The following is a 136,803-nucleotide window of genomic DNA, read 5'->3' as shown; positions in this document are numbered from 1 at the left end:
TCTGGGATTCCATGAGAGCAGCCTGTCCTGTCCTGGAAACACCCTGCAGAAGCTGGTTAATGATCTTGTCATTGCCGAATGCAGCACACCCAGTGGCAGGGAAATCCGTTAGACAAACTGAGCTGTGGCAATGTTAAATCAAGCCATGAATTTAGGCAGGTGGAACATGTTAAAGAGCTAACTAAATCATCAGGGAAATGAAGCAGTTGGTATATGAAGGAATTTCTCAGTTTGCAGAGGCAAGTACAAACTTGTTGAGGAGAAAGCGTGATTTCTGAATGAAGCAGCTGTCGGATGTTTCATAGAATTGTCTAGGTTGCAAGGGGCCTTTCAGATTGAGTCCAACCATCAACCTAACACTGACAAACCCACCACTACCCCATGTCCCTCAGCACCGCGTCTGCCCGGCTTTTCAATCCCTCCAGGGATGGCGACTCCCCCACTGCCCTGGGCAGCCTCTTCCAATGCTTGATAACCCTTTCCATGTAAAAATTTTTCCTAAGATCCATCCAAAAACCTGCCCTGGTGCAACTTGAGGCCATTTCCTCTTGTCCCGTGGCCTGTTCCTTGGGAGAAGAGCCCAACCCCCCCTGGCTGCCCCCTCCTTTCAGGGAGCTGCAGAGAGCGAGAAGGTCTCCCCTCGGCCCCCTTTTCCCCAGGCTGAACGCCCCCAGCTCCCTCAGCCGCTCCTCATCAGACTTGTGCTCCACTGAATTCCCTCTCTACCCAATTTACCTGACTTTGTGGATAAGTCTGTTGAACTCAGGGAAGCTATTTCACATCTTCGTAGTTTAAGAGTGACTAAGAAATTACTGAGTGGTTTGCTGAGCGGCGTGCTCTGATGAGACGAACTGCTTTCAGTGGCTTTATTGATTTGTCAGTTTGTAAAGTTGGCACAGCAGAGCACAACTGGGAAATACATCGCAAGTCGGCAGCTCAGCATAGCATCCTAGCACGGCAAACCAAGCCCGGCGCGATACAGTTGGTGCGACACGGCAAAGCGCGGGCAGCGTAAGGCAGGGAGAGCCACAGGCAGGAGGACCCGGCAGAGCGCAGCGCACCGGCACAGCGCAGCACGGTACGGCTGGTTCCACACAGCACAATGTGAACAGCACGGAGCAGCACGGCAAGGCTTTTGTGACACAAATAACTCCTATTTGCACTTTTCACCCACTGAACCTGACGTGCGCAGCAGCTAAGATGATTGCCCCTTTCTCCAGGCTAATGACTGAAGTTCCAAACACTAAAGGAGAAACAGGGAAGGAAGAGGCATCAGGGGTTTTCCCCTTAAGATGGCATGAGATTTTGGAAGGCTGTAAGACAAAGTGGGGAATGACAAGGGTTCTGTTGAGCACCAGTGAGGTTTTGGCTGATCCACATGTTTGGATCCAGCTGGTGGGTTTGGATTTCTGGAATTTCCTCTCATGCCATATCAAGTCCCGCTCACGAAGTCCTCTCTTCAGCTTACACCAAGATGTGTGATTCTAATTACAAGGCATCACAGTGTTTCATCTGTGCTGGGGAAACCTTAACGAAACAGGAGAAACTGGGTATAAAGAACGGAATGTGGCAGATCGGAAACTGTACCAGAGCTTTCCAAGCTCGCTCCTTTCCTCTCTTCTGCAGGTATTACCAACTCTGGGCAAAGAGGAAAAAAATAGCTTTGGGACCTGCAGTGAAAAAAGCTTATTATTCCCAGAGGTAAATTTATCAGTTTGGGGGATTCTTGCAGCGGCTTTGCATCTTCACAAGCACCATCGGGAAGGGGCTGCAGGGGTTGCTCCCCCGCGCCTCACAGCTCCCTTTGGGTGGCTGCTTCAGGAGCGGGGACCGGAACGTGTGCTCCTGCTTGGTCCCGGCTTCTCAAGATGCACATGTAATTTCTTGTGTCTGCTGATTACTCCTCCACTTGCTGTTGCCCTTCCACACCCCAGCTCAGGCACACGCCTCCCATGGGCTGCAAAGGCTCAGTCAGGAGCGAGTGCCCGCTCAGTCCTGATGGAGGAAGTTCGGTCAGGAGCCCCGCGGTTTCTTCTGGTCTGGTGCACTTCCCGTCCCCAGCGGCACAGGGGACCGCTCTGTCCCAGACCGCAGTGAGGTGACTCACAAGGGAGGAGACCGGTATTTGTGGAAGGCATTTTCCAGGAAGTTAGCCAGCTTCTCACAGTCATCCTAAAATAAAATAAGAAAAACACATCAACAGATCGATTTGGCTTGGCTGCCTTGGACATCTCCTTCCTTACACGATTCCATCCCAAGCCACCAATTTCACGCCTAAATTCTGATACAGGAAGAGAACAACTCGCAAGAACATCTACTAATAACTATCATATTTACTGAATAATGCCAAATGACCAATCAAGAATGGAGCCTTTTTGTGTCAGGTGCAATATAAAAGCAGAAGAGCACACGGTTCCTTGGAGCTTCCAATCTGAAGGAACTAACAGGTCCAGCTTCTTTTGCTTAGTTTAATTTCAACTTAACTTTAGGTCCAGTGGTCAGTTAATTATTTTCTATGGCCATCTGTTTTATAATATCCTCACTGCAAGCAAAAATAAAAATGAACGTCACTTCTTGTTGGTCTGGCAACTGTTTTGTACAGAAATCTCTTTTCTCACACGTTCAGGAGTAGGTGGTTTCTAACATAATTACAATATTTATTCCTTAAGAAAGAAATTACTGAAATACACAACGATATGTAAAGGATGCAAAACACCCCCACCTTGTACCATGGAGGAGTTTTGGAATTGCCAGAAACAAACTCAAAATTCTCACTCAAATGAAAAATGCAGAATCAGTTGTTTTGTTGTTTCTTCCTTAGAGGCACACCTTTGTCACTACTGCTGCTAAATTACTACTTTTAAGAAAAAACTTGTGATTTTTGAAGGTAAGATTTGTGTGGCATAGGTGGCGTCTTTTTTTAGGCCAACCACTATAGTTGGAAACGGAGACGAGCATTTGGATACACAAGTCCTTCAGGTCAGAAACAAGCAGCACACTTCCAAGCTCAACACAGGCTCAGGACATTTGCTCAGAGTTTAACACAATAAATCAGTTACGCCATCCCTGAGAAAAGGCAGGTGGCACCTGTGGAGCAGAAAAGATGTTAAAGAGGGGAAGACGCATAAAAAGGAGGTTATCTCCTAGGAGAAAGAAAGAGAAAGGTAATTTACAGCCCGTGGAACACGGACCCATGTGAGGTATACTCTACAGCACTAGGTTGCCGCAAATGCCACGTATTTTCCAGCGCACAGGAGAAAGCACCCCAGCGTGTCAGTGCCAAGCTGCACAGTCACCATGCTCAGACGAAGAAAGGAAAAAAGTCTAGGTGTACTTTTTTTGCAGGTGTACTCACATAAATTTTTCCCTCAGTGAGGCTGACCCCTTCCTTGGCTAATGTCAGCATCCAGAATGAGGAATTCTCCAAAACTCTGCCTACAGCCCCAGAATTCCTAACTTGTACAAAATAAAAATAAATATATATTTTAATTCCCCCACGTTCCCTTTCCTTGAGGCTATGCTGCTGAGTGGTCTGAACGACTGGGCTGCTTGGAATTCTTTCTTGGGACTGTGCAAACACCTACAGGAGAGCCTGGAAGCTGGACACTGGGGTCAGCCACCTCTCCAGGCAGAAATCTGCAAAGGGAGTTACGGGCAGCTGCCCAGGCAACATCAGCGCGGGGCAGTTCCTCTGGGAGATGGGAGGTGGCCTCAACCTCCTTCCCTCGGCACTCCTCTGGTCCTCCCATTCAGACACGGCGAGGTTGATATCATTAACCCTGCCATCACAACACGATGGAGGACACAACAACCGTCCCCTCAAAGCAGCAACCTTGGAGTTCAGCATGAGCGAAGTATGGAATAAAAAGACCCAAACAAACACCAAAAAAAGGATGCGTTGTCACTCACACAGGGGGAGTGAGCACAGCACAGGGCTGCAGGCTGGCCCCTGTGAGCTGCTGGATGGGGAACAGAGGAGCTCTTGCTCCTCTGAGGCACCACGGGGAGTTGGGGACTGCGCTTGGTAGCACGGTGTGTGCATGGCTGAGCTGAGGAGGCGGCAGGAGGCTTACCTCGTGGATGAATCCGTAATGCACCAGCTCTGTGGCCAAGTCCTTGGAGTTATCTGCTGCAGGGACAAGGAATGGGGAGAACACAAGAGTTCATACATCTCTCAGTTCCTCCTCCCCCGGTGTCCCTATCCCCACCCGCAGCACACCTGCATTATGCTTCGTGATGCTCTAGGGGCACGTGCTGTATACTTTTGGTGGGCTAAGTAATTGCTACGTAAACACTAAGTAATTGCTAAGTAATTCTGGGGCAGACAGAGCAGAGGTGGGCAGTGAGTGGGAGCTGAAGAAGGTTCTGAGCAGGAACGAGCTCCAGTCCCAAATCGCACAAAGCACAATAGTCTGGGCAATGTGTCGCTCTGAGAGGTTTTTTGCTTGTTTTGGCTCAGCATGAAAAGCAGGTGGGCCACTACCTGTAGGCAGCAGAGCGCAGGGAGCTGGTGAAGCAGAAACTCCCAAGCATTAATTTCCAAGCTTTATGCTTTAGTTCTGGGTGTAAGGCAGTCAAAGGACTCCAGCTGCATGGCCTCCAGAAGGCTCCTGCATGTTTTAGGAAGGAGCCTGCGGTGATGGACCTACTTTGAGGAGAAGCACCTTTCCCTGGAGCCATGGGGCTCCCTCGGAGGAGACTCCACCTTCTCCTTTGAAAGATATTACGGAGACTGTGCCAGTGTCGGGAATGAGGGAAGAATTCACTAGTGTTGCCCCAAGAACTGCAGGCCACATGTCCCAGGGTGAAATGCTGGCCACTCACTGAACTCCCAAAGTTCACTTCAGCGCACAGGTTACTGCTGCATGCCACAGGCTAAAAGCTCAGGGTCTGAATGGACAAGAACTGGTACCACACAGACATTTGGGTTTAGCCTGCTTTCCCCGTACAAGGAGGAAAGAAAATCTGTCTGTAAACACAATCTGTGTGTGTCTAAGACAATCTGAGCATAAACCTGACCAGGGCCACCAGGCAATACTTCTGCATTCACGCATGAAAATCTACTTGCAAGTAAACCTACTGGGCAGCAAGTCGTAGCTCAGCTGTCGATGCAATTTGTCCTCCAGGATCAGCAGAAGAGTAAGCTGCAGAGAGAAGAGAGTGCTCTTTACAAACACCAGTTTCTCCGTAAGAGAGAAGGTGCTGACTCTTCCATCAGCACTAGAAACTGCTGGCAGTGGTGAGCAGGGAGGATGTCGGTAGCTGCCGAGATGCTGGATGTCTCTGGCAGGGTAGTTTGCCTGTCTTAGAGGAATGTTTTCTCAACAGTTACAGCCAACCTGCAACTGTTAAACTAGAGAGAAGTACGAGTTAAAAGATGTCCAGACAAAGATGTCAAGGTCTTCCTGTCCTGCAGCCAGAAGGGGCTGGTGGTTTTGTTCTTCTTCAGTCTTCTTTTATTATAAAGGGACAAGAGTAAGTCCTTTGGGTGCTGCAGCAAACTAGCCGAGACCAAACCGAGTCCCAGCCAGACGCCAGGGTCGGGTACAGAGTCTTGCCCCAGTGCCTCATGCAGAATACGAGCTGAATACTTACGTGCCACTGGGTCTTGTCTTCATTCAGCTCCATGTTACATTGCATTTGCACCACCTAGAAGAGGCCAAAATCAACGTCAGCTTGGACACAGTCCCTCTGGCTCCCTCAGGTCTGCTTTACTTCTGCTCTCCGAGCAAGACTCTCAAATTCCTATAGTCCCTGAATTCCAACTGCTGGCCTGACCTTTTCCTTCTTCCCGCATTTCTAGGAATTGTCCGGGTGGAGCGGCTGAGGGTTAATCTAGCCCAATGCACCGTGACCATTCTCAGCTCATTGAGAGGTGGGTAAGGGAGCCCTGCGCAAGGTGAAGTTCTGGGAAACTTTACAACCAGAATGAATTCTCTGCTCCATTTGCCATGGGTAAGCTTCCCCCTAAAGCCCTGCCCAAACTCTCGGTTATGTTTCAATACTGCACTTGTTCATGTCCTTACGGGATGGCCAGTCCTTAAATCAGATGGAAGAGCAAAACTGAAATCTTGAATATTATTAAAATGGCACATGGATTTTCTTTTGGAAACCCCACATTGCATTGTGGAACATTCAAATGCATTAGATAAATATGGCATTTTATTATCAAGTTCCTATGAAGGAACTGGGTCAGCTTCAAGTTCCCATGAGAATGGTTCACACCAGAAGTGGTCTTGTCTCGGCAAAGGACAGCCAGAGAGCGTGCAAGCGGTCAGTCCAAAAGACAGGAAAGCCAGCAAGGAATCACCACCCCTGTTCCATGCAGAGTTTAACTGGGTTTCATTTATATTCCTTATGCTCAGAGGTGAGTTCCATGCTTGTTCCTCCCTCTGACCCAGCACCTCTCTACCACAGCTCCTCCCTAGGACAAACAGCCCTGGGTGTTTAGCGCTCTCTATCAGGAAACTTGCTGTCCTCTGACCTTTGTCATCTCCAGGCCATCCATGTCTCCAAGAAGAGCTGAGCAGCGTGACTGTGCGCCCAAGATGGGTGCTCTTGCCCCACGCACCGTCTGGCCGTGTGCTCCTTTATCGTGCTGAATGACATGGAACTGCACAGCATCTTGCAGACATCATCAAAGATGGGACTGATGACATTTGAGTGCATCATTGCCACCTGCTCCCCACCTCTCTCTGCCTAATGCCCATGATCAAAGAATCATTTAAGTGGGAAGGAACATCAGGAGGTCTCTAGTCCGAGCCCCTGCTCAAAACAAGACAAACAGTGAATTCAGACCAGGCTGTTAAAAGCTTTGCCCAATTGGGTTTTGAGAACCTCCAAGGAGAGCCCATAACCTTTCTTAGCCCCTGGTCCACTGTTTAACCATCCTCACCATGAAAAAATTTTCCTTGGATCCATCCAGCATCCATATTCTGGTGCCTCCCAGAACAGACAAACAGTGCATTGTAGCTACACCGATCCGGGACCTGCAGATTTGTCCAGCTGCAAGTTTTCACAAAATCTGTAGAAACTCAGTGTCTCTGAGATCACCAGTCCTTTGGCAAATTGGGTAAAAACTACTTGGTTGAACACCTTGGTCAGACAGACAATGCACTTGCAGAACGTACTTTGGGGCACTGGGTGAAAAAGGTATTTAAGAAATGTCTAGATTTGGCACTTCAGGGCAAGCTCTAGTGGCAGACATTGTAGGTTGTGGTTTTTTTGGTTGTTTTTTTTTGTGTGTGTGTAGTTGGACTCGATGACCTCAAAGGTCCTTTCCAACCATGAAGATTCTATGATTCTATGATATAACAAATGCAGAGAGGGGAAAAGACCTAACTGTGTAGGTTTACATTTACATTTCTCTAATGTATCCGATTGATCACCACAGCACTCTTACTAAAAATAAGCACTGAGCAGTATGAATAAAGCATAAGTTAAGTGCACTGAAAGCTGATTCTCTGGCAGATATGAAGAAACCACTGCAGATGTGCTTTTTGAAGGGAAGCATTTCACAGGATCTCGCAGGAATAAGAATTAGGCTTAGCCCTACATAGTATTTTTAACATTAATTCAATGCAAGTATGAAACTGCATTCATATCTTCCACAGTAACGCAAAGACGGTGCCATAGGTGATTAGTGATTAATGACTAGACGTGTCATTACAGGGAAAGAGCCGCACAGGGAAATACTTGGTACAAAATGGGTTTTTAAGAGAGAGGTGCAGACAGCTCGATGAGTTCTCTGACTGCTCCCAGCGGTGGCTGGCCGTTCAGGAGACAGGAGCTGCTGTAAGAAGGGCCGTGCCTGAGCTATGTCCTGACAATGGTGGCCAACAACTTGTCTCCCCACATGCGTATCAGCAAAGGACAAGTGCCGACCCTGGGAAGCATCCAGGGCTCTCAGCCTTTCCTCATCAGAGAGATGCTCCAGTCCTGTCATCATCTTTGTAGCCTCCGCTGGACCCTCTCCAGCCGTTCCCTGTCGTTCTTGAACCAGGGGGCCCAGAACTGGATACAGGACTCCAGCACTCCCTGCCCAGCACCCCTTCCACTGCCCTTGGGGCTCCATAAAGCCACCTGCAATGACCTTCCTGCCTGTGACTTCAGTGTCACATCATGCGGTCTCACCTGTGCAGTGCCAGCCAGAGCAGGGCCTGAGCTCAGCTGCCACCTCAGTGTGACACTGCAGTGTCAGAACCAAACGATGGTGGGATTCCAAACCTACACCCCATCAAAAAGGCACAGAACAAGCTGTGCCACAGAGCTGCCTGCAGATGTGGGAGGAGGGAAGGCAGAGGCAGAGAATCGGAGGCAACGGGGCTGCTCCAGGTCTCAGGTGAAATGGACTTCACTATCTCCGTCCAAAGGGACCACTGAAGTCCTGGGGCAGCAAATGCAACGAGGAGAAGAGCTCTCACGTGGGCTGGAGCTCAGTGCGTGGCTACAGGGAGAGGTGTCCCTGCAGCAGGGTGTCAGGAATGGGGACCATCCACGTGCTCCCAGCAGGGAATCCGTCCCCACCTGGATCTGACCTTACCTTCCTGGTCTCCACATCAAAGGGCTCCGGGGTGGGAGTCTTGGCTTTCTGAGGGTCCTCCTGGGGCTGGGAGAGTGCACGTGGGAGGGCGTGGGGTCTGGAAACAGCGAAGTTCATCAGAGGATAAATCCCATTCCTGGTACAGACACAGAGGGAGGACAAACAGCTGAGGCCTGTCCTCTTACAGCCCCAGCAAAGCTCAGCTGAGGAGGACCGTGTCCCAGAGCAGGGATCTGCTGGCAGTGAGGAGGTGGCAGGTCACAGAGCGACCCTTGCCCTGGCACCACAGCCCCGGTCTGCTCGCCCTGGGTGGTACCGCCGAGGGGATCGCACAGGAGCGAGGGCTGCTGTGCAAAGGGGACATCCTGTATGTGCTGCAGCCAACCCAGGCTCCATGCTGCACAGGGAGCTGAGGGCAGAGAGACACGGGGGACCAGAGCTGGGTGGACACATTGCAGGTCAGCCAGCACCACCTTCAACCCACCTGACGTCTTCTAAGAATTTGTCAAGTTCGAGGAAGGAGACCTCTGAGTACCTGGGAGAGAAACAGGACAGGAAGATTACAGGGAGAGGGAGGGTAGAAGAGCACGGCGAAGGACTACTATGCCGTGGCACCAGGACCACCAGCCTGGATGCAAGCCCTGAGCTCACGGCTATGAAATCTCCCCCACTAATCCTCACCTCCACTGTACTCCAGGCCGACCCTCTCTCCGGATCTCTGCCATCACCATGTTCAGGTCCAGTTCCTTTATCTTCTCCTCCACCACGTTCTCTGGCATCAGATCTAGGGCAAAGGCAGAAAGGGGCTGTCAGCTGGGACAGACCCCAGGGAAGGTCTGCGAGTCACCACCTTTCTCCCCAGGCTTCTCCATGTGCCCAGCTCTGCTGGGGCAGCAATACAAGCTCAAACAGGGCAGGGCGCTCTCACGGCTACTCACACTGGTTGTTGATAAAGCAGTGCGCTGCCAGCAACTTGAGCGAATGGACCTCAAAGAGCACGCGGTGGAAGAGCAGGTTATTGGCTGTTGGTCGCTTGTCCGGGTTGAGGGTCAAGCATGACAGAATGAATTCCTGAGGGTCAATGAAAAAGCATAAACTGGAGGCAAAGCAGGACATTGCCCTGTTTCATTCCCAGCGCTGCCAGCCCTGGCTCCCTCTCACACTTCCGAGGAAGCAGATCTGAGCGGCTGTTTCTGCCAGCAGACTGCCCCAGGGCAGGGCAGGCAGTGCACAGAGCACCCAAGCTCGCAGTGGGCAGCACGCTACTGGGGACCCACCAACCGCCTGGCCACAGCACCTCTGCTCCCTGCCTGCTCTCATCCGGGAGGAGGTGGCAATGCGAGCCCAGAACAGGCAGGGCACCATCCCAGCAGCCAGCCAGGATCAGCTCTGGGAGCAGCAGCCCACCCGGAAAGACGGTGGTAGACTGGAGAAGGGGCAGACTGAGCCAGCGGGAGGGACTCCTGACAGCGGCAGGGTGGGAGGGACGCATCTGCCCGTTTCTGCTCGTTGATGGCAGAAAAGCAAGATCCCTGCTTCTTCCGCACGCTCCAGGCCGGGGCCTGTCCTTTCCTCTTTAACTGCTCTGTGCAGTTTCTGTACGGGTGTCTGGCTGGGGCTATTCAGAACAGACGCAAAGACCTAAAAATGATGAGAGGGAAGATGCCAGGGTGGGCACCCACACAGCCTAATGCCTCTGAATCAGCTGCCCCCAAACCATCCGAGGTGAGCAGCGATGCCGCCTGCCCCTGATGCTGAAGGCTTAACAGAAGGAACTCTCTCCGGGACACCATGCAAACAAGGGGACTATTGCATCAAAGCGGGTAGGATTTACTTTGAGACGCCTGGGGGAATTCTGAGATCAAACAAGAGGATTTGGGGAGTGTAGAAACTTACTACAGGACGTTTTGGAGATTGGCCAAAGGAAGAGGGAGGGAGGGGTTGAGGTGGGTCAGGGAAGAAAATGGAGGGGGATAAAAGGGACCGGCTGCCTCTAAGCACTCCGCTGGTCAGGGCACTTGTCTGCTGAGCCCTGCGTCGGGCCACCTCGGTCTATCCTGCCTTCTTCTTAAACTCTGTTCCTAAGTATTTACAGTGTAAGTTTGCTCTCTATTCCCCGGGAGCGTGTGTGGTGCTCTGGTGAACGTCAAGATGGATTAGCTGGTAAGAAGAAAGGCTGGGGAGGGGTTGTAGACACCAGACAGAGCATGGGTCTGATTGATAACAGAGACCCACGGGACAGAGTGAGATGCCAGAGTGACCCACGAAAGGGATTGCCCTGAGCATGGATACTTGGAAGCAGGATCCGGCTGTTCATGCTGTCTGTGCCCATGAACATGGCACTCCCATGTCGGTGCTCAACTGTTTGTGTCTGGTCATGTCTGTGTGGAGCGTGTGTGTGTACGTCTGTACACGTGTGTCTGCACATGCACCTACTGGGAATTTGCACTCAGCTTTACTGCTGGTAGGACTGGGAAACAGGGCTGAGGACCAGCCTCTCATCTCAACCAGCCCCGGAAGGGCAGAATCCCCATGGAAATGGCCTCAAGTTGCACCAGGGGAGGTTTAGATCTGATATTAGGAAAAATTTGTACGCCAAAAGGGTTATCAAACATTGCAAGAAGCTGCCCGGCATCATCCCTGGAGGTACTTAAAAGACAGGTAGATGTAGTGGTTAGTGATATGGTTTAGTGATGGTTTTGTCAGTGTTAGGTCAATGGCTGGACTTGAGGATCTGAAAGGTCCCTTCCAACCTGGGCAATTCTATGATTCTGTGTCCTTCAGCCCACCGGATTTGTCTGCCCTTAAGTTTCCAGTAGGTCGTTGTCTCCGTTCCCCCTTCCTAGCACTGGTGTAACCTGGAGCACACAGGAATACCAGGCTGGCTCTGACGTTCCAGGTATCGGCCGAGGGGAGGGACGCTCATGGGCAGATTTACACCCCGGGAGGGATTCCTGACACAGCTGTGGGTCAGGCTACAGCCCGGTGGCTCTGTTGCCAAGGCTCGGCCAGCTGCACTCACCCGCATGTTGGGATCATCCAGAGAATGTCGTGCCCGCATGATTGCCTCCTCCGAGACCCGCGTGTCCCCGTTGGTCTGGATCTCCAGCACTGCCATCTGGGGAAGCAGGAGCGCAGCCATGTCTGCATGCGGCCAATCACGGGGTCTGTCCTCGGGGGCTTCCCAAAGGGACGTCCCCTGGCAGGGTGGCAGCTGTGGAGCTCCTCACTGGGACACACCGCCTGGCCAGGCTCCGGGCCTCCCGGGCTCCCCAGTGCTCCCTGGCCACGCGTCCCTGCCCTCGGGGCCCGTTTCTTGCCTACCGCAGCGCTCACGGGTTCCCGGCAGTGCAGACACTGCTTCCCGGGCACCACGCAGAGCAGGGGACAACGCAAACAGCACCAACAGCCCCCCAGTCTGCCCAGGAAAGTCGTGCTTGGAGCAGTCTGTCCCTGCCCCCCACTTCCTCCCTTCCCAGGGCTGTCACAGCCCGAGGAGGAGGAGGAGGCACCGGCCGACCACAGAAGAGGGGAGCAGAAGAGGGGAGCTAAGCCTGTTGCTGCATGCAGGGCAGCGTGGGTCATGGCAGTAGAAAATGTTCTGCTGAACCCAGCAGTGATGTCTCCATCACCGCAAGGGATCCCCAGCTCACAGCGAGGTTTGGAAAAGGGCAAGGAGACTCCTCGAGAAGCTCCCCAGGCCACCGCCATCCCCAGAGGCTGAGCAGGAACAGTCCTGCCCTGGTCACTGCAGGTTCCCAGGCGCTGCAGCCATCCTGCTCCCTACCTCCAGTGCGCACATCCCGAAGGAGAAGATGTCCACAGCAGTCCCGTCAGCCTTTTCTGCAAAACCAAGCCAGAACCACATCAGGACAGAGAACAGGCCACCACCTGCTCACCCCAGGAACAGCCCCCTGCACCCTGCCTCGTCCCTACAGACGCCTCTGCCCGCACACCCCTGCCCTCACAAACCTTCCCCATTTATTCCCCTCAAATTCATGCCGAAATATTCAAGATGGGGATCACATCATGACTTTTCACATGGCACCAAGATTCTTTACTCCTTTTTCCCTCATCGTTGTAACATTTTACGTGCTTTTGAGTGTTCCTGAGCCACAAGCTGATCTTTTCAGAGCTACTGGGGGCCGTGCTGCGATCTCGTTCCTAACCAGTAATTGCTAATGCACAGCCCATTCCCACATAGGCACAGCTGTTTTTCCCACGTGCACAGCTCTGCACTAATCAACACGAAATTTTACCTACAATGTTATCACACAGTCATTCCTCGTCACAAGATCTCCTGTGACTCATGGCCAACAGCTCTACTTTTGAATGCACTGAGTAATTCTGTATTGCTGCGAACACGCTGTGCCCACGTCTCGCACAGGACCCCCCCTCCCTGTTTCCCCCCGGCAGACTCACGGCCGTACTCCGGGGGGAAGAAATGCAAGTTGCGTAGCTCTTCCCTCTCGATCCTGATGGGGCTCCGCAGGTCGTCCGGGAGGGCTGCGTCGGGGAACGAGAAACGTTCTGCATCACGGTGCTTCTAAGCTGTCTCCCCAGGGCTGCGAGCACAGAGGGGTGCCCCGAGGCAGCTGGGGTCTCCCTGTGTGCTCCAGCCCGTGCAGACCACCTGAGGGGCACTCGCTCTCTCAGCCCCTCTGCTCCCATTACTGGAGCAGCAATTCCCGGAGGGACAGAGGTCCCCCCGCCCACGGAGCCCAGGACCTCCTCCGTGCCCGGTGCCTCACTGGTGAGAGGCGCCCAGGGCCCGCAGGGGACGAAGGGTGACCCAGGGACGGGACTGAAGCGCTGGGAGAGGTGGCAGAGGGACACTCACCATTGGCGAACACCCTGTGCCAGACTGCAGGTCAGCGCCGATCCAGAAGCAGAGGAGTAAGAAGTCATGGAGCAGAAGACACAAACAGAAGAGGAGGTGACTCCAAGCCTTGCACAGGGGATCCCCTGAGGACCCTGCAGCTTCTTCTGCCCAGCCGCAACCCCCTTGGCCCACCACCCTGCATGACTCCCCCCATCCCTCGCCCGGCAGCTTCCTACCTGAACCAATCTTTATGAGCCCGTTGTGCTGGATGAAGATGGTGTCGCTGGTGAGGTTGCCGTGGATGATGGGAGGCTCGCAGGAGTGCAGGAAGCTGGGGAAGCACAAAGCTGCCCTCAGCACATTACCAGCGAGAAGCGGGACAGCCGACAGCACAAGCAATGGGAAGCTTACCTGAGCGCAGACAGGATCTGAGTGCACCAGCGCTTCCAGGCCTAGAGCAGAGACCAGAGCTCTCCGTCAGACGAGATGCTCCTCAGAACCCAGCAGATGGATCGGGTCACTCCTACCTATTGCCCAGTGACTGGGGAAATCAGCCCTCCGCTACCCCTGCCGAGACTGTTGTCCCAGCCGCAACAGTGTCCTTCCCAACCCCTGGTCACGGAACACCATCGAAGCCGAGAACTCATCCTCACTGGCAGGCAGAGCTCTCCTGAGCCCCAACCCCCCGGTGGGAGCGTGGACAGGCACATCGCAATGGGGGCAAGGCTAGCGATGGGCATGGGGTCCATGCACATGGTTTTCTCTGTACACGCCAATTCTAGGAGTGCCTCACTGCACTGTTGTGATACTGAGCTCAAGCTTCACGTGCAGGGTCAAGCACAGGGCTCCCAGAATGGTCACACAGCTACTCAGTCACGGCCAGCTGAGACCTGCCTGCAAAACCATTAGTCACACCTGTACTGAGGGGGTTTGCAGGTGAGACTGATCCCTTCAACTCAAGTAGTTGAAGGCCACCATCCCTCATTGAGGGTGGTGGAGACATGGGCCTCCTGAAGCACGATGCAGCCCCCGGAGCAGTCAGCATCGCAGAGCTGAACCTCGCTGCAGCAGCTTCCAGCAGGTTCCCCGCTCCCGAGGTCAGATCCTGACAGCAGGATCCATGTCTGGGATGTCCTGGGGAAGTCCTGCTCCTGCTCCGTCCCTCGCCAAGATGCCATCTCCCTACAGCAGAGAGCCTCTGGGTAGCTCAGGGAGCAACCATACATCCTTGCTGTGCCTTCTGAGAGCAGAGACCCACGCTGTGCCAGCGGGCACAGAGCTACCCACTTCACCTGGGACACCCGGCACTGCCCCCAGGGAACCTACCCTGGCATTCATGGCCTTGTGGTTTTTCTTGGTTTTCTTCAGGAACTGTTTCAGGCTCCCCGAGGACACATACTCTGTGATGAAGATGACCTGGGAGGGAAGAGAGGCGTCACCTTCCCAGCCTCTCTGCACCGGCCAGCAGCTCACCACCAGCGCTGGGGTCCCCTGGCATCCCTCCCCCAGCCTCGGGACCCCCCAGACACTTTGTCTCTCCGCGCGTTCCCTACCCGCGCCTTCAAGTCTTTCACATCCAGCCAGTATTTGTGAAGCTTTACGATGTTGGGGTGATCCACGAGCACCAGCTGCTCAAACATGGTCTTGATCTTCTCCTGCGGGCAGAGAGAGGACATGTGAGGTGGCAGGTCCTGGGACGTGGCAGGACACCTCAAGGGAGGCAAGGAGACCTGGGGCTGGGGAGCAGGTTGTGCCCCCCAGTCACAGGGAAAGCTGGTTTTGGGGTACAGAGGACACATGGAGCTCTCTTTGAGAGAGAAGCCAGGGGAAAGCGCGATGCCAGGCAGACAGGAGCAGGCTGTGATTAGCACTGCTGATCGAGGTGTGCCCACAAGCAGCGGGGACCGACGCTGCTGGCACGAAGGTGGGATGGGTGGTCTCAGGGGAGGTGGGCACGGTCCCGCCGGGGAGGGACAGCTCACCTCGTGTGCTTTAAAGGCCTTCTTGTCAGTGAAGAGCAGCTCATTCCACACCACCTCCACGCCCTCCTCGGTGTCCATGGCGAGGAAGGTGCTCTGGATGCCCGGCATGTTCCCCTGATTCACCTGTGAGATGCGGGAAGGCGTGAGACAGCCCGGCCACAGCCCAGCCCACGGCTCCGGGCCCTGTGAGAATGAATGTGCTGCGTGGACGGTCTCTGCTCCCACTCCTGTGGAGGACTCCAGCCTGCAGGAGACCCTGGCCAGGACACGGCGAGTGGGGCAAACCCCCGTGCCGCTGCCTGTCCTGTCCTGCCCTGCCCTCAGGACCTGCCTGCTCGGGAGCACGGGCATCGCAGCAGCCGGCACCGGCGCCGTTTCTCCAGGAGGTGATGGCACAGGAGAGACCCAGCGATTCCGAGCGGTTCCCGTGCCAGCCCCTCTTGGCTCTTCTAGCCCAGTGAGAAGCTGGCGGTGACAAACACTGTCCGGCCCCGGTCCGGCACAGGGATGGGGACCCCCACGTCCCAGCAACCCACACCCACGGCTGATGGTCACACTCACGTTGGACAGGGCAAATCAGAAGGTCCAGCCAAACCAAAGCCATAACATCATGTCTTTCAACATCCCGAGGAGACTGGGGGCAACCTCCCCCATGCTCTGGGGTCTGTCTGACAACTCACAGAATCATAGAATTATAGAACGGTTCGGGTTTGAAGGGACCTTAAAGATCATCTAGTTCCAACCCCCAAGTTCCCATCCCAGAGGTCACAGAGCTGCGCCCCACGGAGAGCAGCTCTGCAGACATCACCTCCACAGGCCGCCTCCCGCAGGGACCCAGCCGTGACAGCCCCGTCCCCGTGCTGGCTCTCTGCCGACCCTGTCACCGGTCCCCAGGCCAGCCAGGGCCGCCAGGTCCCGTCTCCAGCCCAGGAAAAATCTGCTCAAAAGGCGCCTGGTTCTGATGGGGGCTCAGCAGCACGGAGACGCCCCCAGCCCAGGTCCTGCCTCCTGGGAGCGGCGCCTGCGGCACCCTGGGCAGCCACTGCCCTCGCAATGGCATCGCCGCGCAGGAGCGGGGCTGCAGCCTCCAGTCTTCCCCTGCCCTCCTCCGGCACCCGGCGGGCTGCCCGGGACCGGGACCAGGATGGTGACAGGGCTGTCCCCTGCCTCAGCAGCTCGGGCAGAGGCTCCTGTCTGCCGTGCGGCAGCTTGGGCCGACAGATGAAAAGGAGGATTGTTCTGCCGCCCGGGGCTGGGATGTGGCGTCCCGCGGCCGGGCCGGCAGCGGCTCGGGGCAGCTGCGGGCGCAGGCGCGGGCACGCAGCACCCCCAGCTCATTAGCGGGGGACGGACGGGCAGCTCGTGGCCCAGTTCCTGCTGCGGACACACAAAGCACCTCTGTTACTTGTTCTCCACGCTCACAGGCTCCACGTGCTTCGCACAAAGCCCAGCACGGCCAGCCAGCGACGCGGCCGGCCGGCCTCGCTGACCACGCCTTTCCCAGCGAGTCCCAGCAGCCTCCCAGCGCTCCCAGCACAAACATCCAGCCCAGGAGATCCCATGGGAGCCACTGCCAGGGAGACGGCTCAGCCCTAACCCAGGTACCCCACAGCAGGACTGTCCCACCAGCCGCCGTGAACCCCAAGCCATGGTCCTCCTGGAGGTGCTACAGGTGGAAAGGGAGGGTGGGCTGGGACAGGAGGGTCCGCCTGGCCACGGGGAGCAGAGAGCCTCGTCGGGAGCTCCGGCAGCCGGCAGGTTGTGGTGGAGGCTGTGGCGGGAGGGAGGGCGGTCAGGGGCAAGCGCCCGGGCACCAGGAGGGTCCGCTGGTCACACAGAGCTCTGTGAAGCTGCTCTTCCAGCTCTCCTCAAAAATGCTGCTGGAAAATCAGCTCGTGGTCTTGAGAAATATCCTGTCCTGAAACCAGTGAGTGGGCACAAGGGCAAGAACAAGGAGTCAAAGGGAGAAGATGGACCTGAACACCCTTTCGTTTGCCACAAGGACACATGGGAGCAACAGAGCTCTGCACAGAGGTTACCAGTGCCTGTCTCAAAGGCACAGCTGGGGCCGAAAACCTCAGGTGCCACCTCCTCGTCACGAGGCCACGACGTTCCTGCATGCAGAGATCAAGCCTGCAGCAGGCCCTAATCTGCAGGGTGTCCTGGTTTGAGGCCACCGCAGCCTGTGCCTCCCATGCCCATGCCGGGATGAACCGGGTGCCTGGCAGTCCCCTCCCGACCCTGGGCTGGCAATGCCACCTCCCGCTCGCTCAGTGCTCGGCGTGAGAACAGCCAGGCTGAATGCGACCGGCTGCCTGTCTGAGAGTGACCCACAGCAGAATCATAGCATGGCCCAGGTTGGAAGGGATCTTTCAGATCACGGAGTCCAACCATCAACCTAACACTGACAAAACCATCACTAAACTACAGCACTAAGCACTACGTCGACCCATCTTTTAAATCCCTCCAGGGATGGTGCCTCAACCACTGCCCTGGGCAGCCTCTTCTAATTTTTGATAATGCTTTCAGTGTAAAAATTTTTCCTCATATCCATCCTAAGCCTCCCCTGGCACAACTGGAGGCCGTTCCCTCTTGTCCCGTGGCCTGTTCCTTGGGAGAAGAGCCCGACCCCCCCTGGCTGCCCCCTCCTTTCAGGGAGCTGCGGAGAGCGAGAAGGTCTCCCCTCAGCCCCCTTTTCTCCAGGCTGAGCACCCCCAGCTCCCTCAGACGCTCCTCACAAGACTCCTGCTCCAGACCCCTCACCAGCTCCGTTGCCCTTCTCTGGACACGCTCCAGCACCCCAATGTCTTTCTTGTCATGAAGGGCCCAAAACTGGACACAGCACTCAAGGTGGGGCCTCACCAGTCCTGAGTACAGGGGGACCATCACTTCCCTAGTCCTGCTGGCCACACTGTTTCTGATACGGGCCAGGATGCTACTGGCCTTCTTGGCCACCTGGGCACACTGCTGGCTCATATTCAGCCGGCTGTTGACCAATACCCCCAGGTCCTTTTCCACCGGGCAGCTCTCCAGCCGCTCTGTGCCCAGCCTGTAGCGTTCATGGGGTTGTTGTGACCCAAGGAGTCTGGTGTCATCCCTTCACCACAGCCTCCCACCTTTGAACAACCCGCTCTCAGAGCCCAAAGTGGCATCCTGGTCCTTAATGCTCCGGACACTGGATCTGTTTGTATCTGGGAGGCTCTGGTATGCGGTGAGGAGCATCAGGCAGGCCTACAGGGGATGAAATGTTCCCTGTTCCGTGCAGACGCGAACGTGCTCAGTCTTGTGCTGAATGACAATAAAACTGATACTGAACAGCTGCCTCGCGCACTGAGCTCTGAGACTGCGTAAATAAATAAAAGCTGTATTATAATCCCAGAGGTGACTGGGGACAAAAGGAACTGGCCCCAGGTCACCTTGATTATCTCACGTCATGCCTTTCAGGGGTTCCTGGCACCTCCGTGTGCTGCAAATGGTGCGGCCACCACATGAAAAAGGCAAAACTCCAGAGCCGGACTGGGCGAACTCCCTGCTCAGGCTCTTCCAGAAAGCCCTTGGCAGGAGCTGAGGCCAGCCTGGAGAGATCACTGGGGATGAGTATGCCAAGGTTTACAAAAGATCGGATTGCATCTTACAATAAATCGCTCCCTTTTGAGCTTTTCACGTCAGCAGAGAGTGAAACAGCCCACAGAAAAGGGCTTAGTGATATGGTTCTGGGGCCTTAGGCAAGCTGCTGTTAAACTGGGAACGCAACGGCATTTAGACCCAATCTGGAGAAGAAGATAAGGACAAGGTATCTTGTTACCTTTCTCAGGTCACTCGAGGAGACTGGGGAAAAAGCACAGCCATGGCCCCCGGAGGAGAGGACACTCTGCCGGTCCTCTGCCTGTCCCCAAAAACCCACACTCGTGTCCTCAGGACAATATGTGCTGGTGCCGTCCCTCGGCAGGGACATCCCGCTGCTTTCCTGTGCCCTCTGGAGCACGCCTCCATACCATCTGGACCAGCACACCCCGGCCACCCCTGGGACACTGAGGACAGAGCAGTCCCAGAGGCCACCTCTGCCAGTGACCCCACTCCCAGGACCTTGGTGCAGGAGTGGGACTGGGGCAGGCAGCTTCTGGGCGAAGGAAGCCATCCAACCCCAGCAGAGCCCAGGTCCCACCGGCCCCAGGGACCCTCCCGTGCCCAAACAGCCATCTCACACCCTCAACCCCCAGCACAGATGTGTTTCTCCTGCCCCAGCTCTGCCCTCCTGCCCCTCAGAGAAGCACCCAGTAGGCTCCGACCCAACGGGCAGCCCCTCCACGAGGGAGGCCGGTTACTGCCTGCAGGTACTTCACCCAAAGCATACAATGGTTTGGGTTGCAAGGGACCTTAAAGCCTATCGAGTCCCTGCACGGGCAGGGACACCTCCCACCAGCCCAGGTTGCTCAGAGCCCCATCCAACCTTGAACCCCTCCAGGGATGGGGCAGCCACAGCTGCTCTGGGCACCCTGGGCCAGGGGCTCACCACCCTCACAGCAAACAATTTCTTCCTCAGATCTCATCCCAATCTCCCCTCTTCCAGCGTAAAACCATTCTCCCTCATCCTATCGCCCCACTCCCCGATCCAGAGTCCCTCCCTAACTTTCCTGAAGCCCCCAACTCTCTCAGCCTGTCTTCATAATTCACAAAGTTTGGCACAAGTTTACTGCTGTCTCCAAGGCAGCCGAGCAGGCAAAGCCTCAGCCCTCGGCTGTGCCATCGCCCAAGGGACATGGTGGATGGCCAGAGGTAGGGTGCCAGGCTGCGGGGAGGGTGGTGGGATGGCCACCTTCACCCCCGATAACTGCAGGGTCCCATTGCCCCTACCAGGCTGTCAGCGCCAGGGGTGAGAGGCAAAGCAGCAGCAGGGAAGGGGAGGGAAATGGCATGTTTCCTTCTTACACCCTGAGCCCAGGCATTGCCGTCGCAGAACCATCCTGAAAAAGACTGTAGTAACACAAACGCAGAGTTGAAGAGGCCACCAGGAGACACCTGACCAGGCTGGAGGGCACACCAGGAGGCTGACACACAGCCTCTGCGCATCCCAAGGCTGGAAGGAAGAGGACCAAACCTCTCTGGGGATTTCCTGGACCGGTGCTGAGCCAGAGACCAGGGGAAAGATGAAGTTTTGTGACTCAAAGGCCCATGAACGGGCACGACAGCAAAGCAGCTGCCAGCGCTCTGTACATGTGCCCTGTCCATAGCGGCGCTGAGCTGAGTTCAGCTCCGGAGCTGCTGCCCAGGGATGCTCTCAGGGGTTCAGCCCCGCAGGACGGAGCCCTTCCCCACCCACCGCAGCTGGCAGCAGCCCCCCAAATCCCCATGGCCCCACCATTTGCCCATGGGCTGCTGAGTCGTCCCTGGTGCAGCAGCCACCACGCCGGGTGCCACAGGCGGCCCTGGGGACAGAAGGCCAGGAGGTAAGAAACATCACCATCTGGAGGACACAGGGCAAACGGCCAAAAAGACCCCCAACGGGAGAGCCAAGCACGGAGGAGCGGTTACCTGGATTACAGGGAACCGGGCTCTCCAGGCTCACTGAGACCAGCTGTGCTGTGCTGGCAAAAGCACCAGGACCCACCTGGTCGTACGGTGACGGCAGACATGTGTTGATGCCAAAGGGGACAGCCCTGTGAGCCTGTGTCAGGGAGCAGAAAGCCCTGGCTGCCGGTAACGAGAGGAGAGCTATCAGGATGTGAAGATGGTGATGCTCACTGCATTTACCTGACTCCTCGTGACACCGTGACGTTGTGCCTTTTGGCGCTGGGAACTGGCAGGATTTGCCAGGGCCACCAGGCTGAGCAGGGAACACAGTGTGCCTGGGAGGGCACTTTCGCAGAGTAAATCCCAACCCGGCCCTCCGCTCCAGGATCTCATAAGCCTGGGCGACAGCGAAGGCTGTGTCTGGGCTTCTCAAGGGACTTCTGTTCAGGTCACAGTCAGGAAGGAGGCGCTGAGGCACAGGGACACACCTTGGGCAGCAGAAACCGTCCTCTCAGGGCACGTGTGCCAGCAGCAGGGACAGAGGACCGTGTCTCTGCAGGGCCCCCTCTCCAGCCCGCTGCCCCATGCCAGACCCCCCCCTTGCCTTCTCCAAACTACATGTTCCCTGGCCCCGACAGACCCTGCACTCCCCCTCCACCACCCCATGCCGTGGCCCCATGCAGGGCAGGGGTGACTGTTGCAACACGGAAATAATTTTTTAAAATATGTAAAAAAAAACCCCAACAACAAAAAACAAACAAACACACAAACAAAGGTAAGAGAGGTGAGGGGCAAGGCCTGGCTCCGATGCCTCTGCTGCTTCCTTCAGCTCACCGAGGGACGGGGACAACTGATCACCGCTGCGCCGAGGGGCAGACGCAGGAGCAGGTCCTGCAGGAGCGGCAGCACACGGGCACCGGGCACCCAGGGGACTAATCCACGGTCCCGCTGTGGTCTCTGGGTGTGGAGCCGATGCATCCCACTGCTGAGCCCTCCCAGCCCTCTGCCTCCAGGGCCCCGTTTCAAGCACCAGACCTGCCACTTTGTCCCCAGGGAGGAGGCCGGGGACAGTGGCAGCAGCCCTGAGCAATTACGGAGCGATCTGCTCCCGAGCCTGGCTGTGCTGCTGGCTCAGTTTCACACCACGGCAGGGACGCCAAAGGCTGTGACAGAAGTGCTATCTGGGTGACATCCACCCAGCCTGCTACCTGCAGCCCACGGCAAAACAACCGGCCGAGCCTACGACGTCCTGTGGCCCTGCAGGAGCAGGACGAGGCATCTGCGGTGCCAGATAAACCTGTTCTCTCTGTGCGATCCTGTTACACAATTAGCAGGTGAAGGGAACACACGAGACGGAAAATATTTTGATTCCAGTGAAGCATTTGATCCTACCTCTCAAAAAAACACATTCTCAGCACTAACTCAGAGCAGCGTGGGCACAGGGCTCACACACTACCAGCTGGAGAGACCCGGCCGAGCAGGGACAGTGGTGTGACGCTCTACAGAGCTGGGGGGCAACGGGGCGAGCTCTGCTGCGGTTGTTCAGCCTGGAGAACAGGAGGCTCTGGGGAGACCTTAGAGCCCCTTCCAGTACCTGAAGGGGGCCTACAGGAAAGCTGGGGAGGGGCGGTTTGCAAGGGCACATAGCCATAGGACAAGGGGCAATGGTTTTAAACTAGAGCAGGGCAGGTTTAGATCAGACATTAAGATGGAGTTCTTTACACTGAGGGTGGTGAGACACTGGAACAGGTTGCCTAAAGAGGTGGTGGAGGCCCCATCCCTGGAGACATTCAAGGCCAGGCTGGATGAGGCTCTGAGCAACCTGATCTAGTTGAAGATGTCCCTGCTCACTGCAGGGGGGTTGGACTAGATGGCCTTTAGCGGTCCCTTCCAACCCAACACATCCTATGATTAACACCAGTGCCACCATGGTAGAGGGGAGCAGCACTCATCTGGACCGTGCTGGAGGAGCAGTGAGCCCCAGAGAGAAGGAGAAGAGCTGTGGGCAGAAAGAAGTGGCATTCAGCCATCAACCAGGAATTTCAATTCAGCCATCAACCAGCACGGGCAGTACTGCGTCCAGCTTTGGAGTCCCCAACATCAGGAGGACACGGACCTGTTGGAGTGGGGCCAGAGGAGGCCACGGAGACGATCAGAGGGCTGGAGCCCCTCTGCTGTGAGGACAGGCTGAGAGAGCTGGGGGGGTTCAGCCTGGAGAAGAGAAGGCTCCGGGGAGACCTTATGGCAGCCCTTCAGTCCCTAAAGGGGACCTACAGGAGAGATGGGGAGGGACTCATTATGAGGGGGAACGGTTTTCCACTGAAAGAGGGGAGACTGAGATGAGATATTGGGAAGAAATTCTTTACTGTGAGGGCGGTGAGTCCCTGGCCCAGGTTGCCCCGAGAAGCTGTGGCTGCCCCATCCCTGGAGGGGTTCAAGGCCAGGTTGGACGGGGCTCGGAGCAACCTGGGCTGGTGGGAGGTGTCCCTGCCCAGGGCAGGGGGTGGCACTGGTGGGCTTTAAGGTCCCTTCCAACCCAAACCATTCTGTGGTTCTATAATTCTATGAAAAACCCCCAGGTGCCCAGCTGCGCTGCCGGCCGGGGAGACCCGGGAAGGGAAACACTCGCAGGCAACACAGTGGGATGTGCAGAGCTCGCCTGTCCTGGGGCACCCGCTTCACCCAGCCCTCTTCCATGAGCTCTCCCGATCCATCCCCAGGACATCCCCTGCCTGTCAGCAATGGCCGGGAGGTGGTTGTTGATACCTGTAGAGAGGGAGAGGGAGCAGGACCCGGCACAGGCCTCCTCAGGGATGCAGCCACTGGTCAACCTGTCCCCTCCACCCGTGGGAGGGAGGGCTGGAATCTTTCCTTTCTCTCCATACCCGTGGTTGCCCTTCCCTCTTGCCCAGCAGCTGCCAGAGCAAACACTGTGATCCCTGTTCTCCTTCCACTGCTGAGAAAAAGGGACAGAGGAGTATTTTTCCACTGCCCAGATAAGAGCCAGGAGAGATCCTGCATGCCGAAGGCAATACAAGCGTTATTATTTCATAGAATGGTTTGGGTGGGAAGGGACCTTAAAGATCCTCATTTTCCAACCCCCCTGCCCTGGGCAGGGACACCTCCCACCAGCCCAGGTTGCTCCGAGCCCCCTCCAACCTGGCCTTGAACCCCTCCAGGGATGGGGCAGCCACAGCTTCTCTGGGCAACCTGGGCCAGGGGCTCACCCCCCTCACAGCAAACAATGTCTGCCTCACATCTCATCCCAATCTCCCCTCTTCCAGTGGAAAACCCTTCCCCCTCGTCCCGTGGCTCCCCTCCCTGCTCCAGAGTCCCTCCCCAGCTTTCCCGGAGCCCCTTGAGGGCCTGGAAGGGGCTGGAAGGTCTCCGCGGAGCCTTCTCTTCTCCAGGCTGAACCCCCCCAGCTCTCTCAGCCTGTCCCCACAGCAGAGGGGCTCCAGCCCTCCTGGCATCTCCGGGGCCTCCTCCGGCCCCCGCTCCGACACCTCCGCGTCCTCGCGATGTCCCCGGGGCTGGAGGCAGCACTGCAGGGGGGTCTCCCCCGAGCGGAGCAGAGGGGCAGAATCCCCCCCTCGCCCCCCTGCCCACGCTGCTGGGGATGCAGCCCAGGCTGCGGGGGGGTTCTGTGCTGCCAGCGCATGTTGCTGGCTCGTGTTGAGCTTCTCACCCACCGCTGCTGTGGGCCGCCAGTGCCCACCAGTCTGAACTGGGGACCAGCACCCAGGGACAGGCTTTGCAGGGCTCCGCCAGAAAGCCAGGGGCCGCCTTGGCTGGTCATCCAGGGCCAGCTGGAAAACACCAAACAGCAGCTTTTCACAAGTCAGACCGGTCACCAGCAAGAATTACCCCTTTTCAGAATTTGGTGCGATTTACCCCATTGACTGGGTGGGCAGGGGGTTTGCCCTCCTACTGCCTTGGCACGGAGCGAGCCCACCCTGAACAGAGAAGCTGAACGAAAGCAACAAAACCACCTTGCTGACCAGGGTCTGATTGCTACGGGGAAATGCAAACCCCTGCCCTGCACGTGTGTACTGCCAAACGCCAACTCGTCCAATGGCAGATCCGACCAACAAGCGCTTTGATCATCTTCTGATCCCTTTTATAACACGACCGTGGGACGCCTCCCTTGTCCCAGAAGTGAAATAGAAAAGCCTCTGGGACTGCGCGCGTCCTCTGGTTACATCAGAGAAAAAGGAGAAAGGAGACGAGGGACACGAAAGGTGTACAAGCCTGCAAGACTCATATACAACGTCTGGCCGCTGTCAACAAAAATACCTGCTGGGAAAACCAATGAAAGGGCAAAAAAAGCCTGGTTAAAAACAGGAAAGGGAACAAAACATAGAGAATGCCGGTAATTGTAACACTTGTCTTTGGTGTCTGGTTTGGAGGGGGCACAGAAGGGGCCGCTGGGATGCCTCTGGGACGCGGTGGAGAAGCCGGAGCAGGCAGGTAGTGCCGCAGGAGCACCCCAAGCACCCCGTGAGCACCGGGTTCTGCAAATAGAAAGGCATTCTCGCAGAGAATCTGAATGAATAAAAGAGCGTGTTACCGCATGAAAAAAGGACAAGTTTCTGCACTAACCTTTACGGCCGGGCTGACGTCAGCTCCCTCCCCGGCACCGAGAACAAGGCAGGGGATTGTTGTGACCGGGTAAGATCGTGAAGGATTAAAGGCTCCTTGAAACGGAGAAAGCAGCACGGGGAAAGTGGACCTGAAGCAAAAGCAAAACAGCCATCGCCCACACGAACTAGGAGGGTGAGGAGGAGGATGCTAAATCCATCCTGCAAAGTCCTGCTTGTTGCCAGACCCACAGAATACACGCCGAGAAGAGGACCTCGCTATCTGCCCCCAGCAGAGCTTATCTACCCATGAGTTACGCCACCTCAGTTCAAACAATTTTGTCTTGCTTTTAGAAAAATCCGCAATTAAAACCACCCGGGGTGCCCCTGCTCCTGTTCGGAGCCCAGAGCAAAGCTTCACGACACCAACCTGCCTGATGAGCTGAGGTCAGCGGGTTCATCAGTAAACTCATCCGGGAAAGTTAAATAACAGCAAACAAAAGCCGTAAAACCAGTGTGGGGCAGGGAAAAAAAAAATAAATAGATGGCATGAAAAGAAAGAGCTAAGTCCTTCAGCTGATCCCCTCTGCTCTGGAAAAGCACTTCACAACAAAACACACTTCAAGTCCTGGTCTCCTGGGAGGGCTGGCAACAAAGCAGCTTTTAAAAATAACTCTGGTGGCAAATATTAAATAGTTGGATGCTTTCCAAATAATCTGTCACAGAACTGGTTATCCCCACTGCAAACTGCAAACATAATTAATACCCAAAAATTGGGAACACCCTTGCACCTCAGTGTATTCAAATGCTTGGATTATTTTTCCATATTTTGTTTTCATTTTCTGATCCGTGGAAACCTATAGCAACACTTCAAGATCTCCCCCTCTTGCAGATTTTTTGAATACCACTTTATTTTTCTGTAAATTCTGCTTTGGCACTTCTTCTCTTTCTTTCTATTATTGTTTCCCTTTTTCCTTTCTTTCACTCTGCTGGTTTTAGGAGTTTAAAGCTCATAGTTCAAGGCCTCTGTATCTCTACACATTCAGTCATCAACCCTTTAATTAAACACGGGGACCAAAAAGGGGAGCAATGGGCTATTCCAAGCGAAAAGCAACCAGTGCTGTTCTAGCTGCCGGCAGCCGTCTATGTGTATTATTATCTATTAATTATTATCTATTATTATCTATTATCCATTATTATCTACTATTATCCATTATTATCTATTATTATATATTAATGCAGTGGTACCAGTGCTTGCCAACAGCAGAGCCAACAAACAGCTACTGCTCATAACAGTCCCCTCTCCAAATGGATAAAGGGTCTGTAAAAGCGAAGCAACGTGGATAAAACCAGTTTGATCTTAGTAACAAGGTGCTGGGGTTCATTCAGGAAACTGTATTCGGACGAGGAAAGCTGCAAAACTTTTAACATGAGCAGTAACCCAAGTTTCTTCTCCCTTGCTACTTTTATCCACAGGGTGGATGGAAAAAGTAAATGAAGTCATCAAACTGATGCCAAAAAAAAAGCCTATCTTCCTAAATGGAAAAGTCTGCAGCCGCAGCGGCATTCTTCTGCTGCACTTTCCCTCCGATCGCAGGGGGAGAGGGGCAGGACACGGGTTGTGCTGGCGCTGAACGTGAAGCCACCCAAGGATTCACATGACTCTTTCTCCACATACCTTGCGGAGATACTGTAAGTGCTTTTATTTCCCAAACTGTTCGTGGAAATCTGTTGACTTCGTATCCAACGTGAACAAACACATCATAATCAGGCAAAGGAAGTTGTGCAGGGAAATGTTTTCTCCTGCGGTGGGCACAGCCAGACCCAGCACAGCATTAAGATCACGGCACGTTTCAGCTGTTGGGTCCGTACCTGAAACGCGCTGTAACGATGCACAGCAGGGTCGTGAGCTGTATGCTCTCTCGGTACAGCTGGAGTACGGCCACAATGGCCACGTGTAAAACCAAAGGTATGGAGTCTGGAGAAGAGAAGGCTGCGGGGAGACCTTCCAGCCCCTTCCCAGAATGGTTCGGGTTGGAAGGGACCTTAAAGATCACCTGGTTCCACACCCCCTACCCTGGGCAGGGACACCTCCCACTAGACCAAGCTGCTCAAAGCCCCATCCAGCCTGGCCTTGAACACTTCCAGTCCCTAAAGGAGCTCCAGGAAAGCTGGGGAGGGACTCTGGAGCAGGGAGGGGAGCCATGGGATGAGGGGGAAGGGTTTTACGCTGGAAGAGGGGAGATTGAGATGAGATCTGAGGCAGAAACTCTTGGCTGTGAGGGTGGTGAGCCCCTGGCCCAGGTTGCCCCGAGAAGCTGTGGCTGCCCCATCCCTGGAGGGGCTCAAGGCCAGATTGGAGGGGGCTTGGAGCAACCTGGGCTGGTGGGAGGTGTCCCTGCCCAGGGCAGGGGACTGGAACAAGATGATCTTCAAGGTCCCTTCCCACCCAAACCGTTTCATGGTTCTAAGTCACCACTAGGTCAAAACAGACGGGGATTGTTCAAATGAGAAATGACCTCCAAGCCATTTCTTCGCCAAGGACAACAAGGGGTTTCAGGCTGTTTTGGTGTGTCACAGACTAACACACATCATCCAAGAGCTGTGTGAGAAAACATAACACAGCTACAGGTCAGATGGGATTAAATTACAGGGCCTTATCCAGTACGGACACCAAATGTTTCCACCACACTGCAGAGGTCATTTTAAGTCTATAGGTCTAACTGCTGGAGCATCAGGGTATTCTCAGCTAAAAAACTAGTTTCCGCACAGCCTTCCTCCCCTCCTGAGCAGCCCCGCAGAGACACCCTGGCAGAGAGACCACAGGAGAGGCAGGGTCTGTCTGTCCATCCGCTGTGCCAGTACCATTACCCCACGCCTCGCTGGCGGCATGGAGGACACACCGCATCGCCCATGCCAGCAGCTGGAGCATGGTCAGATGGAAGGCACAGCAGACAGAGGGATAGATTACAATGGAGCCAGCAGAGCCCGTCACAAAAAAGACAAATGAAACAACAGGAGATAAAGATACAGCTGTCTGACACCTCGGATGTGCCACACAGGTGGGATCTGTGACTCTGGGAGCACCAAGGACAAGCAGGGGAAGAAGTCACAGGATTTTGAATGCAGTGTCAGGTCCTGGCTCTTACCACACAGCATGGAGACGGTAGTACAAGGCTCAGGTGCCAGCCACGCCGCACGTACACCCCGGTGCAAGGCCCTGATGCGGAGAAGATGCGTGGCAGAGGTGGTCAGGTAGTAGGAACAGGAGATCAAAGGGTGACATGCGGGTGTGGAAGTACCAGAAAGCAGAGAGGGACAGAAGAAGGGCAGGTGCTGATGGCACCGACATTAGCAGGTCATCAAGATCCCAGACTGGGAAAACAGGGGACAGCCTAAACCGGGCAGCCTGACGCCAGGCTAGAGCAGGATGGACGACAGACACGTTGTTAACAGGTGATGGTGGGAAGATAAAGAACAGGACTGGCCTTGCACGGGCCTTTTACCCTTCAGAAGCTGACCCTGCCTGTGATCACCTCTCAGCGCTGTCCCACCCATGCCTGGGGCCAGGATTCACCCACCCACGCTGGTCCCTGTTCTTGGGTGCCCTGAGAGAGGCCGGGAGACCCGGGCCCCGCTGTCAGGGGAGAGGGACATTGCACCGACACGGGGCTGCGTCTGGGCGAGAGAGAGCAGGGGGGTGACGGGAGCTGTGCAGAACCCTGGCGGACAGGCTGCAGAAGGGAAGATAAGCTGAGATGGTCCAAACCCCTTCCCTGGAGAGGGGGAAATCAGGTTCTCCAGCCCTGGAGGCAGCGGCGCAGGGCGGCGAGTCCCCATTCCTGCAGGAGCTGCCAGCCACCGGCCCGTGGTTACCAGCCTGTCACCTGCACCGTGCCACCAGACACAGCCCAACGACGAGCCCAGAAAAGGCCTCCAGCACTGGGTTCGGGCATCGGTGCCCTCTGCTGAGGGCTGCAGGCCCAGGGCTGCCCCGCTCCCCAGGGCGCAGCACGGCTCCCGCACCGGGACACCCCGCACCGGGGCACGGCGACCCTGGGTCCCCGCATCGGGACACCCCGCACCGGGGCATGGCCCGGCTTCCCGCACCAGGGGACAATAAGCCTGGCTCCCGCACTGGGCAGCCCGCACCAGGGAACGGCACGGCTTCCCGCACCGGGCCACAGAGAGCCTGGCTCCTCATGCTAGGCCACGGTGACACCCCGCACCGGGACACCCCGCACCGGGGCACAGCCAGCCCGGCAGCCCCCACCGGGACACAGCCCGCACCGGGGCACGGCGAGCCCGACTTCCCCCACCGGGACACGGCCCGCACCGGGACACGGCACAGCTTCCCGCACCGAGGCGCCCCGCACCGGGGCACAGCCCAGCTCCCGCACCGGTACTGCCCGCGCCGGGGCACCCCTCCGCATCGGCCTCCGCCCGCCGCCATCGCCCCCGCGGCGGGCACCGGCGGCTCCCCCGGGCCGGGGTCCGCGCTGGGTGCCCCGCACCGCCCGGCGCCCACCTGCTCGCGGCGCTTCTGCCAGCGCCCGCAGGGGCTCTCCTCCAGGATCTCGCTCTCCTCCTCGCTCTCCTCCTCCTTCTCCTGCGACAGGCGCGCGTCCGGCTCCGGCACCGCCATCGCCGAGCCCAGCCGAGCCCAGCCGAGCCGGATCCAGGCGAGCCCAACCGAGCCCGAGCGGGTGCAGGCGAGCCCAGCCGAGCCGCTCCGAGCCCGAGCGGGTCCAGGCGAGCCCAACCGAGCCGCTCGCCGCGCCCCGCGGTCTGACAGCGCTGCGCGGGGCCGGCCCGGTCCCAGCCCGCCCCGCTCCGGACGTGCGGCCGCGCACGGCCCGCCCCACCCCGCCCTCCGGGGCCACGCCCACCCCGGTGTCCCCCGTCGTCCCCCCCGCGACCCCGGTTCCGGGCCCCGACTCCCCCGGCCCCGCTCCCGCTGCTGTCCCGGCCGCCGGCCCCTCCCCGGCCCCTCCCGGCGGGACCCCCCCAGTCCCCGTCCCCGCATCCCCCGCCGTGCCGGGGATCCCCCCCCACCCCCGCCCCAGCTCGCTGCCGGTACCGGGGCTGCACCCCCCGGAGCACCGGGCCCCCGAGCCCACCCTGGCACCGCGCACCCGGACGCCGCGTCCCCGGCCCCGAGCGGGGGCTCGCACGGATGTCTCCGTTCCTCGGGAAACTTTCTGGCGCGTTTCACGTTTTTCTGCTCTTTCTGGCCGTCTCCGGTTTCTTTCAGCACGGTCATTATTTGTTCCACCCCACTTCCGTGTGAGCACAGGGGCCTGCCTGCGGCGTGGGAGACACTGGAATCACAGAACCATGGAATGGTTTGGGACCTTAAAGCCCACCCAGTGGCACCCCCTGCCCTGGGCAGGGACACCTCCCACCAGCCCAGGTGGCTCCGAGCCCCCTCCAACCTGGCCTTGAACCCCTCCAGGGATGGGGCAGCCACAGCTTCTCTGGGCACCCTGGGCCAGGGGCTCACCACCCTCACAGCAAACAATTTCTTCCCAATATCTCATCTCAGTCTCCCCTCTTGAAATGGAAAACTGTCCCCCCTCGTCCCGTGGCTCCCCTCCCTGCTCCAGAGCCCCTCCCCAGCTTTCCCGGAGCCCCTTGAGGGACTGGAAGGGGCTGGAAGGTCTCCCCGGAGCCTTCTCTTCTCCGGGCTGAACCCCCCCAGCTCTCTCAGCCTGTCCTCCCAGCAGAGGGGCTCCAGCCCTCCCGGCATCTCCGGAGCCTCCTCTGGCCCCACTTCAACAGGTCCATGTCTCTCCTGTGCCACATTCTCTTCCTCCGGACCATTACTCCTTGTAGCCATTGTGGTTAACCAAGGGAACCATGGTGACGGTGGCTACTGAATGAGAAGGCACTGATGGTGCACACCAGGTATCATGCACAAAATCCGATTCCCTGAAACGCAGCACAAACCCAACATAAGGCGTCAGATCCCATCACCACCTCCTGGGCTGTGAAAGCACGTCCCAGGCCATGGCCATCTCCAGGCACACGCACCAGCCACACCACCGCTGCTGGTCTGTAAGCCAGGTGCCACAAGCTCCCGCGGTGACCTTCTCCTGTGCCTACCAGACAGGACTTGTAGAAAAGTAAACCTCTGTTCCTTATCAGAGTGGAAGGCAAAAGGTCAGCTGGGAATTAGTACAAGGAATGAAAGGGTTGGAACCAGACATGACACAGACACCACACCCCCGGCGCCTTTCCTACCTGCCGGCATCTCCGCAAGCCCCGTGGCAACCTCCCGTCTCCTGCGGGCTCTGGGTCCCCGTTGCAGCTTGGGGCGGTCGGGCTGTGCCTGATGGGGGAGAGCTTCTACTGGCGGGATCTGCCAGTTTTAACCGACCCCAGCAAATAAAACCTCCGTCCAAACAAGGGAGACAGGCCCAATGTGCACCTAAAGGGATTTCGACAAACGACTGGCCAAAAGGTTAAAAGCTGTGCTCAGAAACACTGAAGGCAAGAACTTGAGCAGAAGACACGTAGAGCCCAAGGATGACGAGGGTCTAAATGCATCACTGGAGACATGGGACTATAGTAAAAGGCAAATTCGTTCTCTGCTGTAGCATTTACTCCGTAGGAAGCCTTTCTTTACAGGAGGACAGTCTGAGGAATTGCCTCAAAAGGAGGTGACAAAGAGATCATATCACGAATCAATAATACGAATGGTGACAAATTGCCAGGCTGAGGTACTTGCCCAAGAGGTTTGAGGAATGCAGCTGTAGAATGGCCAGAGAACGCCCCTCAGGCAGGCGCGGTGCCAGGCGCTGCTTCTCAACACGTTCATAAACAGTCCAGAAAAGGGATGAACAACGAGCTGGCAGAGTTTGCTGATGACACCAGACAGTGCCGGACGGGCAGCTCTAACGTGGGCTCTGAAGAGCTGCAGAGACTCCTGTGACGCTGGAAGGGGGGTCAGAAGCGTGGTGAAGGCTTCGGATGAAATGAACTGCTCGGCCTGGAGAGCAGCCGCTGAGCTGGGGACACGCAGACCACGAGCACCACGGACGGCACGGCGAGAGCAGGCAGGAGAGCACGGGTTGTCCAGAGAAGCTGCGGCTGCCCCATCCCTGGAGGGGTTCAAGGTTGGATGGGGCTTGGAGCAACCTGGGCTGGTGGGAGGTGTCCCTGCCCAGGGCAGGGGGGTGGAACAAGACGGTCTTTCAGGTCCCTTCCCACCCAAACCACTCTATGATTCTGTGAATGTCTGATCACTGTTTCGCATGAAATGGTGGTTGGGATGCCTGATGAAAAGGCCAGGCAAGAGCTGTAAAAACACATGAACGGGAGTAATTTTTTACTGAGTGCTTCTTGGGGTAAAACGGTCATGGGTGACACATGGTGGAATTCATTGCCACAGGGTGTTTACAGCGGCCAAAGCTGAAAAGGATTTTAAAAGCCATTAGGCAAATCTGTGGGAGAAAAATTGATTGAGGGCTATTAAACACAAAGACGCAGATGCAGCCTCTGGCTCAAGAGGGCTCTCAGCTGCTGATCGTCAGAGGCTGGGAGCCTGCAGCTGATGGAATACTGCTGGGTCCCTGCTCGGGTTCCTGTGCTCTCCCTCGCGGGATCCGCTATCGGCCTCTTGCGAGCAGGGTGCGGGGGTACGCAGGGCTGAGACCGGAACCCGGGGTGCTGCTCTCACGCCGGCTGCTGCTCCGAGATTTCTGGGGAGGAAACGCTTCTGGTCTTCACGTGTTCTCTGTGGACCTCTGCTGTTTTTGTTTCACCTGTGCTGGGCATGTCCTTGCTGGACGTTGCTGTGTCCCTGGACTGGCCACACTCTGTGCTGAGGCAGCTCATACACAAACCTTTACGGTCCTTTGCGGTACAGAAACGCATGAATTGGCTGCGTCCTAGAGCCCTCTGTTCAAACTCGGTCACTCCGAGTGCAGTGTTGTCAGCGTGTGATGCCCTTGACTTCTTCGGACAAGGGAATTATGGGAGTGACCGGAGGTGATGCAGGATCTGTGGATGTTCCCACAGCAGGGATCATCCTCCGCAGCATCGCTGCCCCCTCATCCCCATCCGGACAATGCCCCTATATCCCACCCCCTCATCCCCGACGCCTCATCCACCTCAGACTAAGCTGCTTTATCTTCCTCCTATGGCTTCCTCTTTCTTTACTGGATAATGTGTAGTAGAGCTTATTTGTCTTGCCTGTTCATTTTCAGGCATGAGTCGTAGGGTCTTTCATGTGCTGGTTGCGCTGACTGTCCCATAACCAACAAGCAGGAGGACCCTGGCCCGTCCTGGTGGCCTGCACGCTTTTGTCCTGAAGGTGCCCTCCTGATGGAGCCACCTGCCCTGGGCTGTGCTGCGGGGTTCGAGCCACCAGCCGTTACCTGCCAGCCCGACACTCGCCGTGGGCAGGGGATGCAGACACCCTGCCTTATCCCTGGACCCCTGCCCAGGGCAGCTCTCCTTCACGGCAGCTGCTGCTCCTCCTGCCTGCTTGTGCCCAGGGAATTCCTGCCCATAATTCTTATGGCAGTGACAACAGGCTCAGAGGAGCGGGCTGTGGCAAAGCAGGGGCTCAGAGCTGGGTTTCTGCTGCCTGGCACTGCCCGTTGGGTGCTGCTGGAGCGTGAGGTGCAGCCCCGCACCCCACCAGCCCAGGCAGGGTCCGGCATGGGGAGCCTGGCTCCTTGCCAGCCTGGTGGAGCCAGTGCCCTGCGGCACAACCCTGCCCCGGGCCGGCTGCCGCTGCTTTCACCAGCCCGGAGAGGCCGTTTCCTTTGGGATCCCTGCTGCGTGGCGTCCTGCAGGGATGGTCCTTGGCCTGCCCATCCCCTAGCCTCTCCCGGGTCGGTCCTCTGCCTTGTCTCACCTCCTCCTACCGCCAGTTTGCAGCCACAGGCCCCGGGGAAGGTCCGCATGGTGCTGGCAGGACAGTCAGGAGGTTTGTGGCTGCCTTTAACCCCTCTTTGCCTGAACGCTTTTGTTGTCAGGAGCAAAGGAATGCCCCCGGAGTGGCTCCGCTGGGGCAGGAGCTCTTGGCCAAGGAGGTCAGGGACCTCGGGCAGGGAGATAATGGGTCTGAAGGCAAAGGTTCTGGTTTCCATTCAGGATTCCTGCGTGCGGGAGGTGAGGCGGGGGGGATTTGCTGTGTGGGGCGACTTCTCCTTTTGCACAGTCTGGAGAGGCAAATGGACCAGTGTTGGATTGATGGTGGGACTTGATGATCTGAAAGGTCCCTTCCAACCGAGGCGATTCTGTGATTCTGTGATTCTGTGACGGGTTCTGCTCGGCAGCCCCTGGGCAAGAGGCAGGCGGAGGCGTGGGACTGGGGCTCCCTTCTGGTCTCACCCTGTTTCCCTGAGGACCATGGCTTGAACCCCGCTGCCATGCCTTCAGCCACGGACTGGCGGGGAGAGCGCGGAGGATCTGGAAGCTGCTTCTCGCCGTGGCACTCCTGCGGGGACGATCTCGCAGTGATGGGCCGCCAGCCTGGAGCTCCTTCTTTTATTTATTGTGGGTCCCAGGTATGTATCGTTTCGAGTGTGCTCCGACTTTAAACCGCCAGAGACTGAGAGGATTTTTTTAACCGCTTTCGGGGTTAATTTGCTTTTATTCCTTGCCGGAATGGGTCTGGGTTTGGCAGGAAAGCCCAGGCGACACTGCCACGCTGCTGGGACCGTCCCTCCCTCCCAGACGGGCGATGGGGTTTACGGCACCGAGGTCTGTGCTGAAGCTCCCTCCCTCCATCCTTCCCTCCCTGCTCGGAGGCCCCTCTTGGCTTGCCGTCTATTTTTATCCACACGGGATGGACAGGGCCGGGATGTAAATGACGTCACGTGTTTTTGCACAACTTGCACTTTGTTACGGTTTAAGGTTCAGTCTGGGTGCCAGCCCGGCGCGGCAAAGCCAACAAACATCTTCCCTGCTGCTTCGTCTTCTCTCGGCGCATTTGTGAGTGGTTCCTGCGGGGCAAACGTGTGTCCGGCTCTGAGCTTCTCAGGAATCTGTTGGTGTTTGCCCAGCTGATATGTCAGGCTGCGACCTCCCCTCTTCTGCAGCTCCCCACACCCGTCCTCCACAAAGGCGTGACTGACACAAGTGCTGGTGTCAGCACGTAGTTCAGACGTGGGAGTTCTGTGAATTCAAGGCAGGGCAGGACGGGATGCATTTAATGCTGCAGGACCAGCACTCTCCCGGGAACAGAATCACAGAATGGTGGGGGTTGGAGGGGACCTCTGGAGACCACCTAGTCCAACCCCCTGCCAGAGCAGGGGCACCCAGAGCGGGTTGGATGCGTCCAGGCGGGTTTGGGATGTCTCCGGAGACGGAGACTCCCCCACCTCTCTGGGCAGCCTGTGCCAGGGCTCTGCCACCCTCACAGCAAAGAAGTTCCTCCTCATGTTGGGATGGAACTTCCCATGTTCCAGTTTGTGCCCGTTACCTCTTGTCCTGTCGCTGGGCACCACTGAGAAGAGCCTGGCCCCATCCTCCTGACACCCCCCTTGAAGTATTTATCAGCATTGATAAGATCCCCCCTCAGTTGTCTTTTTTCCAGACTGAAAAGGCCCAAATCCCTCAGCCTTTCCTCATCAGAGAGATGTTCTAGTCCCCTCATCAAGGGGCAGAGCAGTTCCCTGAAACCTCTTCTTACCGCTCTCACTGCGGAGAGCATCTCCACAGCCACCCCTGGGATGGCACGTCGTCTGCAAACATCTCCGGGCATGGGTTCAGCCAGAGACCACGGTGAGGGGCCGTTCCCTCACCTGCTGGTTCCCACTGGCAGCTCCCAGAGGGTGCAGGGAACACGTACCCGGCCCTTCCATAAGTGTTTCCATAAGTGGAAAAAAGCCAGTCTGTGTAACCGAGCACCGCACAGACAGCGGTGAAGGACGGCAGGAACCAGGCGCAGTGTGTGGGTGTGCGCAGGGACGGGGGAATTTGCTGTGACTGGTCACAGCCCTGTGATGAAAATGGGATGGTTTGAATCCTTTTGGGAAGGCTTATCCGTCTGGGAGGGAGCAGGGGGATGCACGTCTGGGAGGGACGTGTGGGGCAAAGCTGAGGGAGAGGCCGCTTGCCCGGGCTGTGTGACCATCTGCAGGCGTGAGAGCGTGGCCACGGGCTGCCGGACGGGGGATGGAGGAGCTGGAGCCAGTGGCCAGAGGCAGAGGGGCACCGCTGGGAGGGAGGCAGCATCCCTGTCCCACCAGGGGGTCTGACCTCCAGGAGGGAGCCCAGAGGGGCAGCGAGTGGCGAGGGGAGCAGGGTCAGGGTCAGGGATGATGGGGGGAGCTGGGTGTCCAAGCCCTGGGAGAGGGGAGCAGGGTCAGGGATGAGCGGGTGGAGAGGGAGGTCCAAGCCCTGGGCGCACAAAGGTAAAAAGCTGTACTCAAAAACACTGAAGGCAAGAACCTGAGCAGAAAACACATAGAGCCCAAGGATGATGAGGGTCTAAATGGGGTCACTGGAGGGACAGGATTATAGTAAAAGGCAAATTCGTTCTCTGCTGTAGCATTTACTCCGTAGGAAGCCTTTCTTTACAGGAGGACAGTCTGAGGAATTGCCTCAAATGAGGTGACAAAAGAAGAGATCATATAACGAATCAATAATACGATTGCCCTGTGACTGCCCTGCCGGAGCCGGCTGCCGGGGCAGCTGAGGCTGCTGCTCCGGCCGGTGCTGCCACCAGAGACGGCTGAGTTTCATTGCGCTCGCTGCTCGTAGCTGGTCACGCACAAAAGGCGCCTGCTTTATGTCAGGCCTCGCCGCCTGCTCTCCCTTTCTTGGCAGGCTCCCGCGGGCAGCTGGAAGGGCTCGGTGCCGCTCGGCAGCCCTGGCAGGGGCCTTCGGCGTTTCCTGACCTGGCGAAGGGGGAAGCCTGGCTGCTGGCGGTGCTCTGGGAGCAGGACGGCATGTTCGGCGCAGCGGCACGGGGTATTTCCTGCTCTTCAGACCGTGGTTTCCTCCTGCAAATCTCAGCCAATTCCTTCGGGTCCCATCCCGCTTTGCCGCCTCACTGCTTCCCAGGACAGGCTGACGGAGCCCTTGTCCCCTGCTCCAGGCTCTTCCCCTGCCCCTGCTCTCCACGCCGGCCCCGGAGGATGCTGGTGGATGGTGTGCAGGGGGACGGTGCCAGGCAATGCCTCAGCTGCTGGGGACCCCGCTGGGGGTCTGGGTCTCCCCCCAGGGACGGTGCCATGTGGTGCCCCAGCTGCTGGGGACCCCGCTGGGGTCTGGGTCTTCCCTGGCATGCAGCCCTTGGGGCCGGGAGGAGGGTGCCTGCCACCGGGGCGGCTCCAGCATGGAGCACTTCGAGGAAAATAACCCTGTTTTTGTGTTATAGCAGCAAGGAGTTAAGTGTAGCTTGGGCTACCACAGTACAGCTGGGGAGTTCCCTGCTCCAACAGCCTTTAAACACTTTTTTGACCTTTTATTAAGAAAAAGTAGTAGAATCAGTTAAGTGGAAAGTTAAGCAAGGCTTCCATCGTAACAATATCTTCTGTTCCTTTTTGAGTTAAAAACTTTCATCAGGAGAAACTAACGGACTTTCGGCTGCACATAAAGATGATGTTAGCTGTCATCTTTGGGGTTTGGGGAAAAAAAGTTAGTGGAGACACCCCGGGGCTGCTGTTGCTTTGTGCTGTTAAGACAAAACCAAGACAACTGCAGATCACAACAGCAGCGAAGCCAAAAAAGTAACTGCTGTCTCCCACAGCAGTCTGCTGCTTTGTGGGTGTAGGCACATCCCATTGCTGTCTGCCACTGGGAGACTGGATTGTGCTGGAAAGGGAATTAGAAGGGAGAATGTGGGCTCTAAGAGCCAAATTAATGTAATACTTTTATCAATGCCTTTGCCATAAATTATCAGGTGCGGGTCAGCGAGCTTAGCCGAGAGGTGAGGTAGTGGAACGGTGGAGCAGAGGCTGGAACAGCCTTCAGGGACAACGGGTGACATTGAAGGCTGAACTAACAGTCATGGGAGGAAATGGAATGGTACAAAATGCAAAGTCATGCCCTGCAGTCACTGAACAAACATTTATGCCATAAATTAGGCCCCCGATTTGGAAGTGGTTAAAGAGGAAAGGGCCTGTATGCCTTCAGCAACCTCAGGATGGATGCAGGCTACCGTGTAATGACCACGAAGACCTGGTGAATTCTCAACTCTGCAGGGATGTATCTCCAGAAAAGGCAGATAGTGCTGTGGTACGGAGCATTATTTACAGACCACGCACCAGTCCTGACCAGCCGCGCTAAAAAGCATGAATTCATTGTAGAAACGGTGCGGAGGAGAGCAACGGAGATGACTGGGGGAATGCAGAGAGGGGGTGAGAGCAGCCCAGCTTGATAGCGCGTCAAAACAGACGTTGAGGGGAGATAAGATTGCCCAGGGCAGCTTTATCAGTAAAAACACCGGAGCAGGAGGAGATCTGCGTAAACTGATGGATGGGTTTTGCATAAGAGGAAATTGGTCTGAGCTGGCTGGAAGCGAGGAGGAGGTTTCCCGCTGCTGGAGGAGGCAGGCTGGAGGGAGCTGCCAGGCAGAGGCATGGGGAGCCTGCCCGTTTTGCCGAAGGATTTTGGTGGGAAGCTGCTGCCCAGGCAGGAGCAGACGTGCTGACCCAGGACCGCCCTACCAACCGCGTTTGCTTGATTCGGGTGGGCTGGTGTGCTCCAGACAGGGCAGTGGGCTTGGCTGGCTCGATGTCCCACGCCTGAGGCCACCCTCATGGGGGTCTATGGCCCCCACGGGTGGGGAGCGCCATCAATCCGCAGGGAAAGCTGCTGTGTTGTGGGCGCTCTACTGCTTCCCGCTCATGGCTGGGGGCACAGCGATGGGTTTGCTGGTTTTCCGTTCCTTTTCCAGCAGGTTGGGTCCTGGGGCCTTTGCTCTCAACCCCGGTCTTCTCCCGTGAAACCGAGACCTTACCCAGACCCTGGTCTTAACCGGGACCTTACCCAGAGCATCCACTGTGGTGCGATGTCCCCGCAGGGATAGGGCAGCAGGCGCTCAGGCTGCCTGACCCTTTCCTTTCCCCTGTTGCCCCCATGCCTCCAAAGAGCGTTCGGATACTATTCAGATGCATTTGGTTACGAAACCAGCTTATAACTATGCAAATGTATGCAGCTTTTCCCTTACACAATGTCCTGTTTTCTTTCAGCTTCTTTTTTGGAAATTCAGCGCTTCCTGTGGGAGTGCGATCTGACTCCGGGAGCCATCTGGAACCCTCCCAGCCTCGGGTCCCCAGGCAGGCTGGTGCTGGCACCGACTCCTTTTGGAAGCCTCGCCACCCTGGCTGCTTGAGTCCTCCTGCCCACCATCCTCTGCTTGCCTACCCGGCCCAGGACCCTCGGTCCACCCCCGCGCCGGTGGCACAAGCTGATGCCAGTCCCCTGCAAGAAGCAAGAGCATGGAGGGGGGCTGCATCTGCATGGCGTGTCCAGCTCTAACCTGGCATCAGCCAACAGCAAGTGTGTAGGAAGCAGTGTGAGAACAAGGCAAGCACATACCAGCACTTCTCTGGTGTGTCCTCGCAGGCCGCAGGGGTTTGTGGCTCTGGGAGCTACTGAAATGGCGATCACAGAATATAGAATCATAGACTATCTCAAGTTGGAAGGGTCCCAGGAGGATCACTGAGTCCAACTCCCTGCTACTTGCAGGACTACCTAAAACTAAACCATATGACCAAAAGCATAGACTATTTCGGTTGGAAGGGACCTACAACGATCCCTTTAAATAACAGTGCCTCTCGTTATTTAGTAGCCCTTGATGGATTTCCCTCCATGGCTTACTCCAAAAGCTTTTTGAATCCATAGAAACTTTTAGCACTAGGAACATCCTGCAGCAGGGAGTTCCTCAGCTCAGCTGCCCACAGAATTGCTTCCTTTGACCTGAACCGGCCTCATGCTGGATTCTGTGACAACCCTCAATCCTTGAGTTGGAAAAGACGGTGAACCTGTTGTCCCCCCTGCCAACTGCCGCACCATCCACCTTGCTCATCGCTCCATCTGGGGAGCCTACTCAGCCCTTCCTCTTTCCCTCCCTAGGTTTCATTATTCTTATTTTTCTGAGTCCCCACAAGATGGGACGATGAGATGGGACAATGAGATGGGACGAGGAATGCCTCAGGAGATGGTATTCCACTCTCTGCTCCCTTCCTAGTAATTGCCAGCAACTCCATTCCCTCTGTGGAGTGGGGTGGATGAGTCTGGGAGGTCCCTGTGCTGCTGCATGCCCACATTGTCCCTGTGTCTTCTTGTTAGTGACCTTCCACTGATGGCATGGCCCTGCTGCCCCTGCTTCTGAAGCCTCCTGTCTGATGGGAACCTCCACCAGCATCTTCCTGTGCCTCCCCAGTGGGGATGGATGCTCCTGCCGTGGGCTGTGCCCCAGGGCTGTGGGCTCTTATGGGCACAGGGCTCCTGGGCTGTCCACGTGTGTGACACAAGGGTGGCTGGCATGGGACCATTCAGCCACCCAGGGACAGCCCACGTGCCTGGCTCTCCCGGGGCTCTCGCATGGCTCTAGAGCTCTCTGCATGTGGAACCCTCCCCAGAGGCACCTGCAACTGTGGTGGGCACATCCAGGGCTCCCCCCTTACCCTCTCCCTGTGGGTGACCCTCACTGCGGCTGTGGCATGTGCCCAGCAGGATGGCTGAGCCTGCCCGCAGCTCGGGCCACCATCCCCTGGGGCAGTGTGACCTGGCGGTGGGGCTCATCCCTGGGAAGTCTGTCCCTGCCTAAAGGACTGGATGGCGTCCTCCCTGTCCCCTTGTGAGTGGAGAGCTGGCATGGCAGCAGGGATGATGTGGTGCATGAGCTCCAGAGCAGGGTGCAGTGGGGTGCTGCTCCCCATCTCTACACCAAGCTGAGTGGTTCAGTCGACACGGCTGAGGGACGGGACACCATCCAGAGGGACCTGGACAGGCTGGAGAGGTGGCCTTGTGTGAACCTCATAGGGTTCAACAAGGCCAAGTGCAGGGTGGGGGCAGCCCCCGGTGCCAGCCCAGGCTGGGGGTGGGGGGATGGAGAGCAGCCCTGAGAGAAGGGCTTGGGGGGGCTGGGGAGGGGGGGGGAAACGCTGCCCATGAGCCGGCACCGTGCGCTGGCAGCACAGAAACCCCCCGCAGCCTGGGCTGCATCCCCAGCAGCGTGGGCAGGGGGGCGAGGGGGGGATTCTGCCCCTCTGCTCCGCTCGGGGGAGACCCCCCTGCAGTGCTGCCTCCAGCCCCGGGGACATCGGGAGGACACGGAGGTGTCGGAGCGGGGCCGGAGGAGGCCCCGGAGATGCCGGGAGGGCTGGAGCCCCTCTGCTGGGAGGACAGGCTGGGAGAGCTGGGGGGGTTCAGCCTGGAGAAGAGAAGGCTCCAGGGAGACCTTCCAGCCCCTTCCAGGCCCTCAAGGGGCTCCGGGAAAGCTGGGGAGGGACTCTGGAGCAGGGAGGGGAGCCACGGGACGAGGGGGAAGGGTTTTCCACTGGAAGAGGGGAGATTGGGATGAGATGTGAGGCAGACATTGTTTGCTGTGAGGGTGGTGGGCCCCTGGCCCAGGTTGCCCAGAGAAGCTGTGGCTGCCCCATCCCTGGAGGGGTTCAAGGCCAGGTTGGACGGGGCTTGGAGCCACCTGGGCTGGTGGGAGGTGTCCCTGCCCAGGGCAGGGGGGTTGGAAAAAGAAGATCTTTAAGGTCCCTTCCAACCCAAACGATTCGGTGACTGCATGACTCTACCATCCCCAGACAGGGCTGGGGCAGAGCTCCCTGCCGAGCCCCTTGCCCCCAGTGCCATGGCCCTGTGTGGGTGGCAGGGTCAGGGAGCCCTGACAGGCCCTGGCAGAGCAGGGAGGCCATGCTGTGCCCAGCACCAAGCCCAAGGGCAGGGGTGCCTCAAGAGGGGCACTGTGGGGACCATGGGGACCTGCTGGGTGGCTTGGTGAGACCCCATGGCAGAGGCACGCTGTGCTGGCAGCAGGCATCAGCCGTGTCACACGCGGTGTCACAGCCAGAGAGGCCCTGGTCACAGGGACACACACACACGCAGACACACGCACCGTTTCCCCCCTGGCACCCCCACACAGCACAGGGCTCCCCGGGGCTCGGCACCGCTGGCCCTGCAGACGGCTCTGCACACATGCGTGTGTTTGGCCACGGCACACGGCTCCGTGACACACGGCTCCACAGCACACGCGTGCGCAGCGCCATGGTGCAAACCCCTGTGCACATGGCTCTGCGTGTGCTCTCAGGGCACGGGGCAGGGAGCCACGCTGGCCTCCGGCACTGGGCAGCGTGGGGGTGCTCCCGTGGGCGCTTCTCCCCTGTGACGGGCGGTGACCTTCCTGGGCACAGGGCTTCTCCTGGCAGGGGTTCCATGGCAGCAGTCCTGCCCTGCCTGTGGTCTCCTCTCGCCCCGCGGAACCATCGCCGACCCTGCGAGCGCAGCCAGCAGCCTCACGCCATTGCAGGCGACGCAGCCCTGGCACCAGAACCCCTCTCCCCCAGCGCTCATGGGCAGCGAGCTCCAGCAGCCCAGCAGAACCCACGGCCCTGGCAGAGCCCAAGGGCAGGTCAGGGATAAATCATAGAATCACAGAATCATAGAATTGCCTAGGTTGGAGAGGACCTTTCAGATCATGGAGTCCAACCATCAACCTAACACTGAGAAACCCACCACTACCCCATGTCCCTCAGCGCCATCCTCAGCACCCTCATGCCTGGCTTTTAAATCCCTCTAGGAATGGTGCCTCAACCACTTCCCTGGGCAGCCTCTTCCAATGTTTGACAACCCTTTCAGTGTAAAAATTTTCCCCAATATCCATCCTAAACCTCCGCTGGTGGAGGTTTCCTCCACCAGGCCTTGAGGCTGTTCCCTCTTGTCCCATGGCCTGTTCCTTGGGAGAAGAGCCCGACCCCCCCCTGGCTGCCCCCTCCTTTCAGGGAGCTGCAGAGAGCGAGAAGGTCTCCCCTCAGCCCCCTTTTCTCCCGGCTGAACACCCCCAGCTCCCTCAGACGCTCCTCAGAAGTTGTCCAGACCCTTCTCCTCCTTCTCCTCCTTCTATGCAGGGGGAAGATTAGAAGGGCCAAAGCTCAATCAGAACTCAGCTTGGCCACTGCAGTTAAAGACAACAAGAAGAGATTTTTCCAGTATATCAACAGAAAAAGGAAGACTAGGGAAAATATAGGTCCACTGATGAATGAGACGGGTGCCCTGGTGGTGGAAGACGCAGAGAAGGCAGAGTTACTGAATGCCTTCTTTTCTTTGGTCTTCACTGATAAAGCCATCCCTCACGAATCCCATACCCTGGAGGCAAGGGGGAAGGTCTGGAGAGAGGAAGATTTTCCCTTAGTTGAGGAGGACCGGGTCAGAGACCACTTGGCCAAGCTGGACATTCATAAATCCATGGGCCCTGATGGGATGCACCCGCGAGTGCTGAGAGAGCTGGCAGATGTTATCGCTAGACCGCTCTCCATTGTCTTTGCAAGGTCATGGGGAACAGGAGAGGTGCCTGAGGACTGGAGGAAGGCTGACATCACTCCAATCTTCAAAAAAGACGAGAAGGAGGAGCCAGGGAACTACAGGCCGGTTAATCTCACCTCTGTCCCTGGGAAGGTAATGGAGCGACTCATTCTGGATGTCGTCTCCAAACACGCAGAGGAACAGGAAGTTATTGGAAGTGGTCAGCATGGATTTACCAAGGGCAAATCATGCCTGACCAATCTGATAGCTTTCTATGATGTTATAACGGGTTGGCTGGATGAGGGGAGAGCCGTAGATGTCATCTACCTTGACCTTAGCAAGGCTTTTGACACTGTCTCCCATAACATCCTCATTAGGAAGCTGAGGAAGTAAGGGCTAGACGAGGTGACAGTGAGGTGGATCGAGAGCTGGCTGAGTGACAGAACTCAGAGGGTTGTGATCAGCGGCACAGAGTCCAGTTGGAGGCCTGTAACGAGTGGTGTCCCTCAGGGGTCAATACTTGGACCAATTTTGTTCAATATATTCATTAATGACCTAGATGAGGGGACAGAGTGTATCCTCAGCAAGTTTGCTGATGATACCAAGCTGGGAGGGGTGGCCGACACTCCAGAGGGCCGTGCTGCCATCCAGCGTGACCTGGACAGGCTGGAGAGCTGGGCAGAGAAGAACCAAATGAGGTTCAACAAAAGCAAGTGTAGGGTCCTGCACCTGGGAAGGAAGAATGCCAAGCACCAGTATAGGTTAGGGGCGGACATGCTGGGAAGCAGCTCTGAGGAGAAGGACCTGGGGGTCCTGGTAGACAGCAAATTATCCATGAGCCAGCAGTGTGCCCTTGTCGCCAAGAAGGCCAATGGCATCCTGGGCTGCATAGGGAAGAGTGTGGCCAGTAGGTCGAGGGAGGTCATTCTCCCCCTCTACTCTGCACTGGTGAGGCCACAACTGGAGTACTGTGTCCAGTTTTGGGCTCCCCAGTTCAAGAGGGACAGGGAACTACTGGAGCGAGTCCAGCGTAGGGCAACCAAGATGATTATGGGACTGGAGCACCTCCCTTACGAGGAAAGGCTGAGAGAGCTGGGACTCTTTAGCCTGGAGAAGAGGAGGTTGAGGGGGGACCTGATTAATGTTTACAAGTATCTAAAGGGTGGGTTTAAGGAGGACGGAGCCAGGCTCTTTTCAATGGTTCCCAGTGACAGGACAAGGGGCAATGGGCACAAGCTAGAACATAGGAAGTTCCGTTCAAATACACGGAAAAACTTCTTTACAGTGAGGGTGACAGAGCACTGGAACAGGCTGCCCAGGGAGGGTGTGGAGTCCCCTTCTCTGGAGATTTTCAAGACTCGCCTGGATGCAGCCCTGAGGGATGTGCTCTAGGCAATCCTGCTCTAGCAGGGGAGTTGGACTAGATGATCTCTAGAGGTCCCTTCCAACTCTGAAGATTCCGTGATTCCGTGATTCCGTGATTCTCCAGACCCCTCACCAGCTCCGTTGCCCTTCTCTGGACACGCTCCAGCACCTCAATGTCTTTCTTGGAGTGAGGTGCCCAAAACTGGACACAGCCTTTGAGGTGGGGCCTCACCAGTGCTGAGTGCAGGGGGACAGTCACTGCCCGAGTCCTACTGGCCACGCTGTTCCTGATACGGGCCAGGATGCTGCTGGCCTTCTTGGCCACCTGGGCATGCTGCTGGCTCATATTCAGCCAGCTGTTGACTCCAGGTCCTTTTCCACTGGGCAGCTCTCCAGCCACTCTGCCCCCAACCTGTAGCCTTCATGGGATTGGTGTGACCCAAGTGCAGGACCCAGCAGTTGGCCTTGTTGAACCTCACACCATTGGCCTCAGCCTATCAACCCAGCCTGTCCAGATGCATAAATGTCCCCTGGGCACCCACAGCCACACGTGCCGTCCCTGCTCCTTGCCCTTCAGCAGGGCTGGGCGCTCAGCTGCCCCGAGCAGAGGTTGTCTGTCCCTCTGCGGCTCTTTTGGGGCTGCCAGTTGTGCTGCCCAAAGCTCCTGCACTGGGGTCGCTCCCGGCTCCCATTCCTGGCAGTCCCCAACCCATCCGACTTGGGTGCCAGCCCCACCTTTCCCTGTTCTTTGTCGGAACACTGCCCTCACAACCCTCCCTGCACCCTCCCCAGGACCCCTCCAGGAAAGTTCTGTTGGTCAAAAGAAACCTCATCACAGCAGCAGTTGAGCCAGCAAAGAGTTTAACCAGGTACCCACCCCGTTGCATGCACAGGGTTGTCACCGCTCTTTCCTGCCCATAATTAAGTTATGTGGGGAGCAAACTCTCACGAGCACCCAGGCCGAGCCTGCCCCAGGAGACCCTCTTCTGGGGTGGGTGGTGCTAGTGGTCCTGGTGGTGTCTCTTCTTACGCTGCGGGCCTGTGACGACTGTGGTGGTGATGGTGATCTTGTTCACGGTCAGCCCTCCCGTGCCGTAAGTGTCGAGATGTGCCTCTCGTTTGTACTCGGAGACTTGCTTGGTGGAGAGGAGCTCCCACACCGACACCCTCTGCTCCTGGAACTGGCCAAAAGTAATGTAGGAGCCCTCGGACTGGAGGAGATCCACTGTCTGCTGGGGAAGGGTTGCAAGGTGCCTTTCTTTGCTGTCGGTGGCAATGCTGCTGGTGGTGCTGACCAGATCCTGAAGGGTGAGTGTCCCTGCACGGTACAGCTCCAGGAGCTCCTGCCTTTTCTCCTCAGGGATGTGGTTGGAGAAGAGCAGGTCCCACACAGAGACCTGTCTCCCCTGGAACTCACCCACTGACATCTCCACTGTGGTGGACTTCAGGGTCTCTTCCCAGGTGTTGTCCTCCTGCAGGTGGGTGTCCTCAGCTTCTGCGACTGTTGTCTCTGCTCTTGGACTACTCGCATTCGCCGATTGCTCTGCCCTTGCTGCTTCTGCCTTGGTTACAATAGTGCTGACAACCATTTTCACCTGCTCGAGGGTTAACTCTCCTGCCTGGTACAGCTCCAGGAGCTCCTTTCTGTTCTCCTCAGGGATATACTTGGAGTGGAGCAGGTCCCACACAGAGATCTTGTGGCCTCGAAACTCTCCAACCTCCATGTCGACGACTGTGGTTTTCAAGGCTTTTTCCCACGGTTCTTCTTTGGGGGAGTCGCCATCCTTCTCTCCTGCTGCTGACACAGTGTCCTTGTCGGAAGTCTTGACTGCAATTAGGAATTTCCTGCCTGTAGATTCTTTTTTCTTAATGAGAGTGTTGACAACAATTATTAACCGCTCCAAGGGCAATGCACCTGCACGGTACAGCTCCAGGAGCTCCTGCCTTTTCTCCTCAGGGATGTGGTTGGAGAAGAGCAGGTCCCACACAGAGACCTGTCTCCCCTGGAACTCACCCACTGACATCTCCACTGTAGTGGACTTCAGGGTCTCTTCCCAGGTGTTGTCCTCCTGCAGGTGGGTGTCCTCAGCTTCTGCAACTGTTGTCTCTGCTCTTGGACTACTCGCATTCGCCGATTGCTCTGCCCTTGCTGCTTCTGCCTTGGTTACAATAGTGCTGACAACCATTTTCACCTGCTCGAGGGTTAACTCTCCTGCCTGGTACAGCTCCAGGAGCTCCTTTCTGTTCTCCTCAGGGATATACTTGGAGTGGAGCAGGTCCCACACAGAGATCTTGTGGCCTCGAAACTCTCCAACCTCCATGTCGACGACTGTGGTTTTCAAGGCTTTTTCCCACGGTTCTTCTTTGGGGGAGTCGCCATCCTTCTCTCCTGCTGCTGACACAGTGTCCTTGTCGGAAGTTTTGACTGCAATTAGGAATTTCCTGCCTGTAGATTCTTTTTTCTTAATGAGAGTGGTGACAACAGTTATCATCTGCTCCAGAGTTAATACTCTTTCACGGTACAGCTCCAGGAGCTCCTGCCTTTTCTCCTCAGGGAGGTAGTCAGAGAAGAGCAGGTCCCACACAGAGACCTGTCTCCCCTGCAACTCACCAGCTGGCACTTCAATCGTGGTAGACTTCAAAATGTTATCTAGTTGCGCATCTTCTGCTGAGAAACCATCTCCATTTTCCTCTGTCCTTGTCACCGCCTTGTGTGGACTTCTGGTGTTCACCATGAGTGCAGCATTTGCAGCTTCTGTCCTGTTTATGATGTTGGTGACCACAGTAGCCACCTGTCCTGTGGTCAGTATCCCTGCTCTGTACAGCTCCAGCAGCTCTTGCCGCTTCCCTTGAGGGATGTATTTGGAAAAGAGCAGATCCAACAAGGAAATGTTTTGCCCCTGGAACTCACCAGCAGTGACATAGATGGTCGCAGATTTTAAGGACTTTCTCAACTGTTGCTCCTGGGAGTGCGTATCCTGAACTGGTTGTGATGCTTCCACCTCGTTGTTGGGTGTAACTGTGGATGAGCTCTTATCCCCGTTTTCCATTTCTGCCGTGGTGACGATGGTGGTGAGGATGGTGATCATCTCTGGGATGGTCACTGTCCCCGCCTTGTATTTCCTCAGCAGCTCCTCTCTCTGGTGATCAGGGATGTAGCGGGAGAAGAGGAGCTCCCAGACGGTGACGCTCTGGCCCTGGAAGAGCCCCACGCTGAGGGTGGTGCGGGCGGCCTGCAGGACTTTCCGGGCATCCTTGTTCAGCTGGTAGAGCACGGAGCCCTTGTCCATCACCTGGAGCATGAGCAGCCCCGTGTCCGGGTCGGGGACACAGCGGCGCAGGAGCTGTGTGTAAGTGAGGTTCTCGTGGGTGTTGGGGTCGAAGCAACTTCTTGTTTGATTCTTGGGGTTAGAAAGAAACTGGCTCATCTCCTGGTCGAAGTAGCCACACTGGTGGGCCACTTCCACGGGGAGGCGGTGGCCATGCACGGGGTCGATGATGCCGCCAGTGGCGATCTGGGCCTCGAGCAGGCGGATAGCGTGCTCCTTGACGATGAACTCTTTCTTCATGGCCTGGAAGAGGGAGATCTTGTGTCCTGTGTATGGCTCTGTGTACCCTGTCACTGCTCCCTCTGCCGACAGCAGCTTCTCATAAAAATCTCTGCCAATGAGTCCTGCGGTCAGCGCCTCTTTCACTGATAGTTTCTGGTTCCTCACGGGGTCGGTGAGGAACCCTGAAGCGGCCTGTGCCTCCAGCAGCACCAGGGCCGTACCTGGTGTCAGGAGCCCCCTCATCATGGCATCATAGATACTCATCTTCTTCTTCATGGCCTGGATGAAGACTCCAGCTATGAAGTTGCTCCCACCCCCACCCACCTCTTTGTGTCCATCTGCAAGCAGGTTACTGCCCATGTTGTTGCTTGACTTGTTGTCCTGAGGGGGTCCGCTCATCTTCTGCATTGTCTCTGGGAACAGTCCTGCTACTGTGGGGCACCACGTGTGTCTGAGGAGAGAGAGAAAGAAATGGCTTGGTAAGACATAGGTTCTTGTGCAGTTTTCATGGTGTGTGAGAGGAAAACTTCTCCCTGGATGTGGCGGCGGGAACCCAGGGAGAAGCGGGGAGTGGGGTCTGGGGTGTTGCTGTTGCCATCCGTCTCCCAGCAGCAACCAGGGCCAAGAGTGCCCCTTGTCCAGCTCCCTCCTGAGCTCTCTGGAAGGAGCAGTGACAGCCCAGACGGGGTCTTTGCCTTGGGCAGAGAGGTTTGAGGACCATGTCACAGAACAGCAGGTCTAGTGACAGACATGCACTCCGCAAAAAAGCATCCCATCTTGGTCCTGGGGGCCCCAAGGAACTGCCTGGTCTCCCAGACCCTGACGCTGCCTCAGACCTGTGGCCTCTGTCACCTTCCTCTTCTGTTCCTGGGTGACACAACCACTGCTCTCTTCTAGGCTGTGCCATGGGTCACCAGCAGGCAGCATGGCCACTGCTCACCCCCCTGTTCCCCCAGCACTGGCTCCTGTGCCACCCTGGGCTGGCAGATGTAGCTGGTGGTCATTTGACAAGCACAGGCCGTGCCAAGAAGCGGCAGTGCCCTCCTGATGTGACTGCCACCAGCAACTATCTGGCTGCAGGGAGGTGCCGGCTAGTGCTGAAAGACATCTTCTGCTCTTCTCCACTTAGGCCACCACGCTGCCTGGCTTCCTGCTGGTCATGGACAGGCTGTGAGGGTGGCGGAGATCTTTCCTCTTGCACCACCCCGTCATGACACAGGACGTGGGAATGGCCTTAGTGACAGGTGAGTGGCTGGTCAGATCCACCTGCAGCAGTGGGTCCAAGTGGGCAGAGACCTTCTCTCAGGCTGTGCCTCTGCGGCAGCTGGGCTGTGCCCGGGTCTCTGCTGGTTCTAAGGCCACTGGGTTGGCAGAGCCCCCAGTACCCAGCCCATTACATTCTCCTGTCCTCCAAAACTGGGGCCTGCTGCTGCCGGTGTGCTGGCACCGCTCCTGGCCCGTGCTGACTTTGTGGGCATTGACCATGGGAGGACAAGTTGGCCCCCACCATCCCAGGGACCATTCTAACCAGTTCCAGCAACTGGGGACAAGGGCAGAGTCAACAGGAGGGTTCATCTGCCTGAGTGCTCTCTCTGCAGCAGGGACAAGGCCCTCTCTACAGATTTTTAGGGAAACTGCCTTAGGAACAGGCTGGTAGAGAGCAATGCTCTGGCTGAGCCCTCTGGCACACGGCCCTCCGCTTGCCCTGGACCGCAATCTGTAGCCACCACAGGCTACAGACCTCCATGGACCCCTGCAGTCAGCTCTGCGAGTCCAGGTCTGGTGTCAGCCTCCGCAGCATCGCGAGGCAACGAGGCCCGTGATTTAATAACTCTGCACGTAGAGTATTTTCACTGGGAGCTTCTGGCTATGTGACGTCATGAATGGCCAATCTTTGTTATTAGCTAATGGCTGTGTAGGTAAAAAGGTAGATAAAATTTTATATATATATATAAAAATAAAAATTAGAGAGTAGTGATGGACTAAGAGCAGGTACCTGAGGGACCCTGCTGTAAGTGGCTGCTCGCAGGGGTCTCTCCCATTTTTTGGACTTTGCAATTAGTGTGGCCAGTCACAGTCAGTCCAGTGGGTGCCCTCACCCATGAAAATGCAGCACACTTCCCCAAGACGCCAGTTGCGCTCCCTGAAGTTTTCAGGGGAAGGCAGCCATGCTCTGGAGCAGACACCAGAGTCAGGCCAAGGGTCTGTGTAGCCCCGAGTCTTGTTTCCATCTCAGAATCACAGAATCACAGAATGGCCTGGGTTGGAAGGGACCTTTCAGATCATCTAGTCCAACCATTGACCCAACACTGACAAAAGCCATCACTAAACTGTATCTCTAAGCACTGCGTCTGCCCGGCTTTTCCATCCCTCCAGGGATGGCGACTCCCCCACTGCCCTGGGCAGCCTCTTCCAATGCCCGACAGCCCTTTCCATGAAGGAATTTTCCCCGATATCCATCCTAAACCTGCCCTGGCACAACTGGAGGCCATTTCCCCTTGTCCCATCTCCTGTTCCTTGGGAGAAGAGCCTGATGCCGCCTGACTACCCGCTCCTTTCAGGGAGCTGCGGAGAGCGAGAAGGTCTCCCCTCGGCCCCCTTTTCTCCAGGCTGAACCCCCCCAGCTCCCTCAGACGCTCCTCACAAGTTCTCCAGACCCTTCTCCTCCTTCTCCAGCCCCCTCACCAGCTCCGTTGCCCTTCTCTAGACACGCTCCAGCACCACCTCAATGTCTTTCTTGGAGTGAGGTGCCCAAAACTGGACACAGCACTCAAGGTGGGGCCTCATCAGTGCCCAGTACAGGGGGATGGTCACTGCCCCAGTCCTACTGGCCACGCTGTTCCTGATACGGGCCAGGATGCTGTTGGCCTTCTTGGCCACCTGGGCACGCTGCTGGCTCATATTCAGCCGGCTGTTGACCAATACCCCCAGGTCCTTTTCCACCGGGCAGCTCTCCAGCCACTCCGCCCCCAACATGTAGCCTTCATGGGATTGGTGTGACCCAAGTGCAGGACCCGTCCATCTTGAGCGGTAAGTGGACAACAGGAGAAGTATGAAGAATGGGGCAAAGTGTGTAAAATTTCCCTGTTTTTTGTGTCAGCCTCTGACTATTTCCAGCTCGGTGGATTTCATGAGCTGGATGCGTTTTGGGTCTGTGTAGTAATCTTCGAGGGATGTCTCGTATGCTGTCACCTGGTCTCTTCTGGAAGCCCTGTAAACTTTCCACATCCACAACACTGTGTGGTGATGAGGCCACAGTCTTGTAAAACCAGCAAAAACAAAGTCCAAAACATTTTTTTGGGGAACACCCATCTCCCATAAACAACAGTGACTGACATTAATGATATGCTTAGCTCATTATCAGGGTCACAGCTTAATTCCCCAACTGTTTACCTAACTGGTCTAAAAGTCTCTGAGTCATTGCTTTTGGTGCATTTAAATATCGGATTGATGCTGGCGTAGATGGATCATGATGGGGGAGCGGTTTATCCCCGCAGTGACAGACCAGCCCCTGCCTCTTTGGGGACCCTGCCCGTGGGTGGCTTTGGGCTCTTCTGCAGCCAGCGGCTCTGGTCCACCCTGTGGCTCCAGCCCTGGAGAGCAGCTTCTCCTGAACCCTCCTGGGAGGTGATGGGCTGGTTGTGCTGCCGGCGCGGGTGGCACTCGGTGCAGGACAAAGCGGAGTCCTGTGTCACGCCCTGGAGCCGGCGACACCTATGTAGGACACGGATGTCGTGCAAACGCCCTATACTGGAAAGACGTTGCCCAACCGCAAGCTATCATTAGCTGGTCTCTAATCAGAGCTCCTGATGCTGGGGCTTGGCTGCACACGCAGCTCCCGGGGCAGGAGCTGCCTGTCCTTTCAAGCTGTCCCAGCAGCCCAGCCCAAGAGGTCCCAGTGGAAGCGGTTTTCCAGCCGGAGCGAGCAGGGGTGGTCCCAAGCCCCACCTGCGCCCCAGGGGGTGAAATGGCATCAGCACCCCCCAGCCTGGTGCTCGTCCCACAGCTCCAGCCGCCAGACTCCGGCCAAGACCCACCGCGCCGGCCGGCAGCCTCCCACCGTGGTGCCTGCGGGCTCGGGCAGGTCCCGCAGCCCTGGTGGTTCCTTCCCATACCCCGATGTCCCCATCTGTGCAGCTCTGGTGTCTGGGACACAAAGCACATCACATGGAGCAGCAGCTCCATCCAGCCCTGGTGCCACTCTGTCACTTTGTCCCTTGTTGGAAAGGACCCAGTCCTGCCTGGAGACCTCCTGCTCACCAGTCCCCTGGGTCCCAGCAGCTGATGGTTGGACTCGATGATCTGAAAGGTTGCTTCCAACCGAGGCAATTCTATGATTCTATGAACTGCCCTCCAAGCCCTAGGTTTCAGGGTAGACGCAAGGTCCCTGCACCCCTTGCAGTCCCCTGATATCTGCTGAAGTGGGGCTGAGTGGTGGCCCCAGTGTCCCCTCCAGGTGGGCTCTGTCCTACCTGCTGGGCACGTCCCCAGGGCGGCTGGCTCCCCGCAGGCTCTGATCCTCCTCCTCCTCCTCCTCCTCCTCCTCCTCCTCCTCCTCCTCCTGCTGCCTCTCAGCCCGGATGAGACGCCGAGGCAAGCGCCCAATTTAAATCCTTCCCTTCCCCGCCCCTGGGGAAGACACGGTGGCCCTGCCCTGTGCTGAAATACAGGGACAGGCTGGTTCTGTCCCGCTGCAGGAGGGTGGCTGCCAAGGGGCTCAGCAGGAGAAAAGGCCCTTGTTCTTTGGAGCACAAGTCTGGTGAGGAGCAGCTGAGGGAGCTGGGGGTGTTCAGCCTGGAGAAAAGGGGGCCGAGGGGAGACCTTCTCGCTCTCTGCAGCTCCCTGAAAGGAGGGGGCAGCCAGGGGGGGTCGGGCTCTTCTCCCAAGGAACAGGCCACGGGACAAGAGGGAACGGCCTCCAGTTGCGCCAGGGCAGGTTTAGGATGGATATTGGGGAAAATTCCTTCATGGAAAGGGCTGTTGGGCGTTGGAAGAGGCTGCCCAGGGCAGTGGGGGAGTCACCATCCCCGGAGGGATGGAAAAGCCGGGCAGACGCGGCGCTGAGGGACGCGGGGTAGCGGTGGGTTTGGCAGCGCTGGGCGAATGGTTGGACTCCATGGTCTGAAAGGTCCCTTCCAACTGAGACAATTCTATCATTCTGTGATTCTATCTGACCATGGCAGCCCCAGCCTCGGGAGCCCAGGAGGGGTGGCAGGGTCTGGGACACAGTGACCAGCCCTGGTGCAGACGTGGGGCGCGTCTCTCCCTGGAGCTCGGGCAAGCAATAGCTGTGGAGGCACCATGAGGCTTCTGGACTCTCTGCCACCACCTTCTTCTGGCGGGTGCCCAGCATGACTGCTCCTGGACTGCCCTGCCTGTGGTCCCAACTGCCATGGAGGTCTCCACGGATCTGGAATTGTTTGATCTGCCTTTGCTCTGGCTTGACCCCCTTGGCAGCCACCCTCCTGCAGCGGGACAGACCCAGCCTGTCCCTCGCTGTCCCTCACGGTGGCCTGGGACCATGCAGGCACTGGAGAGGTGATGGCTGCTGGCATAATTTTCAATGCGTGGAGTGCATGGTCAGTGCCCAGGGTGGAAAGCTCTCACGCTCCCAGTGAGCAGGGAGGGCCAGCGTCTGCCCAGGAGCTCGGGCCACCCCATCAACCGCTTGCTTGCAGAGGGCTTGCGCCATCTGGCCAGCTGGCAGAGGCAGGCTGGTGGTCCCAGACAGCTTTGGACTTAGCAGGGCTGAAGCTCAGTCCCATGTTTGGGTCTGTTTCTGTGTCGGTGTAGGATGGGCCACATCCCGTCAGACCACAGCCACGGCCCTGGTGAACAGGCTCACCAGAGCAAGGGTGGGTTTGGTTGGGTTGTTGTGGTTTGCGGCCCTTTGTGTATCACAGAATCATGGAGTCATAGAATTGCCTGGGTTGGAAGGGACCTTTCAGACCATGGAGTCCAACCATCGACCCAACACTGACAAACCCACCATAACCCATGTCCCTCAGCACCGCGTCTGCCCAGCTTTTCAATCCCTCCAGGGATGGCGACTCCCCCACTGCCCTTGGCAGCCTCTTCCAACGCTTGACAACACTTTCAGTGTAAAAATTTTTCCTAATATCCATCCTAAACCTGCCCTGGCGCAACTGGAGGCCGTTTCCTCTTGTCCCGTCTCCTGTTCCTTGGGAGAAGAGATGGTGTGTGCTCGGGTGTTGAGCAGCTGAGAGCACCTGTGACCACGTCTGTGCTGCCATCCACCCGCATGTGTGTCAGCGCCTCTATGTGCGTGCGTGACGGCGCGTGCTCCTGTGTGACTCTGTGTGTGGGTGACGCCGTGCGAGCGTGTGCACGTGTAACTCCGTGTGTGTGTGTGCAAGGCACAGACGGTCCGTGTGCCCGTGGGGGGCGGTGGCTCTGTCCCCGAGTGGGTGCGCATGGCGGGGTGCCCCAGTGCGGAGGAGGTGCTGCCTGCCCCTGCCCTTCCTCCCCCGGGTGTCCTGCTTGGGGTGCACATTCCTGCCCGCGTGGGTGCTCGCCAGACTGGATGATCAGCACGCAGAGGCATTTTCCCTCTGACTCACTCAGGTTGTTTGGCTCTGGGGAACACACCTGCAGGAGGTCCCTCCGTTCACAGAGGAAAAGGTGGACATGGGACCCGTTTCTGTTGTCTTTACTCCCTCCTCACAAACCCTTCCTTGCCTGATATCTATTTTCAGCCTGTGTCATATCAGTTAGTTACAGATGCCGCAAATGCACTGCTAATTGCACGGCACGGTAGGGTCGGCCATTCCGGTTGGGCTATGGCCAAAGCTTTGTTTGAGCCGTGTCCTCGGCAGGAGCGGGGTGTCATGGGGTGCAGAGGGTCCCCGGCCTGGCCCAGGCAGGAGGGTCCCGTCTCTCCCTGCTCGGTACAACACAGACCCCGTGTGCCAGCCTGAGCACCCAACGGCAGCATGGAGCTGCTCTGCGTCGGCCCCACGCGCTCCTCGGGCACAGCACGGCACTGACCGCGGCCAAGCAGGACGCTCCACTGAGCTGTGCCGCTCTGGTGACCACTGGACCACTACCTGGAGCTGGCCCAGCTTGTTTAGACACCTCTGAAGTGCGCGTAGTCGGTGGCTTCCCCTTGGAGGTGCATTACTTTGCATTTGTCAAGGCGGAGGCTGTGATTTACCTGCCGCAGTGGACGCCTCCCGCGGAGCTGGAGCCTGGGTCCCGTTATAGCCGTGGAGCACACCGGGACACTCGCCGGAGCCCGGAGCATGACTCCTCTGACCACTTACACATCTCTGCCGAAGGATGTGTCCACAGAGAAACACCAGCCGCGTGGACCTGCTCTCCCTTGGCTACCCGGGGCAGCCGGGGTGACGTGCGCCACACACAAACATCACCTGCGGTGAATCAGCCCTGAGCATCGCCTCAGCCCTGAATGTCACCTCCTCCTGCACGCGCAGGTCTCTGGGCAGCCCCACCTCCCTCAGAGGCACCAGGTGGCTTGAACAGAGTGGTGTGATGTGGAAATGCTGGTGCCTCACCTTCACCCTGCTCACAGATTGTCCCCTCGTCAGCAGAGAACAGAGCTCCCTCTCCCCCGACGAGGACCGAGTATTTAATCCCACGCTTCCCTCCCTACCTCCTAACCTGCTGCTGGGACATGATCATAGAATTACAGAATGGTTTGGGTGGGAAGGGACCTTAAAGGCCACCCAGCGCCACCCCCTGCCCTGGGCAGGGACACCTCCCACCAGCCCAGGTTGCTCCGAGCCCCCTCCAACCTGGCCTTGAACCCCTCCAGGGATGGGGCAGCCACAGCTTCTCTGGGCACCCTGGGCCAGGGACTCACCACCCTCACAGCCAAGAATTTCTGCCTCAGATCTCATCTCAATCTCCCCTCTGTCAGTGTAAAACCCTTCCCCCTCGTCCCGTGGCTCCCCTCCCTGCTCCAGAGTCCCTCCCCAGCTTTCCTGGAGCCCCTTTAGGGCCTGGAAGGGGCTGGAAGGTCTCCGCAGAGCCTTCTCTTCTCCAGGCTGAACCCCCCCAACTCTCTCAGCCCGTCCTCCCAGCAGAGGGGCTCCAGCCCCCCCAGCACCTCCGGGGCCTCCTCTGTCCTGGCTCTAACAGCTCTGTGTCTCTCTCGTGCTGAGAAAAACTTTTTCTTTTCAGCCCTGAAGAAACTTAGTTCTTTCGTGATCTTCTCTAAGGCACTGTCAAAGGCTTTTTATAGAGGGATGGATTTTTGGAGATACCCAGTACTGTGTCCCAGTTATTTCCCCAGAGGACTGGGATGATGCTGCTTGTGAGCCCTGTGCCAGCTCCCAGAGCCACCACAGGGGCTGCACCCCGGTCACAGGACAACCTGGCCTTCCACGTTCCCAGGCCCCCCTGCTCCTCTGTCACCACCTCCCCCCCAGGGAAGGGCAGATGAAGAAGAAGGGTGCCCACAAGCGCATCTCCAGGCAGACGGCCGCTCCTGTGTCCCATGGATGACTCCAGTGCCTGCATGCTGTCCCCAGGGAAAGGGGACTTGGGCTGGAATCCTCAGCCCCATTCCCAAAGTGGTCGTGCACTGGTGTGTTACAGGCACGGGGACACGTGTCCCTGCCCAGCCTGGGTGTGCGTGACTGTGCTGCCTCCATCCCTTCCCCTTGCTCCTGGGGCTCGTAGTTGGACCTGAGACTTAGAGGAAGGCTCCCGTCCCGCCGTCTGCCACCCAGGAGCATCACCAGCATCTTAGCCAGTGACACAGGTATCATGGGGCACGTTCCCTGTTCTCTGGGCACTGGAAAGCACCAGCCCAATGCTGACACTTGGTTTTAGCAGCTGCAGGTGAATACTGCTGACCATGAGGCCTCGCGAGCAAACCAGGGGGTTGTTCTTGATGATGGAGTTTCTTTACAACTCCTTGAAAGGAGGGGGCAGCCAGGGGGGGTCGGGCTCTTCTCCCAAGGAACAGGCCACGGGACAAGAGGGAACGGCCTCCAGTTGCGCCAGGGCAGGTTTAGGATGGATATCGGGGAAAATTCCTTCATGGAAAGGGCTGTCGGGCGTTGGAAGAGGCTGCCCAGGGCAGTGGGGGAGTCGCCATCCCCGGAGGGATGGAAAAGCCGGGCAGACGCGGCGCTGAGGGACGCGGGGTAGCGGTGGGTTTGGCAGCGCTGGGCTGGTGGTTGGACTCCATGGTCCGAAACATCCCTTCCAACGGAGACAATGCTATGATTCTGTGATTCTACGGATGCCCCTGTCCCCGCTGCGCTGGGTGACTCACCGGCTGGTCCTGCAGCTTCCCGGGAAGCCGGGCAGGGAGACACCTGGGCTCAGGTATCTGCAGCCGGGTGGCTCGGCCTCACCTGCCGGAAGGTGTAGGTGTCCTTGGCTGCAGCAGCCATGAACCACATCAGAGAGCAGGGAGATGGCTTTCTCAGGGATGCTTCAGCACCAGGGCGTTTGGGGAGTGTTGTTCTCCGTCAGCAATTGATTTGGGGAGACTCCCCTGCCAGAGCTCGGCTGCTGACTCGACTCCCTCCCAGACGGTCCCTACAGCCGTACGGGGGTCTCGGGGAGTTCGGGGGTCCCTGCAGTGGGTGATGCCTGGGGAGGAGAGGGCAGCCCCCATGCTGGAGCAGCCCTCCAGGGACACCCATGCAGGGGCAGCCCCCGCACACAGCAGAGAAAATATTAACCAGAAAATTACCCAGAGAATATTAACCAGAGAAAATCATCATCACCGGTGCCCCTGTGCCGACAGGACCCATGGTGTGGAGCTCGCGCACCGGCATTCTCGGCGCAGAGGTGTCCCGGGGCACAGAGCCGCCCATGCGCCGTGGACCTGCCGAGCCGCGTGCGCCGGCGGTGTGGGACCCGAGGGGGAACCTCACCTCGGCCGCAGGCACCGCACGCTGCCACGCCTGCTCTGCATGTTCTCACCTGGCTGAGCCGCGCACTCAATGCGCTTTTAAAGGAAAGAATAACAAAAACGTCCTCTGTCAAAAACCACAACGAACCAGCCAAGCCCAGCACCCAAGGGATGGGCACAGGCAGGCAACCATGGACAAACAGAAAAGACAAAAATGCTTTTTATTCTGGCTTGGAAATATGTGATTGCACAACTCTCATCTCTGTGGGAAAGAACCTCTCAAGCATCTCCTACCCTGACACGTGATTCCTGGGAAACGGATCGGCAAGACTTTGGCTAGTGCTTCAGGCCACCTGGCCCGCGGCGGGGCAGAAGATAAGCCGGGGTGTGCCACAGTGGCAACTGCGTCCTGCCACCCTTTCCAGTGAACTTGCTTATTCTTTGGCTTCCAGACTTCCCGGCAGAAGAGTTTCCCTCCTGGGCACAGCGAGGGGAAGGAGGCACACTTACAGACCTGCCCAGGTCCCCCCACCAACACTCCTGTCTTCCCCGAAGGGCACATTGGGTGACGGAGACTCCCTTTTCACAAGGAGTCACACGGAAAAGACGAGGGGTGATGGGTAAAAGTTACTCCTGGGGAGATCCCGACTGGACACAAGAGGAAGATTTTTCACAATGCGAACAATTGGCATAATCACAGAATCACAGAATGGTTTGGGTGGGAAGGGACCTTAAAGGCCACCCAGTGCCACCCCCTGCCCTGGGCAGGGACACCTCCCACCAGCCCAGGTTGCCCAAAGCCCCCTCCAACCTGGCCTTGAACCCCTCCAGGGATGGGGCAGCCACAGCTTCTCTGGGCCAGGGGCTCACCACCCTCACAGCAAAGAATTTCTTCCTCACATCTCATCTCAATCTCCCCTCTGTCAGTGTAAAACCCTTCCCCCTCGTCCCGTGGCTCCCCTCCCTGCTCCAGAGTCCCTCCCCAGCTTTCCCGGAGCCCCTTTAGGGACTGGAAAGGGCTGGAAGGTCTCCCCGGAGCCTTCTCTTCTCCAGGCTGAACCCCCCCAGCTCTCCCAGCCTGTCCCCACAGCAGAGGGGCTCCAGCCCCCCCGGCATCTCCGGGGCCTCCTCTGTCCTGGCTCTAACAGCTCTGTGTCTCTCCTGTGCTGAGGACTCCAAAGCTGGGCACAGGACTCCAGAAGTACTCCAGCAGAAGTGATGGATTCCCCAGCATGGGCCATTTCTAAGACTGAGCTGGACAGGGTGCTAGGCCACATTGTCTGGACCATGCTTTGCCAGGAAAGGTTGGACCAGGTGATCCTTGAGGTCCCATCCAACCAGGTGTTCTATGCTTCAATGACTCTATGATAAGGGTACAGCTCTCTGCTTGTGCAGCTCCTGCTCCAGTGGGGGCCACGGTGCAGAGCAGAGCCTCGGCTGTCGGGATGTCTGCGGGGCTGACCTCGGGACACCACTGGGCTGTGCAGAGCTGAATGTTGCTGGTGGGACAAAGCAAAGGCAAATGTCCCTCTGCCAGGAGCTTGGAAATCCAGGAGGCTCTCTAGGACACGGGGCTTGCTGCGCCATGGAGAGCTGGGGCACAGGGCGATCTGGCTGCACCCTCCTCCAGAAGGCACCCAGGGCTTCCCCCAGCTCCGCTTTCGTCTGCAGGCAGGAACCTCCCTGCAGGGTCCCTACCCATCTATACCCTTGGTGGTCTCATGTTTACCCCTTCCAGCTTTGCCAGCAGCTGATCCTCGAATGTGCTGTTGGGCACTGCCGGGGCTGATGGTTGGGTTATTGAGGCTACAGACCGTCCCCCCAGGCCCCGGGGCTGCTCGAGGGTTTGTTGGCTTTGGCCAGCAAAGCTGAAGAGCAGTGAGCCGAGGGGTGGGTGGGACTGGGGCGAGCGCAGCCCCCACAGACCGTGGCACGGAGTCAGTGTGGGCAGCTTCCATGTAGGTGGTGAGGGCTACGAGCCCTCCCTGCAGGGCCGGGGAACTGCGTGGTCTGGCATCAGCACGCATGCTTCCGAGCTGGACGGGGAAGGCTGGTGCTCTGATGGGGGAGAGGTGCTGGGGTGCTCATGGTTCCTGGCCAGGCTCACACGGCTCTTGTCCTGCAGGATGGTTGTCCAGGGTGGGGAAGTCCTGGCATGGAGGATGTCCAGGGGCCAGGGAGCGTGCCGGGGTCTGTGAAACCTGGGGGACCAGCAGAGACCATGGTTCACCCTGCAATGGGGCTGGGGGCAGCTCGGAGGGGCTTGAGGGGCAGCCGGATGGCTGAGCGAGGAGGATCAAGAGGAGGACAGATCTGGAGCTCAAACATGCAGCCTGGGCTGGGCCAGGAGCCCGACGGTGGTGGCCAATGGGCCAGTGTGTGGAAAATGCTGCTGGTGTTGGTGGAGATGCTTGATGCAGGACTGGAGACCTGACCATGAGTGAGACGGGGGCGAGAAGGCAGCTGAGATCTTGGGAGGAGAGGGCTGCGTGGGCTTGGAGGGATGGTGTGGAGGAAGGCAGGGCAGGAGGCAGCGCAGCACAAAGGGCAAGGTACATGTGCTCCAGGGGCGGGCAGGGGACGGGCACACCTGGCTGCCGGTGGGTGCTTTGATCTCCTGGAGGCCACAGCTCAGCACCCTTCCGGCCCAGGGGCCAGCCCCGGTTGCGGCTGGAGCCCAGTGTGGCTGGTGCATGGTGTGCCTGTGGCCATGTGCCGGTGCATGGTGCCATGCCACGGCACAGCACGGCTCTCCCGGCCCAGGCACCTCACCGTAGTCCGATGTTATGCCCAGCAGTGCCACCGGCTGCCTGGGCACCGGCACCAGCTACTCCTGTTTGCCATCGTGAAGGAGGAAGTTAAGTTTCCAGGAAGGGTAAAACGGACAAAAAGGGAGGGAGAGGCTTTGAACAGGCAGACGAAAAAAGGCCAGCGGGAGCTGGCTTCCCAAGAAAGGCCACCCAGCTTCCATCATGGTCCCAAATAAAAGGCTTTGGGGCCCTCCAGCCTGAAATGGCATGTGGCAGGAAGGTGGGTGTAATGCTCATGCTCATCTTTGCAGCTTTGGTGTCTAATTATCATAGAATTGTAGAATGGTTTGGGTGGGAAGGGACCTTAAAGATCATCCAGTTCCAGCCCCCCTGCCCTGGGCAGGGACACCTCCCACCAGCCCAGGCTGCTCCGAGCCCCATCCAACCTGGCCTTGAACCCCTCCAGGGATGGGGCAGCCACAGCTTCTCTGGGCAACCAAAAATTATCCACAATGAGCGTTAATTACTGCCTGGGCACGTTCCTGGATGGAGTGTCCTTTGCAAGGCGATGGTCCAGTGTGGTGAGCGGGGCCATACTGGTCCCCGGCTGGAGGAGAAGGTGGCTGCCATGAGACTGTGGCATGTCCTGGAGCAACAAGAGCGGTGCCATGCTTGTGCTGGAAGGCACGGGCCTTGGTGATAGGCAGGGGAGGGTAGAGGCTGGGGCTGCCAGGGCCACACAGTCCATGCTACTCCCTTAAAAATAACCACAAAACCAACCAAAAAAAACCCCATGAGATCGGGATCATAGAATAATTTAGGTTGGAAGAGACAGACACTCACAGACACACAGAGAGGACACTGACACGGCCAGTCGGACGCACTGCCATCAGTAGCACCCACAGACAGGACCTGCATCGCACCCGGGGGGTTACCCACGTCCCCCCCTCCCCTGGGGCTGGCAGAGGCAGGAGGTCACTAGTGCCGGCACAGACACGGCACTCAGGGTTCACTCATGGGTCCCCCAAGTGCCATCACAGCCCCTCTGTCCACTCGGCGCCCCCTGCCCAGATCCTCGCCCAGGGGTCCCCTGCTCACCATCTGGTCCAGCTCGAAGGCTGCTGGTGAACACACACGCACCCACCACACCAGGACAGGGGAGACGCTCGCTACCCGCCAGCCGACACCAGGCACGCGGGCTGTGACCCACTGTCCTGCTCCGGCCACCGGCATGGAGCCCCTCATGCCCACTGTTCCCCCTCGGCAGCTGGTTTTGGGGACACACTCTGTGGGACCCTCCCCAGACCCAGAGAACTGAGTCCCCTCCAGATGCCGACGCTGAGACCGCAGGGTGACACACCAGAAGGCTGTGTCACCATACAGAGAGACCTGGCAGGGCTGGAGGGTTGAGTGGAGAGGACCCTTATGAAATTCAACCAGGGCAAGTGCAGGATGCTGCCCCTGGGGAGGAATAACCCCCCGCACCAGGACAGGTTGGGGGTGACCTGCTGGAGAGCAGCTCTGTGGGAAGAGACCTGGGAGTCCTGGTGGACAACAGGATGACCATGAGCCAGCCATGTGCCCTCATGGCCAAGAAGGCCAATGGCATCCTGGGCTGCACCAAGAAGAGCGTGGCCAGCAGGTGGAGGGAGGTCATCCTCCCCCTCTGCTCTGCCCTGGGGAGGCCACAGCTGGAGGGCTGTGTCCAGTTCTGGGCTCCCCGGGTCAAGAAGGACAGGAAACTGCTGGAGAGGGGACAGCAAAGGGCTACCAAGAGGATGAGGGGATGGAAAACCTCTCTGATGAAGAAAGGCTGAAGGATTTGGGTCTCTTCAGTCTGGAAAAAAGACGACCGAGGGGGGATCTTATCAATGCTGATAAATACTTCAAGGGGGGTGTCAGGAGGATGGGGCCAGGCTCTTCTCGGTGGTGCCCGGGGACAGGACAAGAGGTAACGGGCACAAACTGGAACATGGAAAGTTCCATCCCGACATGAGGAGGAACTTCTTTGTTGTGGGGGTGTCGGAGCCCTGGCACAGGCTGCCCAGAGAGGTGTGGATTCTCCGTCTCTGGAGACATCCCAAACCCGCCTGGATGCATCCGACCTGCTCTGGGTGCCCCTGCTCTGGTGGGGGGGTGGCACTGGGTGATCTCCCGAGGTCCCTTCCAACCCCCACCATTCTGCGATTCTGTGACATCCATACCAGCTGCAAGCCCTGCTGTGGCTGCTGTTCCCTGATAGCCCATCAATTAGTGCCACTGGCCAGCTTTGTCTTTGGTTACTGTCTTCATTAACACTAATTGGTCTGGTCAGGTTTTATGTCTCTGTGTTTGCCTCCTCCCTTTCCTTATTATCTCAACAGAGAGAACAAACATCCTCTGGCTCCACACATCCTCACCGACTGATGTGACCGGCGGGTTTGTTCCCACCGCTGCCTCCCACGTCCTTTGTCGATCGGGTTTGTCCCTGTGTGTTGTCTTTGGTGGCTTCTTTGACCATATGCCCTCAAAGGAGCACTTCCCGACCACACGGCCCTACACCGCCGGAGCCACACTAGCCACCAAGGCTGGGCCACTGCTGAGGTCCTGGTTGGAGCCCCACCGAGGAGCCCAGTCTCCTCTCGGGGTATTTTGTGGTGCCTTTGGATGGACACAGGTTGTGTGGGTTATCCTGGCATGGACGTGTTCCCTCCCTAATCTTAACGTTTGATTTGCTCTGACAGTTGCTGAGCAGACACCAAAGAACCTGTTGTGGTTCCTGCTGCTGGACAGGTGCTGGGTAGGTGGACACGAGGGCTGCTTCTCCCCACGTGCGCCGCTTTACCTGCCTCGGACATAATCTGCCACTTTTGTTCCACCCTCTGTGCGTTGGTTGCTCTTCCTGCAGATTTTGCAGCTGGCACTTATCTTTGCTAAGCTGAATAATTTAATACCATCTGCTCCTTCGCTGTTCGCAGCACTTCCCAGACCACGTCTGCATGTGTTGAACGGCCCAGCCCTCAGCATGGGTCCCTCTGGGGACTCCCCGCTGAGAAGAGGGCTCACTTTCTTGTCTTTTCTTTTCTTTGAGCGTTTGCAGCCTTTGCCTCCGTGACATCCCAGCAGCGACCACGGAAATATTTCCTGCTGTTTCCCCACAAGCTGGTTCTTGACAGAAAACAGCAGATATCCATTCCCTGCCGGCCTTGCCCATCATTCTGTGAATGCCCTGTTATTCTGTGATTCTGTGATGTCATTTATGGTTTTATGCCCCTTCCACTTGGGGTCTGCCCTTTCTCCTGCCTGGCTCAGACCTGGCTCAGACACTCTCTCTCTGCTCGCCTTCCCCCGCCCGGCTCCCCGCCGCTGGGATTTCAGTCCAGGGTTCTGTTGGTGTATTTGTGACTTTGACCCGACTCTAAGCTCCCTGATAACAGCCCCACGCTGCCACCAGAACACCCTCCTCTACCCTCTGTGCATTTGTACCTCAGCCTCACAGCGTCCTCCTGGTGAGCCTCCTCCCAAGACGCCCGCGGTGTGCCAGTGTTTCGTTGAAGAGGGGACATTTCTCAGCCCTATATGTAATATTCATCTTGGTTCTCTAATTTTTTCTGCGTTGTTTTTAAACAGGATTCTGCTTCTTTAGACTGCTCTTCCCTTCTCTTTTTCTCCATGCTGGTTTTCACCATATTTGAATGGAGTTTGAGTGAGTTTGGCCTCTCCTTTGCTTGGAGATGCAAAACCTTTATAACAGCATCTTTTCAGCTTCTCAGACCCGTTTCATGAACTCATGTCTCTGCTTTGTCATCTGACCTCCACAAGGTTCATGGACCATTTCAGGGAATGCTGTCATGGAGAGCCTAGTTCCATTGTCCTGCATGAAGCCTACATTGTGATGCCAGAACCTCCTTCCTCCATCTTCCTCCGTGTGGGGCCCACGGTCACTGTCTCCTCCACAGCACCTATTACAGAATCACAGAATCGTAGGGTTGGAAGGGACCTCTGGAGATCATCCAGTCCAACCCCCTGCCAGAGCAGGGTCACCCAGAGCAGGTTGGATGCGTCCAGGCTGGTTTGGGATGTCTCCAGAGACGGAGACTCCCCCACCTCTCTGGGCAGCCTGTGCCAGGGCTCTGCCGCCCTCACAGCAAAGAAGTTCCTCCTCATGTTTAGGTGGAACTTCCCATGTTCTAGTTTGTGCCCGTTACCTCTTGTCCTGTCACTGGGCACCACTGAAAAGAGCCTGGCACCATCACCCTGACCCTTTCAGTATTTATAAGTGTTCATAAGGTCCCCCCTCAGCCATCTTTTTTCCAGACTGAAGAGACCCAAATCCTTCAGCCTTTCTTCATCAGAGAGGTTTTCCATCCCCTCATCACCTTGGTAGCCCTTTGCTGTCCCCTCCCCAGCAGTTCCCTGTCCCTCTTGAGCCGGGGAGCCCACAGCTGGACACAGCACTCCAGATATGGCCTCCCCAGGGCAGAGCAGAGGGGGAGGATGACCTCCCTCCACCTGCTGGCCACGCTCTTCTTGATGCACCCCAGGATGCCATTGGCCTTCTTGGCCACAAGGGCACATCGCTGGCTCAGCCTTTCCAGGAACCTCCTGGGATCTGGCCACCGCATGCCCTGCAGGCGAGCCACGACGTAACTGTGGATCACAAGCCTCAAAGTTTGTTCTGCCTCAGCTCACTCTCTGGGTCCCTCATCAGGGGTAGGTCACCACCACCACTTCCCTGGTAGCTTTCACTGCCTGGTCTGGGGCAGGAATCTCTTACAGAGACACTGCTAGCTCCTGGCTGGTCAAGTGTGTGGCTGTCCAACAGCTCCTGAAGTGAGCTGTGATGGTCCATATGTCCATGGACCCCCCTCTGTTCCCCCACCAGAGGAAGAGCTGACTGTCTTTAACCAGGCAGCTTCTGCCCCATAGACTCCACCCCAGGCCCAGGCTAAGGTGGGACCCATGGAGGCTGCTCCAGCTCCAGGAGAACTCTCCAGAGCTCTCTGCCCAAAACCTGCCGAGGAGAACCATGAGTTGCTCCTGCATGGTCCTGGGAGCTCTGGAGCAGCACCGAGGGGAAGGCAGCCAAGGTTCGGTGCTTGGCCCATGCTGCCAGACCCTACCCTGTCCTCCTTTCCTTAGTGCATGCTCTTCATGCCGTGCAGCCCTCCTCCCATTCCTGATCTCCGTGTGAGACTGGCTTTTCCTGTATCCAGTGCCACAAGGTGAAATCAGCCAAGCTTTGAGGAGATGACTGTTGGCAGATGATGGTCTGGCCCAGGGCTAGGAGACCGAGAACTTCAGAATACTATGCAGTTTCCTCTCAGTTCCTTTTCTCTTGTATATCCTAGTGGATATATAAAAAATAAGCCACGAGCTTTCAGTTAGGTTCAGTTAAATGGCTTTTGGCTAGGTATGTAAGACCGAAGACCCTATCAAGAAATGGCCTTACAGTGGTTAGGTTCCATACGAAGATGAGGAAGCTGTAAGGAAGAGCTTATCACCAGAAAAGTGACCCTGGAAAGGGGAAGGGTGAAACCAGAGCTGGAGGGCTGCAAGTGTCCATCCTGCTCCACAGGGATTGCTGGGTCTACAAGGCATGAGCTAATGAACAAGAAGGCTGGGAAAGGAGACCCTTGGAGATCAGGTGAAAAGCATGGTGGAGGCTGCAAGACGTGGAAGTAGAGACGGATGAAGAGGAGACAGTCCGAAGGCAGGAGGTGTGGGCAGGAACATGGGAACGGCTGAGATGGAGCAGGACAAGAGCCTGTCCAGCCGGTGCTTTGTCTCTTGTAGAGAGCCCTCTGACCCTGGAGCAGCATGTGGGCTCCAAGACATGGAGACGGCATAGGGCTAGAGTGTGTGAAAGACACGGCTTGGCCATTCACCCTGGATTTGGCTAAAGCATTTTCTAATCCATTTCCAGGAAAGAGCAGAAGTCTGGAAGATGAATATGAATAAGGGGAGATCTTCTCACTCTCTACAGCTCCATGTAAGGAGGAGGTAGCCAGGGGCGGTCGGGCTCTTCTCCCAAGGAACTGGCCATCGGACAAAAGGAAACGGCCTCAAGTTGCACCAGGGCAGGTTTAGGATGGATATGAGGAAAAGTTTTTTACACTGAAGGAGTTACTAAACATAGGAAGAGGCTGCCCAGGGCAGTGGTGGAGTCGCCATCCCTGGAGGGATTTAAAAGACGGGTAGATGTGGTGCTGAGGGACGTGGTTTATGGTGGTTTCTGTCAGTGTTAGGTTGATGGTTGGACTCAATGATCTGAAACATCCCTTCCAACCTAAATGATTCTATGATTCTGTGAAGCCTCTTGGTTGACGTGGGAGCCCGAATCATCGAGGCCTTCTGGAGATGGCATTACAGTGTCTGCAGGTCAGTGTGGGAAGAAGCTGAACTAACCCCCGTACGGAGTGCGGTGAGGCCTGGGAGCTGTAAAACTTCCCCGTCGTGCTCTGGCCCTTTGGGTAAACTGCAGCATTTCTGGTGCTTCCCCATGTTCGTAATGCGGATGGTGGTAGGGCAGTGGCAGTTATACCAGCCCAGAGCAGGGGGCCGTGTCTCCACTATGCTGCAGCCAGCTCTGACAAGAGCCCACACGAAGTGTGAAAGAGCAGTATGAGCCTGTACCAACTCCCCCGATCCTGTCTGCCATCTTCTAGTAACCTGCAGCCAAGGGACCTCCTGAGACGGAGGTGGGTATTTGCATCTAACAACTCTCAGTGGAATTCTCCCCCATTAATTTGACCCATCACTTTCTGAGCCCATGCAAATCTCCGGGCTACACGGCAGGTTATGGTAAGGAGTTTCACGGCTAATCTATACTTGCGTCTAGCTATCAGCTCTACAAGCTGTGGCAAAAAATCCATTTTCCAGGACGTTACTGGGTTAATGACAGCAAATAGCCTAAGGTAATGCATTTAAGGAGAGTAAGTTTCCTTCTATTAAGCAGTAGTAGAATTATTCAGCCCTGAGCTCCGCGGCAGAGTGGTTCCGGCGCTGCCTCCTCTCCCGGAGCGCGGCACATGGGCTGAGTCAGCTCAGGGCACAGGAGGGCAAAAGGAGCAGAGAAATGCGCAGAGGTCCCCAGTAGAGGGGACAGGTGCGCCGGTGCCAGCTCCGCTGAGCGCGGGCGGATGGAGGAGAGATACGGCATGATGACGTCCCCCAGGGGGTCTCGGCTCTTGCGTGGCCCCCACGGCAGAGCTCTCTATAGAGGCTCCATGGAGAGCTGGAGGGAGGGGAAGCACAGCACAAGAGTGAATCGAGTGCACGTACCGGTGAGGGACCAAAGCACTCCAAGCGGAGGGTGTCTGTGCTCCAGAGGCCCCCAGAAAAACTGGGCAGGCTGAGGCATAAAGAGCAAATGCAGATAATGCATCCCATTCCAGGAACACCTAACACCACCCTGGCATATGCTCTCCACCCAAAATTCGGGTTTGAAAACCTGAAACTCTAATAATGCCCTGGAAATATGCTGAGGAAAAAATGTTCTTCATAAATAAGAAAACAGACTAGAAGGAGAATAAAAATACCATTCTCACTACGCCTCATCCACCACAAAAGGCATACTTCCATTTAAGCCTCAATGAGGAAAATGAGGACAAGATGTTTCACCAAAATGACCTGAGATAACCCAGGCTGATTGCTGTGTTCCTGAATAACTACAGAAGACAAGGGCCTATTACGCTAGACAAGAACGCCCGGGGGAGTCACTGAAAAGCTATAGCTGATGTGGGAACGTTATTGAAAAGGAAAGTGAAGGATAAGAAAATATTCTGAATGGAATAATATTTTTAAAAATGAAATTTAAAAAAAAACAGAAAGAAACATCCCACCATCAACAGAAATACTAACAATAGCTAAATTCCTAACCAATGCAAAAACAATGAAATAAAAGACAAAAGGTTTTACAACTGTTTTTCAAAAACATTAAGGAAATAAAGGCCAGTGTCCGGATCAATCATGCAGCGGCGCAGGAGCTGCATGTAGGTGAGGTTCTCGTGGGTGTTGGGGTCGAAGAAGCCCTTGGTGTCGTCGGTGGGGTCGGAGAGGACCTGGCTCATCTCCTGGTCGAAGTAGCCGCGGCGGTAGGCCACCTCCACGGGGAGGCGGTGGCTGTGCACGGGGTCGATGATGCCGCCGGTGGCGATCTGGGCCTCGAGCAGGCGGATGCCGTGCTCCTTGACGATGAGCTCCTTCTTCATGGCCTGGAAGAGGGAGATCTGCTCGCCGGTGTAGGGGTCGGTGTAGCCCGTGACGGCCCTCTCGGCCGAGAGGAGCTTCTCGTGCAGCTCGCTGCCCACCAGCCCGGAGGAGACGGCCTCGTCCACGGAGAGCTTCTTGTTGGCGAGCGGGTCAACGAGGAAGCCGGTGGCAGCCTGCGCCTCCAGCAGCACCAGGGCCGTGCCCTGCCGCAGGATGCCCTTCCACATGGCCTGGTAGATGCTCATCTTCTCCGTCTTGGCGGGGTCGGCCTTGGAGGGCACCAGCACGCCGGCGATGCAGCCCGTGCCGTCCAGGTAGCGCTTGACGGAGGCCATTTCCGTCACCTCCTGCACGGTCTTGGAGCCCTGGACCAGGTCGGCCAGCGTGTCCTTGTCGATGATGCCCGAGTCCACCAGGTCGGAGGCGGTCACCTGCCTCCTGAGGCCCGTGAATTTCACCTTGCTGCTCCGCTCCACCGCCTCCTCGACGAGGACGGTGAGGAGCCTTGCCAGCTCGTCCAGCGCCAGGCTGCCGGCGCGCACCTGCCCCAGCAGCTCCTGCCTCTTTGCCTCGGAGACGTACTTGGAGAAGAGGAGCTCCCACAGGGAGACCTTCCTGCCCTGGAAGCCGCCTGCCGAGACCTCGACGGTGTGGGACGCGAGGGAGCGCTCCAGCTCCAGCTCCCGCTCCAGCTCCAGCTCCCGCTCCCGCTCCCGCTCCCGCTCCCGCTGCTGCCGGGAGGCCGCGGCCTCGCCGTTCTGGGCCGGCGGCGGGGCCTCCCGCTGCGTGGGCTTGCGGGCCAGGGCGGCGCCGTGGCCCTGGCCCTCGGCCCCGGTGACGATGGCGGTGAGGAGGGTGATCATCTCCGAGACGGTGAGCGTCCCCGCCTTGTACCTGCGGAGGAGGTCCTGGCGCCGGTGGTCGGGCACGTAGCGGGAGAAGAGGAGCTCCCAGACGGTGACGCTCTGGCCCCGGAAGAGCCCCACGCTGAGGGTGGTGCGGGCGGCCTGCAGGGCTTTGCGGGCGTCCTCGGTCAGCTGGTAGAGCACGGAGCCCTTGTCCATCAGCTGGAGCATGAGCAGCCCCGTGTCCGGGTCGGGCACGCAGCGGCGCAGGAGCTGCATGTAGGTGAGGTTCTCGTGGGTGTTGGGGTCGAAGAAGCCCTTGGTGTCGTCGGTGGGGTCGGAGAGGACCTGGCTCATCTCCTGGTCGAAGTAGCCGCGGCGGTAGGCCACCTCCACGGGGAGGCGGTGGCTGTGCACGGGGTCGATGATGCCGCCGGTGGCGATCTGGGCCTCGAGCAGGCGGATGCCGTGCTCCTTGACGATGAGCTCCTTCTTCATGGCCTGGAAGAGGGAGATCTGCTCGCCGGTGTAGGGGTCGGTGTAGCCCGTGACGGCCCTCTCGGCCGAGAGGAGCTTCTCGTGCAGCTCGCTGCCCACCAGCCCGGAGGAGACGGCCTCGTCCACGGAGAGCTTCTTGTTGGCGAGCGGGTCAACGAGGAAGCCGGTGGCAGCCTGCGCCTCCAGCAGCACCAGGGCCGTGCCCTGCCGCAGGATGCCCTTCCACATGGCCTGGTAGATGCTCATCTTCTCCGTCTTGGCGGGGTCGGCCTTGGAGGGCACCAGCACGCCGGCGATGCAGCCCGTGCCGTCCAGGTAGCGCTTGACGGAGGCCATTTCCGTCACCTCCTGCACGGTCTTGGAGCCCTGGACCAGGTCGGCCAGCGTGTCCTTGTCGATGATGCCCGAGTCCACCAGGTCGGAGGCGGTCACCTGCCTCCTGAGGCCCGTGAATTTCACCTTGCTGCTCCGCTCCACCGCCTCCTCGACGAGGACGGTGAGGAGCCTTGCCAGCTCGTCCAGCGCCAGGCTGCCGGCGCGCACCTGCCCCAGCAGCTCCTGCCTCTTTGCCTCGGAGACGTACTTGGAGAAGAGGAGCTCCCACAGGGAGACCTTCCTGCCCTGGAAGCCGCCCGCCGAGACCTCGACGGTGTGGGACGTGAGGGAGCGCTCCAGCTCCAGCTCCCGCTCCAGCTCCAGCTCCCGCTCCCGCTCCCGCTCCCGCTCCCGCTGCTGCCGGGAGGCCGCGGCCTCGCCGTTCTGGGCCGGCGGCGGGGCCTCCCGCTGCGTGGGCTTGCGGGCCAGGGCGGCGCCGTGGCCCTGGCCCTCGGCCCCGGTGACGATGGCGGTGAGGAGGGTGATCATCTCCGAGACGGTGAGCGTCCCCGCCTTGTACCTGCGGAGGAGGTCCTGGCGCCGGTGGTCGGGCACGTAGCGGGAGAAGAGGAGCTCCCAGACGGTGACGCTCTGGCCCCGGAAGAGCCCCACGCTGAGGGTGGTGCGGGCGGCCTGCAGGGCTTTGCGGGCGTCCTCGGTCAGCTGGTAGAGCACGGAGCCCTTGTCCATCAGCTGGAGCATGAGCAGCCCCGTGTCCGGGTCGGGCACGCAGCGGCGCAGGAGCTGCATGTAGGTGAGGTTCTCGTGGGTGTTGGGGTCGAAGAAGCCCTTGGTGTCGTCGGTGGGGTCGGAGAGGACCTGGCTCATCTCCTGGTCGAAGTAGCCGCGGCGGTAGGCCACCTCCACGGGGAGGCGGTGGCTGTGCACGGGGTCGATGATGCCGCCGGTGGCGATCTGGGCCTCGAGCAGGCGGATGCCGTGCTCCTTGACGATGAGCTCCTTCTTCATGGCCTGGAAGAGGGAGATCTGCTCGCCGGTGTAGGGGTCGGTGTAGCCCGTGACGGCCCTCTCGGCCGAGAGGAGCTTCTCGTGCAGCTCGCTGCCCACCAGCCCGGAGGAGACGGCCTCGTCCACGGAGAGCTTCTTGTTGGCGAGCGGGTCAACGAGGAAGCCGGTGGCAGCCTGCGCCTCCAGCAGCACCAGGGCCGTGCCCTGCCGCAGGATGCCCTTCCACATGGCCTGGTAGATGCTCATCTTCTCCGTCTTGGCGGGGTCGGCCTTGGAGGGCACCAGCACGCCGGCGATGCAGCCCGTGCCGTCCAGGTAGCGCTTGACGGAGGCCATTTCCGTCACCTCCTGCACGGTCTTGGAGCCCTGGACCAGGTCGGCCAGCGTGTCCTTGTCGATGATGCCCGAGTCCACCAGGTCGGAGGCGGTCACCTGCCTCCTGAGGCCCGTGAATTTCACCTTGCTGCTCCGCTCCACCGCCTCCTCGACGAGGACGGTGAGGAGCCTTGCCAGCTCGTCCAGCGCCAGGCTGCCGGCGCGCACCTGCCCCAGCAGCTCCTGCCTCTTTGCCTCGGAGACGTACTTGGAGAAGAGGAGCTCCCACAGGGAGACCTTCCTGCCCTGGAAGCCGCCCGCCGAGACCTCGACGGTGTGGGACGTGAGGGAGCGCTCCAGCTCCAGCTCCCGCTCCAGCTCCAGCTCCCGCTCCCGCTCCCGCTCCCGCTCCCGCTGCTGCCGGGAGGCCGCGGCCTCGCCGTTCTGGGCCGGCGGCGGGGCCTCCCGCTGCGTGGGCTTGCGGGCCAGGGCGGCGCCGTGGCCCTGGCCCTCGGCCCCGGTGACGATGGCGGTGAGGAGGGTGATCATCTCCGAGACGGTGAGCGTCCCCGCCTTGTACCTGCGGAGGAGGTCCTGGCGCCGGTGGTCGGGCACGTAGCGGGAGAAGAGGAGCTCCCAGACGGTGACGCTCTGGCCCCGGAAGAGCCCCACGCTGAGGGTGGTGCGGGCGGCCTGCAGGGCTTTGCGGGCGTCCTCGGTCAGCTGGTAGAGCACGGAGCCCTTGTCCATCAGCTGGAGCATGAGCAGCCCCGTGTCCGGGTCGGGCACGCAGCGGCGCAGGAGCTGCATGTAGGTGAGGTTCTCGTGGGTGTTGGGGTCGAAGAAGCCCTTGGTGTCGTCGGTGGGGTCGGAGAGGACCTGGCTCATCTCCTGGTCGAAGTAGCCGCGGCGGTAGGCCACCTCCACGGGGAGGCGGTGGCTGTGCACGGGGTCGATGATGCCGCCGGTGGCGATCTGGGCCTCGAGCAGGCGGATGCCGTGCTCCTTGACGATGAGCTCCTTCTTCATGGCCTGGAAGAGGGAGATCTGCTCGCCGGTGTAGGGGTCGGTGTAGCCCGTGACGGCCCTCTCGGCCGAGAGGAGCTTCTCGTGCAGCTCGCTGCCCACCAGCCCGGAGGAGACGGCCTCGTCCACGGAGAGCTTCTTGTTGGCGAGCGGGTCAACGAGGAAGCCGGTGGCAGCCTGCGCCTCCAGCAGCACCAGGGCCGTGCCCTGCCGCAGGATGCCCTTCCACATGGCCTGGTAGATGCTCATCTTCTCCGTCTTGGCGGGGTCGGCCTTGGAGGGCACCAGCACGCCGGCGATGCAGCCCGTGCCGTCCAGGTAGCGCTTGACGGAGGCCATTTCCGTCACCTCCTGCACGGTCTTGGAGCCCTGGACCAGGTCGGCCAGCGTGTCCTTGTCGATGATGCCCGAGTCCACCAGGTCGGAGGCGGTCACCTGCCTCCTGAGGCCCGTGAATTTCACCTTGCTGCTCCGCTCCACCGCCTCCTCGACGAGGACGGTGAGGAGCCTTGCCAGCTCGTCCAGCGCCAGGCTGCCGGCGCGCACCTGCCCCAGCAGCTCCTGCCTCTTTGCCTCGGAGACGTACTTGGAGAAGAGGAGCTCCCACAGGGAGACCTTCCTGCCCTGGAAGCCGCCCGCCGAGACCTCGACGGTGTGGGACGTGAGGGAGCGCTCCAGCTCCAGCTCCCGCTCCAGCTCCAGCTCCCGCTCCCGCTCCCGCTCCCGCTCCCGCTGCTGCCGGGAGGCCGCGGCCTCGCCGTTCTGGGCCGGCGGCGGGGCCTCCCGCTGCGTGGGCTTGCGGGCCAGGGCGGCGCCGTGGCCCTGGCCCTCGGCCCCGGTGACGATGGCGGTGAGGAGGGTGATCATCTCCGAGACGGTGAGCGTCCCCGCCTTGTACCTGCGGAGGAGGTCCTGGCGCCGGTGGTCGGGCACGTAGCGGGAGAAGAGGAGCTCCCAGACGGTGACGCTCTGGCCCCGGAAGAGCCCCACGCTGAGGGTGGTGCGGGCGGCCTGCAGGGCTTTGCGGGCGTCCTCGGTCAGCTGGTAGAGCACGGAGCCCTTGTCCATCAGCTGGAGCATGAGCAGCCCCGTGTCCGGGTCGGGCACGCAGCGGCGCAGGAGCTGCATGTAGGTGAGGTTCTCGTGGGTGTTGGGGTCGAAGAAGCCCTTGGTGTCGTCGGTGGGGTCGGAGAGGACCTGGCTCATCTCCTGGTCGAAGTAGCCGCGGCGGTAGGCCACCTCCACGGGGAGGCGGTGGCTGTGCACGGGGTCGATGATGCCGCCGGTGGCGATCTGGGCCTCGAGCAGGCGGATGCCGTGCTCCTTGACGATGAGCTCCTTCTTCATGGCCTGGAAGAGGGAGATCTGCTCGCCGGTGTAGGGGTCGGTGTAGCCCGTGACGGCCCTCTCGGCCGAGAGGAGCTTCTCGTGCAGCTCGCTGCCCACCAGCCCGGAGGAGACGGCCTCGTCCACGGAGAGCTTCTTGTTGGCGAGCGGGTCAACGAGGAAGCCGGTGGCAGCCTGCGCCTCCAGCAGCACCAGGGCCGTGCCCTGCCGCAGGATGCCCTTCCACATGGCCTGGTAGATGCTCATCTTCTCCGTCTTGGCGGGGTCGGCCTTGGAGGGCACCAGCACGCCGGCGATGCAGCCCGTGCCGTCCAGGTAGCGCTTGACGGAGGCCATTTCCGTCACCTCCTGCACGGTCTTGGAGCCCTGGACCAGGTCGGCCAGCGTGTCCTTGTCGATGATGCCCGAGTCCACCAGGTCGGAGGCGGTCACCTGCCTCCTGAGGCCCGTGAATTTCACCTTGCTGCTCCGCTCCACCGCCTCCTCGACGAGGACGGTGAGGAGCCTTGCCAGCTCGTCCAGCGCCAGGCTGCCGGCGCGCACCTGCCCCAGCAGCTCCTGCCTCTTTGCCTCGGAGACGTACTTGGAGAAGAGGAGCTCCCACAGGGAGACCTTCCTGCCCTGGAAGCCGCCCGCCGAGACCTCGACGGTGTGGGACGTGAGGGAGCGCTCCAGCTCCAGCTCCCGCTCCAGCTCCAGCTCCCGCTCCCGCTCCCGCTCCCGCTCCCGCTGCTGCCGGGAGGCCGCGGCCTCGCCGTTCTGGGCCGGCGGCGGGGCCTCCCGCTGCGTGGGCTTGCGGGCCAGGGCGGCGCCGTGGCCCTGGCCCTCGGCCCCGGTGACGATGGCGGTGAGGAGGGTGATCATCTCCGAGACGGTGAGCGTCCCCGCCTTGTACCTGCGGAGGAGGTCCTGGCGCCGGTGGTCGGGCACGTAGCGGGAGAAGAGGAGCTCCCAGACGGTGACGCTCTGGCCCCGGAAGAGCCCCACGCTGAGGGTGGTGCGGGCGGCCTGCAGGGCTTTGCGGGCGTCCTCGGTCAGCTGGTAGAGCACGGAGCCCTTGTCCATCAGCTGGAGCATGAGCAGCCCCGTGTCCGGGTCGGGCACGCAGCGGCGCAGGAGCTGCATGTAGGTGAGGTTCTCGTGGGTGTTGGGGTCGAAGAAGCCCTTGGTGTCGTCGGTGGGGTCGGAGAGGACCTGGCTCATCTCCTGGTCGAAGTAGCCGCGGCGGTAGGCCACCTCCACGGGGAGGCGGTGGCTGTGCACGGGGTCGATGATGCCGCCGGTGGCGATCTGGGCCTCGAGCAGGCGGATGCCGTGCTCCTTGACGATGAGCTCCTTCTTCATGGCCTGGAAGAGGGAGATCTGCTCGCCGGTGTAGGGGTCGGTGTAGCCCGTGACGGCCCTCTCGGCCGAGAGGAGCTTCTCGTGCAGCTCGCTGCCCACCAGCCCGGAGGAGACGGCCTCGTCCACGGAGAGCTTCTTGTTGGCGAGCGGGTCAACGAGGAAGCCGGTGGCAGCCTGCGCCTCCAGCAGCACCAGGGCCGTGCCCTGCCGCAGGATGCCCTTCCACATGGCCTGGTAGATGCTCATCTTCTCCGTCTTGGCGGGGTCGGCCTTGGAGGGCACCAGCACGCCGGCGATGCAGCCCGTGCCGTCCAGGTAGCGCTTGACGGAGGCCATTTCCGTCACCTCCTGCACGGTCTTGGAGCCCTGGACCAGGTCGGCCAGCGTGTCCTTGTCGATGATGCCCGAGTCCACCAGGTCGGAGGCGGTCACCTGCCTCCTGAGGCCCGTGAATTTCACCTTGCTGCTCCGCTCCACCGCCTCCTCGACGAGGACGGTGAGGAGCCTTGCCAGCTCGTCCAGCGCCAGGCTGCCGGCGCGCACCTGCCCCAGCAGCTCCTGCCTCTTTGCCTCGGAGACGTACTTGGAGAAGAGGAGCTCCCACAGGGAGACCTTCCTGCCCTGGAAGCCGCCCGCCGAGACCTCGACGGTGTGGGACGTGAGGGAGCGCTCCAGCTCCAGCTCCCGCTCCAGCTCCAGCTCCCGCTCCCGCTCCCGCTCCCGCTCCCGCTGCTGCCGGGAGGCCGCGGCCTCGCCGTTCTGGGCCGGCGGCGGGGCCTCCCGCTGCGTGGGCTTGCGGGCCAGGGCGGCGCCGTGGCCCTGGCCCTCGGCCCCGGTGACGATGGCGGTGAGGAGGGTGATCATCTCCGAGACGGTGAGCGTCCCCGCCTTGTACCTGCGGAGGAGGTCCTGGCGCCGGTGGTCGGGCACGTAGCGGGAGAAGAGGAGCTCCCAGACGGTGACGCTCTGGCCCCGGAAGAGCCCCACGCTGAGGGTGGTGCGGGCGGCCTGCAGGGCTTTGCGGGCGTCCTCGGTCAGCTGGTAGAGCACGGAGCCCTTGTCCATCAGCTGGAGCATGAGCAGCCCCGTGTCCGGGTCGGGCACGCAGCGGCGCAGGAGCTGCATGTAGGTGAGGTTCTCGTGGGTGTTGGGGTCGAAGAAGCCCTTGGTGTCGTCGGTGGGGTCGGAGAGGACCTGGCTCATCTCCTGGTCGAAGTAGCCGCGGCGGTAGGCCACCTCCACGGGGAGGCGGTGGCTGTGCACGGGGTCGATGATGCCGCCGGTGGCGATCTGGGCCTCGAGCAGGCGGATGCCGTGCTCCTTGACGATGAGCTCCTTCTTCATGGCCTGGAAGAGGGAGATCTGCTCGCCGGTGTAGGGGTCGGTGTAGCCCGTGACGGCCCTCTCGGCCGAGAGGAGCTTCTCGTGCAGCTCGCTGCCCACCAGCCCGGAGGAGACGGCCTCGTCCACGGAGAGCTTCTTGTTGGCGAGCGGGTCAACGAGGAAGCCGGTGGCAGCCTGCGCCTCCAGCAGCACCAGGGCCGTGCCCTGCCGCAGGATGCCCTTCCACATGGCCTGGTAGATGCTCATCTTCTCCGTCTTGGCGGGGTCGGCCTTGGAGGGCACCAGCACGCCGGCGATGCAGCCCGTGCCGTCCAGGTAGCGCTTGACGGAGGCCATTTCCGTCACCTCCTGCACGGTCTTGGAGCCCTGGACCAGGTCGGCCAGCGTGTCCTTGTCGATGATGCCCGAGTCCACCAGGTCGGAGGCGGTCACCTGCCTCCTGAGGCCCGTGAATTTCACCTTGCTGCTCCGCTCCACCGCCTCCTCGACGAGGACGGTGAGGAGCCTTGCCAGCTCGTCCAGCGCCAGGCTGCCGGCGCGCACCTGCCCCAGCAGCTCCTGCCTCTTTGCCTCGGAGACGTACTTGGAGAAGAGGAGCTCCCACAGGGAGACCTTCCTGCCCTGGAAGCCGCCCGCCGAGACCTCGACGGTGTGGGACGTGAGGGAGCGCTCCAGCTCCAGCTCCCGCTCCAGCTCCAGCTCCCGCTCCCGCTCCCGCTCCCGCTCCCGCTGCTGCCGGGAGGCCGCGGCCTCGCCGTTCTGGGCCGGCGGCGGGGCCTCCCGCTGCGTGGGCTTGCGGGCCAGGGCGGCGCCGTGGCCCTGGCCCTCGGCCCCGGTGACGATGGCGGTGAGGAGGGTGATCATCTCCGAGACGGTGAGCGTCCCCGCCTTGTACCTGCGGAGGAGGTCCTGGCGCCGGTGGTCGGGCACGTAGCGGGAGAAGAGGAGCTCCCAGACGGTGACGCTCTGGCCCCGGAAGAGCCCCACGCTGAGGGTGGTGCGGGCGGCCTGCAGGGCTTTGCGGGCGTCCTTGGTCAGCTGGTAGAGCACGGAGCCCTTGTCCATCAGCTGGAGCATGAGCAGCCCCGTGTCCGGGTCGGGCACGCAGCGGCGCAGGAGCTGCATGTAGGTGAGGTTCTCGTGGGTGTTGGGGTCGAAGAAGCCCTTGGTGTCGTCGGTGGGGTCGGAGAGGACCTGGCTCATCTCCTGGTCGAAGTAGCCGCGGCGGTAGGCCACCTCCACGGGGAGGCGGTGGCTGTGCACGGGGTCGATGATGCCGCCGGTGGCGATCTGGGCCTCGAGCAGGCGGATGCCGTGCTCCTTGACGATGAGCTCCTTCTTCATGGCCTGGAAGAGGGAGATCTGCTCGCCGGTGTAGGGGTCGGTGTAGCCCGTGACGGCCCTCTCGGCCGAGAGGAGCTTCTCGTGCAGCTCGCTGCCCACCAGCCCGGAGGAGACGGCCTCGTCCACGGAGAGCTTCTTGTTGGCGAGCGGGTCAACGAGGAAGCCGGTGGCAGCCTGCGCCTCCAGCAGCACCAGGGCCGTGCCCTGCCGCAGGATGCCCTTCCACATGGCCTGGTAGATGCTCATCTTCTCCGTCTTGGCGGGGTCGGCCTTGGAGGGCACCAGCACGCCGGCGATGCAGCCCGTGCCGTCCAGGTAGCGCTTGACGGAGGCCATTTCCGTCACCTCCTGCACGGTCTTGGAGCCCTGGACCAGGTCGGCCAGCGTGTCCTTGTCGATGATGCCCGAGTCCACCAGGTCGGAGGCGGTCACCTGCCTCCTGAGGCCCGTGAATTTCACCTTGCTGCTCCGCTCCACCGCCTCCTCGACGAGGACGGTGAGGAGCCTTGCCAGCTCGTCCAGCGCCAGGCTGCCGGCGCGCACCTGCCCCAGCAGCTCCTGCCTCTTTGCCTCGGAGACGTACTTGGAGAAGAGGAGCTCCCACAGGGAGACCTTCCTGCCCTGGAAGCCGCCCGCCGAGACCTCGACGGTGTGGGACGTGAGGGAGCGCTCCAGCTCCAGCTCCCGCTCCAGCTCCAGCTCCCGCTCCCGCTCCCGCTGCTGCCGGGAGGCCGCGGCCTCGCCGTTCTGGGCCGGCGGCGGGGCCTCCCGCTGCGTGGGCTTGCGGGCCAGGGCGGCGCCGTGGCCCTGGCCCTCGGCCCCGGTGACGATGGCGGTGAGGAGGGTGATCATCTCCGAGACGGTGAGCGTCCCCGCCTTGTACCTGCGGAGGAGGTCCTGGCGCCGGTGGTCGGGCACGTAGCGGGAGAAGAGGAGCTCCCAGACGGTGACGCTCTGGCCCCGGAAGAGCCCCACGCTGAGGGTGGTGCGGGCAGCCTGCAGGGCTTTGCGGGCGTCCTCGGTCAGCTGGTAGAGCACGGAGCCCTTGTCCATCAGCTGGAGCATGAGCAGCCCCGTGTCCGGGTCGGGCACGCAGCGGCGCAGGAGCTGCATGTAGGTGAGGTTCTCGTGGGTGTTGGGGTCGAAGAAGCCCTTGGTGTCGTCGGTGGGGTCGGAGAGGACCTGGCTCATCTCCTGGTCGAAGTAGCCGCGGCGGTAGGCCACCTCCACGGGGAGGCGGTGGCTGTGCACGGGGTCGATGATGCCGCCGGTGGCGATCTGGGCCTCGAGCAGGCGGATGCCGTGCTCCTTGACGATGAGCTCCTTCTTCATGGCCTGGAAGAGGGAGATCTGCTCGCCGGTGTAGGGGTCGGTGTAGCCCGTGACGGCCCTCTCGGCCGAGAGGAGCTTCTCGTGCAGCTCGCTGCCCACCAGCCCGGAGGAGACGGCCTCGTCCACGGAGAGCTTCTTGTTGGCGAGCGGGTCAACGAGGAAGCCGGTGGCAGCCTGCGCCTCCAGCAGCACCAGGGCCGTGCCCTGCCGCAGGATGCCCTTCCACATGGCCTGGTAGATGCTCATCTTCTCCGTCTTGGCGGGGTCGGCCTTGGAGGGCACCAGCACGCCGGCGATGCAGCCCGTGCCGTCCAGGTAGCGCTTGACGGAGGCCATTTCCGTCACCTCCTGCACGGTCTTGGAGCCCTGGACCAGGTCGGCCAGCGTGTCCTTGTCGATGATGCCCGAGTCCACCAGGTCGGAGGCGGTCACCTGCCTCCTGAGGCCCGTGAATTTCACCTTGCTGCTCCGCTCCACCGCCTCCTCGACGAGGACGGTGAGGAGCCTTGCCAGCTCGTCCAGCGCCAGGCTGCCGGCGCGCACCTGCCCCAGCAGCTCCTGCCTCTTTGCCTCGGAGACGTACTTGGAGAAGAGGAGCTCCCACAGGGAGACCTTCCTGCCCTGGAAGCCGCCCGCCGAGACCTCGACGGTGTGGGACGTGAGGGAGCGCTCCAGCTCCAGCTCCCGCTCCAGCTCCAGCTCCCGCTCCCGCTCCCGCTCCCGCTCCCGCTGCTGCCGGGAGGCCGCGGCCTCGCCGTTCTGGGCCGGCGGCGGGGCCTCCCGCTGCGTGGGCTTGCGGGCCAGGGCGGCGCCGTGGCCCTGGCCCTCGGCCCCGGTGACGATGGCGGTGAGGAGGGTGATCATCTCCGAGACGGTGAGCGTCCCCGCCTTGTACCTGCGGAGGAGGTCCTGGCGCCGGTGGTCGGGCACGTAGCGGGAGAAGAGGAGCTCCCAGACGGTGACGCTCTGGCCCCGGAAGAGCCCCACGCTGAGGGTGGTGCGGGCGGCCTGCAGGGCTTTGCGGGCGTCCTCGGTCAGCTGGTAGAGCACGGAGCCCTTGTCCATCAGCTGGAGCATGAGCAGCCCCGTGTCCGGGTCGGGCACGCAGCGGCGCAGGAGCTGCATGTAGGTGAGGTTCTCGTGGGTGTTGGGGTCGAAGAAGCCCTTGGTGTCGTCGGTGGGGTCGGAGAGGACCTGGCTCATCTCCTGGTCGAAGTAGCCGCGGCGGTAGGCCACCTCCACGGGGAGGCGGTGGCTGTGCACGGGGTCGATGATGCCGCCGGTGGCGATCTGGGCCTCGAGCAGGCGGATGCCGTGCTCCTTGACGATGAGCTCCTTCTTCATGGCCTGGAAGAGGGAGATCTGCTCGCCGGTGTAGGGGTCGGTGTAGCCCGTGACGGCCCTCTCGGCCGAGAGGAGCTTCTCGTGCAGCTCGCTGCCCACCAGCCCGGAGGAGACGGCCTCGTCCACGGAGAGCTTCTTGTTGGCGAGCGGGTCAACGAGGAAGCCGGTGGCAGCCTGCGCCTCCAGCAGCACCAGGGCCGTGCCCTGCCGCAGGATGCCCTTCCACATGGCCTGGTAGATGCTCATCTTCTCCGTCTTGGCGGGGTCGGCCTTGGAGGGCACCAGCACGCCGGCGATGCAGCCCGTGCCGTCCAGGTAGCGCTTGACGGAGGCCATTTCCGTCACCTCCTGCACGGTCTTGGAGCCCTGGACCAGGTCGGCCAGCGTGTCCTTGTCGATGATGCCCGAGTCCACCAGGTCGGAGGCGGTCACCTGCCTCCTGAGGCCCGTGAATTTCACCTTGCTGCTCCGCTCCACCGCCTCCTCGACGAGGACGGTGAGGAGCCTTGCCAGCTCGTCCAGCGCCAGGCTGCCGGCGCGCACCTGCCCCAGCAGCTCCTGCCTCTTTGCCTCGGAGACGTACTTGGAGAAGAGGAGCTCCCACAGGGAGACCTTCCTGCCCTGGAAGCCGCCCGCCGAGACCTCGACGGTGTGGGACGTGAGGGAGCGCTCCAGCTCCAGCTCCCGCTCCAGCTCCAGCTCCCGCTCCCGCTCCCGCTCCCGCTCCCGCTGCTGCCGGGAGGCCGCGGCCTCGCCGTTCTGGGCCGGCGGCGGGGCCTCCCGCTGCGTGGGCTTGCGGGCCAGGGCGGCGCCGTGGCCCTGGCCCTCGGCCCCGGTGACGATGGCGGTGAGGAGGGTGATCATCTCCGAGACGGTGAGCGTCCCCGCCTTGTACCTGCGGAGGAGGTCCTGGCGCCGGTGGTCGGGCACGTAGCGGGAGAAGAGGAGCTCCCAGACGGTGACGCTCTGGCCCCGGAAGAGCCCCACGCTGAGGGTGGTGCGGGCGGCCTGCAGGGCTTTGCGGGCGTCCTCGGTCAGCTGGTAGAGCACGGAGCCCTTGTCCATCAGCTGGAGCATGAGCAGCCCCGTGTCCGGGTCGGGCACGCAGCGGCGCAGGAGCTGCATGTAGGTGAGGTTCTCGTGGGTGTTGGGGTCGAAGAAGCCCTTGGTGTCGTCGGTGGGGTCGGAGAGGACCTGGCTCATCTCCTGGTCGAAGTAGCCGCGGCGGTAGGCCACCTCCACGGGGAGGCGGTGGCTGTGCACGGGGTCGATGATGCCGCCGGTGGCGATCTGGGCCTCGAGCAGGCGGATGCCGTGCTCCTTGACGATGAGCTCCTTCTTCATGGCCTGGAAGAGGGAGATCTGCTCGCCGGTGTAGGGGTCGGTGTAGCCCGTGACGGCCCTCTCGGCCGAGAGGAGCTTCTCGTGCAGCTCGCTGCCCACCAGCCCGGAGGAGACGGCCTCGTCCACGGAGAGCTTCTTGTTGGCGAGCGGGTCAACGAGGAAGCCGGTGGCAGCCTGCGCCTCCAGCAGCACCAGGGCCGTGCCCTGCCGCAGGATGCCCTTCCACATGGCCTGGTAGATGCTCATCTTCTCCGTCTTGGCGGGGTCGGCCTTGGAGGGCACCAGCACGCCGGCGATGCAGCCCGTGCCGTCCAGGTAGCGCTTGACGGAGGCCATTTCCGTCACCTCCTGCACGGTCTTGGAGCCCTGGACCAGGTCGGCCAGCGTGTCCTTGTCGATGATGCCCGAGTCCACCAGGTCGGAGGCGGTCACCTGCCTCCTGAGGCCCGTGAATTTCACCTTGCTGCTCCGCTCCACCGCCTCCTCGACGAGGACGGTGAGGAGCCTTGCCAGCTCGTCCAGCGCCAGGCTGCCGGCGCGCACCTGCCCCAGCAGCTCCTGCCTCTTTGCCTCGGAGACGTACTTGGAGAAGAGGAGCTCCCACAGGGAGACCTTCCTGCCCTGGAAGCCGCCCGCCGAGACCTCGACGGTGTGGGACGTGAGGGAGCGCTCCAGCTCCAGCTCCCGCTCCAGCTCCAGCTCCCGCTCCCGCTCCCGCTCCCGCTCCCGCTGCTGCCGGGAGGCCGCGGCCTCGCCGTTCTGGGCCGGCGGCGGGGCCTCCCGCTGCGTGGGCTTGCGGGCCAGGGCGGCGCCGTGGCCCTGGCCCTCGGCCCCGGTGACGATGGCGGTGAGGAGGGTGATCATCTCCGAGACGGTGAGCGTCCCCGCCTTGTACCTGCGGAGGAGGTCCTGGCGCCGGTGGTCGGGCACGTAGCGGGAGAAGAGGAGCTCCCAGACGGTGACGCTCTGGCCCCGGAAGAGCCCCACGCTGAGGGTGGTGCGGGCGGCCTGCAGGGCTTTGCGGGCGTCCTCGGTCAGCTGGTAGAGCACGGAGCCCTTGTCCATCAGCTGGAGCATGAGCAGCCCCGTGTCCGGGTCGGGCACGCAGCGGCGCAGGAGCTGCATGTAGGTGAGGTTCTCGTGGGTGTTGGGGTCGAAGAAGCCCTTGGTGTCGTCGGTGGGGTCGGAGAGGACCTGGCTCATCTCCTGGTCGAAGTAGCCGCGGCGGTAGGCCACCTCCACGGGGAGGCGGTGGCTGTGCACGGGGTCGATGATGCCGCCGGTGGCGATCTGGGCCTCGAGCAGGCGGATGCCGTGCTCCTTGACGATGAGCTCCTTCTTCATGGCCTGGAAGAGGGAGATCTGCTCGCCGGTGTAGGGGTCGGTGTAGCCCGTGACGGCCCTCTCGGCCGAGAGGAGCTTCTCGTGCAGCTCGCTGCCCACCAGCCCGGAGGAGACGGCCTCGTCCACGGAGAGCTTCTTGTTGGCGAGCGGGTCAACGAGGAAGCCGGTGGCAGCCTGCGCCTCCAGCAGCACCAGGGCCGTGCCCTGCCGCAGGATGCCCTTCCACATGGCCTGGTAGATGCTCATCTTCTCCGTCTTGGCGGGGTCGGCCTTGGAGGGCACCAGCACGCCGGCGATGCAGCCCGTGCCGTCCAGGTAGCGCTTGACGGAGGCCATTTCCGTCACCTCCTGCACGGTCTTGGAGCCCTGGACCAGGTCGGCCAGCGTGTCCTTGTCGATGATGCCCGAGTCCACCAGGTCGGAGGCGGTCACCTGCCTCCTGAGGCCCGTGAATTTCACCTTGCTGCTCCGCTCCACCGCCTCCTCGACGAGGACGGTGAGGAGCCTTGCCAGCTCGTCCAGCGCCAGGCTGCCGGCGCGCACCTGCCCCAGCAGCTCCTGCCTCTTTGCCTCGGAGACGTACTTGGAGAAGAGGAGCTCCCACAGGGAGACCTTCCTGCCCTGGAAGCCGCCCGCCGAGACCTCGACGGTGTGGGACGTGAGGGAGCGCTCCAGCTCCAGCTCCCGCTCCAGCTCCAGCTCCCGCTCCCGCTCCCGCTGCTGCCGGGAGGCCGCGGCCTCGCCGTTCTGGGCCGGCGGCGGGGCCTCCCGCTGCGTGGGCTTGCGGGCCAGGGCGGCGCCGTGGCCCTGGCCCTCGGCCCCGGTGACGATGGCGGTGAGGAGGGTGATCATCTCCGAGACGGTGAGCGTCCCCGCCTTGTACCTGCGGAGGAGGTCCTGGCGCCGGTGGTCGGGCACGTAGCGGGAGAAGAGGAGCTCCCAGACGGTGACGCTCTGGCCCCGGAAGAGCCCCACGCTGAGGGTGGTGCGGGCAGCCTGCAGGGCTTTGCGGGCGTCCTCGGTCAGCTGGTAGAGCACGGAGCCCTTGTCCATCAGCTGGAGCATGAGCAGCCCCGTGTCCGGGTCGGGCACGCAGCGGCGCAGGAGCTGCATGTAGGTGAGGTTCTCGTGGGTGTTGGGGTCGAAGAAGCCCTTGGTGTCGTCGGTGGGGTCGGAGAGGACCTGGCTCATCTCCTGGTCGAAGTAGCCGCGGCGGTAGGCCACCTCCACGGGGAGGCGGTGGCTGTGCACGGGGTCGATGATGCCGCCGGTGGCGATCTGGGCCTCGAGCAGGCGGATGCCGTGCTCCTTGACGATGAGCTCCTTCTTCATGGCCTGGAAGAGGGAGATCTGCTCGCCGGTGTAGGGGTCGGTGTAGCCCGTGACGGCCCTCTCGGCCGAGAGGAGCTTCTCGTGCAGCTCGCTGCCCACCAGCCCGGAGGAGACGGCCTCGTCCACGGAGAGCTTCTTGTTGGCGAGCGGGTCAACGAGGAAGCCGGTGGCAGCCTGCGCCTCCAGCAGCACCAGGGCCGTGCCCTGCCGCAGGATGCCCTTCCACATGGCCTGGTAGATGCTCATCTTCTCCGTCTTGGCGGGGTCGGCCTTGGAGGGCACCAGCACGCCGGCGATGCAGCCCGTGCCGTCCAGGTAGCGCTTGACGGAGGCCATTTCCGTCACCTCCTGCACGGTCTTGGAGCCCTGGACCAGGTCGGCCAGCGTGTCCTTGTCGATGATGCCCGAGTCCACCAGGTCGGAGGCGGTCACCTGCCTCCTGAGGCCCGTGAATTTCACCTTGCTGCTCCGCTCCACCGCCTCCTCGACGAGGACGGTGAGGAGCCTTGCCAGCTCGTCCAGCGCCAGGCTGCCGGCGCGCACCTGCCCCAGCAGCTCCTGCCTCTTTGCCTCGGAGACGTACTTGGAGAAGAGGAGCTCCCACAGGGAGACCTTCCTGCCCTGGAAGCCGCCTGCCGAGACCTCGACGGTGTGGGACGTGAGGGAGCGCTCCAGCTCCAGCTCCCGCTCCAGCTCCAGCTCCCGCTCCCGCTCCCGCTCCCGCTCCCACTGCTGCCGGGAGGCCGCGGCCTCGCCGTTCTGGGCCGGCGGCGGGGCCTCCCGCTGCGTGGGCTTGCGGGCCAGGGCGGCGCCGTGGCCCTGGCCCTCGGCCCCGGTGACGATGGCGGTGAGGAGGGTGATCATCTCCGAGACGGTGAGCGTCCCCGCCTTGTACCTGCGGAGGAGGTCCTGGCGCCGGTGGTCGGGCACGTAGCGGGAGAAGAGGAGCTCCCAGACGGTGACGCTCTGGCCCCGGAAGAGCCCCACGCTGAGGGTGGTGCGGGCGGCCTGCAGGGCTTTGCGGGCGTCCTCGGTCAGCTGGTAGAGCACGGAGCCCTTGTCCATCAGCTGGAGCATGAGCAGCCCCGTGTCCGGGTCGGGCACGCAGCGGCGCAGGAGCTGCATGTAGGTGAGGTTCTCGTGGGTGTTGGGGTCGAAGAAGCCCTTGGTGTCGTCGGTGGGGTCGGAGAGGACCTGGCTCATCTCCTGGTCGAAGTAGCCGCGGCGGTAGGCCACCTCCACGGGGAGGCGGTGGCTGTGCACGGGGTCGATGATGCCGCCGGTGGCGATCTGGGCCTCGAGCAGGCGGATGCCGTGCTCCTTGACGATGAGCTCCTTCTTCATGGCCTGGAAGAGGGACATCTTTTGTCCTGTGCATGGATGGGCATAGCCCGTGACGGATCTCTCTGCACAAAGAAGTTTCTTTTGTAGCTCGCTGCCCACCAGCCCGGAGGAGACGGCCTCGTCCACGGAGAGCTTCTTGTTGTTGATTGGGTCAATGATGAAGCCGGTGGCAGCCTGCGCCTCCAGCAGCACCAGTGCTGTCCCTGGTCTCAGGATTCCTTTCCACATGGCCTGGTAGATGCTCATTTTCTCCATCGTGGTGGGGTCGGCCTTGGAGGGCACCAGCACACCAGCGATGCTTCCAGTTCCCTCAAGGTATCTTCTCACACTTTCCATTTTTGCTATTTCTTGGGCTGTCTCTTTCCCTTCATGGAGTTTTTCCATTGTTTCTTCTGTTATTATCTGTGCACTGAGGAGTTCTGATGCTGTTATTTGTTGTCTCAGTCCTTGGAACCAGACATCACTTCTGTCCTCTTCCTTTTCTTTAATGATATTTAGTATTGTTTCAATGATTCCTTGTATAATGTGATGGGATTCCTCTTTATATTTTTTCACTAGTTCTTTTCTTTTCTCTTCTGTGATGTACTCAGAACAGAGAAGTTCCCACAGTGATAACACATGTCCTTTGTATTTCCCAACAGTCACTTGTACCTTTGTAGATAATAGGGCATTTTTTGTTTGCTCATCGATATAGAAATAGTCATCTTGTTTTTCCATGACCTGCAGTAGGTACAATCCAGTATCTCTGTCTTTGGAACATCTCTGTAGGAGCTGACTGTAGCTGATTTTCTCATGAGTGTTTGGATCTATAAAACCTTTGCTACCATGATCTGGATCAGAAAGTAGGAGAAACGTATCATCATCCAAGTAGCCACGGTGGTAGGCCACCTCCAGGGGGAGGCGGTGGCTGTGCACGGGGTCGATGATGCCGCCAGTGGCCAGCTGGGCCTCAAGCAGGCGGATGCCGTGCTCCTTGACTGTTATCTTCTGCCTCATGGCCTGGAAGAGGGATATTTTATTTCCTGTGTGAGGATCTGTGTATCCTGTCACAGCTTTCTCTGCCAACAGGAGCTTGTCATGCAAGTTGCTACCCACCAGCCCGGACGAGACGGCCTCATCCACAGAGAGCTTCTTATTTTTCAGTGGGTCAATGAGAAAACCAGTGGCGGCTTGTGCTTCCAGAAGCCCCAGTGCACATTGTTCTGTGAGGAGGCCCTTCTCCAGTGCCTGGTAGATGCTCATCTTCTCTTTCCTTGATGGTAGTAGAACTCCGGCAATGCATCCGGTGCCATCCAAGTACCTTTTGATGGTGTCCTTTTTTGTGAGGCTGGCAAGGGTGAGACTCCCATCCTGCAGCTGATCTAGAGTTTTCTTGTCAATTATCTCAGAGTTAAACAATTCTGATATTGACACATCCCCCCGGAGTCCTTTAACCTTGAGGGCTTCTGCTCTTTGCTCTGTATCCTCAATTATTTTGAGGATGAGGGCTACAAGATCTTCCAGTGTGAGGGTTTTGCATTTGTACTGCATCACTAGTTCTTTCCTTTTCTGCTCAGAGATGTAGTGAGAGCAGAGAATTTCCCAGATGGAAACTGTTTGGTCCTTAAACTTTCCAACTTTCACTTTGAGGGGCTTTGAGCGCAAAACCTGTTTCGTAGACTCATCGATGTAGAAGTACTTTCCTCCTTCCTGTACAACCTGTAGCATGTACAACCCAGTCTCTGAATCTTGGACACATCTCTCCAGGAGCTGCAAGTAGGTGAGGTTCTCGTGGGTGTTGGGGTCGAAGAAGCCCTTGGTGTCGTCGGTGGGGTCGGAGAGGATCTGGTTCATCTCCTGATTGAAGTAGCCACGGCGGTAGGCCACCTCCACAGGGATACGGTGGCTGTGCACGGGGTCGATGATGCCGCCGGTGGCGATCTGGGCCTCGAGCAGGCGGATGCCGTGGCTCTTCACAATCAGTCCTTGGTTCATAGCTTCAAACAGAGACATTGGGGCTTTTGTGTAGGGGTCAGTGTAGCCCGTCACAGCTCTTTCTGCACAGAGCAGCTTTTCAAAAATCTCCCCTCCGATTAGACCTGCAGTTAATGCTTCCTCCACTGAAAACTTCTTGTTTTTCTCTGGGTCAATGATGTAGCCCGTGGCAGCCTGTGCCTCCAGCAGCACCAGTGCTGTACCTGGCCTCAGGATGCCCTTCCTCATGGCCTGGTAGATGCTCATCTTCTCTTTGCTTGGCTGTATAAGGACCCCTGCTATGAAATTGCTGCCCTCCAGGTACCTGCGGACAGAGTCCATTTCGGTGACTTCTTTGACTGTTTTCTTCCCTTGGTTGAGCTCATCCAGGGTTTTTTTGTCTATCAGTTGAGACTGGAAGAGGTCGCTAGCGGATACTCTTTTCCGCAGGCCCTTGAATGCAAACTTCTTGCCTTGTGTCTCTGTCTCTTTGATGATTGTGGTGACAGTTGTTATGATTTCGTGTAGCACTTCAGCATTCTCATCTTTATATTTTTGCACTAGCTCTCTTCTCTTGCTGTCTGAGAGGTATTCAGAGTTGAGAAGGTCCCAGACTGACACCGTCTGTCCTTTGAACCGCCCTATGTTGACACAAACAGTCACAGATTTCAGCACCTCCATGGTTTGTTCATCTACACAGAACATGGCGTTTTCCGACAGAGGAAGGAGCCAGAGACCTGACTCAGCCTCCTGAAGGCACCTGTCCTTCAGCTGCTGGTAGGTCACGTTCTCTTTTGTGTTTGGATCAAAAAAGATTCTGGTGCTGTCATTCAGCTGAGAGAGGGTTTGGTTCAGGTCCTCGTCGTAGAAGCCATATCTACATGCAGCCTGGAGCGGAAGGTGGTGGTGGTGAATGGGATCAATGACCCCTCCTGTGGCCAGCTGGGCCTCTAGCAAGGGAACAGCATCCCCCAGGGGAACCAGCTCTTTCCTGAGCGCTTGGCACAGTGAGATGGAGCTCCCCGTGTAGGGGTCCGTGTAGCCGGTCACTGCCCTCTCAGCTAGAAGCAGCTTCTCGGTGAGCTCTTCACCGACAACAGCTGCTTTCACAGCATCCATCACGCTGAGTCTCTGGTTTGTTGTGGGGTCAGTTAGGTATCCTGTGGCTGCCTGAGCTTCTAGCAGCCTCAGAGCAGCCCCAGGGAGGAGGAGATTGTTCTTCATGGCATCGTAAAAGCTCATCTTCTTTTTGGATGCCTCTATGAACACCCCGGCGATGCTGCCTGTGCCCTGCAAGTACCTCTTCACACTCTCCATTGCAGCCACTTCCTTGGGAGTTTTTATGCCTTGAGCCAGTTCTTCAAACGTCTTCTCAGTAATGATGCCAGCGTCCAGCAGCCAGACTGCGGGGACGCTGCCCCGCAAGCCTTCCAAGGTGATCTGGGTGCGGGCTTTCATTTCCATCTCCCCAACCAGCCTGAGCACAAGAGCAACCAGCTGCTGCAGCGACATTTCCTCAGACCGGAACCTCTCCACGAAGTCGCTCCTCTGCTCCTCAGTGAAATACCCGGAGTGGATTAGCTCCCAGAGGGAGACCCCTTTTTCCTTCACCACCATTTCCTTAAAAATCTGTTGGATTTGCTCGTCGGTGTAGGCAGGAGCCACTGCCTGTGGCAGAGGCAGCAAGTGGAAGCCAGAGATCTCATCCTTCTGGCAGCGTTTGATTAGCTCGGCGTAGGTCACCGTCTCTTTGCTGTCTGGGACGCAGAAGGCTCTGTTGCTGTCACTGGGCTTAGAAAGGGCCTTGCTTGTGTCCTCATCCAGGCACCCTCGCTTCTGGGCAGATTCCACGGGGATATAGTGGCCACATGTTGGGTCAATGATGCCTCCTGTAGCCATCTGCACCTCCATCAACTGCATGGCCTGTTTGTCAGCAATCAGGCCCTTCTTCATCGCCTGGAAGAGGGGAATCTTCTTCCCTGTGAAAGGATCTTTATAGCCTGTTACAGCCCCTTCTGCGTGCTGCAGCTTCTCATGGACTTCTGGCCCAATGACGCCCTCCTTGATGGCATCATCCACACAGAGTTTCTGGTTGTTCACAGGGTCAATGATGAAGCCTGTGGCAGCCTGGGCCTCTAGCAGTGGGAGGGCTACTCCTGGTACCATGATGTTTTTCTTCATGGCCTCGTAAATGCTTATCCTCTGGTTCGACGGCTGGAGTACGATCCCCCCGATGCTGCCAGAGCCATAGAGGTACTTCCTGACAGAGTCCATGTGCAGGACTTCCTCTGGTGTGACGGATCCTTCCAACACCTTCTCAAACAGGGCCTTGTCAATGACACCTGTTTCCATCAGGTGGTAGGCGCTGACGCTGCCTCTCATGGCTGTGAACTTGATGGGGGCCCATTTTTTAATTTCCTCCTCTAACATGACGCGAATTTGCTCCAGAGTGAGCTTCCTCAGCTGGTAGTGGTTGAATATCTCCCGGCGCCTTCCCTCGCTGAAGTACTCAGAGTTCAGCAGGTCCCACACAGAGACCTTCTCCCCCCGCAACCGCCCAAACCTGACCGGCAGCCAGGAGCTCCTGAACACCCGTCTGGTGGTGTCATCGACGAACTGGCGCTTCCTACTGTTCAGAGGAAGGAGGCAGAGCCCAGTGGATGGCTCTGTGATGCACTTCTCCTTCAGCTGCAGGTAGGTGAGGTTCTCGTGGGTGTTGGGGTCGAAGAAGCCCTTGGTGTCGTCACTGGGATCCAAAAGGATTAAGTTCATCTTCTTGTCGAAGTAGCCACGGCGGTAGGCCACCTCCACGGGGATGCGGTGGCTGTGCACGGGGTCGATGATGCCACCGGTGGCGATCTGGGCCTCGAGCAGGCGGATAGCATGCTCCTTGACGATGAGCTCCTTCTTCATGGCTTGGAAGAGGGAGATCTTGTCCCCTGAGTAGGGGTCTCTGTAGCCGGTGACTGATTTCTCTGCAGTCAATAGCTTGTCATAAACATCTGGGCCAATGACGTTCGCTCTTAACGCCTCATCCACAGAATACCTTTTGTTGGCAGCTGGGTCAATGATAAATCCAGTAGCAGCCTGTGCCTCCAGGAGGATCAGTGACGTTCCTGGCCTTAAAAGTCCTTTCCGCTTTGCCTGGTAGATGCTGATCTTCTCCTGGGAATCAGGAAGCAGGAGCCCACCAATGCTACCCGTCCCTTGCAGGTACTTCTTGACAGTGTCCATGCTGACGACTTCTTTGGCTGATGTTTCTCCCTCCTTCAGTTTCTTAAACAAATCTTTGTTGATGATTTCAGAGCTCAGGAGCTGGTCAGCTGTCACCCGGTCCCTCAGTCCTTCAAAGGTGACATTAGCGGTGGAAGCCATTTCCTCAATGGTGGCACTGACTGCCTTACCCAGTTCTTGCATAGAGAGTGTTCCTGCAAGGTACTGCTGGGTGAGAGCAGCTCTTTGCTCACTCTGGATGTAGTCTGAGAAGAGGAGTTTCCAGAGAGACACTGACTTTCCCTTGAATTTACCTAAAGCAATGGGTAATTCTGTGTTTTCCAAAGCTGTTTGGGTCCTGTGGTCAAAGAAGAGGTGGGTTCCCTCGGCTCCTTCTCTGCTTTCTCCACCAAGTGGCAGCAGAAGGAGACCCGTGTTGGGATCAGTGACGCAGCGCTTGAGCAGGTCTGCGTAGGTCAGCTTCTCCTTGGAGCGGGGGTCGAAGAACCCTTTTGTGTCATCAGTAGGACTGGAGAGGAGCTGTAGTGTGGCCTCGTCCAGGTACCCCCACCTGCAAGCCATCTCTGTGGGGACACGGAGGTGCCTGCCTGGAGCAATTATACCCCCTGTGGCCATCTGAGCCTCCAGAAGGCAAATGCCGTGATCCTTGGGGATAAAGCCCTTCCTGGTGGCTTGGAACAGAGAGAGCATTTCTCCAGTGTAGGGGTCCTTGTATCCAGTGATGGCCTTCTCAGCTGAAGACAGTTTGTCATGAAGCTCTGGGCCAACGAGACCGACCCTGACAGCCTCATCAGCTGAGTAGCTTTTGTTCTTTACGGGGTCTGTCAGGCTGCCGGTGGAGGCCTGGACTTGCAGGAGCATCAGAGCAGCACCAGGCATGAGGAGATGCTCTCTCAGTGCCTGGTAAAGGCTTTTCCGCTCACCAGAAGGCAGGACAACACCAGCCACGCTCCTTGTCCCTTGCAGGAACTGCCGAACGGAGTCATCCTCTGCTACCTCCTGGGCAGAAACTCTTCCCTCCTCCAGACCTCTGAACGTGTCAGGGCTGATGATGCCGGAGTCCAGCAGGTCCCTGCTGCTCACCCTCCCTGCCAGCCCCGGGAATGTGATTTGCAGGGGCAAGAGGAGGAAGCCTGAGGCCGGATCAACAACACATCTCTTCATAAGCTCCGTGTAAGTGACCCTCTCCATAGTACTGGGGTTGAGGAAGCCTTTGCTGTCCTCATTGCTGGGGTCGGAGAGGAGCTGGGTCATCTCTTCATCTAAATGCCCCCTCTCACAGGCAACATCTGCTGGCAGCCGGCAGCCGGTGGCTGGGTCAATGATGCCTCCGGTTGCCATCTGGGCCTCCAGCAGCCGGGTACCTTGCTCCCTCCCAACCAGCTCCTTCTGGATCGCCTGGTAGAGGGAGATTTTCTCTTCTGTGTAGGGGTCCACAAAGCCAGTAGCAGCTTTCTCTGCGGAGAGCAGCCTCTCCTTCAGCTCCAGCCCCACCAGCCCCAGCTGCACAGCTTCTGCTACGGAGACATGCCTGTTCTTCACCGGGTCGGTGATGAAGCCCGTGGCTGCCTGGGCCTCAAGAAGAGAGAGTGCTAAATCCAAGCTTAGGAGATGCTCTCTGGTGGCATCATAAAAGCTCATTACCTTCTTGGAAGTCTCTACAAACACTCCAGCAATGCTGCCAGCTGCCTCCGAGGGCTCGCTGGCAGCATCCATCACCGTCACATCCCCATCAGCCGCTATTTTCTGCTTGCGAGGCAGTATGTCCTGGCACGAGTGGTTTGCTCCTGGCACGTCCTCCTGGGGAGAGAGGGGCGCAGCATGGCCGTTCACTGCCGGCATGCTCTCCATCTTCCCTGCTTTCGCAGCTGACGAGACTGTCTGGAGAGAGGGCAGAAAAAGGGAAAGCTCAGTGAGAAATCAGTTTTTCTATGGTGTCCTGGTTTGAGCAACACAGGACGACTTTCTCAGTCAGTAATTTTACTTTTCAGTAAGGTCTGTTCTAACGCTTGGGAAAACTGCACTTTTAGAAGACTTTAGTGGCTGAATTTGTGAAAAGATTTACTTTATAGCCAGCTATGGTATGTGGGTTTCGAGGTCTTGGTGGTTTTGTGCTCACCGGGTGCAGGGATGGGGAGGAACAAGACCCGGGCACTCGACCCGAGGTGGCCAACAGGATTATTTCATGCCGTGAACGTCACATTCAACATAAATTAGAAAGTTTGCTGAAGTTCTCCCTCTCCCTTGATGGCGATGGTCCAGAGAACTCCTTGCCCTGGAGCCGGACCCCTGAGCCCTTCCCTTCCTCCCAGCAGTGCCCAGCTTCCTACTGACGTCATTGGCTGAGTCTAATCCTTGCCTATTTTATATTGGTATTGGGATCAATATTGGATCTTTAATGTTATTAATGTTGATTACCTAGTCTTATTCTATTAAATCCGTTTATATTTAAACCCTCGGGTTTCCTTGTTTTTTCCCTGATTGCCCTTCCTGGGTGGGGAGGGCTCATCGGGTGATGGAATGGTTGTGACAATAACTTGTTGTGGATTCCTCAAACCATAACATGTGATTTGCATGCTAAATACAGGGGAAAAAAGATAAAGGGATATCTCAGAGGCAGGAGGACGTAACAGCCAAAGCCTGAGTGTGTTCGGGGCAGTGTGATCGCCCCTGGCCCTGGCCCCAAGTTGCACCAGGGCAGGTTTAGATTGCTAGGAAAAATTTTTACACCGAAAGGGTTATCAAGCATTGGAAGAGGCTGCCCAGGGAAGTGGTGGAGTTGCCATCCCTGGGGGATTTAAAAGCCGGGCAGACGTGGTGCTTAGTGATAGTTGTGGCAGGGGAGGTTTAGATTAGAGATTAGGAGGAATGACTTTACTGCAAGAGTGGTCAGGCACTGGCACAGCCTGCCCAGGGAAGTGGTTGAGTCACCATCCCTAGAGGTATTTAGGAACCATCTAGATGTGGCGCTTGAGGGCATGCTCTAGTGGCAGGGATTGTAGAGGTTGGTTTTGTTTGTTTGGTTGGTTTTTTGGTGTGCGTATGGTTGGACTCGATGAGCTCAAAGGTCCTTTCCAACCATGAAGATTCTGTGATTCTATGATATGGTTTAGTGATGGCTTTTGTCAGTGCTGGGTTGATGGTTGGACTCCATAACCTGGAAGGTCCCTTCCAACCTGGGCAATTCTATGATTCTGTGATTCCATGCTGTGCCAGACCTGCCAGAAGCAGGCACCTGAGCCAGACTGGCTGGGGGCACTGGGACGTCTCAGCAAGAGACCGGAGCAGAGGCACCGGTGGGACCCGTGGAGCTCTGGGTTGAGGTGGGACTGCGTCCTTTGGGGAGCAAAGCCCCCCCAGCTTCAGATGCATTTCAAAACCCATCTCTACAGGGCTCGTCTCTCAGTGCTTCAAAGGTCTGGAGCGCAGCAGGGCTTGGGACAAAACACCAGCCAAAACCAGCAACCCCCAGGGATAGCGGCACTCGCTCAGGCTGCGGCTGGCACAGGGATGAGCAAACCCCGAGCCAGCGCAGAAAGGCTGCTCCCCTCTTGTCCTGGTTTGAGTGACTCGGGACTGAGGGGCTGAGGAGAGAAGGGGCTGGCCCTGCTACGCCGGGCAGCAGAGACAGCACCTTATTCCCTTGTGAGTCCCATCCCTGGACGCAGACCCCCTGGCACCGGAGCAGAGTGGGGTGTGCCGGGGCCGGACCGGCCCTACGGAGGCCACGGGACCGAGCACGAAGGGCTGCAGCAGACTGAGGAGAGCTGCTTGCCTGGGCTGCTGCAGCCGAGTCGGCTGGGTCGTGGTGCTGCCCGCTGGCTTAGAGTCATAGAATCAGCCATAGAATCGCGGAATGGTTTGGGTGGGAAGGGACCTTTAAAAGCCACCCAGTGCCACCCCCTGCCCTGGGCAGGGACACCTCCCACCAGCCCAGGTGGCTCCAAGCCCCGTCCAACCTGGCCTTGAACCCCTCCAGGGATGGGGCAGCCACAGCTTCTCTGGGCAACCTGGGCCAGGGGCTCACCACCCTCACAGTAAAGAATTCTTCCCAATATCTCACCTAAATCTCCCCTTTTCCAGTGTAAAACCATCCCCCCTCGTCCCGTGGCTCCCCTCCCTGCTCCAGAGTCCCTCCCCAGCTTTCCCGGAGCCCTTTTAGGGACTGGAAGGGGCTGGAAGGTCTCCCCGAAGCCTTCTCTTCTCCAGGCTGAACCCGCCCAGCTCTCTCAGCCTGTCCATTACTGGGTTACAGAATGAGAGAATGGTTTGGGTGGGAAGGGACCTTTAAAGCCCACCCAGTGCCACCCCCTGCCCTGGGCAGGGACACCTCCCACCAGCCCAGGTTGCTCCGAGCCCCGTCCAACCTGGCCTTGAACCCCTCCAGGGATGGGCATCTCTGGACCTGGTTCCAAGGCCACAGCCAGAGCACCCCGTGGTACGCGCGGCTGTCCATGGCGGTGGAGGGGACGGGCGCTGGCACAGCAGCCCCAGGGTAGCCAGCCCCATGCTGACCCTCCCGCGGTGGTCGCACTGAGTGGGGATGGTGCCGACCAGCCGTATCTCACTGCCCGCACCGGCACTGGGGCGTGGATCCTGCCTGGGGCTCACAGACCCACGTCCTTCCCCATTCCGCCTGTGCAAACACACCCGGGTGTGCAGAGCTGTGCCTGGGGCCCTGCTCACCGCGACACCCGCCTCTCGACGGGGCTCTGTCCCTGCGTGCCCCCTCCCACTCGTCCCGCGCCCCCGGGCCAGGCCAGCACCTTTCCCTCGCAAGGGCTCCTCTGTCCCCGCCGTGCTCCAGCTCGTGCTGCCCGTCCCAGGGGGAAAGGTCCCGACAAGCCCCGGCTCCGTGCGCGTGGTGATGTCAGCGTGAGCGCGGCCGCGCGGGCTTGGATCTGCCCAGGCAATGCTGTTTGTGTTTGCAGGTCCAGGATTGCAGCTGGCTCTGGCGCCAAGAGGCGGGGACGATGGGTGGGACGGCTTTGGGCACTGCTCCTGCCCCTGGGAAGGGCAGTACAGACCCACACGGGGCGAGGGGATGCGCAGGTACAACGCACAGTGGGGCTGGCGGCACCGCACTGCCGGCTCTGCCCACCCGGTGCCAGGGCCGTGCCGCCTCGCGGGGACAGGAAAGCTGCTCCCGGCCCCGCAGCCCTTTGGCAGAGAGGTGCCGGGTGAGATGGCGCAGGCTGTGCCGTGCTTGGGAGGAGCTGGGCTCAGCCCAGCCACGCTGCCACGCCATGGCACCGGGGTGGGCAGCACCAGTGTGGCTGCAGAACCCAGAGACCCCCGGGCAGATCCCGGTGCTTCCCAGACCCGCGTCAGCCACTGGCACCAGCCTGTAGAGGGGATTTGGGCACTGCCACCTGTAAGACGGTGGCAGCTTGAAACCCCAATTCTCACCGGGGCTGGGGGACAGGGGCAGGAACCCTCAGGGCTGCGGTGGAGCCCCCTGCCCTACACAGGCCGGGGAGCAGGCAGCGGGTTTGCGGGCAGCGCAAGGGCTCTTTTCTTTTCCCTTTAGTCAGAAGACGTCAGCCCCATGGAAACTTTTAGTAACCAGCTCTGCCTACAAAGCCAGGGAGATTCCTGGCGGAGGTCCAGGCGTTGGCACCTGCAGCCCCCCCCGGGGCCACAGTATCTCCCCGACGTGGGCAGCTCCCCCCGGCAGCGGCGGCCGCTGCGCCGCACCTCTCGTCGCTGCCTGCGTCAGGAAACGTGCTGGCACTGGTATGAGCGCCGGCACGGGACGCACGGCTCCTTGGCGCTCACCGGCACTGCGGGCCCCCGTGCACACCTCCCTGCCCGCCTGAGTCACTGCGGCAGCTCTTCGTCCTACACCCAGCACAGGGGCGTACGCCAGGAGCGGTGCAGCTACCCCAGCCCTGCGTCCCATGGGACGACCCTGCACCTCGGCACCCGCGCGGTGGGGAGGGAGAGGCTGCCGGGGGCTGCGGGGAGGGACGGGGAGAAGGGACAGGTTCTACCGGCAGAGCCGGGGTCGCGGTTTCAGGGAGAGGGTGACGGAGGAAGGGGCTGGGGCTGTGGGTGGGAGGCTGGTGGGGGTCTGTGGGGGCCTCTGATGGGACGGACTGAGACCGGGGGCGTTTCAGGAGGAGGGAGAGCTGGGGAGTTGGCTGGGGCAGTGATGGAAGGGTGACAGGGACAGGGAGGGCAGCTGGGGCACTTTGGGGGACCTCGCAGGGCTGGGGGCAGCCAAGGACTCCTTCCCGAGCGGTGCTGCCAGCCCGGCTGCCTCCGAGCAGGGACGCGGTGCCGGGGTCCCACCGATGGCCGGCGGCATTCGGGCTCCTGCCGGCTGACAGGCCCCGTTAGGTGCCAGGAGCGGGGCTGCTCCTCCGTGTCCCCGCCTCGCTGGGCACCAAGGAACGGTGTTACCAGTCCCTGCGTGCCCTGCCCCACTGCCTGCCCCTTCCTCGGCACCCGCCACCCCACCGAGCCCCGATGAGCCCGTCGGAGCCCCGAGGCAAGAGGGGCTTTTCCCTGGGAGCCGTGGCCTCCTGTCCCGATCCCGGGGCACATCAGGGTCAGGGACCAGCATCCTCCTGCCGTGCTCGGACACAAGGGCTGTCGGTGCCCGCCGACCGCAGCACCGTGCGCCTGCGGCCCTACGCCCACTGTCCCGCCCCAGCATCTGGCTGCAGCCCAGCCAGACCGGCGGGCGCAGGCAGCGCCGCATTCCTGGCATAGCCGGCACCGGTGGGAGCGCCTCGGTCGGCTGTGGCCCCCCAGCATGGCCCCGCGGCTGGGCCGGTCTCCGCCGGACCTCGCCTACCTGCCCGCGGTGGTCGCTGGACGGGCTCGCCTGGCAGGTGCCCGCAGTCCCGCTGCTTCGCCGCTGCTTCCTGCCTGCGACCGCAGCAGGTTTAAAACCTGGCCCTTCCCCGCCCCTGGGGATGACACACCGGCCCAGCCCTGCCAGAAACACGCAGGCCAGCCCTCCCTACAGCCCCCACCGGGTCCCCGGGTCCCCCTTGCAGGGGGTCCGGCTGCACTGGCCCCTGTGACCCCATCGCCGCCCTCCCTGCACCGTACCAGCAGGGCTGGGAGCAGGAGCGAGGGGTTCGCCGGTCCCTGAGGGGCTACGTGTGGGCCAGTGGCCCTGTCCTGGCAAGTAGCCATCTGGTCCAGCAGTGCCCTCCGCAAAGGGAAGTCGTAGTGTTTAGTGATATGGGTTAGTGATGGCTTTTGTCAGTGCTGGGTTGATGGTTGGACTCCATGACCTGGAAGGTCCCTTCCAACCCAGGCCATTCTGTGATTCCAAAGGAGGCGAGAGAAAGAGGGGAGAGACCCCCACGGGGCCAGCGTGCCTGCGCTGCTCTCGTCCCCAGCCGTCACATCCTTCTGCCCATCGCCCCGTGACCACCCCCTGCCCCAGCAGCCCCAGCAGCCCCAGCACCTCGTCCTGCTGTGGCTCCTCTCCCAGGGCAGCCCCTGCAGCCCTCCCCACCCAAGCCCACCGGGAGCCCATTTCCCGTCCAACCGGCCACGCCGTGGTGTCTACGTGGCCGGACCCCGGGCTGCGGCTGCAAGGGTGACAGACCCCAGACTTCCAGCTGCGGGCCTGACCCTGGCACCATGGCAGATGAGGTGGAGAGGGGGACCCTTCCCCGCTCCCCCCCCACAGACCTTGCCCACATCCCTGGATGTACAGGTAGAGCCTGAATTGCCCAAAACATGCCCATGCCACCCCGTTGCCACCTGAGTCACCCCAAACACCCCTGCCCTGCCTCCGTCACCAGCCCCACACCCTCTCCCCAGACCCTGCACCCAGCTCCCGCTCCACCCCGGGCACCCCCTCGCCTCTCCCCGCTGCCACGGGTGCTCGGTGGGCACCGAAGGAGCGGTGGGCGCCGCACTCAGGGCAGGGTCCCTCCGGGGCTGCGGGGTGGCCCTGCAGCCCCCTCCCGGTGCCAGCCCTGCGTGGCAGAGTGCTGAGGAAGGGATGCGCCGCTTGGGCAAGATGTTTATGGTGCGTGGGAGTGTGTTGTCTGGAGAGCTGCCGGTATCCAGGCACAGGGCTGGCCGGGCGAGCCCGCGGCGTGGCACGGCGTGGTCCAGCGGGCATACAGCCCTGGCGCCTGCTGCCGGCGTGGTGAACCCCGGCAGCGGCAGAGGGGCATTCACCCGGCAATGGCATGGCTGAACCTGTGGCAGCGCCAAGCCGGTGGTCCCGGGAGGGCAGATGGACCCTCAGAGGGTGTCATCCCGGAGCAGGCAGAGCTGCAGTGCCAAGAGAGGCTGGCCCGGACGATGCCCCAGACCCGTGGGGCCATGTCCCAACCGGGGGAGCATCGGCAGGGCCAGGAGAGCAGCAGGGGCTGTGTCCCCCCCCAGCAGGACCAGCAGCCACCGCCGTACCCGTGCCCCATGCCTGTGGCACACGGAGAGGAGGTTGTGTCCCAGAAACCAGCGTGGGTTCCCGACGGCTGCACAGGCGCTGTCGATGGCTGTTGCAGCGGTGCCGCTCTCGGGACGTGCTGAGGAGCCTTAATCCCAAGGCAAACAGGGATGAGCGTTTGCCGCTGCCGCAGAGGGCTTGGCACCAACGCGCTGGAGTGGTGCCGCCACGGCAGAGCGTCCTGATGGCGAGGCAATGACCAGGGTCTGGGCCAGCCGAGCCCCCCTGCAGCCTGCCCAGCAGCGAGGACAGCCCCAGGGCCGGGCACGGGCATGGCCGGCCAGTGACCGGCACCGGTGGCCAACGGGGCACCATCTCCCTGCCTTGCTGCAGGGACAGGCGGGAGGGGAACCTGCTGCCCCAGGCAGTGCACAGTGCTGGTCCATACTGGGTCATACTGGGCCTTACTGGGTCATAGTGGGCCACACTGGGCCATGTTGGGCCGTGCTGGGCCATATTGAGCCATGCTGGACCTTACTGGGCCATACCGGGACATATTGGGCCGTGCTGGGCCATAGTGGGTTGTTCTGCTGCTGCTCCTGCTGATGCTGTTTTGGTTTCCCCCTTGGGCCCGCAGCCCAGAGGCAGAGGCCGGGCTCTGGTTACGGTAATTAGCAGTAACGTGTGGCTGCAATTCCCGCGGACATTCCAGCTAACCATACGCGGCTTCACCAACACACCTCGGCTACCGACGAAGACAAGGAGCGGCCTGGGCACCTCGCCCTTGCCCGTGGGCGGCCGCGGTTGGGGCTGGAGGTGGCCGCCGGCTCCCAGGAGCTGCAGTGACACCGCTGCTGCGCCGGCGGCCGATCCAGCGGGGCCGTTTGCTGTGGGGAAGGGGAAAGCCCAGTGGGGCAGGCACCGGGACGTGGTCGCTCAGCGTTCCAGGAGTCGTCCCACAGCGGGACACGTGTGGGTCGGTGAGGGATGGCCGACCGAGCTGGGTGTCACAGCGGCAGATGGCCCCCAGAGGAGGGGGCTCACTGCCATCACTGCGCGGTGCCGTCACGGGGCCTGGCAGCTGCTGCTTGTCCCCACTGCCAACCGCGCTGCCACCCACCGGGACACGCCGTCCAACGCTGACCCGCTGCCTGGCATCACCGGGCTGCACGCCCTCCCTGCTCCGTGTCCGTCTGTCCCAGCTGCCAGCCATGTGGGGCCACGGACACCCCAAGGTCCAGCCCCACACTCTGGGGGCTCCTGAGTGCCGCTGGTGGCACCGGTGGGATGGCAGCGAGGACAGTCCGGCTCAGGCACAAGTCACTGCAGTCCCCGTCCCCCTGGCACGTACTGAGGAAGGGGCAAGGCGGTGCGGGAGTGCGGCACGTCGCCGGCTGGGACAATCCTTGCCGGGGCTGAGGCCAGACGCTGAGCTCAGCGCCAGGAGATGCCTGCCGGGGCTTTGCCGCCCGATACCTGCGCCCACACACGCCGTCGCGCAGGTGAAGGCAGGTGCTCACGCACCATCAGCGCGGCGCGCACACATCGGCCGTGCAAGGGGCTCTGTGCGCACACACGCCTGCGCTCGCACACCTGCCGGCCCCAGCCCGGCAGCAGAGCAGCGTGCCTGCGCCGACACCGACGCCGACCTGTGCAGCACCAAAGCTGCCAGCCCCGCCATCCTCCATCCCCACCGTGCCATTGCCTCCAGCGCCGCCGGCGTCCTGACCCTGTGCCCTCTTCCCAGAGCAGGCTGGGGGGGCCCTGGGCCACGGGATCTCACCGGTACCCAGCAGCACCGTACCCAGGCGCTGGGCAAGGGCTTTACATGGGATGCGGGTCCAAATAGCAGGCGGGAGAGCCCCGTGCCTGCCGGAGGGAGCCAGAGCAGCCCGGGGACACCCCCGCGCCGGGCACGGGAAAGGCAGGAGCAGAATGCAGGGAGCTGGGGCTGTGCGCGCCGGGGACGGAGGAGCTGCCCCGGCACCGGCAGTCACTGGGGCCCCCGGGGTTCACACCTCTCGATTCCTGGAGAGGGGACAGGAGGTGTCTGGGGGGACGTTTGAGACGTTGCCCTTTGCCAGGCCCAGGGCATGGCGGCTCTCCCCCACGGCGTGGCCGGGCTCTGTGGGGTGGGATGGAGAGGCTGCCGCCAGCGCGTGGCTCCAGTCTGGGGCTGGGGCGGCTGCGGGGGCGCAGGGTGGGCCCGTCACACCCGGGATTCCCACAGCCAGGGCAAGTGTTGGGGCGGTTGGGCAACAGGGCGGCACCCGCCTCCCCCTCGCCGTGGCGGGGGCCGGCGGGCTCCCCGGGGTGCCTGCCGGCAGGGGGGACACCCCAGTGTGGGAGCAGCACCCCCCACAACCGGCTCCAGCAGACGGCATGGCTACGGGGGCTTGGGTGAAGCACCTGGCCATGCTGGTGCCTGTTTGGGACCGAGCCTCCATCCCTGCTCTCCCGCTGCCCCGGGAACCGCTCCTGCAGCCAAGCACCGGGAGATGCTCCTCTCCCAGCCCGGGCTCTGCCAGGGCACCCCCGCTCTGCGCCGCGTCTCCCCGCAGACGGTGCAGGCTCCCTTGGACTCTCCGTCCCCATCCACGCGCTCCGGGTCTGCGTCTCTGTCCATCACGTTGCCCCCGTCCCCGGGTGCAGCCCCGACGAAGCCGCGCCGCCGGTGTTTGCCTGGCTGCACAAACATTTTGCAAACAGTTTGCGTGTGCGTCCCGGCCACCCCCGCCGCCTGTTGTCTTTGCTTCCCGGGCCAGAGTCGCTGCCTGGGGCTCTGGATGTGGCTGGCGCAGGCCGGTGGTGCCGGTGGTGCCGGGTGTGTTCCCCCGGCTGGGAGTGGTGGGTGAGATTTCCATAGGCAGAGGAATGTGCAACGCAACTCGTGTCAGCGGTCCCAGCCCGCGCCGGCAGCGTGGACCGTCCCGAGAGGCGTTGGTGGATGCTCTGCTCCACGGAGCGCCGTGGGGCTCAGTGCGGTGGGGCAGTGCCAGCGGCGAGGGGCCCCCACCCGCATGGGGGGGCTTGCAGGGCTCCTCCGCGCGTGGACAGGGGAACATGCCCCATCACAGGCTCTCCGGCCGCCTTTGGCTGCTGACCGGTGCAGAAGTGTTTGTTCAGAAAGAAGTTGAGTGTGGAAACAGTTTTAGGGGACAACAGCGCAGAAACGGGACCGAAACCCCTGGGGGGGCGGCTGGCCAGCCGACGGGGACAGGGGGAGGGAGGAGGGAGCCAGGCAAAGCCCCAGCCCTGGTGGGGGCTCACAGGAGGACGGCGGCAGCCCCGGTACGTGCGGGTCTTGGACTGCCCCGAAGCAGGGGGTGCCGGGCAAGGGCCGTGCCGCTGCGCCGCCTGGGGACAGTCCCTGCACACGAGGTGTCCCCGACCTGCCGGAGTGGGGATGCAGCCAGCGTCTCCAGCTGCACCAACCCGAGTGGCGCGGGACCCTGCGGATGGACGCCCCGGGGACGCCGGGACCACGCTGGCCGGGGGCCGCCTGGACGCTCCCGGTGTCCCCGGGGCTGCGGGGTGGCGGGAGGGCAGCTGGCAGACGGGGCTGGGGACGCGACGTCTCCCCGCGCTGCGTGCCCTGGGTGTGGGCTCCCAGCCCCAGGCAGAGGCGCTGGGGCACAGCAGGAATCCCAGCAACGCTTCCTCGGAAAGGAGGCAACACGGCGCGGCGCCCGCTGGCACCCGCTGCGACGCCCCGGGCTTGCCAGCTTCGGCTGCGGCGCCGGGCGTCTCTGCCGGTGGCACCGGGCTGGAGGCATGCCCGGCCGTGCCCGGCCACCGCGTGCCACCATGGCTTCGGCCACGCTACACCCCCCCCACACCACCCGGCGGCAGGGTGAGCGGACGGACAGAAGGACAGACAGCAGCGAGCCCCAGCTGCTCGTAGAAAAAGAAACCTACTCTTTATTGAGGCTGGCGGGGCCGTGCCCGGCCAGGGTTACATTCAGCTCTACTGCTGTCCGGTTAGCGGGGCGACGTGGGCATGCGGCGGCAGGGCAGGGGGCCCCCGGCCCAGGCGGGACGGGGTGCGCGGGGGACCCCCCGCCCGTGGCAGCCCCAGCCCCGCCGGGGTGGGGGGCAGCTGTAGCCGGGGCCCGTGGGCAGACACCGAAGGGCCGAGGGGGGAGGGTTAGCACCAGAAACGGGGCTCTGCGTCCGGCGAGGGGCCCCGCTGCCCCGGTACCGAGCCTGGCCACCTCCCGCCGGGGTGCGGGCGGCAGGACCCCCGCCAGCGATGCCAAATGCCCCGGCGGCCCCGGCAGCCCCTCCGCCGGCGTGGGAGCCTGGGGGAGAAGGGAGAGCCCAGCCCGGGGACATCTGGGCTGCGGCAGCCCCCCGGGCGCTCAGAGAGGGGCACTGGGGCTCAGAGTGGCCCACACTGTCCGGTGGGGCAGTGGGGCAGGGGGGGACCATGGCAGCCAGAGCCTGGGGGCAGTTTGGTGTCTGTTGGAGGGGGGGGATGCTTGCATATGTGCCGGGGCCAGGCCCAGGGGGATCGGTGACGGACAGAGAGCTGGGACCGTGCAGGTGGGTGCCCGCGGGGGTCCGCAGCGCCGGGCCGGAGAGCCGTGGGGCGCGGGGCCGCGGCTTCGCCATCCTCCGGCCTCGGGGAGGAGAGTCCTGAGTGGGGCCGGCCGAGGGTGCTGGGCGCAGGGCGGGCGGCGGGGCGGGGGTCAGCGGCAGGGGCTGCGGCGCTCCGGGGGCGACCCTTCGGGCGGCTCTGCAGGGACACCGAGAGGTTTAGGATGGATATCGGGGAAAATTCCTTCATGGAAAGGGCTGTCGGGCGTTGGAAGAGGCTGCCCAGGGCAGGGGGGGAGTCGCCATCCCCGGAGGGATGGAAAAGCCGGGCAGACGCGGCGCTGAGGGACGCGGGGTAGCGGTGGGTTTGGCAGCGCTGGGCGGAGGGTTGGACTCCATGGTCTGAACGGTCCCTTCCAACCTGGACCATCCTCTGATTCTCTGATTCTATTCTGTGACTCTAACACTGCCCAAACCACCACTAACCCACATCCCTCAGCACCGCGTCTTAAATACCCCGGGGATGGCGGCTCCCCCACTGCCCTGCGCAGCCTCTTCCAATGCCTGACAACCTTTTCCATGACGAAATTTTCCCTGATATCCATCCTAAACCTGCCCTGGCGCAACGTGAGGCCGTTTCCTCTTGTCCTTGTCAGATTAATGGTTGGACTCGATGAAGATCTTTTCCAACCTCGATGATTCTATCATTCTACTCTGGGATTCTGCCACACAGAGGGGCTGGAGCAGCGTCCTCTCCTGCACTCCCCCCCGTGCCGGTGCTCCTGGGGCTGGGGGGCAGCCCCACTGCCCTGCCCCACACCGCCCCGCGCCTGCGGCTCCCCTGTGCCTCCCCATCCCTCCCCCAGCCCCGTGGGGTGCAGCCTGCAGCCATGGCCCCCCCGCAGCGGCCCGGTCCTCACCTGGGGGCGCGACGGCCAGGGTCTCCTCGGCCGCGGTGAACTGCAGCTCAGCCCCGTCGGGCAGCAGGGAGCCGCGGGAGCGGGGGCACCGGTCACCGGAGCGCGTCCTCCGCAGCACCGACTGGGGAGGGAGAGGGTCAGCCCCCGCCGCGGCTGGGCTGGAGGGGTCAGGGCTTCTGGGGGGGCCGCCCCCACCCCTCACCTTCCTGGCCAGGGGGCTGCTGGGGGCCGAGGCGCTGCTGTAGAGGCTGAGGCTGGAGTTGGAGCGGCTGGGCGACAGCACTTTGGAGGAGGGGGCTGACTGGGCCCCCGCACACTTGGCCGCGGCGGCCCCGAAGGCGTCTGGCGACAGGTACTTCTCGTTGATCTTCAGGTTGGTCCTTCCCTTCACTGGGGGGCGACAGAGGCGGTGGGGGTCTGGGGGGGGTTCCCGCAGCCCGGGGAGCCCGGTGGGCTGCGTCCCCCGTGGGCAACACCGACCCACACGGCCCCGCAGGCACCGCAGCCGGGCACAGGGACGCCCACCACCCCGACGCCAGGGCGCCCGGCGTGGGACGCGCGTACCCACCTCTGCAGGGGTCGTTCTTCACCAGGAACTCGTCCAGCGCGATCCAGCCCCCCCCGACCCGCACCATCAGGGTGCTGCGCAGGATCCGCACCATCCGCAGCTGCTGGGACTCCCCGAACTGCGGGGGATCGGGACGTCAGGGCAAGGTGGGGGCGCTCGGGCAGGGCTGGGAGGGGGGTGCCAGAGCAGGTACCAGCACCCACATCTGCCCGTCACCAGGCCACCGGGTCGGCACTTACCCGGTACCTGTTGGCGCTGATCTGCTCCACCTGGAAGCGCTTGGCGCAGTTGCACTGGGCCACTTGCCTGTTCACCTGGGGACGGCATGCTCAGCTCAGACCCACGGCGGGGACCCCCACCCTGCCCGGCCCCGGCCCCCCCGCTGTACCTCATCCTGGATCTGGTCGGCGTCGGCGATCCGGCGCAGCGGGTCGCGGTTGGGGTGCAGGGCGCTGACGAACTCGTAGTAGTCGATGAAGCCGTCGCCATTCATGTCGAAGATGTTCGCCACGGCGTTCATCTCCAAGACATTGGTGGGGAACTCTGGGGAGGGGAGGGGACCCTCAGCCCGCGGTGCCCTGTGCCAAGGCCAGCCGGTGACAGCACCAAAGCCTGGCCCCCCTCCAAGGGGGGTCACAGAATCACAGAACTGCCCAGGTTCTAAGAGACCTTTCAGACCATGGAGTCCAACACCGCCAACTCCACCAACCCACGTCCCTCAGCGCCGCGTCTGCCCGGCTTTTCCATCCCTCCGGGGATGGCGACTCCCCCGCTGCCCTGGGCAGCCTCTTCCAACGCCCGACAGCCCTTTCCATGAAGGAATTTTCCCCGATATCCATCCTAAACCTGCCCTGGCGCAACTGGAGGCCGTTCCCTCTTGTCCCGTGGCCTGTTCCCTGGGAGAAGAGCCCGACCCCCACTGGCTGCCCCCTCCTTTCAGGGAGCTGCGGAGAGCGAGAAGGTCTCCCCTCGGCCCCCTTTCCCAGGGTCCCGGCTGGCAGACCCTGTCCCTCCCCATCTCTGCCAGCACTGCCCCACCTCTCCCCACACTGCCCTTCCCCGGGCTCTCGGGGGGGGTAAAAAGCTCCAGCCCCAGCCCCGGGCACTCACTGGAGGAGAGGACGCTCTCGATGAACTCCCGCTGGCTGATGCGCCCGTCCTGGTCCCTGTCGATGCCTCGGAAAACGTCCAGGACTCGGGACTTCATTTGGCCGATCCACTGCATGTAACGCTTCCTCCAGACTCCGAAGTCAAAGTGAGCAAACTCCTCCAGCTGGGAGAGGCACAGACGGGGGTTAATGCGCCGGCAGCAAAGCCCCCCCGAGCCCCCAGGTGTGGGGGACCACGCTGTGCCCCACGCAGCACCCACGCCGGGGCTCAGCCCCGCTGCCGTGCAGCCGGTTTGCTCCCAGCCCTGACCCACTGGGGATGGCCAAGGGGTCTCTTTGGACCCAGGACCCCCAGCTCTGGGTTGCCAGGGGCTCCAGCAGCCGGCTCGTGGCTGCCAGGGGTCTCCCGGCTGCAGGGATGGGGTCTGGGAAGGCTCCTGGGTGCTGCCCACTCCATCCCCCCCAGCCCCCGAGACTGCCCCCCTCCGCGTCCGACCCCGCGGCACCGCCGGCATGGCTGCCCCTACCTCTCGCAGGCGCTGCATGGCCGTCTCCAGCCGGTACTGCCGGTCCAGGGCCAGAAGCCAGAGCTGCTGCCAGCGGTGCAGGAGCTGGGCCATGAGGGGCGTCTGGGGCTCCAGCCCCCCGAGCGGCACCGCCAGCGCGCCCTGCGCCTTCCCGGTGCTGCGGCGCCCTGCAGCCAGCGGAGACGGGCGGTGAGGGCAGGGCCGGGGGTCCCGGGGCACGGCACCGCGCAGGGGGCAATGGGGGCCCTTACTTGTGGCCAGCCGGCGGGCAACCGGCGGGCCCAGCTCCGTGGCCAGCTTCCGCTTGCCGCCTTTGGTGACCTTCTCCACGTCGGGCTGCTTGCGGTTCAGCTCCTCCATGAAGACCTGCCGCAGAGCGCCGGGGCTGAGCCGTGGTCCCCATCGCTGGCCGGCCCTGCCGGCACAGCTGGGGCAGGGGACTGACGCCGGAAGCGTGGCCACCCACAGCCCAGCCCTGCTGGCCCCATCAGCAGCCATTGGCGCAGAGCCGGTGGGCTCGGGCTGCGAAGGGTGCTGTGCTGCGCACACGAGGGGCACTCACGGCCTTAACCAGGGGCACCCGAAAGTCCTCGGTCGGGTCGAGCCCTCGCCCAGGGCCAGTCAGGGTGTGGGGACCCCGGCATGGCCCCCGGCGAGGTGGGGAGCAGGGCACGGGGTCCCTCACCGTGTGCTGGGCGTTGAGCTCCTCCAGCTGCTCGGCCTCCTCCGGCAGCGGCTCCTGGTCCCGCAGGCTCAGCGCCTCCTCGGCGGCCGTGATCCAGTCCACGAGCTGGGCCACCTCCTCCCGCTCGGCGGCCAGGCTGGCCCGCTGCACCTGCAGCCGCTCGCCCTGCTGCTGCGCCCAGCTCAGCACCTGCGGGCACGGCCGGGGGGCAGATGGGCCACCGGGGCTGGCGGGGGGCACGGGGACGGCTGCGGACCCCGGTGGGACACCGCTTCAAGGGGGACAAGTCTCCACCCGGGGAGCCATGGGGCAGGCACGCGGACCCCCGGCCAGCAGCCGTGGTGACTATGGGGCAGGGACGTGGGTCTCCAAAGCCCACCCGTGACCACGGGGCAGGACCGAGTTCCCGCAGCGCAGCCCCGCAGGTGCCGAGGGGCCTTTGCAGCTCCTGGGTGCTGCCGCCGCCGCCGCCCTGAGCTCCGGTCCTCGGCCCATCCCTGCGACCAGTGGCCGGACGTGCCGGTAGCCAGGTCTGCGCCGCGGCGGACGTGCCGGTTGCCCTCTCAGCAGGGCTGTGCCGCGTCCTCACTACCCGGGGGGAGCGGGCCGAGCAGGGCAGCCCGCGGGCGGCCGGACCCCGGAGCAGATCCAGATCAGATACCGCGGCGCTCTGCTCACCAAGGGCTTTGTGCAGAGCAGGGAGAGGATGGACCGAACCCGTCAGACCCGTTCAGGGAGGGCCGGCAAACCCTGGATGCCAGGGAGGCTCCGAGCCGCCGCGGGAGGGAGGTGCGGGATGGGGATCCCCGGGACACTGCTCGCCGGGGACCGCCTGCCTGGGCTGCGGGGCATCTGCCATCTCGGGTGTGTGCAATGAGCCACCACCGGCCGGGTGGAACCGGAGAGGCCCCGGGTGACCCCTGGCGTGGCTCCGGGATGGGGGAGCAGGGGTGGGAGCGAGGGGATGGACAGGGCTGGCCGGGGCAGGGGGTCCCGGCGGCTCACGGAGGGCAGGTCTGTGCAGGAGGAGCTGAGCCGGGGCCGTCCCGTCACGGGCAAGACCAAGACCGTCTGTGTTGGCCGGGGCCGGGGTTGACATCCCCAGCTCCCCACAACGTGCCGGTCAGGACGGCTGTGCCGAAGAGGCACCGGCGGTGGGAAAGGCGTGGGGCTGTGCTCGGCGCGGGGCTGGGTGCAGACCGGCTCCGTGCCCGGGGAGGGATGGAGAAGGGGCGCCCAGCTCACCTCCTGGTAGCGGCTCTTGACGACCGTGACCCAGGACTTGATGGTGATGATGGAGTCGGGGTGGCAGGTGGCGAGGATCTCCTCCCCCAGCGAGGTGATGCACTCCAGCTCCAGCTGCTGGCACTGCAGCGACTTCATCAGCTCCTGGGGGAGCGCAGGGAGCGTGGTACTGCCGGCTTGCAGCCCCCGTGCCCCACGGCGCACCCCGGCGCCGCAGGGACCAGCCCGCACCCAGCCGGGTGCGCGGGCGGGAGAAGGCCGCTGGGTGGAGTGGGCACGGCCGCCTTCACATGGGGTGCTGGGGACCCCGAATCTCCACACCCTGGGGTGCCTGGGGCCCCAAGCACCGTGTCTGGGTGGGATGGGACCCGACGTCCCACGTCTCGGTGGGGTGCACCCCACGCCCTGGCTGGGGCCGGCTGACCCCGGCAATGGGACGTAGCGGGGAAAGGATGGAACTACCCTGGAGGTGGGGACTGGTGGGGGCTGGTGGGGGCTAATGAGGGCTGGCAGGGGCTAACAGGGGCTGGTGGGGGCTGGCACTGACCTGCAGCTGGTTCTGGCACTCCTGCACCGCCGGCTCCTCCTCAGGGAAGACGCCGTACTTGAGGGCTTTCTCCGACTCGGCGAGGCGACCCAGGAAGGAGTGCACCAGGCTGTGAAACTCCTCCGCCTGCCACCGACAGCCAGGGACCCGCTCAGCGCCCACCCTGCGCCCACGGCCCCCGGTCCCGGCCCCCGAGCCCCCTGGCCAGACCCCAAGCCCTGCAGCGGCCGCTCCTGCCCGGGGTCGGGCAAGTGCTGCGCAGCCCCGGGCCCCCATGGGAGAGCTGCTGCCAGCCCAAGCTCGCGCCCCACGGCAGGGCAGAGAGGATGCTCGTCACCCCACCTCGGCACCTGGGGGACACCCCCATCAGCACCTCCCCATCGAGCAGGACACCCCACACAGCACCCCAACACACGCAGCCGTGTCCCCCCCCCGCCCTGGGCACCCTGCACGTGGGCACACCTACCGCAGGCGCCCGCAGCACCCAGCCTGGCACCCGGCCACGGCACCTTGCGACATGCGGCCACCCACCGCCCAGCCACCCCACGGAGCACCCCACGGCATGGCCACCCACTGCCTGGCCACCCCACGGAGCACCCCACGGCATGGCCACCCACCGCCCGTGCACCCCACGGAGCACCCCGCAGCGTGGACACCCGCAGCCCTGGGCACCCCAGACGCCTGCAGAGCCGTCCCCACCAGGACGCACCGGCTGCGGACCCCAACATTTCCACCTGGGGAGTCCCTGGGATGGCTGCTGCCCCCCGGCCACCCCTCGCCCGGCTCTCACCTGCCGGAGCGCGGCCTCCAGCCGGGCCTGCTTGGAGACGGAGAGCTTGCAGACCAGGTCCCAGCGGGAGCTCAGCTCCTCCATCTGCTTCTGCAGCCACTGGGAGTCGACGCTGCTGCTGCCGCGGGTCAGGTCCCGCACCGAGCGCTTCAGCATCTTGATGCAGCTGGCCCGCTTGCCCAGCTCCTTCTGGAAGACCTGGCGAGAGGACAGGAGCGGGTGGGGGACGCCGGGGGGCCCCAGCAGCCTGCCCCAGCCCCTGTTACTGCGCAGGGCCCCCTTGCAGCAGGGGGGGTACATGGGGCACCCCAGCACTGCCCCAGAGACCAGGGGCTGCCCCGGTGGGCAAAGCCCACCCTGCCCCTGGCTGTTCATAGAATCATGGAACGGTTTCGGATGGAAGGGACCTTAAAGCCCCCCCAGTGGCACCCCCTGCCCTGGGCAGGGACACCTCCCACCAGCCCAGGTTGCTCCAAGCCCCGTCCAACCTGGCCTTGAACCCCTCCAGGGATGGGGCAGCCACAGCTTCTCTGGGCACCCTGGGCCAGGGGCTCACCCCCCTCACAGCCAAGAATTGCTTCTGTTGTCCTGCCCCGCGCTGGAGGGGCGGCAGGGCCGGGGCAGGGGCTAGTGCAGAGCCTGGGGCTCCCCAGGGCCCCCCCACCACAGCTGGGGACACCCACCTTGTGCTTGTCCATGAGGTCACTGACCAGGTCCCGGTCCCCTCCGACGGGCACGTCCTCGCTGAGCTGCGGCTCAGCCCGGTACAGCCAGTCCATGAGGGCCTGCAGCGCGTCCGTGAACTTGCCCGAGAAAAGCAGGTTCTCCTCCAGCTTGTGCTGCCTGCAAGGAAGGGCACAGGCAATGCCAGCAGCGCCCGGGGGCCGGGAAAGGCTGCCCCATGGGGAGCCCGGCACGGCTGGGGACGGATCCTTGCTGCACCCCCGGGCGCCAGAGCCCAGGGCAGCTGGGGCAGGAGGTCCCGGAGCAGGGAGCAGGATGCCCAGGGAGGAAGGGCAATGCCATGCCCCCGGCCTGGGGCCTGCATGGCAAGCAGAGAACAGGAATCCCATCCCATCCCATCATATCCCATCCCACACCATCATATCCCATGCCATCCCATCATATCCCAACCCATCATATCCCACCCCATCCCCATCCCCAGCCCATCCCGTGCCATCATATCCCATCCCATCCACATCCCATCCCATGTCATCCCATCCACATCCCATCCCATGCCATCCCATCGTATCCCAACCCATCAAATCCTATCCCATCCCCACCCACCCCATCATATCCCATCCCCATCCCATCCTGTGCCATCGTATCCCATCCCATCCCCATCCCATCCCATCCCATCCCATCATATCCCAACCCAACATATCCCATCCCCATCCCCATGCCATCCCACCCATCCCCGTCCCATCCCCATCCCATCCCATGCCATCCTGTCCCATCCCGTCCCATCCCATCCCATGCCACCCCATCCCCTGCCGTCCCCCCCGTCCCCCCCTCACCTCTCCACCGCCCGGCTGCACAGGGCGTCCCAGCGCTCCTTCAGCTCCCCCAGCAGCTCCTCCAGCGGCTGCAGGTCCTCGGGGAGCCGGGCTCTCTCCCGCAGCGCCCGCCCGCTCCGCAGCGTGGCCTCGTACACGGGCCGCTTGGAGCGCAGCACCTTCTGGAAAGCCTGCGGGCACAGGGGGTGAGCCCACCCAGACCCCCGACCCGGGTGCTGGCCCCAGGGGGGCTGCGGGGACACCCCTGCCTCCCCCAGCGCCGCGGGGCAGCTCGGGGTGATGGAGCCCCTTGGCTGGGGGCTCCCCGCTCTGCAGAGACGGCCCTGGGAGGACGTCGGACCACCACGGCACCGAGCACATCATACACTCATGGAATCATGGAATGGCTTCAGTTGGAAAAGGCCTTTCAGACCATGGAGTCCAACCCTCCGCCCAGCGCTGCCAAACCCACCGCTACCCCGCGTCCCTCAGCGCCGCGTCTGCCCGGCTTTTCCATCCCTCCGGGGATGGCGACTCCCCCACTGCCCTGGGCAGCCTCTTCCAACGCCCGACAGCCCTTTCCATGAAGGAATTTTCCCCGATATCCATCCTAAACCTGCCCTGGCGCAACTGGAGGCCGTTCCCTCTTGTCCCGTGGCCTGTTCCTTGGGAGAAGAGCCCGACCCCCCCTGGCTGCCCCCTCCTTTCAGGGAGCTGCGGAGAGCGAGAAGGTCTCCCCTCGGCCCCCTTTTCTCCAGGCCAAAGGCTCTGCCGTCCCGCTGGGCGCTGGGGACCCCTCCCCTGACACCCCACAGCCCCCCGGCTCCGCGCCCCACATCCAGGACCCCCATCTCGGCGGGGCCGGGGCGCGGGGCCGTGCCCCCACCTTGTGCTCAGCCAGCTGGCACTTGATCTCCTCCTGGCTGGTGGCGGCGTCCTGCGGCACCTCCAAGCTCTGCTCCACCTCATCCATCCAGTCCAGGAGCAGCCGCCGGGACTCGCTGAACTGGAAGGGAGGGAAGGGGGGGGGGTGGGTGGGTCGGGGGGTCCTTGTGTGGAGAGATGCGGCCGCGGCGACCCGGATGGTGGGCCACACGCGACAGCGCTGCATGGTGCACCACCCCGGGGCAAACCATGGTGCCCGCGGCCGTCGCCCCAGCACGGCTCCCCGCCGGAGTCGCGTCCCCCGGCGCGGTGTCCGTACCTGCTTGGCGCGCTTGCGGGCCTCCTCCAGCGCCGCGCCGCGCTCCGCCGCCCGCTGCAGCACCTTCCCCAGCCGCTCCCGCGCCGCCAGCACCAGGCTCTGGATGACGGCCCCGTCCTGCTGCCTGCTGAAGTCCTTCAGGCGCCACGCCACGGCCTCCAGCCCGCTCAGCTTCTCCCCGCGGGCGTTCGCCTCCTTCAGCAGGGCCTGCGGAGAGCGGAGGTGGCAGGGGGACGCGCGGGCGGGCGGCCCCGGGCTGGGAGCGGACCCTCGGCGCCCAGCCGTCGCCGGGACGGGACACGGAGCCGCTCGCTGCGTCGCTGCGGGGACAGACGTCCTGCCGGCAGCCCAGGGGACGCGGCCACCATCGGTGCCACACAGGACCCCTGCGGACCCCAGCCCCACGGGGTCCCCTGCCGGTACCTTCCCGGGCGCCACACTCACACCCGCCCTAATTAAATAACGGGCATAACGGACCCCCGGCTTATTACTCGCAAAGCACCGACGCGCCAACAGCAGAAGCGGCCGGCGACTGCGGCGTGGCCGTCGTGTGCAGTGTTTCTGTCGTTAGGTTTCTCAGGAGCTAAGTCACCGGAGACGATAATTGCAGGACAAAGAAGTACTTTGATAATAAAATTCTTTGTGTTTTTAACATTACGGTGCCGCGCAGCAGCTGAGCCTACCAGCGATCTCTGCTTTTGAGAAAGGGAGCCGTGAAATGCCAGGCTGTAAGTCCGCAGCGTTCGGCCTGGTCTATTCGACTAGGGACAGATACTTGGCTAAAAACTTCCAATTTTTTTCCCCCTCTGGTTTAATCTGAAAACATGAGAAACTATCCCTGGCCAGAACACACAAGAATAAACCCCCAGGGCAGGGGCTTGGAACGAGGTGATGTTTAAGGTCCCTTCCAACCCGAACCCTTCCCTGATTCTGTGACTCCAAACAAAACAAACGGGAGTTATTGTGCGGGGGGGGAGGTGCCATCTGAGGCGTAGTTCCTATCGATCAAGATAAAGGTAACGGGAACAAACGGCTGAAATTCCTCAAACTTAAATTAACTCTTCTCAATCCCCTGCTCGGTAACCAGATCGCCTGTAAGGAGACTCTGCGCCACCGCGCCCAAAGGCCCCGGTCTGCGCGTGTTTGACAGGGAATAAATTCAGTTTCGCTGGTTGTTGAGTGTTTAAATGAACCGTGGAGGAAAGCCCTCGGTAACCGACACAAAAACTTCGTCATAAATAAAAGCTGAAGCTGCCTTAAAAAAAATTAACACCCGCCGAAGTGGTGTTACTGAAGGCAGTAAGAACGAGGTCCTCAAAGGGCTACGAGGATGATGAGGGACGGGAGCATCTCTGTGACGGGGAAAGGCTGAGGGATTCGGGCCTTTTCAGTCTGGAAAAAAAGACGGCTGAGGGGGGATCTTATCAACGCTGATAAATACTTCAAGGGGGGTGTCAGGAGGATGGGGCCAGGCTCTTCTCAGTGGTGCCCGGGGACAGGACAAGGGGTAACGGGCACAAACTGGAACATGGGAAGTTCCATCCCAACACGAGGAGGAACTTCTTTGCTGTGAGGGTGGCAGAGCCCTGGCACAGGCTGCCCAGAGAGGTGGGGGAGTCTCCGTCTCCGGAGACATCCCAAACCCGCCTGGACGCATCCGACCTGCTCTGGGCGCCCCTGCTCTGGCGGGGGGTGGCACTGGGTGGTCTCCAGAGGTCCCTTCCAACCCCCACTATCCTGGGATTCTGTGAACCGTCCCCGGCATCGTCTGGCGCCGGGGCACACCGGGACGGCGCCGCCGGCTCAGCCTGCACTTGCCTTGTGCTCCTGGATCTGCGCGGTGACGGTGCCCAGGACGAAGCTGGGCGGCGCGGGGGAGCCCAGCAGCTCCTCGGCGTGAGCCACCCAGCGCAGCAGCTCCTGCACGGTGCCGTGGAACTCGGTGGTGACCGTCAGCCCCTCGGCCAGGCGCTCCTGCGGGCGAGGGGGGGAGGCGCTGATGCTGACGGACCCCCCGCAGCCCCCCCACGGCCGGGGCAGGGCCGGCGTCGCCCCCCACCCCGCGCACCTTCCTCTCCTGGGCCTCGGCGTGGACGCTCTCCCACTTCTGCTCCAGGATGCGGAGGCTGTGCTCGGTGCTGCAGGGCCGGCCGGCGCGGCAGGAGGCCAGCAGCCGCTGCAGCCGCTCCCGCAGCCCGCTGTACGCCTCCTGCTTGGACTCCATCTCCTTGCACAGCTCCTGCCGAGGGGGACGCGGGGAGTCCCGGGGTCACCGCCCCGCGGGGGGACAGGGACGGGGATGGGGAGGGCTCCCACTTCATCCCGGGGGAGCTGGAGGGGGGCAGGAGGGCTCTGCCCAGTCGCGGCGGGGAGAAGGCAGAGAGGGGTCCCGGCATCTCGGTGCAGAGAGGATTTGGGGCACGCGTCCCCCCAGGGGACACTTGGGGACATCCCCACAATGGGGAGGGGGGTGGCACGGCCCCGGTGCTCACCAGGTGCGCGGTGAGCGTCTCTTTGGTGGTGTCGGGGTGGCCCCACGCCGGCTTGGAGAAGAAGAGCTGCAGCTCCACCTGCTCCAGCCACTGCAGCAGCTCCGTCATCTCCAGCGTGATGTCCTGCACCTGGGGACGGCCCCGGGGGCTCAGCGCCGCCCCGGCCAGCGGCAGCGCCGCAGCGGGCAGCCCCGGCACGCCGTGCCCCGTACCTGGCTGAGGTTGTTCTCCAGCTCCAGCTGGCGGCTCTCGGTCTCGCTCTGCACCAGGTCCCAGCGCTGGCCCAGCTGCTGCAGGCTGCGCTGCAGCCCCTCCACGCTGTCCCCCAGGCTGGAGAGCAGCAAGCCCTGCCCGGCCTCCTGCACCGACTGCACCGTGCGGGCGTGCGACATCACGTCGTTCCGCAGCACCTGGGGACCGGCCGCTGCCGTCACCGCCGGCACCCCACGCCCCCGGCCGGCTGCCCCCGCGCCGAGCTCCGCGCCACCACCGCTGCCCACGCCAACGCTGACACCGCGGCGTCGCCACGGTCCGGGGAGTGATGTGCCAGGGGGTGGGGACGGCACCAGGGATGCCCTGGCATCGGCGCCACGGCTCTTGTCCTCAGCGTGGCACGGGGCAGGTGCGAGGCACCAAATTCATCGCTTCGTGGCAAGGAGGTTGCTGGGACGGGGCACGGAGGAGACCTCGCCTGCGTCAGACGCGGGGTGAGCGTGCCCGGGCACGGGGACGCGGGGCTGGGAGACAGCTCATTCCTTCCATGCTGTCACCGCGGGAGGGGACATGTTCTCACGCCGCCCGCCCCAAGCCGCAGCCTGCCCGATCCGGCCGCCGTCGCCCCGGGGGGGACTCGATGGTGGGGCCGGGAGGGGGCCAGGCAGCGGCACTGCAGCCGGGGCACCGCGACAGGGAGCGTGACGGGTGCCCCCAGCAAGACTGTGCCATGCGTCCCCCCACCCCTGGGAGCATTTCGGGACGCGGCAGCCCCGTCCTGCTGCCGCCCTCACCTTGTGTTTGGCCAGCTCGATCTCGCAGCTCTGCAGGTCGGGGCGCAGCAGCGCGGGGCCCTGCAGCTGCTCGGCGGCGCGGCGCAGCCACTGCAGCAGCTCCTCCAGCTGGTGCTGGAACTGCCCCAGCCCCAGCAGCGCCGCCTCCAGCTGGTGCTGCCCCGGCGCGGGCGGAACCGGGCGCCCGTCAGCCGGCAGCAGCAGCACCCGCAGCCCCCGCCGCGCGCGCCCCCCCGCCCTGCGCCCACGCGGCCGCGACACGCACCCGCCCGGCACCACACGCACCCGCACGGTCCCCACGGACGCAGCACCCACCCGGCACCCCATGTACCTGCATGGCCCCCACACACCCAGCACCCACATGGGACCCCATGCACCCGCACGGCCTCTGTGCACCCACACGGTCCCCACGGACTGAGCACCCACCCGGCACCACACGCACCCGCATAGCTCCCATGCACCCAGCACTCACATGGGACCCCCGTGCACCCACATGGTCCGCATGGACTGAGCACCCACGTGGCATCCCACGCGCCCGCGTGGATCCACCTGGCACCACACCCCCCACGTGGCTCCCGCAGACCCAGCACCCCACCTGTCCGGCACCCCATGCACCCACGCAGCCCCCACGCATCCGCACAGTCCCCGCGGACCCAGCACCCATCCGGCACCCCACACCCCTGCACAGCCCCCAGGCACTCACCCACCAGCACCGTGCACCCAGCACCCACTGGCACCCACATGGCACGTGGCCATGCACCCACCCACCACAGACCCAGCACCCAGGTGGCACCCCGGGCACCCACGCGGAACCCCACGCAGCCCCCATGTGCCAGCACGGCCCCCACGCAGCCAGCATCCACCCGGCGCCCCATGCACCTGCACAGCCCCAACACACCTGCATGGCCCCCACGCACCCACATGGCTCCCACGCACCCACATGGCTCCCACGCACCCACCCGGCACCCCACGCACCCACCCGGCACCCCACGCACCCGCACGGCCCCCACAGATCCAGCATCCACACGGCACCCCACAAACCAGCACGGCCCCCCCGCCGCACTGCCCCAGCCGCGGCTCTTGCCCCGTGCGGGTGGTAGATGCTGCCCCGCAGCCCCCGGGCGCCGTCCCTACCTGTCGGCTGACCATCTCCTCCTCCAGCCGGTCCCAGCGCCGGCGGAAGTCGTTGAGCGCGGCCGGGGGCTCCCCCTGCCCCCCGCCCCCCGCGCTGCCCGGGTGCCGCAGGCTCTCCACGTCCACCTTGCACTGGTAGAGCTCCCTCTTGAACTCCTGCGGGGCAGCGTGAGCGGGGACCCCCGGCCCCGCACGCGGAGGTGTGGGTCTGACATGCCATCAGGCAGGGCATGGCATGGCACAGCACGGCACGGCACGGCATGGCACAGCATGGCCCGGCACGGCACAGCATGGCATGGCACAGCACGGCACGGCATGGCATGGCACGGCACGGCACGGCACGACATGGCATGCTGTGTTTGGGTCTGGTTTGTCACGGCACGGCACAGCTTGGCACAGCTTGCCACGGGCACCTGGGCCCCGAGCTCCTCCTCGTGGGGAGCTCTGCCCTGCTCGGGGCACCTCGGCGCAGCAGGATGTGGCCACCCCGGGCAGGACTTGGCCACCCGGTGCCCACCACCCAACGTGCCACCCTTCCATCCCACGGCTGCCCACAGCCCCCCACCTGCCCCCCCCAGGGCCTGGGGCCCCTCCTGCAGCCCCCCCCGCCCCACCTTCAGCTCCGCCAGCTGCTGCTGCACCATGTCCAGGTCGCCGCCGACGAGGAACTCCTCCGCCATGCGCAGCTCGGCCGCATCCAGCCACTCCAACAGCCGCTGGCGACCGAGAGGGACCCTGGGCTCGGGGAGGGGGGTTCCTCCCCCCCACACTGTCCCCAGCCCCAGCCCCGTGTGCCAGACAGGTCACCCCTGCCAGGACCGCCGTGCCCGGGGGGCACGCTGACCCCTGCGCCCCACAGCCCCGTGGCCCGGAGCGGGGCCGGGACCCGCCGTGGTCCCCAGGGAGGGACGGAGGATGCCCCATCCCCCCCGCCACCGAGGGGAACTGCCATTTGGGGACGTCACGCTGGGGTAGGACATAGGCACAGCCGGCCCCGCAGCCCCGCCAGCCCCCCAACCAAGGCACCGTCACGGCCCTATGGCCCAGCTGGCCCCACGTCCCCGAAGTCCTGCCCAGCCCCACCGCCAGCTCCTGGACCACCACGCTGGCCCCGCGGTGCCCCCGCGGCCCCGAGCGGGGACAGGAGGGTGACGCGGGTGGGGGGCAGGCCCCTGTGGGGGGTGTCTGCCCGCGCGGCCCCCGGCTCCCCACCTGCATGGTCTCCTGGTAGCTGATGGCGGCCTGGAGCTGCTCCTCGAGGCGCGCGAACCGCTCCGTCCACACCTTGCTCAGGCCGTGCCAGGAGCAGTAGAGCTGCGGCCGGGCGCGGGGTCAGCGGCGCCGCCGGGGTCCCTCCCGCGGGGACACCGGCCCGGCACGGCCACCCGCCCAGCCCCGCACCGGGACACCCGGGGGACTTCAGCAGGGTCCCGCCGCGGCTCAGCCCCGGGAACCCCCCAGACCCCCCACGTCCCTCGCCGGCCCCACGCCCGCCGGCACTCACATCGTCCAGGCTCTTGGTGACGTCGGGCTTGTCGGGGTCCCCGCAGGAGGACATCAGCTCCACGCCCAGGCTGCCCAGCGCGTCCAGCTCGCCCTGCAGCGCGTCGATCTCCTCCCGCAGCGCCTGCGGGACGCCATGGGGCTCGGCCCTCACCGTGCCGGGGGCCGGCTGGGCCATGGGGCTACCTGTGCTGTGGGGCTGGCTGGGCTGCGGGGCTGGAAGGGGCTGGGCGCTGACTGTGCCATGGGGCTGTCTGGGCTATGGGGCTACTCGTGCTGTGGGGCCGGACATGCCGTGGGGCTGTCTGGGCTGTGGGGCTACTCGTGCTGTGGGGCCGGACATGCCGTGGGGCTGCCCGAGCTATGGGACTACCCATGGTGTGGGGCTGCCTGTGCCGTGGGGCTCCCTGTGCTATGGGGCTGCCTGTGCCACGGGGCTGCCCACGCTGTGGGGCTGCCCACGCTGTGGGGCTACTCGTGCTGTGGGGCCGGACATGCCGTGGGGCTGTCTGGGCTATGGGGCTACTCATGCTGTGGGGCTGGACATGCCGTGGGGCTGTCTGGGCTGTGGGGCTACTCGTGCTGTGGGGCCGGACATGCCGTGGGGCTGTCTGGGCTGTGGGGCTACTCGTGCTGTGGGGCCGGACATGCCGTGGGGCTGCCCGAGCTATGGGACTACCCATGGTGTGGGGCTGCCTGTGCCGTGGGGCTCCCTGTGCTATGGGGCTGCCCGTGCCACGGGGCTGCCCACGCTGTGGGGCTGTCTGGGCTGTGGGGCTACTCGTACTGTGGGGCCGGACATGCCGTGGGGCTGCCCGAGCTATGGGACTACCCATGGTGTGGGGCTGCCTGTGCCGTGGGGCTCCCTGTGCTATGGGGCTGCCTGTGCCATGGGGCTGCCCACGCTGTGGGGCTGCCCACGCTGTGGGGCTGCCTGTGTCTTGGGGCTGTCTGACCTACGGGGCTCCCTGTGCCGTGGGGCTCCCTGTGCTATGGGTCTGGCCATGCCGTGGGGCTGCCCGTGCCACGGGGCTGCCCACCGAGCGCCCCCCCGCCCCGCGGTACCTGCATGGTGCGCAGGCGGGCGCGGATGGCCTCGGGTTCGCCGCCCGCCTCCTCCAGCCCCAGCACCAGCTGCTGGGTGTCGCTGAGCGTCAGCGCCAGCTCGGCCAGCCCCTGCCAGAACCGCTCGGCCAGGGCCAGCAGCTCCCGCAGCCACCGCTCCTGCTCCTGGCAGCGGCCCCGCAGGCTGCCCCAGCGCGACAGCAGCTCCGCCGTCCGCTCCTGGATCCCTGCGGGGCGACAGGGGGACGGGGCTCAGCCTGGGGCTCCTCGGGGCGCCGACAGGGACGCGGCACCCCGACACGGCCCCGCCGGGACGCTCCGGGCGCGGGGACGCACGGCTGTGTCGGTACCTCTGGCGGCGGCATCGGAGTTGGCCGCCTGCATGCTGGCCAGCAGCTCGCCGCCCTGCGCCCGGACGCTCTCCAGGGCCACCCCGAGCTTCTCCAGCTCGCCCAGGGCCAGGCTGTTCTCCCGGATCTGCTCCCGCAGGTGGTCCGCGTCCCCGCGGACCGGGGGCTGGCTCTGCAGCCGGCTCTGCAGCCGCTCCAGGCATTCCAGCAGCAGGTCCATGCGCTCCGTCAGCTGCGGGGACACCGGCCCCGTCACCCGATGGGGAGCCCCGGGGGACCCCAGCCCCCCGGTGCCGTGGCCGTACCTGGCTGTAGCGCGGCAGGGCGTCCTCCAGCAGAGCTGCCGCCTGCCGCACGCGCTCGCGGACGCGGCCGTACTGCTCCTCCGCCTCCCGCCAGCGCTGCCGGAACGCGGCGCCCTGCTCCGGGCTCAGCTCCACCAGCTGCGCCGAGACGCGCTGCAGCTTCCCCATGAGGGGCCGGTGCTCGGCGATGGCCTCCCGCAGGCACTGGGGGCAGGGGAAGGGCCGTGGGGGGGCCGCAGGGACAGGACGGGGCGCGCGGGGACGTGTCCCGGTGCTGCCGCCGGGCTGAACCCGCGCCCTCGCCCGGGCGCAGTCCGTGATGGACAGTGTCCGTGCCCCCCGGCTACCGCACCGGTGCCACCTCGCCCGGGCTCCGCTCACGGCAGATGGTGCCTGTGTGTGCCGGGTACCGCGCCGGTGCCCCCTCCATCCCGTGCACCATCACTCCACTCCTGACACTGCACACGGGCTCTGCTCATGACGGACGGTGCCCACGCGTGTTGGGTACCGCACCGGTGCCTCCTCGCCTGGGCTCGGTTCATGATGGATGGTGCCCGTGCACCTCGGGTACCGCACCGGTGCCCCCTCCGTTCCATGCCCCACCGCTCCCGACCCCGCCGAGCGCGTCCCTGCCCTCCCCTTCCCCACCTCCCCCCTCACCTGCAGCAGCGCCTGCTGCTCCTTGAAGGCCTCGTAGCTGATGGCGTTGGGGGAAAGCTGCACCCCGAGGCCCTGTGTCTCCTCCAGCCACGGCGACAGCTCCTGGTGGGCCTCGGCGAACTGGGCCAGCAGGGACTGGGCGTGCTCCAGCTGGACGGCGCAGGCTCCGCAGCGCAGGGAGAGCTGCTCCGTGCGCTCCCGCAGCACCTGCACCGAGGGCTGCGGGGACGGGCGGCTCACCGCGGCGCCAGGGACGCTGGGCGCCGGCAGCGGCAGCAGCAGCAGCCCACCCAGCATCGGTGGCAGCAGCGTCCCCCCGGGCACCAGCGGGCACCACGCGGGTGCCGTGCGGGTGTGTTTGGCACCGTGCGGGTGCTGGGCTCACCTGGAGGCGCAGGCGCAGGGGCTCGGGGCAGGAGCGGAGCAGTGGGTCCGAGACCCCCAGCAGACGCTCCGCCAGCCCCCGGTGGTGCAGGACCTCGGCGGAGAGCAGCTGGAAGGACGGAGGCGTGTGGGTGCCGGGTCCCGCACAGACGGTGGCAGTTCCACCCCATTTTGGGGGGGGGGGGGTCAGGAGCCCAGCGGGGCAGGGACGCAGAGCGGGGTCCCCGGGGACCTCCGGGCACCCCTTTGGGGTGGGGGTACGTGGGGCGCAGCCGGCGCAGACCCACCTTCTGTTCGGAGAGCTGGGAGCGCAGGGCCTGGGCGTCCAGCTGCACGTGGCCGATCTCCTCCAGCCGCTGGCCCAGCCCGGCCAAGTGGGCGAGTTGGGAGTCCAGGATCTGCTCGAACTGCGGGGGAGAGGAGAGGAGACCCCTCAGGGAGGGCAGGAGCACCGGGGCGGCCGCTCCAGGACACCGCCCCCGCCGCTGGTCACCGCCGGCACCTGCTGCCATGACCCGGCGCGCCCCTTCCCCGCCACGCCGGGGAGCGGTGACGGGGGCAGAGCACGACGGTCTCCAGCGCCCCGCGCCCCGCACCTTCTCCCCGTCGCTGGCGCTGAGCGGGGGCTCCTGGCTGTCCCAGGAGGCCACCTCCTTCTCCAGGCGTCCCAGCCACAGCGCCAGGTCCTCCTGGGCAGTGCCCAGGCGGGAGGAGGCCTCCAGGGTCTGCCCCAGACGGTGCACGGTGTCGGCGCTGCTCTGGCCCAGGATGAGGTACCGCATCCGCAGGGACTCCATCTTCTCCTGCGCCAGCTGGGCCTCCTCCCCTGCGGCAGCACCGCAGCCGGCATCAGCGCGGCCGCTCACGGCGTCCCCGGGGACGGGGACCTGCCGCAACGACGCCTTCCCTCCCTCGCCATGGTACCCCTGTCCCAGCCGTCCCCCTCCTCTGCCTCCCCTGGACCCCTTTCCCCCGCAGGAGCCGAAACGCAGCTCCCGGACACCCCCGGCTGCCGGCGCACCCTGTCCCACCGTGCCCTGACCCCCCGTCCCCTCTCCATCCCCCGGGATGCTGCCACCCCCACGGCAACGCCGCGCTCCCACAGCCGCTGGCAGCCTCACAGCGCCCCGCAGATGCCCATCGCCCGCGGTGCCCGCGGTGCCGGCACCCCCAGCGCTCTCGGTTCCCTCCCTCCCACCTCCCGGCCCCGCAGCCGCCGCCGCCAGCCAACGCCACTCGCCTGTCACCATCTCCAGCACCCGCTGCCCGCTCTCCAGGGCGACGTCCAGCTCTCCCAGCCGCCCGCGGATCTCCTCGCAGAGGGCCTGGGCGAGAGGCTCCGGTGGCAGCCCGTCCCCGCCGTCCCCCAGCCCTCCCCATGGCGCCCGTGCCATGGCGGGTGCCGGCGCCCACCCGAGCCCTGACCTGGGTTTGCCGGTGGGCGTCCTGCACGCGGGCGACGCAGCCGTCGGCGCGCCAGAGCTGGGCCAACTGCCGCTCCGTGGCACCGAGCCACTCCTGGAAGGAGTCCACCGCCTCCTGGAAGGCCTGTGCCGCCGGCAGGATCCGCTCCAGGCGGCCGTACCTGCGCCGGGAAGGACGGGTGAGCCGGGGAGGGCGACAGCGGGCGCCGGACCGAGGCGCTGGATGGAGACGCCGCCTGTCCCCCTGCCACCGGGGCCGGGTGGCCAATTCCCAGCTCTGGGGTCCCTCCGTCCCCCGCCCCAAAGGTTCCCACCCCACGTGTGAGGGGGGAGGTGAGGCCGGCACCCCCCGACCGGCCCAGGCAGCGCCGGGAGCACCACGAGGGGAGGCTGACGGTGCCTGGGGCTTCGTCCCGGTGAGGGGTGGGGACACGGGGACGCAGGATGAGGCAGCCCCTGCCCGGCTCCATCACCCATCGGCTGCCCGTCCCCGCAGGGCAGGATCCCCCCTGCCCCGCCATCACGCTGCCAACCAGGCTGGGCACCGGCATGGCGACACTGCGGCACGCAGCCACGCTGCTCCGCGCCAGGCCCAGCCGGACCCCAGCTGCCGGCGGCCAAGGACCGGCTCTCGCCCTGGAGCTCCCCGGCCTCGTGCCGGAGCAGCGGCAGAACCACGAGACACCGGGGCCAGGAAGGAGGGGAGAGACGTGGCGAGAGCCGGTGCCGGAGCAGAGCCCTCGCCCGCCGCTCGGCACCATGCCCGAACTGCTCCGGACAGAGCCCCTCATTGCCGGCGGTGGGGAGGGCCGGGCAGTGCGGCGACGGCAGCCGGCAGAGCCCGGTGAGGCCCTGGAGACCAACCCTGCACCGCGGGCAGCGGGTCTGCGGGGCACGGTGCCGCCCGGCACAGGGGGATGGTGCCGGTGCCTCTGCCAGGGCAGCCCCGGCGCCAGGGGCAGAGCACGCCGGGATGGCAGGGGGGGACGTAGCACCGCAGACGCTGCCGGGAGTCTCTGTGCCAAGGTCTCGGCCCCGACCCACCTGGCTTCAGCCTCCTGCATCAGCTTGCCCCACTTCTCCCCGAGGCCGGAGATGCCGCCGCCGCCCTCGGGTACCGCCGCGGTGCCGGAGCCGTGTGCCGGCGTCACGGGCCTGTCCTGCAGGACCAACTCCACACGCGGCCTCCGCTCCTCCAGCAGCCGCTTCAGGAGCTGCAAGGCAGTGGGGACACGGCGCTGTGCCGGGGACCCGCTCCCTCCCGCGCCGCCTCGGCACGGCACGGCGCTGCCGGCAGCCCCAGCGCGGCCGCTCTGCCCCGGCCCCTAATCCCCGGCGGGGAGCGGCGTGGGTGGGACGCGCCGGCCGGGATCCGCCGACCTTCTGCTCCTCCAGCTGCGCCTTCGCCACCTTCGCCTCCGCCGAGGGCGGCTTCTGGTTGCCCACCAACTCCTCCATGTCGGCCACCCAGGCCAGCAGGTTCTCCAGCGTGTCCTGCGCTCGCTCCGCGCCCGCCGCCGCCGCCTCCTCGGGGACGGGGACCGCCCGCGGGGACACCTGGGGAGAGAGGTGCCGTGGGGCAGCCGTGGGGCGGCCGTGGGGCTGGGGTGCGACCCTTTGCACCGCGCCCCATCCAGGAGGCGACGCCGGGGACAGAGGGACCTGGCCCTGCCCCGTCGGCCATGCCAGGCTCTCCGCTGACCCACGCTCCTCCTCGGGGCCGGAGGACCCCACAGCAGGGACCACGCACCCCACGCACCCCTCCGGACCCCCGGCACCCACGGGGCTGCATGGGGCGCAGACCCCAGCGGTGCCGGAGGGCGGTGGGGGGCACATGGCCCGACGCCGGCCCCAGCCGAGACCCGCTTGTGGAGAGCAGCGCGCCGGGGCCGGCACGGCCGTTCCGCAGCGGGGGGTCCCTGCCCGGCGGTCACCTCTGCGGCGTCCGTGTGTCCGGTGCGGCTGCCCACCGCGAGCTCCCCCGCGCGCTCCGTCAGCACCGTGACCGTCCGGGTGACCAGGGTCTCGCCGCCCTTCTCGCCGGCCGGGTACTCGGTCACCTCCACGATCTCCGTCACGATGGTCTCCGTCACCTCCGTCACCTCCGTCACCTCCCGGGTGGTGACGGGTTTCCAGGACCAGGTGCCGCGGGGGGCGCCGGCCCGGGGGGGGGTCCAGGCTGCGCCCCCCGCCTGCCCCTTCAGCGGGACGCAGGCGGTGCTGCCGTTGGGCACCGCCACCTCCGACTGGCTGCGCTTCAGCGCGGGGCTGCCCGACCCGCTCCAGCCGGCACCGGGCACAGGGCTCCAGCCATTCTCCACCGGCGCCTTCTCCGGCAGCCCCGGCCAGGGCTCTGCCGCGCTCCCGCCGGGCGGCTGCCCCGCGTCCGGCCCCGGCTCACGGAGCTGCGGCTCCCGGAGGAGCTCCTCCGACCGCCGGCTCTTCTCGCCCAGGCAGCTGGGCCGGCTCACCGAGTTCCCCATGGCGCGGGCGCCGGGCCCCCGCCTCAGATCCCGGCCTGAAACGAGCCAGGGGGGGAAGGACGCGCGTTATTGCAGCCGCCGCGGGGCTGCGTGACGCCTGGACCCTGGCTCACCCTCGCCCGCGCGGGATTTTGGGGGTCCCACACACCCCCCTGAGCAACGGCACGCGGCGAGCCGGGGACAGGGAGGGACGAGGTCCTGGCCATGGGAGGGAGGGGACCCCGAGGGACGCCCGGCCCTGTCACCCCACGGCTCGGCGTGCGGGGCGCGCGTCTCGTGAGCAGAGGCGGCGGTAGCAGGTACCGGTGGCGGCGGCGGCGGCGCAGGGCGCCCGGCAGACGGGCAGATGCTCCCGCCCAGCACCGCTTTGTGCCGTAAGATTAACGCCAGCGGGGCCGGGAGAAAAGGGCCATCTGTCTGCGGGGCCGGCGAAGGGGGTCTCGGGGGGAGCGGGACCGGGGGCAGCGTCCCTCGGGGGGCACCCACCCGGCGGGGGGGGCGGGGGCAGCGTCCCCACCCTGCCGCAGCCATAAATCCCCCGCGACACCCGGCAGGACCCTCCCACGCCGGAGCCTGCCACAGCCCCACCGCAGTGCCTGGACCCACGGCTGCCTGCGCCTGGACCCACGGCTGCCAGACCCACGGCCGCCCGTACCCAGACCCACAGCCGCCTGCGCCTGGACCCACGGCTGCTCACACCCAGACCCACGGCCGCTCACACCCAGACCCACAGCTGCCTACACTTGGACCCATGGCTGACCGTACCCCGACCCACAGCTGCCTGTGCCCGGACCCCCCCGCACACACGCACACCCCCCACACACTTCTCACGGCCCCACGCTGCCGCACGGGCACCGCCGCCGCGCGCCGCCCAACAGGCCGAGACCGCAGGGCACCGCGCGCCCACCACCAGCAGGGCACCACCAGGCTCCGCGCCACGCGAACGCCCCCGCGTCAGCCGCGCACACGCAGCGGGGCCTGCCCCACGCCCACGGGCACCCGCAGCACCCCGGGGTGCTCGCTCCCGCCTGGCCGGAGCACCTGCAGCCCCCGCGGCGCAGCGCGGCACTCCGTGGCACGCCGTGGCACGCATCACGGGCGCAGTCCTCGTGCCCGGGCTGTGCACGCTCGCACGCGGCCACAGCGACGCCCCGACACGCCGGCACACGGGGAGGCTGCGCAGCCCCACGCTGGGGACAGGGATGGGGACAGGGATGGGGGACATGGATTGGGGACAACGGGGCCGGGGACACCAATGGGGACACAAGGCTGGGGACAGGGGTGGGGACACCAACAGGGACACGAGGGTGGGGATGGCAATTGAGACATGGATGGGGACATGGATGGGGACAGGGATGGGGACAGGGATGGGGACAATGGGGCTGGGGACACCAATGGGGACACAAGGCTGGGGACAGGGATGGGACAAAGATGGGGAAAAGGCTGTGGACACGGATAGGGGGACACTGATGGGGATGCTGATGGGGACATGGATGGGGGGACACAGACCAGGACATGGATGGGGACATGGATGGGGGGACACGGATGGGGGGACACAGACCAGGACATGGATGGGGACAAAGATGGGGAAAAGGCTGTGGACACGGATAGGGGGACACCGATGGGGACGCTGATGGGGACATGGATGGGGACATGGATGGGGGGACACAGACCAGGACATGGATGGGGACATGGATGGGGACATGGATGGGGACACCGATGCTGGGGACGCGCATGGGGACAGGGCTGGGGAGCGGCAGCGCAGCCCGGGGGGGACCCGCCCGCATCCCCCGCCCCGACCCCCGCCCCCGCGGTCTCCCCCCCCCCCCCCCGCAGGGTCCCCGCCCCGGCGCCCCCCGCCCCCCCCCCCGCGCCCCGCACTCACCCCTCGGCGGAGCCGGGCGTCCATGGGGCCGGGGCCGGGCCGGGGGGGCTCCGCCGCCGCCGCCGCCGCCCCCCCCCGTTACCGCCGCCCGGGCATCGCCCGCCCCGGCCCCGCCGCCGCCTTTGTGCGCTGCGCGGGGCGGGGGACGGGGCGGGGGGACGGGGCGGCCGCGGGGCCGCGGGGGCTGCGGGGGCTCGGGCTGGGCCCGGCCGGCGGGGCCGCCCCCCGCCGCCCCCCGCCCCCGCGTTAACCCCTCGGCCGCCGCCCGGCGCCGTTACCGGGGAAACCCCCGGGGACTCGCAGCCATCCCGGGCGGGGGAGGGGAGCGCCGCGTTCCCACCGGCCGCGCGGGGGGCGGGACCCCCCCGGGACCTCCCCCCAACCGGCACCGACCCGGGAACCCCCAACTGCACCGACCCGGGACCCGCCCCCGCAACCGGCACCGACCCGGGACCGCCCCCCCCCAACCGACACCGACCCGGGACCCCCCCCAACCGGCACCGACCCCCAACCGGCACCGACCCGAGACCCCCCAACTGCACCGACCCGGGACCCCCCCACCCCAACTGCACCAACACGGGACCTCCCCCCAACCGGCACCGACCCGGGACCCCCCCCCCAACCGACACCGACCCGGGAACCCCCAACTGCACCGACCCGGGACCCCCCCACCCCAACTGCACCAACACGGGACCTCCCCCCAACCGGCACCGACCCGAGACCGGCCCCCCCCAACCAGCACCGACCCGAGACCCCCCAACTGCACCGACCCGGGACCCCCCCCTCAACCGACACCGACCCGGGACCCCCCAACCGGCACCGACCCGGGACCCCCCAACTGCGCCGACCCGGGACCCCCCCCGAGCCGGCACCGACCCGGGACCCCCCAACCAGCACCGAGCCGGGACCCCCCAACCGACACCGACCCGGGACCCCCCAACTGCACCGACCCGGGACCCCCCAACTGCACCGACCCGGGACCCCCCCCGAGCCGGCACCGACCCGAGACCCCCCCAACCGGCACCGGCACCGACACGCGGGGGGGGGGGGGGGACGGCCAGGACACCCTGAACCGGCACCGACAGACCCGCGGGGGCCGCAGGGACCCCCCCGAACCGGGACCGACCCATAGCGGGGGAGCAGCAGGGAGCCCCCCCCCGCAACTGGCATTGGGACCCGCACCCTGCACGCACCGCATCCCTTGCAGGCCTGCGCCCCACAGCAGCACAGCCCCATAGCTGCACGGCCCCACGGCAGCACGGCCCCACGGCAGCATGGCCCCACGGCGGCACAGGCCCATAGCTGCACAGCCCCACAGCTGTACAGCCCCACGGCAGCACGGCCCCATAGCTGCACAGCCCCACGGCAGCACGGCCTCATAGCTGCACAGCCCCACGGCAGCATGGCCCCACGGCGGCACAGCCCCATAGCTGCACAGCCCCACAGCTGTACAGCCCCACGGCAGCATGGCCCCACGGCAGCACGGCCCCATAGCTGCACAGCCCCATAGCGGCTCAGCCTCGCGGCAGCACAGCCCCATGGCAGCACAACCCCATGGCAGCACGGCCCCACGGCAGCACAGCCCCATAGCGGCACAGCCCCACGTGGGACGGACCTGCAGCAGCCCAGCCCCATAGCTGCACAGCCCCACAGCAGCACGGCCCCACAGCCCCTGGCGGGTGCACTGACCCCCAGCTCCAGCCCCCCCCCCAGTCACGGTGCCCTCGCCCGGGCTGGGGGGAGCAGGGCAGGGATGGGGCGGTTGGGGGCAAAACCCACCCCCCACCCCCCCGAGCCGGGGTCCCCCAGGCCCTGAGACCCCCCACCTCTGCCCTGGGGCACGAGGGGCTGGGCGGGAGGGGGCAGGGGGTGCTGGGGGGGGGCGGCTCCCGCCCGGGGAGCACGTGGCGAGACCCCCATCCCCAGCCCAGCCCCGGCAGAGCGGCCCCACGGCAGGCGAGGGGCCCACGGGACGGGGGTCCTGCCCCACACAAAGGGGAGCGTCGCGCCCCGCTGATGGATGGGGCTCCCCCGGGGGCTGCTGCGGGCGGCGGGGGGGGGCCGGGGGCTTTGTCTGCGCCGCTGCCGGAGACGCTGCAGGGAATTAGCGCGTCTCCTGCGGCACGGCGGCAGCATCATCCCCATCCTCATCCTCATCCTCATCCTCATCCTCCTCCTCATCCTCCTCATCCCCATCCCCTTCCTCATCCCCATCCTCATCCTCCTCCTCCTCATCATCCTCATCCCCATCCCCATCCCCATCCTCCTCCTCCTCCTCCTCCTCCTCCTCATCCCCATCCCCATCCCCTTCCTCATCCCCATCCTCATCCTCCCCGCTCGGCTCCGGCGCCCGCCCGCTGCCCCATGGAGCACCAGGAACTGGGGCTGGCCTGGGGGGGCTGCTCCCCTCCCCTGCTGCCCCATGGCTGGGTCCCCCACCGCCTCCCACCCTTCTCCCCGCTGCCCCACGGGGGCCACGCACGAGCCCTGGGACACCCCCCCGCCCCCCCCGGGCTCGGCCGCCATGCTGGCGAGGTGGCACCGTGGCCACCCCATGGCACCCCCGGCCGCCCCACAGCAGCCGGTGTGGGGCAGGGGGCAACGAGCTCGGCAGCCCCCAGGCACGGCGGCGGCAGGGGGGCGACAGGGGGTGTCAGGGGGCGACAGGGGGTGACAGGGGGTGACAGGGGGACCCCGGCGGGGGGGGGAGCGGCAGCTCAGATGCGGGCGGCCCGTGGGCCTGTGCGGGGCCGGGGCTTTGTCTGCGCGGGGCCGCGGCAATGAATGGCCCTTTCAGTTTGTGCCGCCATGTGTGCGGCGGGGCCCGCTGCCCGCCGGGCCCCCGACAAAAGCAGCCGGCGAGGGACGGTTGGGCCAGGGGGGGCCGGGGGCAGCCCCCGCCGCGGGTGCTCCCCGGTGGGGCAACGGGGGCCGTGGCCAGTGCCGGTACCGGTGGGGGGGAGGACGATGGAGGAGCGTTCCCCGGGTCCGGGCTGGGGGGCGAGCAGGGGGCAGGCGAGGTCGGGGCAGCGCGGCACATGGCCGGGCAGGGGGACGCCCCGCGGGGGCAGGGGGACACGTTCTTACACACCTCGCACGGCCGCACACCCCACACCTGGGCACAGAGACAGGTGAGCGCGCGCCTTGCACGGCCACACGCACCCTGTGCACGGCGGCGCACCCCTCGTATGGTCATGCACCCCACGCCTGGGCAGGGGGACACGTGTGCACGCACCTTGCACGGCTGCGCACCCCTCGTACGGCCGCACACCCCGCACGTGGGCACGGAGACACGTGTTTACACCCCGTGCACGGCTGCACACCCCGTGCGTGGCTGCACTCACCTCGCACAGCCGCACACCCCACGCCTGGGCATGGAGATGCGTGTGCACGCACCTTGCACGGCCGCACGCATCCCGTGCGTGGCTGCACACCCCTCGTCCGGCCACACACCCCCCACACAGGCAGGGGGACGCAGGTGCGTGCACCTTGCACGGCCGCACACCTCTCACCTGGGCACGGAGACACGTGTGCACACCCCGTGCACGGCTGCACACACACACCCCGTGCACGGCTGCACACCCCACTCCTGGGCACGGAGACACGGCTGCGCGCCCCGTGCACGGCTGTGCACACTCTGTGCGTGGCCGCAGACCCCGTGCGTGGCTGCACTCACGTTGTTCGGTCACGCACCCCACGCCTGGGCCGGGGGACACGGCTGCACACCCCGTGCGAAGGCAGGGGAACGCGTGTGCACACCCCCTGCACGGCTGCACACCCCACTCCTGGGCACGGAGACGCGCGTGCACGCACCTTGCACGGCTGCGCACCCCGTGCCTGGGCACAGAGACGTGGCTCCCCACCCCGCGCGTGGCTGCACCATGGCACCGTGGGACATGGCCACCCCCGCAGCCCACAGTGGCCCTGCCGTGGCGGGGCTCGCGCACCAATGCCACAAGCACCGTCAGGGCCACGGGTGCAGCCGGCTGCGAGCCCACGGTGGTGGTGTCAGTGGGGGACGGACCCACGGCACGGGCGAGTACCCCCAGGCTGGGGAGCGGGAACCGGGGTCACCGGGGACCCTGCCTGGCCCGGGGGTGTCACCGGCAGGTGACCGACAGCGTCCCGCTGGCTGTGGCCAAGACCACCCGCCCTTTCGGTGGCCAAGACCTCACCGGCCGCGGTGGAGCCGCGGGCTGGGTCCTGCCCGGCGTCGCGTGCCCGGTGCCGGCGTTACCTGCGTGTCCGTGCCGGGCGGCGGCAGCCTCCTCTCCAGGGCGTCCAGCCATTGCCGCAGCGCCCGCAGCCGCTCCTGCACCTCCGGCCTCCGCGCCGCCCGCCCGCTGCCGAGAGAGCGGGGACACGTGGGGCTGGGGGGGCACGGCCACCCCCGCCCTGCCCGGACCCCCGGCACCCCCCGGCTGCCCCGGCACAGGACGGGGGGGGACGGTGCCCGGGGTGCCAGCGCTGCCCGCGGCACCCACCGCAGGGGATGGCGGCTCAATGGGGCCGGGGACCAGGGGCGCTGGGGACCCCAAAGGTGCCCCCGACCGAGAGCACCCCTTACACCCGTCCGGCCACTGGGGACGCCGGGGCAGGTGGCTCCGGGGGGGCTCTGGACACCCCTCACAGGCTCCCCAGAACCGGCTCGGCCTTGCCCAGTGTCCCCGTGTCCCCCGAGCCGTCCCCAGCCCCTTGGCAGGGGACAATCCCGGGGCCGATGGCCTCCGCCGGGTCCGCTGCCGTCGCCTCTCCCCGCATCTGTGACGCCGTCAAGGTCAACCCAGCGCCGTCCCGGTGGCCACCGGCTCCCCACGCCGGCACCCAGCGCTCGCCCGGTCCCGTCCCTGCTGGCCCCAAGGGGACATTCCCCGCCCGGGCAGCAGACCCCCCCCGGGGGGAGCAGGATTCACCCCGGCCCCCCTCGCCGCACGCACGCGGAGCGCGGTGGTGGCCGTACCTCTCCGTCTCCTCCTCGTCCGGCAATGGCCCCTCCGCGCGCTCCCCGGGGACACCGGTGTCGTCCACAGCGCGGCGCGTCTGGAAGGAGAGAGAGGGACGGGTGGGGACGGGGGGTCGGGACCTGGCAGAGGGGCAGGAGGAGGGGGATCCACCAGCCGCCCCCCGCACAGCGGCGCAGACGTCTCGAGGTGTCACTGCGTCCCCCCGGGGACGGCGTCCCCTGCAGAGGGACAGTCACCGGCACATCACGGAGTCACCAAAGGGTCTGGGTTGAAGGGACCTTAAAGGCCACCCAGTGGCACCCCCTGCCCTGGGCAGGGACACCTCCCACCAGCCCAGGTGGCTCCAAGCCCCGTCCAACCTGGCCTTGAACCCCCCCAGGGATGGGGCAGCCACAGCTTCTCTGGGCAGCCCAAAATTACCCCCAATACGCGCTAATTACTGCCTTGGACACCCCCAGGCCGCACCCGAAGGCCGAGGGAGATGCGCACACGCCTGGGACCCCAGTAATTAACCTGGGACCCCAGTAATTAACCTGTCATTAACCCGGATGAGGCTTTGCCCGGTCGCCCGGCGGAGCGTGAGGAATGGGATCAGCCCGCGGTGCCACCGGGAACCCCGCGGTGGGAAACGGGAGGGCGCGCGGTGCCGGCAGCCGCAGCCCCGGGGGGGTGATGCCGGGTCTGGGGCGGGCTCCAGCCGCCGCGTCCGGCGCGAAGGGCCGCAGGAACGCGCCCAGGGAGGAGGAGGGAGGCGAGAGACCGCCAGCTCCGAGGGTTTCTCCGGGGGATGGAGGGATCCCAGCGCGAGGGCGGCTGCCGAGGTGCCGGAGAGGCTGCGGCAGCGGGAGGGGAAGCGGGAACGCGGGCGACGGAGGTGCCGGGAGGAGGGTGACGAGCACAAGAGCCGTGCGAGGGCAGGTCCACGCGCGTCCGATGCTGGGCACGGGCTCTGGACCGGAGGACCACGGGCTTGATCAACGGCAGATAAATCTGATCCGATGCAGAAAAATTCCTTCATGGAAAGGGCTGTCGGGCGTTGGAAGAGGCTGCCCAGGGCAGCGGGGGAGTCGCCATCCCCGGAGGGATGGAAAAGCCGGGCAGACGCGGCGCTGAGGGACGCGGGGTAGCGGTGGGTTTGGCAGCGCTGGGCGGAGGGTTGGACTCCATGGTCTGAACGGTCCCTTCCAACCCGGACCATCCTCTGATTCTATTCTCCGATTCTATGAAAATCGCCTGCGAAAGGGGCTGCGGGAAGGGCTGAGCTCCCCAGGGACTGAGCGGACCAGACGCTCACCGAGAAGAGGGTCAAGAAGAGACGGACGTTTGTTCACACCCCGAAAACTGGGTAAATACAGAAAAAGGACCGTATTCCACCGCGTTGGAAAGGAGGAGTGGTGGCCTCTCCTCAGCTGAGGAGGCCCCGAGCCCTCCTGTCCGCTGGTCCCCAGCCCCAGGAACGAGCCCTCGAGCAACGAGGGGCTTCGGGCTCTTTCACGCTCTCGGCTGAGGCCGAAGGTGCGGGATGTCGGGCCGTTCCTGGTCTCCACTTTGGCTGCTGGTGGGAACTCGCCCCAACACCCTTCCTGCACCGTGACTCCTGCCTCCTCCCCGCCGCCCCGGCTCACGGAGGGACACAAGGACAACCCGGGTGCACCGGGCAGGAAAACAGCGACGCAGATCACCGAGACACAGTGTCACGTCCCCTGCCGTGGGGACAGGCTGGGAGAGCTGGGGGGGTTCAGCCTGGAGAAGAGAAGGCGCCGGGGAGACCTTCCAGCCCCTTCCAGCCCCTCGAGGGGCTCCGGGAAAGCTGGGGAGGGACTCTGGAGCAGGGAGGGGAGCCATGGGACGAGGGGGAAGGGTTTTAAACCCAAAGAGGGGAGATTTAGACTGAAAATAAGGCAGAAATTCTCCATGATGAAGCTGGTGAGCCCCTGGCCCAGGTTGCCCCGAGAAGCTGTGGCTGCCCCATCCCTGGGGGGGTTCAAGGCCAGGTTGGACGGGGCTTTGGGCAACCTGGGCTGGTGGGAGGTGGCCCTGCCCAGGGCAGGGGGTGGCACTGGGTGGCCTTTAAGGTCCCTTCCCACCCAAACCATTCCACATTCTATCATTCATCCCGCATCCAGCCCCGCTGCCGGAGCCCGATTATGAGGAACCGGCCGGAGGACGCTGCCGCAGGCGGGCGATGGCCGACAGCACTGGGATCCCTGACCACGGCGCCTGGGGTGGGGAACGCTCTTCCCGTGCCCAGCGCCCAGCCCGGGCTGGTGGGGATGGAGCCCTGGTCACTGCTGACGGTTTGTCCCGGCCACGGCGCGGCGTCGCGCCAGCACAGTGCTGGGGACGGGCCACGGGACACGGGGCAACGCAGGCCCCAAAGCAGCGCTGGGCTGCCCACAACGGGGGACAGCCACGAGGGTCCCCGCAGGCACCGCTGGCACACCAGGACGGGCCGGGGGGACCCGCTGGGAACCAGCTCTGCGGGGAGACCTGGGAGTCCTGGGGGACACCAAGTTGCCCGGGGGCCGGCGACGTGCCCTCGTGGCCGACGCGGCCAACGGTCTCCTGGGGGGCACGGAGCAGAGCGTGGCCGGCAGGCGGGGGGAGGTTCATCCTCCCGCTCTGCCCTGCCCTGCCCTGGGGGGGCCACAGCTGGAGCACTGGGGCCGGTGCCGGGCCCCCCAGTTGCGGCGGGACGGGGAACTGCTGGGGAGAGTCCGGCGGGGGCCGCGAGGATGACGAGGGCCGGGAGCGTCTCTGTGCTGAGGAAGGGCCGAGGGATTTGGGTCTCTTCAGCCTGGAAAAAAGACGAGCGAGGGGGGGTCTCGTCAGCGCCGATAAACACTGCAAGGGGGGGCGGCAGCGGGACGGGGCTGGGCTCTTCCCGGTGGTGCCCGGGGCCGGGACGAGGGGCAACGGGCA

The 136,803-nt window shown here is 62.6% G+C and overlaps 4 protein-coding genes across 6 annotated transcripts; all 4 read right to left on the bottom strand.

Annotated features, from left to right (window-relative positions):
- Nucleotides 1-852: 852 nt before the first annotated feature.
- NRBP2 (nuclear receptor binding protein 2) lies at nt 853-30,218 on the bottom strand. 2 transcript variants are annotated; one of them, XM_063327739.1, is made up of 18 exons: nt 29,966-30,218; nt 15,347-15,469; nt 14,918-15,019; nt 14,691-14,780; nt 13,776-13,816; nt 13,601-13,695; nt 13,383-13,406; nt 12,965-13,048; nt 12,330-12,385; nt 11,565-11,660; nt 9,481-9,613; nt 9,224-9,326; nt 9,027-9,077; nt 8,543-8,678; nt 5,596-5,649; nt 5,081-5,144; nt 4,074-4,129; nt 853-2,172 (listed from the first exon to the last, which is right to left on the bottom strand). In XM_063327739.1, exons 1-18 carry the CDS (start codon nt 30,080-30,082, stop codon nt 2,104-2,106), a joined length of 1,494 nt encoding a protein of 497 aa, XP_063183809.1. In that variant the 5' UTR covers nt 30,083-30,218; the 3' UTR covers nt 853-2,103. The 2 variants fall into 2 exon arrangements, with proteins under 2 accessions (XP_063183809.1, XP_063183810.1); XM_063327740.1 differs by lacking the exons at nt 853-2,172; nt 4,074-4,129; nt 5,081-5,144; nt 5,596-5,649 and adding an exon at nt 6,519-6,765.
- A 16,029-nt stretch (nt 30,219-46,247) lies between these two features.
- On the bottom strand, nt 46,248-84,838 carry LOC134510889 (epiplakin-like). The gene is made up of 3 exons (XM_063324101.1): nt 70,309-84,838; nt 69,300-70,224; nt 46,248-49,248 (listed from the first exon to the last, which is right to left on the bottom strand). The coding sequence occupies exons 1-3, from the start codon at nt 84,698-84,700 to the stop codon at nt 46,248-46,250; spliced, it is 18,318 nt and encodes a 6,105-aa protein (XP_063180171.1). The 5' UTR covers nt 84,701-84,838.
- Nucleotides 84,839-85,212: 374 nt separating this feature from the next.
- On the bottom strand, nt 85,213-102,276 carry EPPK1 (epiplakin 1). Its single transcript, XM_063324100.1, has 6 exons — nt 102,189-102,276; nt 101,336-101,482; nt 100,616-100,743; nt 86,427-94,108; nt 85,248-86,312; nt 85,213-85,216 (listed from the first exon to the last, which is right to left on the bottom strand). The coding sequence occupies exons 1-6, from the start codon at nt 102,274-102,276 to the stop codon at nt 85,213-85,215; spliced, it is 9,114 nt and encodes a 3,037-aa protein (XP_063180170.1).
- A 2,297-nt stretch (nt 102,277-104,573) lies between these two features.
- LOC134512317 (microtubule-actin cross-linking factor 1, isoforms 6/7-like) lies at nt 104,574-133,954 on the bottom strand. 2 transcript variants are annotated; one of them, XM_063327701.1, is made up of 40 exons: nt 133,878-133,954; nt 133,155-133,260; nt 126,484-127,067; nt 125,930-126,106; nt 125,594-125,763; nt 124,551-124,710; nt 124,366-124,450; nt 123,722-123,951; nt 123,413-123,532; nt 123,127-123,234; nt 122,742-122,960; nt 122,082-122,285; nt 121,777-122,008; nt 121,427-121,653; nt 120,363-120,485; nt 120,071-120,172; nt 119,473-119,574; nt 118,859-119,014; nt 117,725-117,880; nt 116,930-117,127; nt 116,718-116,846; nt 116,294-116,464; nt 116,044-116,199; nt 114,226-114,432; nt 113,908-114,027; nt 113,043-113,212; nt 112,209-112,368; nt 111,526-111,723; nt 110,736-110,861; nt 110,189-110,332; nt 108,944-109,132; nt 108,510-108,624; nt 108,259-108,425; nt 107,733-107,895; nt 107,011-107,165; nt 106,862-106,936; nt 106,623-106,740; nt 106,257-106,444; nt 106,055-106,175; nt 104,574-105,333 (listed from the first exon to the last, which is right to left on the bottom strand). In XM_063327701.1, exons 2-40 carry the CDS (start codon nt 133,204-133,206, stop codon nt 105,287-105,289), a joined length of 6,324 nt encoding a protein of 2,107 aa, XP_063183771.1. In that variant the 5' UTR covers nt 133,207-133,260; nt 133,878-133,954; the 3' UTR covers nt 104,574-105,286. The 2 variants fall into 2 exon arrangements, with proteins under 2 accessions (XP_063183771.1, XP_063183772.1); XM_063327702.1 differs by lacking the exons at nt 133,155-133,260; nt 133,878-133,954 and adding an exon at nt 128,918-129,069 and having other exon boundaries at nt 104,575-105,333.
- Nucleotides 133,955-136,803: the final 2,849 nt, after the last annotated feature.

The sequence above is a fragment of the Chroicocephalus ridibundus genome, chromosome 2 (assembly GCF_963924245.1).
Source record: "Chroicocephalus ridibundus chromosome 2, bChrRid1.1, whole genome shotgun sequence".
Classification (NCBI taxonomy): Eukaryota; Metazoa; Chordata; class Aves; order Charadriiformes; family Laridae; genus Chroicocephalus; species Chroicocephalus ridibundus.
Note: the sequence above shows the minus strand (reverse complement) of the source record. Positions and strands in the feature narration are given on the sequence as shown.

Coding starts and splice junctions, on each gene's coding strand:
- LOC134510889 (XM_063324101.1), bottom strand. CDS start 84,700: ATGGCCTCCGTCAAGCGCTACCTGGACGGCACGGGCTGCATCGCCGGC. Junction 70,225..70,308: donor GCAGCAGCGGGAGCGGGAGC/GGGAGCGGGAGC, acceptor AGGTCTCGGCAG/GCGGCTTCCAGGGCAGGAAG. Junction 49,249..69,299: donor AATGTTTTTGAAAAACAGTT/GTAAAACCTTTT, acceptor CTCTCTCCTCAG/ACACACGTGGTGCCCCACAG.
- EPPK1 (XM_063324100.1), bottom strand. CDS start 102,276: ATGGCGGGGCTGGCAGCTTTGGTGCTGCACAGGTCGGCGTCGGTGTCG. Junction 94,109..100,615: donor GCCACAGGCATGGGGCACGG/GTACGGCGGTGG, acceptor CCCTCTCTCCAG/ACAGTCTCGTCAGCTGCGAA. Junction 86,313..86,426: donor GCCGCGGCCTCCCGGCAGCA/GTGGGAGCGGGA, acceptor CTTCCAGGGCAG/GAAGGTCTCCCTGTGGGAGC.
- NRBP2 (XM_063327739.1), bottom strand. CDS start 30,082: ATGGCGGTGCCGGAGCCGGACGCGCGCCTGTCGCAGGAGAAGGAGGAG. Junction 14,781..14,917: donor TGAAAGACTTGAAGGCGCGG/GTAGGGAACGCG, acceptor CTTCCCTCCCAG/GTCATCTTCATCACAGAGTA. Junction 5,145..5,595: donor AAGACAAGACCCAGTGGCAC/GTAAGTATTCAG, acceptor TTCTCTCTGCAG/CTTACTCTTCTGCTGATCCT.
- LOC134512317 (XM_063327701.1), bottom strand. CDS start 133,206: ATGGCTGGACGCCCTGGAGAGGAGGCTGCCGCCGCCCGGCACGGACAC. Junction 107,896..108,258: donor CCATGCAGCGCCTGCGAGAG/GTAGGGGCAGCC, acceptor TGCCTCTCCCAG/CTGGAGGAGTTTGCTCACTT. Junction 105,334..106,054: donor CCTGGCCGTCGCGCCCCCAG/GTGAGGACCGGG, acceptor GTGTCCCTGCAG/AGCCGCCCGAAGGGTCGCCC.